The sequence below is a fragment of the Talpa europaea genome (genome assembly GCF_964194135.1).
Source record: "Talpa europaea genome assembly, chromosome: 6".
In the NCBI taxonomy this organism is placed as follows: Eukaryota; Metazoa; Chordata; class Mammalia; order Eulipotyphla; family Talpidae; genus Talpa; species Talpa europaea.
Window position 1 is genome coordinate 2,236,003 of NC_140072.1, and position 120,294 is coordinate 2,356,296.

A 120,294-nucleotide genomic window follows, 5' to 3' on the forward strand; every position below is an offset into this window, starting at 1 on the left:
CCCTCTTTCAGCACCCCTCAAACGCTTTTAGGGCAGGACTGAATTGTCACACCGGACTGGAAATGCATCCCTGGCAGTACTTCCTCCAGTCGTCCTTGCAAAGGCAGCTCTCTGCCGGCCGACGCGCAGGAGCTGACCGCTCGGGGGACCAAAAGCCGGCGGTGGAGGCCTCTGGAGGTTATCATGTCTCTGGGGCCTCCTCCTGGTACCTGGGGCCAAGACCCACAGGTGCGGACCATCGGAAATGGCTCCCTCCCCCCCTCCCTTCAGCACCTGGGCTCAGGCCCTGGGCCTGGCTCACAGGGAAACTGCAGCAGCTCCTCCCTGGGCTCCTGCCCCCACCTCCAGGCAGCCTCCACCAGCCCCCAGCAGGCTTCTGCCAGCCATGGGGTCCCCCCCAGAGTCTGATGTCACCAGTAAGGGGGGAGGGGGCTGGGCAACCCAGGACTAGAGCCAGGCTGCAGCCTCCACCCCACTGCCGTCTGCCCTCAGAGACGCCCCTGCCACAGCCCTTCCTAAGCAGGGCCCGGCTGCCTCTCCGGGTTCATCTCCCACCCCCGCTCCTCCGGAGTCCTCAGAACGGCCCCTGACCTTTCCCGGATCCCTCACATCTGTGGATCCTGCCCCACCCACACTTGGCTGGGCTCCTCTCCCCAGGGCGACAAGTTGGTTATGGGTTAAAGTGTTTCCCCAGACATTCCGATCTTGGAGGCTTCACCCCGTTCCGCACGCGGGAACTTCTGGGGACAGAGATTTTACAGAGAGAGTCGGGTTGAGGTGAGGTCCCAAGGGTGGTCTTGGCCCTGTGCAACTGTACACACCTGTGTCCTTCTAACAAGGAGACGTGGACACAGACTCACACGGCGGGGTGGGGGGAGCGGTGATGACGACATGAAGACGCCATCGGCAGCCAGGGAGAGACCTGGGGCAGCCTGTGGGGTAAATAATAGTCAGGCTTTCCCACCCTCCCGCCATCAGCATGGATGAGGGATCCCTGTGGCCCTGCACGCCGGACGGCGGCACCTGGAGCGGTGTGTGGGCACGCACAGGTGGGCGCCCCCAGGCTGAGCCGGGGCTTCTAAGGGCGGCGTCACAGAATCAGAAGACCAGAAGGAGAGCAAGCGAGAGACGGGAAGAGAACCAGCAGAGACCACGAGAGAAGGCCGGAAAGCCCAGAAGGAAGATTCACGGGGGGCTTGGAGCCTGCCAGCCTCCGGGCCCCCAGCACCCCTGCCTGCCGTGTACCTGGTAAACTCAGTAAAAGCCTGAAAAAGCCACCGAGGGCTCCAGGACGCCTGCTTCCCCGTCCGCTCCAGTCATAGAGATCCTGCTCTGGGCCCTCCCTGCTGCTACACAGACCCTCCCTCAAGCCTAGACTGGGAGAAAGTGTCTGCTTCGGAAGCCCTGTCTGTGGTGCTGGACGGTGGCGCAGGCCCCGCAGGCCCAGGGGGATCTCCAGCTCTGCACCACGCCCTGGGGACGTGGGTCCCAGAAATCCCCGCCCAAAGGGCCGCCTCTTCCAGGGCCTAAGCCGGGCTCTCCCCTGGGTGTGTCCTCCCAGAGGAAACTTCACTGCTGAGAATGAGGTGAAGTATTCCCAAGACCCAAGGACCCCCTTTTGTGGGGTGCGAGGAAGGATCTGGGTTCAAGGACTGGGGAGTCTGCAGATCACTCACAAGGTCCTTCACGAGGCGAACAGGCCCAGAGGCAGGAAGGGACGCTGCAGGGCCCCTGCCCCAGCCCTGGAGTATCGACAGTGAAGACTCGGCCTCGGCCTCGGCAAACAACCTTTCACAGTTCCCGGTGCCGCTCGGGCCTGTGGAGGGGGCAGCCATCAGTGGGTGGGGGACGAGCGGCCCCCTCAGCTTGTGGCCCGGACAAGCATGAGCACGGCAGGCCCCCACTGTCCTCAACACAGCAGCCCCTCCCACCCCACCCGGGGCCTGCCAGCTCCAGCCTCCAGCCTCCAGCACACCGGGGCCTGCGCGGACAGAGGGGGCGGGAGCCGCCTTCTCAGCTGGCTCTACCTCGGCCCCCACTGCCTGGCCAGGCAGCCCCAGCCACAGCAGCCACACCTGCTGGCAAGTCCTTCCCTGAGGTCACCAGGGACTTGGGTTTCAGCCTCCAAGACTTGCTTGACCCAGAACTTCTCACTTCAGGCCGCTGCCTCCCCTCACCCGGCAGGCCTCTTCCCTGCAGCCCCCACCCCTACCTGCCTCTGCCCCAGCAGATGCCACAAAAACAGTACGATCAGGGGTGTTTCCAAACCTGAGGGGCTCCAGGCCTCTCAGGCGCGGCCGGAGAGTTGGGCCAGCTGGCAGGCAGTGCCAAGGCCAAGGCCGAGGCCAGGGTGGGGGTAGCGGGGGTCCTCAGCCCCAGTCGGCCTGGCCCCCCCTCCAGGCCCACGATCCCTGCCCGGAACCTTGCTGGAAGCCTGAGGGCCTCCCCTTGCCTGTCCAGCTGGCTCTTCCTTGGGTGCGAACTCACCAGTGTTCGTGTTTTTGTTTTCTGCTTTCCCCATTTTACGACCTTCCCGAGTCATTGCTCGCTGCTCCTCCGCAAGTCCAGAATAGCCAAGCAGTCGGCGCACTGTCCTCTCCTTGCAAAACCTATTTGTCTTCCTTAAATATCCCAGAGCAGTAAAACTAAAAATACGATGGGCTTGTTTTGGCTGGAGCCCCCAGCACCTTCCTCGGCATGGAACTCAGAGTTGACAGAAGCCACAGGCGTGGGCACGTCCCCCCGCGGCGTCGCTTCACTCCTGGCTGTTGCTCTCGGCTGCTCTGTGCCCAGAAAATCCCCCTCGTCGCTTGGGCCCAACAGGGCTCCCCTTCCCTGCGCCCCCTCCTCTCCACTCGGGCCTGGCCGGCCGGCTCGGCTCACCCACCTCTTGCCAATCAAGCCCCACAGCTGGCCAGCAACGATTTGCTGAATGAGCTCTGGGTGCTGGGTGCCCCCTCAGCCCCTGCCCCTCCCACCCAGCCACCAGCCATCCTGTTGTCCCTCCTCACTCTTCCAAATAGCTGCACCGCGATCCCCAGGGGCGCCGCCTTCCCACCGGCCCCCAGCAGGGCTATGCAGACAGGCCTGGCCAGGTGAAGGGCGCCCAGGCCGCGCCAGGGACTCCCCCTCACGCAGGGGCCCACGCACAGCCGGGGACCTTTCTCAGCCCCACAGCCCGCTCATAGCCTGGCCACTCTAGCTCCAGCAACTGCTCTGGGCCATTCCGCGGACGCCACCTGCCACGCGAGGATCAGTAAAGCCCTGCGCCTGCCCCAGGAAGGCCCCGTCTGGTGAGGAAGGCAGATCCAGCAGTGGGGGAAGGGCGGGACACAGGCGAGTGCAGGTGCACGGGTGGGGGAGCCCAGCAGAGGGCCTTCCCCAGGGTGGGCAGGACCAAGCTCCTGAGAGTGAGGGCGACTCTGAGCAGGCCCTGGAGAAGGAGATTTTGCCTTCGAGAGAAGGGAGGTGGGGGGCCAGGGGAGGGGCTGGGGGAGCCCTGAGTGGGGTGTTTCTTTCCTCCCCTGGTGAATCTGTGCTAAGGCCAGACCCAGAGCACAAGGCGCAGGGGGTCAGCCAAGGGAGGATTTGAGAGCAGAATTAAATGGGGTCGGGGGGAGGCCAAACAACTCCGTGATGAGATAATCACATCTCAGTGCAATATTTAAGAAATCAAAATTAACGCAGGGGCCTCCCTGGTGCCACAAGCACAGCACTGTGACGCTGTCCGCGGTCTCTGCAGCACGAGTTCCATCCCCGGCCGGCCAGGGAGCTACCCACAGGGCGCGGCAGACCTCTCCTGTCTCCCCGCTGCTCCCCTCAGCAGTGGGTTTCAGTAGATCCACCTGTTCTGCTCCCCACTCTGTCTCTGGTGAGTCCTCTCACCCCCGCCCCGTGCCTCTGGCCTGCGCCCCAGCTCTTGTATGCATAAATAAATAAATCTTTAAAAACAAATTAATACAAAATTCCATGATAAAATACTGAATTTTAAAATACAGACAGATCCATATTACCAATTTCTCCTTTTGACTCTGCCTCCTTTACTCGGTTAAAAATGCAGATTTTTACGAGTTCACAGCCAGGGTGTTGTGCACTTACTCTTACCAATAATTTCCTTCATATCTGGGAAAAGAAACAATAAAGATAGTTTGAGCCAAAACTCACTCCAATCTTGGTCTCTAGCAAACTCTTCCGTCTACAAATTCCCTCCACCTTCTAGAAAATAAAAGCATGTCACTGTCCACTCCTCCAGGACCGGCGAGCTGCGCTCCAGGGCTGTGGGGGGAGCGTGCACCCTGCAGAAGCCAGGGCTGCCGGAAGCGGCGGGGGGTGGGGGGGGGCGTTGGGGGGTGGGAGCTTCTGCAGAAGCTGGCAGTGCTGGCTGCAGAAGCCCCACGGAGGGAAGCCGGGTGTCAAGGGGCAAGTCTGGTCATCTGCTGGGTTGGTGGGTTTCAAAGGAAAGGGAGGAGGCCAGGCCAGCGCGGGTGAGGCCTGGGATGCCCCTGAAGGCACAGATAGAAGCGGGGTTGCCAACACCGCCTTGACCCCCATGGCCCCTTCCTCCTCGCAGACCCCCCGAAGCCCGCAGAGCTGACCTCTGGAGCCAAGCCCAGAGAAACGCCTGCCCCAGGCTCCGCTCGGGACGGCAACATCTTCTGGAGCTGAAGGGGCTGCGTCGTGGGCAGAAAGGCCAGGGGTCCAGGATGGCCCCAGACGCGGAGATCCCTCCCGGGCCGGGCACGGTGGGCAGAGGGGAGCGCCCGGGCGAGTCGGAACAGCCCTTCCCTGGCCTCCCCGCATCCGATCCCTAATTGTGGAGCCTCCCAGGGTCCGAGACGGGGTGTCTTTTCAAAACAGTCCAAAACGCCTCCACGAGAGGAAAGAAGCAAAGGGCTCACTAGGAGCCGTAGCTTGGAGCGAACTGTTCCCCCCAAATAAACAGAGCTGGTAGAGCCGGGCGATGAGGACCCCGGCCCACCCCGGAGCTGCTGCCTTCCGGGGCTGTCGCTGTCTGGCCAGGAGGGGCCGCCTCCCCGCAGGGGTCCTTGGCTTCCTCCCCGGCCACCCTGGGCCAGCTCCCCGGGCTGGCTCCGTCCCCTCCGCCCGTCACCCCTGCTCGTCACCCCTGCTCGGCATCGCAGAGCGGGGCCCTGCCGTGTGGGCGCGAGGACATCTTGGCCTTTTCTTCCTTGCGCGTTTACTTGGCAGTGGTTGTGCTAAGCAGAGTGACTGCTCACCGCATGCTGGTGGTGCGGGGAATAGCCCGGCTCCCCCAAAAGGCAGGTTGCTGAGTCAGGCTGAGTCACCCTGGCAGAGAAATCCTGCAGGAGGTCACCGAACAGCTGAGGCAGAACCATGTCGTGCGGGCCTTCCCAGAGCGACAGGACAGGGGGCGGGCGAGTCAAGGAGAAGGGACGGAGGGATGAGGGACGGAGGGACGGAGGGATGAGGGACGGGGGATGAGGGACGGAGGGGTGAGGGTCGAGGGATGAGGGGCGGAGCACAGAAGCCCACTGGACGCGTGAGGCCGAGCCTCCGCCCCCGGCTGGTACACCTTGGCGCTGACAAAACGGCAAATTCGTGTGGATAAACATAGAATTAAATAAAAACAAAACACGGAGCTTCCTCCCTTTCCAGGCACAAAGATTGCTTCATTTTTTTTATGTTGTCCTTTGTTCTGATAATACATGATTTGCATTCAAGTGTGAACAAACAAGTTTATTTCGATTATACATCGCGGCCTTCCTGAGGGGACGGGGCGGGCTGGATGCCGGATCCCCGCCTTTCCCGCCACGTCCCTGCTGAGGGGCCCCGCATCGTGCCATCAGCTGCCTCTGCTCGCCGAGCGGCCTGCCCGGGGGTGGACGCCAGGTGCGAGGAGAAGCCAACGCTCCTCTGGCAGAGGAAGGGGCTCTCAAGTTGTGTCGGGCCTGGGGCTCGTCCCTAAAATACGTGCTCCCCACTTCCTCCTCTGTGAAGAAGCAGAATGTCTGGGAATACTGTTCAAAGATAGCAAAGCCCTATCCGTGCCCAGAGGACCCTCGATTCCTGAGCAGACATGGAAATACTGGCTTGTGAGCTTGGTCACTGCTCCACTTGAGAAAAGCTTTTTCCTCTTTTGCCCCTGTGTGGTTTTAAAGGGGGGGGGGGCATCCCTCTGTGACCTCGGAGGTGTTACTTAAGCTCTCCAAGTTGTCGTACTGAAATGGAGCCCCTGATGCCGTAGCTGCTTCCTCTGGGTGCCTGTTAGTGTCCAGGGCACAGCCTCCTGCATGTCCAGCCCTCGCCAGACCTGCTCCTCCCTTGGCGACCTCAAGTTCCAAGAGACTTGCTTTCTTCCAGCCCTGCTCAGATGTCACCTTCTAGATGCTGCCACCCAGAACCCCCGTCCAAACTGCTCCCCCATCCTCGCTCCCAGCACGACTCATTCAGTCTGCTCCCCCATCCTTGCTCCCAGGATGGCTCACCGCCACTCCCTACCTTATTGCCACAGCCTCGATCCTCCAACAGCTTGTGCAATTTACTCACCAATTTTCGCTTCCTTGTCTCTTCCCACTAGAATAGGACACCCTGGTGCTCAGGGAGTCTTGTCACTGGTGACCCTAAGGCCCTAGAAGAGGCCCTGTCACGCGGTGAGTACTCGGTAAATACTCACGGGGGGGGGGGGGGATACAGGGGGACTTTGGGCTCGATTCATCTGTGGGGTCACCCACACTGGCTGACACTTCTGAGCTGGAAAAGCCGGGGTAAGGTCCAAAGGTTCTCCAGCCTGTGACTTCCCTCTTTGAACCCACTTTGTTGTTTGACTACTGACATGTCTTCATCAGACGATTGTCTGCTCATTGACTCATGTAAACGTTAATAAAACAACATGAAAACAGCTTCCTGCATGTTTCCTCTCGCTTTCCTTCGGGTGTAATTACCTGAAATCACAAGATACCATAGACGCCGATGAGTAAGCCCCTAACTGAGCTTCCAAATGACAATTCTTCCCTGGGAAGACACCCCAATGCCAGTTTTGCTTTTCCCTTCTCCCCCTAGCCTGCTCCGCCTTCTGCACAATTCCAGCGTCCTCGGAGAAGTCAGTCCCTCCCCCTGCCAGGGAGGCTGACAGCCCCATCTCCACCGGGCGGCTGGGAACTCACCCTTATCTTTATTACGGCCTTGTAACTCACAAGGGATATTCTAACATGGCCACTTCCTCCTTTGCTGCCTCCTCCTCACACCTACTCCCTGGCCACAAAGTCAACGCTGCCCAACACGATAGCGGGTTCTGGGTTTTCTTCACCCCAGCAAGCCCACCACCCACCCCTCGGACACCTGCTGTCTCCCGCACCCCTGGGAAACTGCTCTGCACAGGCCTGCGCCCAGCAGAGGAGGCGTCAGCGTGCTAAAGGTCGTGCAGGAGGCCCAAGGCTCCAGCCTGGTGCTGTTTTCTCCCAGCCTCCTGGCAGTCAGGTGCGGCAGCGCGGCCGAGTTCCAGCCCCATGGCTGCCGCCAGGGCGACTTTCCCACAGGGACCGTGAGAGACACCTGTGGTTGTTCCAACTGGGTAGGGGGTCCGTTAGGATCTGTTCACAGTAGGCAGAGGCCAGGACAGGTCGCTCTGTGTAGGCGGTGGGCACAGATGTGGAAATCAGACAGGTGTGGGCCAGGGCCAGCTCCCCCTCTCCTGGCCAGACTGACAGGAGCAGGTTCTGTGGCGGTGTCCTGGCGCAGGCAGGCCCTCATAAGAGGGGCTGAGGGAGATCAGGCCAGACAAGAGCCTCGGGCAGGCCGAGTGTGTGGGGCCCTCCAGCAATGACCCTGCCGCGGGCTGAGGCCTGAGTGGGAGTTCCCATGCAGGAGTCCCGGGCTCTGCGGTCTCAGCCAAGCCAGCCAGTGCCCAGCCCAGCACTCACATCTGTGAGGTGCACAACAGCCCCCCGCTGCTGCGTCAGTGTCGGCACAAGGGCTCTCGGGGGTGGGGACTGGGGGAATTGTAGTATTATAGTTTCAATGCCGGATTCGCTTCTGGACGGAGAAAGACTATAGATTTTAAATGCCAAGGGTAGCTTTATCGATTTTAATGAAATTGCCCCAAATATGAGCCCAGCAGAGTGTGAGCAATCACATCTGCATTGCTCATGCCCATACACGGGGGTCCCCAGTGTCACCTGGGAAATTAACTCCATTTCCGGTCAGCTACACCACCCCGTCTGCTCTAGTGACGCTTGCCTTCCTAGCAGAGCCCTCCCCTTTAACCTCTCGTCACGGGGCACAGAGGTGCAGAGACCAGTCCGGGTCGCCTGTGGAGGGCCAGTGCCAGCAGGACCAACAGTGGCCACACTCCAGGCTGCTTTGCTGGAGCATGAGTCAGCCTTGGTCAACAGAGTCTTGACCAGCGCTTCCAGCCACGGGGAGGACCGAGCTCCCCCAGGCCAGGGAGTCCACCTCTCCCCCGCGGTCAGGACCAGGCGAGGTGTGAGCGGGACACACACCTTCTAAAGTGCATTAGTTGATGAAATAAGGCACATACATGTGAGAGTGCTGTGTAAGTTCAAACAATACAAAAATATGAATAGTTTTCTTCAAACAGATTTCGCTGCTGGGTATTGTCTATTTTAAAATAAATAGATAAAATCAAGTGAAAGTAAGGGAACTTCGAGCTCCGGACAAGACAGGGTAAATATGTTTTCCTCTCTTCCTGCGCTGAACAGAACTAAATCCCGCTCCCTGGAAGGAGCGAGGAAACACACAGGCTGTGACTGTAGGGGAGGAACTACACGGTGGCCTTTTCTCTGAGGGTTTTCGGTTTTTTGTGGGTTGTTTTTTTTTTTTTTTTGGTGCGTCCACTGAACCAGGTGCTGGAGAAGCTGCCACCCGAAATGCCATTGGTCATGGACAAAAAGAAAATAAGAAACATGCGCTTTCTCTAAGCGCAGGACGGAGAAAGAGGCAGCCTGGCGAGACAGGAGCCAACACCCATCTCACTGGAACCGCGCACCGCGGAGTTCCCTGCGGCCCCCACCTCCCCAGCCGCCAGCAGGAGCCGTGCGGCAGGCCCGGGCTTCCATGCTCCTGCTCCTGACAGGAGAGGCCCCGGCTGTCTCAGCCGCTCTCCCCAGCAGGCTGGCGGCGGAGGCGGCGGAGTTGGGGGGCACTCTCTCCCTGCTTGTCCGCAGGGACCCTGACTTCAGCCCCAGCTCGGCTATAACCTGGCACCACCCTCTCTCCCCACTGGGTGGTCTCAGGGAAAACTGAGTGAACCTCGAGGACATCCGCACCTTGCAGAGGTTAGAGGTGTCCACCCCCCGAGTGTCCCACTGGGACCAGCAAGGAGCTGCTTCTCCCTTGAGCCAGGTGCTGTGAGCGGAGGCCTGCTAGAAGGGAAGCAATCAACAAAATGACATTCAGGTTTTATAAAATAACACCCCAAAAGTCCAGGTTTTGATAAAAAAAAAAATCACTGATCATCCCAAGAACCAGGAAAAGCTCAACTTAAATGAGCAAACCTAATTAATAGCTGTGAATTCCTAGTTGACGTGACGTTGGAATTGACTGGAAAGGCTCCATCAACCCAAAAAAAGTCTTCCAATGAGCAATTATGAACATGTGAACATGCTAAAAAAAAAAAAAAAGTCAGCCAAAAAATAGAAGATATAAAAAGAACCAAAGAGAAAGTTCAGAAATGAAAAATTCAGTAGCCAATTGAGGGGAGGGGGCAGGGGGGAATCTCACGGGATGGTCCAAAGCAGAGAAGAAGAATCAGTGGACTTGAAGACAGAACAATAGAAACTACCCGAACTGAACAACAGAGAGAAAGCAGACAATGGGCATAGCCCCCTGGACCTGCGGGTCTCCAGCGTAAGGTCTAATGTCCATGTCATCATGTTCCTGGAGGGAGGCGAGCAAGAGAGAGGCCAAAGAGGCGTGTGAAGAGTTGACGGCTGGATTTTATTCCACATTTGGCAAAAGACTTAGGCCTATAGACTCAAGAAGCTGAGTAAACCCCAAACAGCAAGAACACAAATAAATCCACACCAAGATACACCAGCGGCAGATTTGTGAAAACTATAAGGAGAGCCAGGAGAGGAGAACAGGGCCGTCTCTGTCATAGAGAAATGCAACCCAGAGGACAGCAGGTCTCGTCAGAAAGCATGGCAGGCACAGGAAGTGGCGCCACGTGTCAACCCGAGACCGGGGATCCAGCAGACATCCTTCAAGAATTACAGGGACAAGAAGACCTCAGATGCAGGAAAACGAAGGACTTAGCCCCGAGAGGCCCACTCTTCAAGAATGCCTGGAGGATATTCTTGAAAAGGAGAGAGTACCGGCGCCCCGGGAATGACGGACATGGCAAACACAACAGACTGTCCTTGTCCTCTGAGTTCTCTAAAAACAAACGTGTGGGTCCCCGCAGGGCCCAAGAAGGCTCAGTCTCACCCCGTAGGAAAGCGGCACCCAGGCAGACGGAAGCTTTAACAGTGTGGCCCCTGCACACCTGCTTCAGCAGCCCCTCGGGACACTTGTCCAAAAGTGGCTTCCTGGAAGCCCCAAGCCCGCGGAATCAGTTTCTGGAGGCGGGCCCTGAACTCTGCGCGCAAAGGTGATTCTTACGCAGGGAGGGTTTGAAGGGTTCTCAGGTTGGAGCCAACCTTTTGCTAAAGGGCTCAGGTTGGAGCCAACCTTTTGCCTCACTCCCTCAGAGGCAACATGGAAGGCAGGTGAGAAGTGTTTTGCAGACTCCTGGCTGAGCAACCCACCTCGCAGAACTGAACAAACTTCCAGGTAAAAAAAGTAATCACAAGCCCACCTGAGGGCACAGTCACCCCCTCTGCATCTCCCCAGGTGTGTCCTAGTGAGCCTGGCCCAGAGAGGGGGCTGCTGCTCATCGGTGCCTCAGTTTCTCTTTCTGTAAAATGGGGGCAGCACGTGCTTTCTCTGATTCATGGGGTCAAGGTGAAGAGCAACCCGGGTGGCAGTGAAGGGCTTGTAAGGGGCTGTTCTTCCCCCAAGCCAGCGTTGAACTTCCCTTAAAGAGGCCACGTGTTCCCAACGCAGTGCCTGGGTGCTCTCCCCGGGCTCTGGAAAGGCAGGTGAGCCTAAAACAAAGCACACCACCTAGTCACAGGCCGCTCCTCTAGGGTCCCATTGAGGTGGCCTGGCATGGAACCACGAGCCCCTGGGCATCAGAGGGGCATCAGCCCCGGAAGAAGGCGGCCCGCAGGCGTGTCAGACCTCGGTGGCCAGGGGTCGCTTCAGGAGACCTTGCACGTCTCAGAAGTTCCCGGGGTCCCCAACACTAACTCCCTGAGGATCTGCCCCGGGTCCTGCGCCCTCCCCAGGGCACGTGACAGGTGGTGCCCGGGCTGGGGCTTTCAGAGCCCTCAGGGAGGCCCCTCAGCTGGCCAGGAGATCTGTGAATTGTCCCTTTTCCGCAAGGACGTGAAAATGGGGTGGGGGAGTAAGTCTGTCCTCCATCCAGGGGGCGGTGGTCCGAGCTGCCCGCGGGGCGCGGGGGGGGGGGGCTGTCCTGCGGGCGGGCGGGCGGGGTCCCCCCACCGGGGTCGCGGGCCTGGGGCACAGCGGGGCGCAGCGCGCACACGTGGCTCCGGACCCCAGGCGCGCACAAGGTCTTTCTCGTGGGGGCCTCGCGGGCCGCGGCCTCGGGGTTCGCTTTGGGTGCCGCCTTGCGAGACGGGCGAGCCGGGGGACCCCGACCAGCCCGCCGGGGGCGCGGGGTGCGGCGGCGGCCGGGGGTCCCGCGTCACCCGGTCTCCCCGCGGGGGCCGGACCCCGGCACGCGAGCCTCGGGCGGCGCCCGGGTAGTCTCCAGGCCTCCTCGCGCCCAGTCCGCTGTGTTAGCCGCGCGCGGCGAGGGGGGAGACCCGGCGGGGCTTCCAAGACACCCCGAGGAGGACACACCCCCCCCCCCCCGTTCGCGTCCCGCGGCTCTGCGCGCTTCCCTCCCCCGCGGCCCCTCGTCGGAGGCGCCCCAGACCCGAGCCGGGTTATCCGGTTTCAGCGTCGGGCTCCCTCCTGCCAAGGTATTAAATAAACAAGTAAAGCGAAAACTCGAGTCCTTATGTAATCCAGATGCCGTTTCCTCGAAAACCACACGCGCTCCGGGGAGCCCGGCGGCCGACAGGCGCCGCGCCCCGCGCCCGGCCGGGCCACCCCCGCGGGCGGCCAGCCCGGAGCTGCAGCCGCGCGCCCCGAGGGCCGGGCCGGGGTCGGAGGCGCCGGGAGCGCCGGCCCCGGGTTCCTAAGGGAGCTTTCCCCGGAGGGAGCGGGCGGCGTCGGCGCGCGCGGCTGCCTTGGAAGTTTGGGGCCCTCGACCTCCTCCGCCGAGCACGCGGCTCCAGGGGGCGCGGGGCGCGGGGCGCGGGGCGCGGGGCGCGGGGCGCGGGGCGCGGGGCGCGGGGCGCGGGGCGCGGGGCGCGGGGCGCGGGGCGCGGGGCGCGGGGCGCGGGGCGCGCCTCCCCGGGGCGGGGCGGGGCGCGGATTCTGGAACAGTCTGCCGGCTCCGAGCGCCTCCTCCCAGGCTTCCCAGGCGGAGGCCGGCCTCGGCGGGGCGGGCCGGGCCGGGGTCCTCCCGGGTCCGCGCGGGTCGGGTCAGCGGGGCCAGAGGCACCAGCCCGGCCTCCGTTGAGACGGCGCCGCCGCGCCCGGGCGCCGGGGTTGCAACCACGGGGAAGAGCCAAACCTTTTGCTTGGCAACCCCGGGGCCCCACTAGCCTCCCGCGGCGCTTCCCCTCCCGCGCCGCCGTCTCGGCCCCGGCCCCGGTCCCGCCCGAGCCGCCCCGCCCGAGCCGCCCGAAGCCCAGCGCGCGCGGCGGGCAGGGGCGCGGGACGCGAGGCCGGGCCGGCCGGGCGCGCGCTGGGTGCCGGCGCGGTTGCCATGGCAGCCGCCTGAGCGGCGCCGCGAGGACTGGCCCGCCGGCGGCTGGATGGGCGGCGCCTCGCGCTGGCGCCAGAGAGTCTGCTCGGGGCTGCGGCTCCGGCCCGCCGCGGCCCGGCCCGGCCCGCCGCCGCCCATTCATCACCTGTCAGGGCGCGCGCGGGGGTCGCGGCGGCTCGGACGCAGCTGTGGGAACAAAACCCGGCAAGAAAGGCGAGCGCGCCGGGGCAGGGCGGGCCTGGAGGCCCCCACCCCGCCGCCGCGCGCCCCGGCGCCCCCCGGAGCGGCCGCTGGGCACAGCCGGGCCGGACCGCCCGGGCCGCCGGCCGAGCCTGGGCTGGGCCCTGCGCGCGGAGGAGCGAGCCCCGGAGCCGGGTCCGGGAGCCGCCAGGGCGGGCGCAGAGCTGTAGCCGAGCTGGGGGCGCGAGGACGGGGGCGTCCCGGGGGGCAGGTCCCGAGGCCCCCGTGGCCACCCTCCCACGCCGGCGCCCTTCACACCCTCCCGCCGCCCGCGGGTCTGCAAACCCTGGGCCCTCCGGGCAGCTGGGCCCATCGGAACTTTGGAGGCCGCTCATGCAAACCCCCCTGAGACTCCAGTGGACCGATTTTTTTAAAGGCGCGGAACCAGCCCTGGAAAGGCTCCGATCGCTCTTTCCCCACGAAAATGGAGTTTTCAGGGCGATTTCGCACTGGGCTTGCAGAGACGCACACACTCAGGCCCCTTCTTAATGATTAACTTATACAGCCTCGTAATCCCCTTAAAATGATCTTTAAATGAATGTGGAGCTGGTAGCGTGCCAAGTGCATCGAATTCATCACCACCAGGCGCACTGGACTCTGACATGGCCGCTAAAGAAAGAAACGCCAGCAAACTTTCACCATATTTAGCCATTTTACTCCATCAGGGTCCAAAAACGATCCTGGGAGAAGGCGCTGCCTTCATCAACTTGCAAGTGTGTAAAGTCGCACCGCGCCAGGCTCATTACGCGCCAGCCCAGCGCCCGGCTGTGGGGATAACGAGGCTGGCACGGATGTTAACATACGGTGTCCTTGGAAAAAGCGAGGAATGCGTCAGTATCGCAGAGCTGCAATGTCCAAGAATCACAAGTAATAATTTGAAAATCCCAAAGATGTTTGTTTACATTGGCTATTATTGTAAAATAGTCAAAGTATAACATCATGAACCAAAATAGTGTCAAAACAAAATCTGTTCCACTGTGGCACGTATGTGACAGAAACACATGCACACAAAGTACATCAAAAGGCTCGAACTGGGGGGGACTCGGGTATTAAATCATTTCCAGACTTAATATCAGAGGCGAGGCTGTGCAGAAACCCAGTGGCAGCGGCGTGGCCGGGCCCGAAGGTCCCCAGCAGGTTTCCCCGCTGGACAGGAAACCTCCACGTCCACCCTCCAGCCGGCGGTGGCGGCGTTTCCTGACAGTGACAGCCGCCGCCTCCCCTCCAGCTCGGCCTCCCAAAGCGAGGCCCGGGGCGGGCACCTGGCTGGAGGCCTGTCCCGGACGGGCCGGCCCACCCGCTGAGAAATTAATCATTAATTGCAGGAGAAAAGTGTTTGCCCATTATTGAACTTTGCTGCCTCCCCAGCTCTGCCCCCTCGCTCTCTCTTAAACGCAGAGGGGGTGGGGGCGAGGACAGAAAGGACGACAAGGCACTGAGAAACCTCTTGCTTTCTGGGATGTTCTGGTTTACGGAGCTCTGGATAACTATGATTTTCAAAACATGCAGCTCATTCGCCGCGGTCCTCAGCTAAGCGGGAGCGGCGTGTGAGCGCGCGGGGAAGTCTGTGAGTGAACAGCTTTTCAAAACTAAGACCCCAGGACTGAGATCTCGACGATTTAGAGCAAAAAAAAAAAAAAAAAAAAAAGAGGGGCGGGAGGGGACAAAGGCCGAAGAAGCTGCATCAACACTATCAACACTTGTGCAAAAACATTTCAAACCTTGTCGCTGACATTTTTTAAAGAAGGATGAAGACGCGGTCGCCGGCCTGGACCACCGGCCGGTCACCAAGCTTTGAACGCGCAGGAACCAGGGTCTGCGCACAATTAATCTCACGGCCGTGCCGCCGGCACCCAAGGGCGCAGGCCCGGGCTCCTCAAGGGCAGCGCCAGCAAACGCGGCCTCGATATGCAAATCCCCTAATGATTCCCGATTAATAGGTCGTCAGACCGCCTCCCCGCTGGGGCAGGACCTTGGGGCAGGCCTGTCCCGAGCTCCGCGGCGACCGGCCCCGGGCGGCAGGGGCCCGGCCAGCGCCCCCGCGCGGAGTGGGCCGCGCCGCCCCCCGCGCCCCCCGCGCCCCGACACCCCCGCCCGGGCCGCGGCTCCCCCGCGCGGGGCCCGCCGGTCCTCGGACGGCCCTTTCCCGTGGCAACTCGTGCGCGTTTCACTGTCTTCTGAACCGCGTTCCTCGTCCTCCCCACAGCCGCGGGGCGCGCGGGGCGCGGGGGGCGCGCGGGGCGCGGGGGGCGCGGGCCGGCCGGGGGTCCCGTGGCGCCAGGGGAGCGGGAACTCGGCGGCGCCTTCGGACGCCCGGGTCCCCGCCCCGGGCCGCCGCCGCCGCCGCCGGGGACCCTGCGCCCCCGGCCCCCCGCTGCCCCCGGGCCCGCGCCCCCGCGCCCCCGGCCCGCGCCCCCGGCCCGCGCGCTGTTCTCTATTTACCGCCCCAGCTGGGCCGCTTCGCCCCGCCCCCCCGCGGGGATTGGCTGCGAACGCGGAAGGACCGAGCGCTCGCCCCGCGCCCGCGCCCGCCAATGGGGGCGCCCGCCCGGCCTGACGGACGGCCGCGCTCCGCCAATGGGGGCGCGGGGCCGCCGGGCCGCGGGGCCCCGGCGAGGGCGCATAAAAGCCGCCCCTCCGCGCCGCGCGCCGCACTCCGCGTCCAGCCCGCGCCCGCGCAGCGAGCCCCGCAGGCGCGGCCGAGCCCGGGCAGCGCGCCCGGCCCCCAGCATGAAGGCCGGCAGCCCCGCGCGGCCCGCGCGCAAGGGCGGCCTCGCGGACCGCGGCCGGTGCGCGTCCCGGGCCAAGGCGCCGGCCGACGACGCGCTGCGCCTGCTGTACAACATGAACGACTGCTACTCCAAGCTCAAGGAGCTGGTGCCCAGCATCCCGCAGGACAGGAAGGTGAGCAGGATGGAGATCCTGCAGCACGTCATCGACTACATCCTGGACCTGCAGCTCGCGCTGGACGCGCACCCCGCCATCGCCGGCCTGCACCCCCAGCGGCCCGCGCAGAGCCCCGCGGCGCGGCCGCCGCTGACCACGCTCAACACGGACATCAGCGTCCTGTCCCTGCAGGTGCCCGCGCCCCGGCGGGCGGTCCCGGGCGGGTCCCGGGGCGGGCGGCTCCTCGGGCGGGTCCCGGGGCGGCTCCTCGGGCGGGTCCCGGGGCGGGCAGGTCCCGGGGCGGCTCCGCGGGCGGCTCCGCGGGCGGGCGGCTGCGCGCGGACTCGCCGCTCGGCCGTGAACTTTGTTTTCGCCCGCGCCGCGGGGGACGGAGCCGCGCGAGAGGCCGCGGGCGAGTCCCGAGCCGCTGCGCCCGGACGGCGGGGTCCGGCCGCGGTCAGCGCGCCCCGCGCGCGGAGGGACGAGCCGCGGCCGGGCCGCGGGGTCTCACGCGCGTCTCCCCTGCAGGCGGCCGAGTTCCCCTCCGAGCTGCTGCCCGGCGACAGCAAGGCGCTCTGCGGCTGAGCGCGCGGTGAGTTCGGGCGCCCCGGGCTGGGTCTCCCCCGGGCGCGGCGCGCGGGGCTCTCCAAACCCCGGGGGCCAGCGGCGCCCCCCAGGCGGCCTCCGGGCGCTGGGCCTCCCCGGCGCCCCGCTCCGCTCCCTGCCGAGCGCGCCGAGCTCCCCCCAGTTCATCTCATCGCCGCCAATTCCGCGGGGTCCCCCCTCCCCGAGCCCCGGCCCCTGCGCCGTGGCCCGCGCGCCCCGCCTGCCCCCGGGGGCTGCTCGCGATCCGGCCGGCGCTGGGCACGGGCTGGCCCCGGGAGCGCCCGCCGGAGGCCTGGCCGGGGCGAAGTCGCCCGCGTCTCCGCTGCCTTCGTGCCCCGTCTGCGCCGAGGGGGCCGCGGGGCTGTGCCCTGGTCGGGGCTGGGCCGATCGCGGAGTGCGGGGCTAAGGGCTCAGCCCCGCGGCTCCCCCGGGCCGCCCGCCCGCGCCCGCCTGGGGCTGCTGCTCCTAACCCGGCTCTCCCCGCTCTGTGGCAGGTGTCCTGGCTGTTTTTCCTCCTTTGCACAACAGCAAACCCGCGGGCGCTTTCTCAGGCGCTGAACTTATTTTTGACCATTTCACCAGGAGGACAGCGAGTTGGACGGACCTTTTTAAAACCATGGACGGGACATTGAGGGTGGCCACCCCCTGCCCCCCGCTGTCCTCTGCCCCGGACTGTGATCTCAGTTATTTATGAAAAAAGACTTTTAAATGCCCTTTCCGCAGCTGGAAGGTTTTCTTTATATACTCTTCCCACCACGGGGAGCGAACACGTCAACATCACAAGGAATTACCCCACGTAAGCAGACTTTGCCTTTTCTCAAAGGTGGAGCGTGACTTCCGGAAGGATCCAGTGTTCAGTCACTTACATGAAGTCTTTTGGTCAGAAATTACCTTTCTGACGCAAGCCTACTGAATGCTGTGTGTATATTTATATAAATCTATGTCTATGGAGCGAGACCTTGTGAACTCTTTCATTGGAGTCCTGTGCAGTGGCAGGGATGTCTGTTTCTGCCTGCAGAGTGTCATGATGTCCTTACTCACGCTGAACTTTTTATAAAAGTTTGGTTGTAAACTTGACCCTTTTATACAAAATAAATCAAGTGTGTTTATTGAATGGTGATTGCCTGCTTTATTTCAGAGGACCAGTGCTTTGATTTTTATCATGCTATGTTATACCTGAACCCAAACAAATACAAGTTGAAGATTTATGTACACTGTATACGATGATAATAAAACATGTCTGAGTCAATCTCTGAATCCGGAATGGTTTTTAAGCGTGCTCCGGCTCGTGCTCCCTCTGGTTCCTACCGAACCCCTACTCCCTCTTCCTTCCCGTGGGGCTCCCCATCAGATGCGAGCTCCTAACACCCCTGATTGTGGGGGGCAAAGGGCTGCTGCTTTGGAGGAGTTGCTGGGGATGGGGGAGGTGCTCCCACAGAAGTTTGAGTCTGCTGGGGCGCTCGGGTACCGGGACCGTTTCCATCCCAGAGCTGCAGGGCTGCGCCCCGGGAGCTAGACAGGACGATGCCCATGCAGTCTGGAAGGACTACCTGTCTGAGCAGCAGGCGGCTTCTCTGGAGGAAATGAAACAGCTTCTGGAGGGATATTTGGGGAGAAAAGACCCCTCTTTTCTGCCCCCAGAGCGGGCATGCAGCCACACCTGACTGCTCCCCAGCCCCCTGCCCTGTCTTCCTCCACCTGTAGCTCCCTGCAGGGAGAGGGCCTGGCCAGGCCGCTTTCCAAGACAGGCCCTGCTACCTCCTCCGCCCGACAGCCGCGCTGGACTGCTAGGGAGGGAAACGCCTCTCACCTCACAGAAGTAGCCCTGGCAGCCCCCGGTGACGTCTGAACCCAGTGCAAAGCAGTTAATGCAGGCACGTGTTTAAAATTCCTGTGTGTCATGTTTACAGCACGTCCTCCAGCTGGAGGACACTTCCTCCCGGGGGGCGGGCGCCAGTGGCCGGACGGCTGGTCTGCGGCTGAGGGCCCGGAGAAGGGGCAGGGAGGGGCGGGTAGGTGTCTCACCTGGGGCCGCTCCAGCAGGTGCTGGGGGGCGCGGGAGTCGGCCCCTGCGGCGGCCTGTCCCGGGTCCCCAAGACATCGCCTCCGGCGTGGGAGGGCGTGAGGCCGCCAGGCTGGTCCGGCCCCGTCACTGCTGGGGGGGGTGGTGAGGCGCTAAGGGGGGGGCCTGCCCCCCACCCCAGCATCCCCGCCAGTCATGCCCTCCCTGGGCGCCACCTGCACCCCACCACGGGGCCCGCAGGCGGCCCGCGCCCCGCTCTGGGCGCAGCCCCAGGGGTGGTGGTTGGCACTGACCATGCCCCCCGCCCCCTGCCCCCTGGCTGGGGCACCCGGGCTGGGTGGGCCCCGGGCTCAGGCCGCCCTCCGGGCCTGTCCCCTGCCGGCCCCGGCCCCGGCCCCCGCTGCCCTGCACGACGGGCACCTGCGCGGCCGCCCGGCCATCGGGGCGTGGAGCGCCAGGGCAGGTCCGGCGGGGCAGCGGCAACACCGACGGAGGGTCCGCGGCAGGGGCCCCTGCGCTTTCCGGGGGCAGCGCGCAGGGGGCCGGCCCGAGGCGCACCTGCGCGGCCTCCGGGCCCCCCAGCAGGCGCCGCGCGCAGGCCCAGCGCCCCAGGCTCCTCGCCGCGAGCCGGGCGCGCGGTGGAGGCCGAGCGCCACCTGCCGGCCGCGCCGGGCAGGCGCGGGGGCCGCGGGGCCGGGCGGGCGCCGGCCGGTCCAGGCGGCCTCTGCAGGCGCGCGGGCTCCCGCGCGCGCATCTCGCCCTGTGCGCACCCCGGCTTGAGCGGCACCCCTGTGCCCCTGGCAGCTCCGCGCGCTGCGCTGGAAGCGCAGGATGAGCCCTGCGGCCACTCTCCTCCAGTTCCTCCAGTTGTTCCACTGGACTGTATTTTTTCCAAACTCCGCGTCACGTTCACCCAGGCCCCTGGGTGGGACTTGAAAGAAACGGGGCGAGCCTGGCCGTCCTTGCTGAGGTCACCCCACTCCTGCCGCGGGCGCCCGGCCTCTCCCGGGCCGGGTCTGGGGTGTCCGAGTCCTCGCCAGCGTCCAGGAGCCTGCGGGGGCTGCGTTCCGAGACTTCGAAGTCCTGATTTGGGAGCGACCTGGCCGCTGCCTCTGCTGTTCTTGCCGGTGCTTCCTCGAGCCGAGCGGGGCGCGCGGCTCCCTGAGCGGGGCGGCCTCGGTGTGCGCGGCAGCTCCCCCACAACGCAGCCCGCTCGGCGTCCCCTGGGCCGGGCCCAGGCCGCTGGAGTTTCGAGCACGAGCTGGAGCTGCCGGCTCTGGCCTGCGCTGTCTCCATCTGGCTCTGGAATCAAGGTCACGCTAACCTCAAACCATCGCTAAGCGGGTGAGTTTATATTTAATTTTAGTTCCCAAAGTCACAGCTAAACCCTCAGCGGCAGGCGGGGACCAGCCGGGAGTGAGCACAGGTGCACAGCAGCCGGCTCGGCCCAGGGTTCTGGGGGGCGCCGGGGGTGCTCCCAGGGCTGGTGCAGGATCTAAAAACGGCAGCTTGTCAAAAGAAACTATTTTGTGGAGCTTTTTTTCTTTCAGCCCACGGGCAGGTCTTCAGGAGGCTCTCCACAAGGCGCACCACCAATTGGTGGGGCCCCTCACCTGACCCTGCAGGTTCCTGGTGCTCCCCGCGGCTGGAGGGGGGCCGGGCGGCCGCTGGTGTCTTTCCGGACGAAGGTTCTGTGGAGACTGAAAAGGTTTCGGAGTTTAAGGAAGAGCTGTGAGTAAGAAGAGGGTGTTCAGGGCCCACCCGAGGCTGCTGACCTGGGGGAACCCCCGTGGGATCTCCGGGCTCCCTAAGTTTGGTTTCAGTTCCTGTGACTTCTGTGTAGCTGGAGCCACCCGAGGGCACAGAGGACATTCCTGCCACGCGGGCGAAGGACAGAGACGCGCGGGCTCAGGACGGCCTCGTCTCCCCGCACCCCCAGGGCGCGCGCCAAAGGCCAGGCCGGCCGAGGCACCTGTACCCCAAAGACGGGCCCTGGACGCCAGGGCCGCGCGCCCCCCTCGGTCCCCCGACGGGGCGGGCCCCCCGCGCCCCCGGCGTGCTCGCTGCGGACAGAATGTCCCTCTCGCGGGCGGCTTCTCCGCGCGGGGACGCGGCTGCCCCGGGGCCCGCGGGCGCGGCCGGACGGTGAGGACGCCTCGCCCGGGCGGGGGCGGCAGCTCCCCCCCACCCGCGCGGAGAGGCCCCCGTCCACCGAGGGGTCCGAGGGGTCCCCCAGGCTGCTTTTCCCTTTTCCCGTCTACGGATTTCTCTCCCCCGGGACGCGGCCCGACGCCCTCTGAGCGGGTCCCCGGAGCCGCGGCCAGCGGGGCGGGAGTGGCCAGGCCAGGCCCGCGGCTGCCCCGACCCCCCGCGGGGTGCGGCCCGAGGAGCGGGGCCAGCAGGGGGCGCGCGCACAGGCCGAGGGCCGGGCCTCCTTCGGGGCGCCCGCGGTGTCCTCTGGACGGCCCCGGGACGCGCGACCCGCCGGCTCCTGAGGGGCCGGGCCGCGAGGGCTCGTGGGGTGCCTGTGGCTGGGGTTCTCTCGGCCGAAGGCCCCGCGCCGTTGCTCCCCAACCGCCGGGCCAAGGTCCGACGGCCCTTGACAACATGGCGACTGGCTCCCCAGAGGGAGGCAGAGAGAGAACCCCAAGACCAGAGCTGCCGTCCTGTGCAACCCAGGCTGGGGCGTGACCACCCCCCACTTTCAGTCACCGGCCAGGCCTGGTGCAACGAGAGGGCGTCGGGGCGGCGGCCCCGGGAGGCGGCCTCGCGCGCCCATCTTGGAGCCGGCTCCGCCCGGCCGGCCGGGGCCAGCGCGGGGGTCCTGCTCCCTCCGCAGCTGTTGAACATATTAAAGGAGCCGATCATGATGAGCAGCAGCCACACCCCATCCATCCCACCAGCAAGCAAGAAACGCCTCTTTAAAAATGACTGACTTCCCACTGCAGGCCCCATTTTAGAAGGTCTTGGGAAACATTTGGTGGAAATGGCAGGGATAATTTTGGCCACGTAACTCCAAAGCCAGGCATTTCTTGCTTTGTCACTAAAGCTCTCCACTTAGGAATGACGCTGGCACTTTCTCCAGGGGCTGGGCGTCTAGATGTCATGGATTTATGTGGGTCTTTTTTAGTCAAAGCCCATATATTTCAAACTAACTAGACCACAAGTAACTTGGGTTTTTACCCAAGAAAAAAATATCATATTATGGAGCCGCCCTCACAGAAGATCCTCACCCGTGAAATCATTTACTTTTCCCAACTATTACTCCTGTGGATTGAGATACCTGTTGACAGAACCTCAAACTGAGGTCAGAGTATTTCCACTTGTGTGATGACAGGGATAATGTTGGCATAAGGAAAGAAAGGTAGGTAGGTAGGTAGGTAGGTAGGTAGGTAGGTAGGTAGGTGGCCAGATGATGAAGGGAGGGAGAGAGAGAGAGAAACACACTGTTAAATATTTTGGAGTTGTAAAGATTCTTCTAGAAGTAGATGGAGTGGTGAGGGGAAATGAGCTCCAGGTATAATAGCCAAAGATAACAGTTAGGGATTCTTCCTGCTCCGGCCCTGCCTCTTGCCCTGTCCTCACTCTAATGGATGCACAGCTGGCCTCAGGGGAGATACTGATTACCGGAAGCCCATCTTATATAATCGATAGTGTTCCTCAGTCTCACTGTCGAAGGTGCCACCCAAACCCAGTGATCGGTTGAGGTAGATAAAAGGGCACAAATTCTGGAACTGTTCGACTTGGCCCTTGGCAGTTTCCTCACATTCTTACACAAGAAGATGGTCGCTTTTGTGTCACATCCAGAGATAAAGACGAGGGACTTGAATCCTAAATCTTATGTTGATATGCAATCTGAAAATAGTATATATCGAAGATTTTTATACACTTCAACATTTTCTGTGTAAGGCCTTTATATTCTTAGTTATAGGCAAGAGCCCAAGTTTTCTGAGATCCCATAGCCAAATCATCCGTGAAATGGAAGAGGGGAAAAAAACCTCTTCTTGGAAGCCATATGCAAGAGAGATGGTGACAGGGGCGGCAAAGAAAGCCACTTCTATTTTTTACATCTTTTTCACTATAGTACGGGTGTAAATTTTAACTGACATTTTCCAACTAAGTGAAAATCATCCTGGGAGAAAAGGAGGCAGTTACATACCAGAAGGCTATTGAAGGTTTCCACGCGGGAGGATAATATCTACGTGACTTCAAATATTGTCAGGAGAGACCGATTCCTGCCCCCCAAGAAGCCCCGACACTTGTATGATGTCGTATGACGTCGGGAAGGCCATGGCGCTGCCCTCTGGGCCCCAGCAGCGAGGAGGTGGTCGGCTCCGCCAGGCTCTCCATGATTCTCTCTGCCCGGGAGGCCAGCAGTGGGGAAGTGAACGCATCCGTGGGTAGGAGGCGGGGGGAGCAGGAGGAGCACAGGGGTTCTAGAATAGTGTGACACACAACCAGTACATGTCATTATGCATTTACACTTTACATGAACATTTTGTTTCGCATCTTTATATTCTTTCTCCAACTAATGATCGATTCATTTTTTAAGCCAATCCCGACTAAAATTACTTTTTTAGGCTGTTAGGACAAGATTAATTTAGACAATTTTGAGGTTCTGCACGTCAGAACAAGCCTCAGTATGCTGGAAAACAAGAGTGCAATATTATAGTTACAAATTAGGGGTGCCAGACTGGGGTCCTTTGAGCTCTCCTTGGAGACACTGGTGCTCTCTGTATTGCAAAGTTCAGGACTCTCCTGTAAGTTAGGCGAGAACATTCTTCATCACTTATCATTCAATTTATCCACAATCTTTGAAGTCCAGTGTTTGTTTTAACCTATTGCAGCTCTTCCGGTAATAAGTTCTGCTCACTTGCCACATCCTGAGTTCAAGTGTAACTCTTGAACTTCAGAGGTCAAGCCAGCCCTCCCCCGGCCCCCACCCTGCCCTGGTGTGGCAGTGGCCTCTGCACAAGGCACAAAAGGACTCTCCTTGCTTGTGGTCAGTCTCAGCTCTTCCCCTGGGCTATCTCTGAGGTGCTCTCTCGCCTCTCTTGGGGTCTCAGCTCTAATAATATAATTCACATGGCTATAGATTTTTTTTAAAGAACTTTCTTAAACTGATAGCCCTTTGAGTGACCCTGTCCTATTTGAAAACAAGCAGATGATCATGATGATACAACAAATACCTCTAAAATGAAAATATCTGGGAAAAATCTAACCATTGACTTGTCCCTAACCAGCTAAAGACCAATAAAGGACCCTAACCAGGAGAGTGGGCCTGGGGCGGCCACCGCCTCTGAATCCTGGCTCTACCGCTCAGTGGCTGTGTGACCTTGGGAAGATCCTTAACCTCTCTGTTTCTTATTTGTAAATTGAGGGTAACAGTAACTACTCCATGAAGTTGTTTTGAAGATTAAATTAGCTAACACGTGTGGAGGTCTTAGAACATTGTCAGGAACATAAGCTTCAATAAATAGAAGCTTTTCTTTTTTAATTCTACTTTTTGCTCTCTTTTTTTCTTTAAAGATTTATTTATTTATACAAGAGCTGGAGTATAGGCCAGATGCACGGGAGGGTGAGAGGATTCACCAGAGACAGAGCGGGGAGCAGAACAGGCAGACTGACGAAACACACTGCTGAGGGGAGCAGCGGGTGAGACAGGAGAGGTCTGCTCGCCATGTGGGAATCTCCCTGGCCGGGGATGGAACCCATGCAACAGAGGCTGTGGACAGCTTCACAGTGCAGCGCTCAACCCACTTCATCACTGGGGAGGCCCAATAAATAGAAGCTTTTTAAAAATAATAGCTGCATAGTGATACCGACCGCCGCATGTCCACACCTCCTGTCCCTTCCAGCCCAGCACGAGGATGGGAACATGTGGCTTCTGCAGGGGCCACTGAGGGAGAAGTGCTGCCTTTGATGCCATCAGCTGTAAGAAGTCCTTTCAAGACACCAAGACACGCTCCCCTGGTGGGTGCACTTCATTCACTCAGTGAGCACTGCCAGGCCCCAGGGAGTGTCAGCGACCTGAAATTAGGCCTGAAAGCTGTCGAGAGGTTCTGTCTCACTCAGTCATGCTAAAGAATGCTTTGTGGTCCAGTAGGATGAGCACATACAACTTAAAAAAGATCTTAAGACATAAAAAAGAATGGCAAGAATTCAGGTAAGGGAGGAACACAAAGAAAATAATTTCTTTAAAAAGGAAAACATTTAATTTAGATTTAAATATAACAGCATGCATTCTATAAATTTGTAGAAATACAGCTAAAACACTGCACCTGTCAAGAAAACTGATAATTTTGAAAGTTACAGATTAACTTTTTCTTATAGACATCTGATCACAGAGATGGTAGATAGAAAGCCAGGTTAGATAGTCCAACATGCTTTCTTACTAAACATCTTGGTCTAAAATTTTATAAAAAGGTACATTTTGTTAAAACTAATTCATATCTACAATTACTAATAAGAACCAAAGGAAACCATTGTGGTGAACAGATCTCTTCTCCAGCCAAGTGGCCGGCAGGATGGCTGAAGGGCCAGCCGAATCTTCTTCACCTCTGTGGGCGAGGAAGTCCATCAGCGGTGGGAGGAGTGGGCTGTGGGCGGGAACTGTGACCTAGTGCCCCTGCTGCCTTGAGAGGAAATGAGGTGGAGAGGGCAGAGGGATAAAATTAGGAGATGATCGTGGAGCTTACAGTTCTATGGTTTTTTTTAAAGATTTGCTTATTCATACAAGAACTGGGGTACAGGCCAGAAGTGTGGGGGGGGTGAGAGGATTCACCAGAGGCAGAAGGGGGAACAGAACAGGTGGATCCACTGAAATGCACTGCTGAGGGGAGCAGCGGGGAGACAGGAGAGGTCTGCTGCACCATGCGGGTAGCTCCCTGGCCAGGGATTGAACTCCTGCTCCAGTGGCTATGGATTGCATCATAGTGCTGCGTCTTAACCCCTTGAGCCACCAGGGAGGCCCTAAAACTTCTTCTTGAGACCAAATCCCTGTTGTATAAATTAGCTTGAAAACTTCAGTTATATGCAGCTGCTCAACTCCACCCCTAGTTCCCAGTAGCCGCAGTTCTATATTTTTAAGTATAATTTCATTTATTCAAGTCCTAATAATCCTTTTTTTTTTTTTCATGGTTCATTAAATTCCAGCACAACTTAGAAAGGGCCCCTAACACGAATCAGCAGTGTGGGTGCCCGCCAAAACGCACACTAGCCTCAGGAAATGAAGGCTTACGAGGTGTAAACGGGATGGCTGATCACAGCCACAGGCCGGCAGCGCCGCCTGCTTTAAAGTCACACTGTCTGTACGGACAATATTAGGTAATCTGTGTTTTCACCAATCGTGTTGGTCTTCACCGCAGGTAAGCCAAATCCCTGACATTTTATTGACTTTGAAAGCCACATCCTACTAAGAGCTTGGCAATAATTGTTTCTGTGTTGACTGGCCCTTCATTCCTCTGCCTCCTTCTGGTTCTGAGCGCCTCGCCGTGCCTGGGCACCCGGAGCCAGCCCCTCCCGCAGCCGCCCGGGCCCACTCGGTGTTTCTGCTCCGCCTTCCAGGGAGCCGCGTTCTGAGACCTTGCTCTGCGGAGACCCGGCCAGGGAGGACCAGGTCCACCAGGGCCGTGCTTCGCCAGACATTGGCCCAGAAAAGCTTTGCTGATGTAGGCCGTGGCAACTAACTTCAAGTGAAGGTTGTAGCGGGTTCTCGGCGCACTCTACTCCTTAAAGCGGTGGGATGTGAATTCTCTAATTGGGGATCTGCTTTCAACAGTTGGCGTCAAACTGCTGACTCCTTTTTTACATACCTTAAACTGGGTCCTCTGCAGGTTTGTCTGTCTCAAGGGCAGCATTTTCTCCCTAGGCATGAAAGGGTTTAAAATTATGTAAGATTTTAAGTTCTCTTTCGAGCTAATCAGTGTCAACCAAGGATTCTTAACCTTTCTCGGGATGAGCCACTGAGCAGCCATCCAGGGCTGGCTCACTGTCACACATTGTTCTAGCTTTTGTTTGCAGCCCATGATTAAAATTCTAGGGTAGGGAAGGAAGGGAGACCACAACCTGGAAATCAAAAATGCAATCATTTCCGATAGCCCACCACGCCCAGCAGCCTCCACCCCTACTCCAGGCAAATGCCTCTCCCCGGCTTCTTCCCTTGCATGAAGCCTCTGCACACTCTAGAAAGGCAGGCTGGGGAGAAAGGAGCCCCAATATTCTGTCCCAAGAGCTTGCCAAATTAGTTTTGGCGCATGCTCCCTTTTACCTGCCCATCCCCTCATGTGAGTTAAGGGGACCTAGTTACTTGGCTAGGCAATTAAAATTATTCAGATGACTATGTAAGATTTAAATAAGTAAAATATAACACGAAAACAAATTTCTTGCTAACATTGAGAAAATATTGGTTTGGTTACGAATGCTGGAGATCCCCGGGATCCGAGAGGTGCCCCTAAACAAGCAGCTCAGGGAAGCTGCCCTGCCCTTCATGCTGCTCTGCAGAAAGGCTGAGGCTCGGCGCGCCCCACACGTCCCAGGAGTCAACCTGGCTCAACGTTCTGCTGCGTGAACAGAACTCTCTGCGGCGTAAAGTGAAGGAAGGTGAAGTGGTTATAAAATATGTAAAGACTGAATTATGAAGAGACTAGAAAATTTAGAGCTCCAACTTTCTTTTCTATCATTTTTCACCCAGCTTAAAGCCGAGTTTTGCATATGTGAGATCAGACCGAGTTATATATTTAGATAAAACACACACACAGATTCAAAAGGACGACGTGTGACTCAATAACCCATCTGGTTTGTCAATTTCTGTAACAGTATGAAAAAACAAACTTTTCCTGACTCTTCATATAATAACTTAATCGAGATCCTCCCAGGAGCTGGAAAGCCTGCTTCCTGTCGCCACAGTGCCCGGGACAGAGGGTGCAGCTGTGCCCCCACCAGGTCCTGGGCCGCAAGAGCCAAGCTTTCTTGACAAGGCCAGTGGTGGCAGCGCAGACTGCTCTGGCGCTACGCGAGCCTGGAGGTCTTCAACAAACTCTCCGAGATGACAAAGCAAACACATAAATTGGTGTTTAATATTTAATTAATATGTGAACCATTACCACCGTAGTGAATAAAAATTCATGAGTCAAAATAGCATGCAATTTTTTTATTGTTTTCGATATCTTACTACTTTAATGGAGTACGAATACACTTTATACTCGAGGATCAACTTCACAAACAGTGTAAAGAATGTACTACAACAGTAAGTTGCATCTACTCACCTGAAAAGGAACAAAACATTGTCTCTGAATTGCTAATTACATAATATTGCAAACTGCTGAACACTATAAAGAGTAAAATGTTAACACTTCAATATATGATGGTGGTAACATCCTGCCTTTTTTCCTAATTGGTTAAAACATTTGTTCAAGTCATGCAAGACGGACACTCTACACGGCTACATTACACGCTACCACTGAGGCCATAAAACTGAGAGCCAACTGTTAAGTGCAAGACTGGTCAAGTAAAGAATTTATTAAGCAAATTAATAAAAATTCATTGTGGTACTCATCACATGGCAAACACTAAATTCAGGTAATTACACATCTGCAGGTTTACCATCTGCAGCCTTGACTGACGGAGAGCGTACTCTGTAGCTAACCCTACACACACGAGACAGCAGGGTGGGTCCTGGTCACACGCACTACAGGTGACCGTCAACTCTGCTGACCGTGAATGGGAAGTCGCATCGGTTTTATCTTCCTTTACCCTTTTCTGTTACATGTTTCTAAACTCTTAGAAGTACCTCCTTATGAGGACCATGGGGAGACTCAGCATCCAATTCAGGAACAAAGCAAGCAAGCTCTGCCCTGCTATGGAAGGCAATGATTTATTAGAGTCACCTAATTAAAGATTCCTTTGTCATCTATCAGCTGTCACTGACCTTTTTGATGTAATTATTTCCTCATTCACTTATTTATTAGTGTCTTTTATTACCCACATCACCTTGATTTTCCAGAAGATAAGTTTGGGTTTTTCCTCTCATTGCTAGGCTCAACATGACAGCCGCTGGGAGGCCCAGTGGGGGGGGGGGGGGGGGGGCGTCCTTCGGCCGCAGGTGGTGCCCGAAGCCAGGACTGGGGCTGGGGAGAAGAGCATGCGGGCGCAGAGCAGCCACACTCCACAATCCGTGTGGCCAGCGATCGGGGCTCTACTCGAGTACTGTTCACTCACTTTATCAAGGGTTAAGCCCTCTTTGTTATCTATTTTCGATGTAAAATGTAAAGTCTGTACTCAGTCTGCCTATTAGACAGACACTGGTTTTCAATTTATACAGTTTTTACCTTTAGTCTCCGGGCAACCCCAGAAGCTGTAAATCTTTTCTTTTTACCCCATAAAATCAAAATATGCTTCCAGTTCATCTAATGCTGCATCGTTCCTCAAATATCTGATGAATGAGTGGCCTACAAAAGGGATCTCTAGCCTTTCATTTTCTTTGGCAAACTAAGCCTTTTACATATAATGAAATACGTCAGACCTATCTTTACACTCAAGTCTTATCTCAAATAGTTTCATGGGGCCATCTCCTGACGAAAGGGGTAGCAGCAGTCGTGAGGTGCAGTCTCCTGATCACAGAGAAGGAGGTGTGACAGCCGCTCGCCCTCTCTCACCCTCTCCTCACTGGACACTGCGTGTCTCCTCACCCGAGGCCTCCCGAGCATCCACAGCGTGAGGTGAGATGCACAGAGACGATATGCGGACAGATTTGCTATAAAACCCAGGTCGACTGCGTTCACGATGGCACAGTAACACCATTCTGCTTTTGCTCGACGTCCTAAAGAATGCTCTCTCTCTCTTCTCCAAAACCTGTGCTATCAGAAGAGGCGACTGCGTGGAGCTCGGCAGAATCCTTCGAGAGCCGCGTGTAGCTGGAACGCTGGCTTCGCTTGTGCGTCATGCTCTTCAGGTTTTCATTCTGAATCGCAGTGGGGTTGGAACTGGAACCAGGCCTCAAGATGACTTGGGAAGTCTCCCTAATTCCCTCCATTTCGTCGAAATTCTGATTGGCTCTGTTGGCTGGGGCGCTGTTGTTGTTCAGAGTCACGGTGCTGGGCGTCCGGTTCAGATTGTAGGCTTTCTGGCACGCTGGCCAGTTTTCTTCAGGGCTGCTCGCGATCAAGCTGCACTCGGAAGGGCTCTTCTTGTCTTCGGAGCAGATGGACATGCGGGCTATAATTGGATCTTGCAGGCCGCTCAAGCTATGTGGTATCCCCCGTTTCCCGCCGTGGCTGTCATCTTCAAGTTCGATGAGATTTGCCTTCTCAAGCTGGGACCCGTCAGCCGCTTCATTGTGAAGAGAGTGATTGGGAGAACTTTCGTTGGACCTCACTCCTGAGTCAGACGAGTCCTTCTTGTCCAGGAGGGCATCGGATAAGTACTCTTTGGCTTTGATGAAGGTTCTGATGGGCTCAGCACTGTGTTCCGGAGACTTCAACACTCTTTCAACCTTCCCTTCAGCTTTTCTATCTTTGTCATCTTTGAGCAGTGGAGTATTATCTGATTCTTCGGTCCCAGATTCGTCTTCATCACTCGGAAGTTTCTGGTAGCGCAGTCCACCTCCCTTGAGCTTCAAATCTGTCTGGAAGAGACTTGACCTTTCTGAGGATTTCTTGCCTGGCAGCAGCTTACTACCTGACTGGTCAGACTTTTCATCTTCTTCAGTGATGGGATCCAGGGGTGAGGCCTCACTAGTGGAAACCCCTGATGATGAATAATCTACGACATCTCCCCTCTTCATTAAAAATGACTTCCTTCCCTCGTCTGGCTTTGGGTCACTATCTTTCCCCTTTTCTGGTTCTAGGTTAGAATGAATGGAGCCCCCTGATGCACTCTGGCCCATGTAGTATGTGCCATGTGGAGACGATCTGCCACTAAGGGTCACGGGGCCCGTGCCCCCTTCTAACTGAGACATCTGAGCAATGTACTCTCGATAGGCGTCCCTGTACTCAGCCTGCACCTTGTCGGTAAGCTTTGAGATTTCAATACTGGAATCCTGGGAATTGAGACTCGAAAGACTTGGGGTTCGGCGAGTTTGTGACTGTGGAGAGAGGAAAAAAAATTGAAAAATTCAAGTAAGCAAAACAAAAAAAGGCGTAATAAACAACAGTTTAGGAGATATAAATATATACTACAAATGTTTAAAGTCAACAAAAAACTAAATTATTTTCAAAGACTTCTGCCTAACACAGTTAACAAAAACTGTGAACTTATGAGTAATTTTAACTGTTATTAGAAAGCTTTATACAAATTATTATAAAATGAGTTTACTGTTAATAGCTAAAAGTATAATTAAATGTTGCATGAACATGTAATCTTAGCTTGTTTTTATAACTTAAAACTTTTAACTTTAGGGTGAAAGTCACTGTATTGATGAAATAGCAATTTCTCTTAGAAAAGAGAAAGAAGATGGGGGTTAAGAGATATCTCAAACAAAAACACTCACGTCTTCAACAAGTGTTAAAAATAACCTTTCTCAATTTGTACGATAGGACGTTTCTGTCCAATTTCAAATCACAGTAAGAAAATATACTCAAAGTACAAACAAAAAAAAAAAAAATTTAAGCGGCAAGAACAAAGTGAAAGGTAAGCACAGGGTCCGAATGACAGAAACGGAAGCCTTGAGACCAAGAGTCAGGTGCTGGTAAATACAGGAAACATTTATAAAAGTTGCATGACTAATGTGAAGTTTCAGGATTAGAATTCTTCTAGATGCCCCATAGCTAATAAATGGCAAGCAACAGTACAGATAAGGAAAGAGAAAAAAAAAGAGACAAAAGCAAAAGCTAAAACGAAGCGGCAGAAATGCGGCTGACTCTGCCCTCCACAGGGAGGACAGGCCCGCCGGGCGAAGGCCCCGCACCTGGACCGACCCTTGCGGGCACACCCCCCTGGTGGGCCCAGCGGGCCCCAGCCACTCTCAGAGGAGCAGGTGATGTCAACTGCCTTGGCGCTGCCACTCTCACCACAGTGTCCACTGTGAGAGCACAGCAGACTTAAGACAGAGGCAGAGACGGGAATCTAACTCTCTTCACTAGAGGGATGTGCAAAACAATACTTAATTTTGCTGTGTTCTGGAAAATACTGTCATTTTTCACCAACATGCTATTTATATTAATGTAATTTATTTTAATAAACTGATAAATATTTTTAAAAGCTCTATTTTTATTTATAATAAGGATTGACATAAAATTTGCATAAGCAAAAGCTCCCTTGAGCCTTCAATAGTTTTTAAGAGTATAAAGGGGTTCTGAGATTTAAAACAACGCAGAGAACCACGGCTTTCATGGAAAGGCTGCTTTCAGGCCACTGCAGAATACCAAATGGAAAAGCTGAGGATGAAGGTTTCTCAAGAAATGTTAAAAGGAATAGCAGGGGAAAGAAATGAAGCGCTGTTCTTAAAACAGTACAAAATGGTTTCCCAACTTAAGAAAACAAGGTAGGGACTATGCAGAAAAAGATAACGACAAAAGAAACATTTTTACTACCCACAGCCCGCCAGGCGTGGCCCCCACAGCCACTCCCGAAGTGGAGTTTCTGTGCAGCCACTTCCTGTGTCCCCTCCCTCACTGGTGTTTTCTCTCTCTATATCCCGCACTGGTTTTCCTCGTTTATTTGCTTCTTCTTCTCCCATCACTCTTTCTCATGCGTGTCTCTAACTTGCTTTTATTCTTCATCCTCACTGGCCCTCCCTCCAAAGAAGCAACTGTCCATATCCAACATCAGGTGATAAAAAGGAAACGAATGTTCATGAACAGTATGCTTAGATGCTGAGAAGCCAAGTTATGGTGCTCAAAGGGATACTCTATGGCAAGTTTTCCCATAAAGATGTAGTTTAGCCAACAATTAATGGAGTTAAATAAGAAAGCAGCAAGAAGAGGCTAAGCTTTGCCAGCACACTACTACCTAAGGTGGCCCCGGTCTGAGTTCCCCATCACCTGCTTTATTATTTTCAGTTCTTATTAATTTTGGAAATAATCTTATTTTTTTGTTTTTACAGAATGTCCTCTCCAAAGGAGTACGCCCCTAGAGAGCCATGCATGCTCGACATTGTTCCTTTTGGCGCCCGTGAAATATTTTCTGAATGACTATAGAAAGGCCTCATCAACGATGACTTAAGAACAGACCTATGCTCATGTACTATGAAAAAATGACATTTAATAAGCACCTGCCAACTGAGATTGCTGTGACGTGGGGCGCCTTCATCCAGGCCCAGTGTGTTCAGTTCTTCAAAGCTGAAGTTCAGTGTGTAGGGAGTCTGACTGGAGAGCTCGGTGTGCGGCAACTCATGTGAAGAATGGCGAGCAGATTCGCCATGAGGGGCTGGGCCGCTGTTGTTCTCACTGAGCAAACGTGGGTCCTCAGGGGCCACTTGGTTTTCTGCATTTCTCATTTCGAGCACCTTAACAGAAGACGAAAACAGCACTGCTAGCCACACCGACAAATTACGTTTCGGAAACTAGAAAGTATTTCACAGGTTATTAGGTTATTATAATGGCAATGAGAACGCAGACTTCTTGGAAATGAACTTGTACTTTATCTGCTTATCTTTCATTTTAACTATTAAGAGAACGACAATAATCATATATGTAGTTACATACACATAACTCTCCTTGGACCACAATGTAACTACTTAAGTTTAGGATTTAACTTTAGACCAGAGCAAAACGCCACAGGAGGGAAACCCGCGCAGGACCGTGGCGGAAGCATGAAGGCAGGTTTCCAGCAGGAACTGCAGCAGCAGGAGAAGAGAGGACAAGAAGTGCCCAAGCCCAGGGCAGCGTGGGCAGACGGGCATCGACAGTCCCCGAGCAGGCGGGGTAGTTGTTGGAAAATCGCTAAGAAACAGGTAAGGGGATCCGGCTGGGCCGGGCCAGGCCGTCAGACGACGCGGGGACGGTGGGGAATGAGGAAGCCGATCGGGTTATCAGACGCCAGGACTGATGTAACATGACTCGCTACCACCAGCCATGCAGGCCTGACGAGGACAGACACCGACGTCAAGGCCGCAGCACCCGACTGCGGTCAGGGGACCAGCAAGTCCTTGTCACGGAGGCACGGGAACTGGTGGGTCGCCTCCTCCCAAAGCGCTAAGCTGAATGCCCAAAAGGCAAAGGCTGCCAAGCGCGCCTGTGGCTATTCATGCACCAGCACACACGGCTCGCACACGAGTGCAAACTGCAGTTCAACGTGTTTTTTAAAATACAGAAAAACATTGGTTTAGACGAGTACTCACTGGAACTTGCCTTACGTCAGGTTGTAAATCAAGCTATAAATACAAAATCTCTTACTGTGCTTCTGAAAAGGTGCCAGTCTCCAAAATTCATGTTCATCTCTTTCTTCAGTTCATCAATGTTGCACTGAGCTAACACACGACCGTTTATGTTTGCCTGAACGGAAGGAAAAACAAGGAGGAAGACAAACAGAAGGTGAGATATTCTGAATTATTGGTGATTAAAAAGTACCTTTACATTTAGTTTTTAAAAAGTTATCAGAGACTAGAAAATATTAAGGTAATACAGGTCATCATGCCACGTAATAATATAATAAACAAACTGAATTTGAACATAAGCCGCTGCCGAAAGCCAAGACAGTTTCTAAAGTATCTTAAACCTTCAAAGTGAGCAAATCACTCTTCGGGAAGCAACCCAAGAGCTGGTACACTCCCAGCTACCTCCAAACCCACCTACTCTGTCATGAGCAATAACAAAACTGTGAGTTTGCGCCTGCACCCTTGTGACAGACACGCATGAGTGTGAGGGGCTGGCAGTGTGTGCCCTCGCGCCAGGACGTGCAAACGAGCAGGCCCTGGAGTGTGTCACTTACATTGGACGACTTCCCGAGAGGATGTCTGCCTGCTAATCTCCTAGTCTATTAACTCACAAAAAATACCGTATCACTATCAAGTCTCTGTATTTCTAGTTTCCCCCACATAGAAGCACTGGAATTTTCTTTGCAATAACAGGCGGTTGACTGATTTTACAAAATACAAAATCTGATTTTATTAACTGTGGGAAAACTGTTGAATACCAGTGTTTAAAAGCAGCAGAATGTTCAGCTTCCAAGTGAATTCTGAAGGAGAGTGAGCGGAGCAGCCGTGACAGAGGTCCTGCCGGGGAGTGCGGGCAGGTTGGCCCAGCAGGGAGCGGCTGTTACAGGGGCTCAGAAAGTCGGGCTGGGAACAAAGGGCTGAGTGGGCAGCAGAGGCTGTGCTGACGGAGACACTGCCACGGAGGGGTCCTGCCGGGAGCCTCACTCTTTGCTGACAGCAGCCAGGCTGCCAGGAGGAGCTGGGTTTGTGCGTGGGAGAGACAGCGCTTGCCCCTTTGCAAACAGGATGACCACTAACCAGATCTGTAGAGAAAAGGGCGTTATCTGAAACCCTTCTGACTAAGTGTAGGTTAAGATTAGTCAAATGGCACCTCTATCTACTCATAATTCTTTGAAAGCTCCAGACACCGCTCTTTATGTAACATGAGAGGCCTGTTACTCTCCTTGACTGTAGTAGGAAAAGTGTAACTGAGTGGAAATATCTACTGTAGCCGTTAGACTCGGACAGGGAAAGGTTCCTCACAGCCCCAGGCATCTCTGTCCAACTTCTTGGAAGTTACTAGCATGGCAAGAATAAGATCTAGAGAGAAATAAAGCACCTCAGACATGTTGGCAAGGAAGTTTCAGCAAAAGGAACACAATCATAACTCCTAAGATATATTATATATAAGACAAGAAAGTGAAAATTTGGGGGAAAAGAAGGCTGCTTTACTTAGGTAATTGCTAAGTCACAAATAATTTTACAATTAAAGAAAATGTGACATAAGAGGCCTTTGGGTTCGATGCTGTAACCTGGAAATGGGAGTTTTACCGTTTCTCTAAGGTGAAGCCCCTGGTTTGTATTTCTCATCACAGCACCTTTCACTTACATTAAGGCATTTTTTCAAATCACACAGTCACACAGCCACTTTTTCTTTTACCCACTTATATGCTATGGGTGAATGGGGCGATTTGGGGTGCATGTGTCCATGGAAGGCTTCCTGTCGCACAGAGTGCCCCTCTGGCAGCAGCCGAGCACGCACACACACTGGGCGCCAAGCCCCGCCCTCGCCCGGCCTCGGGCAGTGGGCATGGCCTCACCTTCTTGATGGTGGCACAGTACTGGGGCAGCATGCTCTGGTCTAGTCCTTCGATCTGCTTCAGCTTCTCACATATCGCATCCACGTTCATTGAATTCAGTGATATCACTGGTCCCGAGGCTGAGCCTGACCCCTAAATAAGTCACAGAAAAGCACATGTATGAATCACCTTCGAGGCCAGAGAGGCAGTCACATGCCAGCGGCACTCATGAAGGCGCGTCATGAAGCCCTCTGGTTAACACACTTCCAAACCAAGTGAAAACAGTGGATGTGTGTAATAAGGGGAATGCCCCGGGCACAGGTGCAGCGACTGCCATACTTAAGGAGCAGCTTTCATTAAGCAGATGCAGTCTGATCAAAAGCACTTTCCTAAGACAGACTCTCCCAAGAACCAAGCCTAGGCTACCTTCTCAAATGTTTACAGCTCAGCCTAGGAGGGAAGGGTGCAGTCAATTAAGAGGAAGGTAAGGTGGGGGTGGTGTGGGGCTTCAAACGAAAAGAAACAAATGGGGGCATCACTGATGCTTATATTGCAAAAGCTGAATCTACGACACAACTTTGAAAGTGCCTACACCAAACAACTAACTGTCTTCGCAAGCAACCTTAATAGTCTGCAGCAGCTAACGCCTTCAGCACTTGATTAGACTTTATATCCAAGGGATCTAGAACCTCCCTTAGTAATCTATACAGTGACCAGGTAAATATAAATATAAAACAACAGTATTACTTCCTAACACACGTGAAAGTAAGTACAACCCATTAAAATGTGGTCTTGCTTAAAAGAGAAGTCAAAATAATAAACTATTCTAATATTTATTTAGAAGGAAAACATTTTGAGTGTGGTGACAAGCAAAGAAGTATTTGCATGTGGCCTACTACAAATCTCCTCAGTTACAGATGCAGGCACTGAGGTCAAGAGAGAGAAAGTTATGACTTCAAAGCCACAGGGTAAGTAGCTAGTTGGTGGTGGATTTGGACCAGCACCCCAACATGAAAAAGCTTATGACGTCCTCATTTCCTTGTTCCAACTATTTTAAAAACGTTTGCAGAAACTATCACCACAGAGAAAGGCAGGCCGACTAGATAGAGGACAATGCTCCAAATGATCTCCCCGTCACGGTCCAATGTCATCTTAAAACAAAAAGTAGAAATTCCCTGCTCAAGGCTGTGGGCGTTTACACTCGCCGCTCCTGCCTCTGCCATTCTCAGGGCAAAGCAGACTACAGCACCGCCAGCGCGGCCTGTCAGCTAGTGTCGAGCCTCGTCTGTGACACGGAAGGATCACACACCACTGAGCACATGCACACACATCTTTATACATACATTTATTCGTAAGTAGAGAGATTGCTAGTGAATGAGAGACGGATTAAATACAGCTGGGTACCAATTTTATGAGAGTCAGGGAGCCTTAGCAAATTTATAAGTATAAGACAAGCTCATAAAAATTTGGAAATTAATGACTTGGAATATACTGCACCAAACACTTTTAATTTAGCTTGCTTTTAATTAAATATAAATTTAAAATATGCCACCTATTATATGGTCTGAGGTTCAAGTGCTTCAAAAATACTAAGAGCAAAACACTGGGACTTTCACAGTTCAGTCTTCCGTCTCTATACACAGATGCTAGGTCCCGCCTAGAGGACAGCCGACATCCACAATGCTAATTATCCACTACCTACTTTGGAAATTTAAAATGCTTTTTGAGAATTTTTAATAATGACTTTTTTTTTTAACCTTTTCCTTCTTTTAAGACAGCTTTATTGAAATATTAACATGCTATACAACTCTTCAATTTAAAGCGCACAGTTCAGTGACTTTTAGTCTATTTACCTAGTTGTGAAACCATCACCACCACCAATCAGGACATTTTCATCTCTCTAGAAAGTCCCTGTAACCACCGGCAGTTACATTCCATCCCTCCAACACCCACTCCAGCCTCTGGCAACCATGAATCTCTTTTCTGTCTTAAATCTGCCTGTTCTGACGGCGTGCACCGGGAACCACGTGGCTGGCGACCTTGTGTGGCTGGCTTCTCTAGTTAGTACAAAGTTTGCGAGGCTTGGCCGTGGTTTAGCACCTATCAGTAGCTCATATATTTTAGTGTTGAGAAATATTTATCTTTTAAATGATCTTTAATCCTGTATTTCAAACATTGGTATTCCTCTACCTGTTTCTTTTCCTTGGATCCATTTATACTGGTTCACGTTTTCGTGGTTCAAAAATCACAAATGAACATCTGATCACCAAAATAATGATCATATGAACTTAAGCCCAAACTGATGTAAGTAATTGAATAAGTAAGCAAGTGAGGAAGAAGAGACAGCTTTCCCTTACAGGATTCCATTCAACAAGGCAGAAGAGGGAGGTAGAAAGGGGCCATGGGGCAAACACCGCAGTGACAGTGTTGTCCACAAGATGCCAGAGACACTAAAATTAATGGGCAAAAACAGGATATTGCAGAGTTCCGAAGTATCTCCCCCAAGATCATTATTCATCACAAAGGGAAAACTAAAGCTTTGCAGGGATGAAACCTGGCAGGAGCCCCGTTAGCCACGTGGGCGAGGCGAGGGTCACCAAGGGTGAGGCCAGGCCATGGCGGACCTCTGACAGGACGCCCTCGCAGGGCACAGCGTCGCTCCTGGGGTCCTCCAGTCAGAGCAAACCTCCTTCTAGTCAAGAGGAAACAGCAGACAACCCAGAGGCGCAGCCTGCAAAATACCTAACCAGTGTTCTCCAAGAGCCAGGGCCCGGGCGACAGGGAGATGGAGGAGTAAGTGGCTCAGGGAGCGCCCGGGGGAGGTTAAGGAGAATTTCCTTGAGATATGGCAGTGAGACACGACTGGATTTGAGGACCAGGGCAAGGGCATTTGTAGGAACACTGGTGATAGTCAGTGAAGTCTGGGGTTTAGTTAATAGTATTGTGCCAATCTGGATTCCTGCTCCTAAGAAATACACTGCAGTTACACACGGTGTTAACGCTGAGAGAATGCTATTTTTGTGCCTTTTCTTAAATCTAAAATTATTTTAAAGTAAAAAGTTGTCTTTTTTTTTAATCACAAAAGAACTCTATTTCTGATTGTGCTAAAAAGGGAAAGTATAACAGAATGGAAGCAATTACCCCTGTCAGCACTGGGGGCGCAGGGGGATGTACATTAGAGCACCTTATCGTCACAGAGGCTGAGGGCCCAGCATCAGAGACATGTTTATAAAGATACCACTCTCTTCCTTTCAAAACAAAACTCCACATAATTTATTTTCATGATCCTTTAAAACTGCTATATTTTATTAATTATTTTAAAATATATTTTCTGCCTCATGGGGATAATGCAGAAAGTATATATTATCTCTCAATGATTTTTGCAGCTTCATAAGACACATACACACACAGACGTAAGATCCCTGAATTCCAAAGCTATAGTCTGAGTTTTGATCATTTATAAACTGAGTTTTATCAAAATAAGGGGTACTTTTCAATAAATTAAAATGTCTCAATATGCTTCTTTGAATAAAGGAGAAATAGCAATTACCTGTCAGGTATTTTCTAAAATAATCACATATATCAAAGTTATTTTGAAACCAAATGAATTTTTAGAAATAAATCTCATAAAACAATGATTTTTGGATATAAACTCATAAAAGGAAGGAGAAAGTAAACAAATGTGGGAAGGAAAAAGCAGATTCAACAATTAAATTCTTAATGGAAAGCTAATATATTGTTTTGACGATACACAGAAGGATGCTACTTTAAAATCTACCACTATGCACTCTTACTTGAAATTTACCTGTTATAAGTCAAGAACAAATAATTTCAGCATACATCACAGTTTATAAAAAAAAAAAAAGTTCGCTCAAATATGGAAAACTAATACAGAAGATGTTAGTTTGTTTAAGCTGTTAAATATAAACTTTCAAACTGCACACAAATCAGAATTTTTCCAGGTAAAAGCTAACAAAACAGATTGATTACCAGATGAAACTATCATTTTCTACTGTAAGTAGACTACAACTACACTCTGACATTATCGTCTTCGGTAAATTAATTGAAGAAGCAGAAACGAGTGCCATGCAGAGGCTGGAAGCAGCTAGTAAAACAAAATGCAAACGAGCAGAGATTTATAAACAGCCCAGCATGAAGTTGCCAATGAGCGCATCTAAGAGTCTACTGAGAAAAGATCTCACTGAAAGGCTCTGTACCTGTCTCTGTCTGTTAAACCCAGTGTCACACGGCTTTAAGGAAGGAATAAAAGAGAATGAAGAACTTGACTTTGAAGTAAAACATCAAATACACATTCATCATAAACACAGGCCGCACTCCTTCCCAACACTTTGGACAAACCACCTCTCACAGACACAGCACAAGCACTTGCACAAATGTGCACACGCGCAGCGGTTACTTTCATTACAAGTGCTCTCAAAATGTATGTTTCTCCTATTAAAAGAATAATGCATGGGTCATACATTCAACAAGAAAGCCAGGTATCCAATTTGCTATGAAAAGTCGATATTCCTACTATACACGAGTTTCATTTCCAAAGAGTCTAATTAAAAAGTTATAACTAGAATTAACCAGTTTAATAATAAGATTTAAATACTTGCAATTTACACTTTGTAAGATAGTTTATGCTCAGTTATATCCTTTTCAAAGTTGGGGTTTGTTCCCTTGGGCATGTGGCCCATAGACGCCCTACATTGCCACTCAAAAAGAAAGGTCTTAAGAGTCTCACAGGTCAAGAAATCATAACAGTAACTAAAAAATGCCTGCATGCTTTGATTAAAGAACCTGTTTCAGTGATGTTGACTTTTTTTAAACTCTAATTCAAAGCAGACACCACCGTATATATTATTTTTGAATACCTATGTTGCTGGCAAATAGTTTTAAAAAGTTGAAATAATCTAAAGATGACTGACAATGACTCAAAGTTAATTTAGCACAATAATGGGGAGGGCTTTCCTGGCCTTGCTCAGCTGCGTTTCTTTAGCAGACGCAGTAGCTGGATGACTTGTGGGGACCTGGTTTTTTTTCTAGTTTACACCAGCCTTATTATAAATAGGGTTCTGTCAGAGTCTCTGCGTGCACACGCGTGTGTGTGTGTGTGTGTGTGTGTGTGGCGATTTAAAAAATATCAAATAAGGAGTGCTAATGAAAGTAGTTTACTACACCATACCCAAAACACAGAAGAAAGCTATTGTTCACCCAGTTAGAAAACAGAACTTACTCTACAAACTACATGAGAAGTAACAATTCGGTCAAAGTTGACAGGTGAGGCTCAACACTACATTTTAAGGGCACTCTTTGAAAAAAACACAAGGATGAAACAACTGCAGTGAATATGATTGTGTTCGTTTTTAGCTGTGCTCCAGGACTTCTCGGATATCGCTACTCCAATATCCTGTATCTGTGAAAACATCTCCGTTTAGTTGCAATTTATTAGTTGTTTAGGGAAAATATTCCCGAGTTGAAGTTTAACACAAATACTTTCAAGTTGGAAGTGAATACGATTTTTCAATGTATTCTTAAAAAACAGAAGCTAACACTTTCCTAAATTGAAGCAGAATTTTAAAAATGCACTTCCCAAATACTTCAGAAAGTGTGACTGACCCTTCTCAGACATGGCTGAGAGCAGACAGGGAGGACTGTCCTGAGCTGCCATCTGAGGACCCCGAAGCCCCCCACTCCTTACCCACAGCATCTTTAGCTTTCGCATCCACGCCTGCTCCTGAGCAATGAGAGAGGGTTTGATTGGGACACATATTTGTTTGAAAACAGCTTGTAAGTTCTAAACCAGTGGTGGAAATAAAAATGATCAATTGAACCCCATCTTTTTTTTTTTTTACCTTTTACTTAGTCATTCCACTGACTGGATCCAGGTTAATGAAAACCAAGGCCTTCACTTTTAATACCTTTATGAACTTAGCATTTCATCAGTCTCCCAGAGTAAAAGTAACAGCACCCTGGGAAACAGGACACTGTGCTGTCACTGCCTTTGCGATTCTGAAGTTCTTTACAACTCAACTTTGTGCTAATGAATCACCTTCCTGTCTTCACATGGAAGTATAAAAGCGATCTAAACAAAGCTGTTTGGAGGTTTCAAGTAACCCTGTGGCAAAGAAAGAATGGCTCAGTTGCACTGCAGATCCCCTTGGTAGGCCTCACAACTGTGGCTCGATGAGGGTGGGACCCCCAAGAGTTTTGCTCACTATCCCACTAGAACAGTGCCTGGTTGATACACAGCACAGCTTCTGGCCGACGAATAACCAATCATACAGGTACTCTGTGCCACATAATTCAAGGAAGGATAAAAGGGTAAAAAAAAATGTTACAACGCCCTGGCCTTTGAAGACATGCTCTTCAATGAAACACAGGTTAACACCATGAGCAGCACACCTTAAATAAAAACAGACCACGCTCCTCATAAGAGCAACTCTGGAAATACGGCAACAAAACACTCCCGAGGAGCCGGGGCTCAACACAGGCCTCCACGTGGTCCGTCCGGCAGCTCTGACTGCCTTACTGCTCACTGGGAACTGGACTGAGACAAAGTCAAGGCACCAGGTAAAATTTCCCTGGACAGTCCAAAATTTTAAAGTATTTGGAGCATTCAAGTAGCCTAGAAATCCTTCTAAATCCTAAGAAAACAAAACAGACTGACACCTTTTAGGCCACAGAAGAGCCAACAGTATACACGGATTCAGAATAGAATGTTCCACCCCTGGAACCTGTATAATGTTAAAAAACGTTACTTCAATAAAAAAGCTTTTTTTAAGGCTGAATTCATCTAAACTGACTGGATGCTACTCCCGCTACTGAGACAATGATTATTTAACATGAAAATGTTTTGGTTTCCGAGTCTTTAAAGCTCTATGGAATTTAGCCTTTGGGGTAGTAATAATTAGCATTAAGTACTTTTAGAATATTAACACTGAACAAACCTTAGGTCAGGCCCACAAAGTAGCTGAATATCAGAGAGGCTAAGGAACGTGTCCTAGAGGCAAAGAGCTAGTCGCCAGCCTCTATTTACTGGAAGTCAAACACCTGACTAAGCCATGCTCGGCTTCAGTGGGGTGAGGGGACCGTGCTGCATGGAGGGCTGGGCCCATGCCAAGTTCCTCCCTATGCTCCCTCCCCCAGCCTCAGGTTAGACTCACAGGCCGGGTCCCTCCGCTGCACTAAAGCATGGAGCTGGACTAGATTCCAATTACCCGTGTTCTCTAGGGACCCCCAAAGCCAGCAGGTCAGTCCAGCACCGGCACCAGAATCTGCTCTCACTGGGTTTTCTTAAATTGGAGTCTGATTAAGATTTCAATTCTAAAAACACGTGTCTCTGCTTTAACACATTAACACTAGTCCCCTTGCTGGTTCTAATGTTCTTGGGTCCAATGTTGATATCTTTCCCCTGTTTTACAAGGTTTGACATATATTTTCTCAAAATCCTAGATAAAAATGTTAGTACCCAGACTTGGATTTCGCATCTTTACGTGGTGAAACACTGGGACGGAGCTAACATTTATCTGGTAAGCCTTCAGTGACTTTCACGAGCTATAACCCTTATATGAGAAGGCCCAATTATTTTCATAAGGATCTGTTACATAAAAGATTTATCAGAAATTCCTTGTGGTGGGGGCCTCCCTGGTGGCGCAGCCATTGAGCGCAGGGTGCAAAGCTGTCCGCAGCCTCTGCAGCGCCGGTTCGATCCCTGGCCGCCAGCAAGGGTCCCACATGGCGCGCAGACCTCTCCTGCCGCCCGCTGCTCCCCTCAGCAGTGTATTTCGTCAGTCTGCCTGTTCTGCTCTCTGCTCTGGTTCTGGTGAATTCTCTCACCCTACCACCCTTCTGCGTACCCAGTGCTTGTATAAATAAATAAATAAATAAATCTTTAAAAAAGGAAAAAAAAAAAAAAGAAAGAAAGAAATTCCTTGTGGTAAAAAAAAGACAGGAGCACCATATTGGGAAGACTGCAGCAGGTGTGGCTAGCTGCTTATGACCTGACTTTTTGGTGGCTGCTTGTCGCTGCTCCTTTTTCTGTCTGTAATGGTAAGACAAAAGTGTTTATGTATCTCCTGAATTAGCTACCAGCAGCTCTAGTCATCAGGTGTTGCACAGAGGACAGCTGGACGAGTGGCAATGGACTCAATCTGCAGTCCTGTTACCCCAGGAATGTCGAGGGTTTTCTAGCACAGGATTGGAAAGTCATGAAGGGCTAAATACCTTTTATATTAACCCCCACGTTGATTCAGCTATAAAGGCCCCAGACAACGTGCCCATGTATTGATACTTCTTTGTATTTCCACCACTGCTTTTATGTCATTTTGAACTGTCTACTTTTTGCTAGTCTTCTACAAAATAATTTTTACATGCTATTGTCATTGTTAAATTCTTAAAAGCAAAGAAAGCTTGGTAAGCTTGGTAAGCTAGTATTCACTAAGATTGCCAAACTACCTTTTGATATTAAAAAAGCAGCAAATAGCCAGTTATTTTATTACACAAAGGTGGAGGCACTAGCAGGTGGAGAGTACCTTTTCTCTTGGTTATTCTCTACACATCTCAAGAATTGCATTATTTCCCCTTCCCCAAAAACTGGTCCCTGAAAGAAACTAGATATTTTCATGCCAAGCGTCTGTTCACATTGTAAACATGGGAACAGCTATTCTCAGCATGTCTGTGGAAGACCATTAACTGCTTCACTGTATCTGACTTTCATCAAGTTTGTTGATGAATCTTAACTCAGAGAATTGCACTACATGTGTGAATCTCTATTACAAGCTCTCTGACTAAACTAAGAGGTCTCCTTCCACACAGTGGCGATGGTCCATGAACGAAAGCATCCCCTAATATCAAAGACACTGGTTTCCAGTGCATTCCTGGATAACTGAAGTCACTTAAACACTTCAGCTGAAAAGTTAATGAGTTAAAAAGAATCATGGTTCCCTTCTTTTCTCTATTACTAACACTTACTCAAAGAAAGTTAAAGTTAAAATACTACTGCCTACCCATATACATGTTTTAACTTAAAAACTATCGATCAATTTAGGATGCAGATAATTTTAACCACACATTAATTTTAACTGCTATGCCACATTTCAGCATAGCATTAGATTAAATTGATGATGTTTATGTAACATTCTGTAAATAAATCAGCAGAAGTTAAATACAAATTAGAGCCTTAAATTTCCCATTGACTTAGTAAATGAAGATTTTAAAGTTCATCACAATAAATGTACTCTCCTGACTAAGTAGAAAGTTCTAACTAATATACAAAGTGATTTCTATATAAGTTCATTCTTTCAAAAAAAAAAAAAAAAAACACCCTACATTAAAGTGTTGTCAAAAGAAAAGTTCAAAATAATTCCCTTTATGTGCTGGACAGCTCTGCATTTATCTGGAAATTTTACTTTAATATTTATACAGATAAAGAAAAGTAGTATGGCACTTATACTAAGGCTTTATGAGCTGTAGACACCTAAGCTAAAAATGAATCACTAAAGATCCATTTTAGGTCTATGCCATCTAGCTCATAATGTCTTTTTGTAGTATCAAGGGTAATTCTGGATACTTTCAAAAATACACGAGTAGAACCAACCTCAGGCTTAAAAAAATAGTCAAATGTGAAAATAGAGCTCAATACTAAGAAATGAACACCATCAACTGAATATGCTCCTGATGGCTATTGGAAAAACTCCTCCTTATTGAACAATTTAAAAAAAAAAAATCCATTCCATGTCATTGAAAAAGGGGAAAAGCAGGAGGAAATAAAGAGTAAAGTTAAACATTAGCTTTTTGAGTAACCCATGAACTTAATCATTAGTACTCAGCTACTCAGACTAGTGGCCATCACACCACAGTGCAGTTAGTGGACGGCCGTCAGCACGTTAGACAGTGGTTACTGCCACATAGGGACGAGTGGCTGGCGTTCCACACCACAGGACTACTCCGTTACCCTCGAGGAGTCTGTGGGTGAAGGAAGCCCCTCAGCAGCATCCTCCTTGATAACCTCCTAACAACACAAAACAAGAGTGTAGGTGAAAGGTGAGGGGATGAACCAAGCTAGGATGATGAATGAACACGATGTAAAAATAACAAAACATGACACTGAAACCTGTATGTGATTAGGTTTTTCCTTCGGCGACTGATTTAAAATTTAGATGCCAGTTTAAGAGCTATAGATTTTACCTCCTGGCTTATAAAAATATATCAACAGGAATTTTTTTTTAATTGTTAAGTTTATCATCAGGAACACCTAAGATTTTAGGCACAAATGCATTTTTTTTGGTTTTGGATAAGACTCCATAGTATATTTGAATAACTTTCCTTATCCTATTTAATTTCTGCCATTAGATTAAAGTGTTCTGTCAATACATCCTTTAATTTTTCACAATAGGGCTAACATCTACACAGACGCCATATACTTATGTCCTTTAAAAAGAGTCAAAATTAGCAGATGTAAAGGTTTAGTTTTTAAAGCTTTGATAACAAACACTACATTACAAGCCAGCAACTCAGGTTGTAAACAACTGAGCACTTACTGAGATTGCTAGTCATTTTTCTTCCAAAGATATTTACCAGAAATGAAAACAACATACATCTTACGTTAGTAATAGCTTATATTTCTTAATATTATTTAAAAAATAAATTATGCTCTTTTACTAAGAAAGGAAATAACCAAACCACTAATGCTATCTATGATTTTATTGGATTAATACTTTAGTTACCCTTTTTTATACTTACTAGGCCATTGCTCTGATCTCTGGGCAAATTCGATTTTACTGATGGACGTGAGATGAGATGTTGGGAACTGCCAGGGTAATACCTTGGCGTGTAAAGGTATGGGGCAAAGAATGGCTATGGAAAAAACACGTAACAAAAGAAGGGGATAAACAATTACAGAAATCAAAGTGTAATGAGACTTATCAAATGAAACTAACCAATAAAATAACTCCAAAATTTTAATACAAGTGGGAAAAAAAAAAGAAAAGAAGGCTCACACATATTCCATATGACCTCAAAACCCAAACTTAACACATACTATTTAAATTTTCAGATTGTTATATTAATTAATTAATTTTGTTTGTTTGTTTTAAAGCAACAAAGTTGTTCATCTTAGTCTTACTTAAGGCTAATCTCAATAAGTAAACAACTATACAAGCCTGATGATGACTTGAAATGAACCTCTGGAAATGGGCTAGTGCTATTATTGACATCTGAGTCTTACGAGCAGTATATTCTATCATTATCTCACATTTAAAAGCTAGAACACATACAAAATACAGGTTCACTAAACTACTGTCAAAATTTAAGTGTATCCTTTTAAATGTCAATATAAATTCTGAGACAGGATGTAACAAATGGAACACTTGTTTATAAACAAGTACAGGAACAGATACAAAAACAGCTTGTATTTTAAACAAATACAAGCACAGACCCTGAAGTTCACTTTCTTATCAAGACAATAAAAACGAAAAGTATCTCTAATATTCTGATTCAAATGAGATCTAGAACTCACTAAAATAGAACATTCTTTTGATTAAAAAATCATATATTTAAAATTCAGTCATAACATTTGAAGTCCAAAGGACAGTTTCAAAACAATTAACAGAACCCATAAGAAATTTCAGATCCACCCCTTGAACAAACTGTTAAAATGAAGGATTCCAAGCACGTCCTTACCCTGTTATAGAACGGGTGCTGAGGTCCCGTCATGCCACTGTAGTAGCTGCTGTGGGGCTGTGGAGACACAACCCCCCCTGCAAAGGGCCCATTGAAGGAGGTAGAAGAGGAACACACAGAAGGAGGCTGGCTGTAGCCAGAAGGCGGCCTGGGAGGGGCATCGTGTAAAGGAAGTGGGGGATATGCGAGTCCTCCGATATTAATCTGGTCTCTCGCAGCACGAACATCTGAAAGATTAAATTATACCCCAGAAGACAAAAAATACACAGAGCATTAGCAATTAGTCCACTCACCCCCCCACCCCTCCTCCTTTAGTTCCCAGATAAGCATGATTTTACGCACTTGCCAGGGATTCCAAACGCAAGAAGTAGACAGGGAATTTCAGTATTTTGTATACATACTAGTGAGAAAAGACCAACTGCTCGGCTTTTTTTCACCAGTTGAAAAGTATTTGACATCAGGATTCTTCTCTCCAGAACTATAAAATTTTCTCTGACTTTTTAAGTTGTTTGTGCTATTCTAACGATTCCTGTGATTCATAGAGCATTACTGACTACTCATAACTCCCATTTGTCTCGTATTAATAAATACATTAGACTGCAGGTTTGCACACGATATGATCCATCCCCTGTGACCAGCAACAAACAATTCCCACAAAATACACCTTCAGCATCAACCTCATGAAGATTCTTAATGACAACAACAGACCACAGGAGTAGCGCAGGGCTCGCAATTCCTGGGAAACCGAGAGGCCAGTGCACAGGCCAGGCCCCCACCAAGGCCGGCGTGTCACCAGTGTGCACATGTGTTCAACTGATGCCTCAAGAACTTGAATTATCCCAAAGCCCAAGTGTTCTTCACAAATTGAAGTTAAAATTTTCGAAGCACTATAAAGCTTTTCTTACCCCGCTAGCTAGACATGCCTATTACAAACAAGACTGGTGGCTGAAAAATTACAACGGACTAACTGACATCTTAAAGTGGTGACTAGCTGCTAAAAGAAATCTAAAGTAAGGCTCAGGGTGTTTGGGTTTGGAAACATAATAAAGTTTCACAAGTAACATTTTCTTAACATTTCTAAGGGAATGTCAAGGCCCCTAAGCCTCCATTTCATTAATTCTCCTGTGTTGTGCTTGGTTCAGGATTTCTTGGTGTTTTTTAGTTTGTTTTTGTTTTTATCGTGCAGGAGACATTTATACAGCTAAGTTAGAAACAGGAAAATTTGGGGAGACTTCAGAAGAAAAATTAAATTCACCACTGAGACCTACCTGCAATAATTTCCCGCAGCTTGGGGTCGAGGTTTACAGTACATGGCAAAAAGGTCTTCACATCTCGAGTCACAAGAACAGGGGTTCTTGAAGACAGAAACACCTCAAAATTCCGTATATCTCCATCTATTTCAAGCAGCGGCTCAACATCTTTAGTTGTAGGAATGTTCTTTGATATTCTTCAAATAAGAAATAAATGAAAAAGGTCATTAATATCATTAGTAGAAAAACATTCTACCTGTAACATAAAATTTGTTATTTATAAAATAATACATTACACACCTTCCTCTCATTAAAAATTTTTAAAGAAAAAGCAGCAAAAAATCAGTATAGTTATAAAATTACCAAGGTAACAAGTAAAAGGTCAGAATTAGATTGCCTGAGGTCACAGGCAGGACTTGAGTCCTGATGCGTCACCCGATGATAACTTCTCATCAAAGGTCAGGTATTCTACACATGAGGATAGAGGGCCTCAGACAAGGCAAAAGCTTGCCTAATGTCACATGACTAGAAAAGAGAATCTGATTGCTCTAAAATCAATGTTTATAACACAACACACCATTCTTCTTGCCTTTGCAAAGGGAAAAAAAAGGAATAAATTTTTTAAAAGATTTATTTATTTGTTTGTTTGTTTATTTATGCAAGCACTGGGTACAGTCAGAAGCACGGGAGGGTGAGAGGATTCACCAGAGCCAGAGCAGGGAACAGAACAGGCAGACCGACGAAGTACACTGCTGATGGGAGCAGCGGGCACAGCAGCAGAGGTCTGCGCACCAGAAAAGGAATACTTTTTAAATAAATTACATAAACTAGAAAAAAAGCACCATTTTTCTTTTGTAAAAAAGGTCTTATTTTCCGTTATAAATTTCAATTCAATATTCTATTGTAAACACCTAGACATACCAAAAAATAAGAGGGGGAAAAACACATGATTTTATAGTCAGACACAATAATCGCTAATAGAATATGTCATTGAATTTTTTTTTTTTAATTTTTAGGTAGTTGAGTTTACAGATGCAAACAAAGCTTGAATATAAAAAGGAGTAATACTCATTCACTGAAAAACACTTAGGGCCTCCCCTGGTGGCGCAGTGGTTGAGCGCTGGGCTGCGAGGCTGCCCACACACACACACACACACACAAAAAAAAAACACTTAGTAAACACTTCTATGTTGAACTATATACTCCAAAAATGGCCAAATATTGACAATTCCAAACTACTCAAGTGCCAGGCAAAGTGCTGATCTGTGGTAGTAAGTAAAATGCATCAGAGAGAGGGAAGGAGGGAAAATCTGGAGAACTTAAAAGACAAGAGGTAAATGATAAACAAAAAATAAGCGAAATGTAAACTCGCAGATGAACGGATAACTCGTAATATGTCCGCATCAGGGAATACTACCTTTCAAAAAAAGGGCATCATTTATTTAAATATGCAATATGGATGAGACTCATAATACATTATGTTGTGTTAAAGAATAAAGCCAATAAGGAATACATAGTTGTATGTTTCCATTTATATAAAAATAGAAAATGTAAACCAATCTCCAGTGACAGAAAACTGAGAGGGGTTCCTATGAAGTTAGGTTGTGCGAGAAAAAGGAGACTGGTAAGGCTTCCCAAGGAATAGGAAGAAAATGCTGGAAGTGATAACTATGTCCGCTCTCCCGCCTGTGGTGATGATTTTGTGGGTATATATAAATATCAAAACTTGTAAAACTGTACAATTTAATACAGAAGTTTACTATAGGCCCCTTATACTTCATCAAGCTGTTTTTAAATTACTGTACATTTGGAGATATCTTTAAAACAGTGACTTCCCAATTAGTCAAGAATATTAGCTATAAAAATATACTGAGCACAGTTTCAGGAAAGCAGTAAAATTTTCATGCCCTTTAAAAAGTGGAAGGGTCTTACTCTAACTTTAGTCAGCTATGGCATTTCCTTGGGACTAGCACTTTACCGTTCAATGCTTGGCAAGTAGCCCAATATTAAAAGCCATCTAAGGGAAAACCCACAGAACAAAATTAGCAAACAAGAAAAGAATAGGGTGCTGGTGAGAAAATAAAGATAGTAATTTTGTCTTAATGAATTTCAGGAAGTCCCTTCCACAGCCTCATGCACACATGCGTGAAATGGAGGAAGGCCGCTGGAAGGAGATTACTTCTTAATAAATTAAAATGATATTTAAGCTGATTTTAAATATATTTCAAATGAAATAGAAAGCGGTTGCCCAGGGTCATCGGTATAAGTGGCTGAAATATCAGCGCTTAAACAGTTAAAAAGGTAGCTCGGCTAGCCTGGGAGTCAACATCAAACACTGAGAAGAGAAGCGAGAAATATTCAGATAAAACACACAGCTGACAAGTCACACGAAACAAATGAACTGAATTTTAATGCCGCTCTGCTTCACTCTGAGTGTGAACAGTGCTCCCAATCCAGTGAACAATACTGCTGTTCACAAGCCAACAGTCTACCGCTGGTTTCCAGATTGAAGTCTCTCTTCTAACCTTTTGAGCTCAATACATGAAACTCTTCTGCTGAAAGAGATATTTATGTAAATGATAATCTTTTGGCAGTGGGCCACCAAAATCATATGTGCCTTTATTTTTCGGATATTTTTCCAAATGTTAGTATTTAGAGAATTTAAGTAACTTCACTTTTCAATTAAGAGTGAGTTGAAATTTTCAGCATTATAAATCATGTGAATAAAAGTTGCCAGCAGTTAAATGGCCCACAGAAAGCATTATAAAACCTCAGGCATCAATGAGCTCCTAGTAAGTTTAAATGTAATTTCTTTCTGCGCCACCAATCCAGCAATACTTGTTAACGCCAGCATCAATGTAAGTTAAAAGCATTTTGATTACAAACGACAGTGGTTTATAGAAAGTCCGTATTAATTCCTTGGCAGAAATTACATAAGGCATTCATATCCCTTCCCTTCAAAATGAGGTTTTAAATTACATGGAAAAAAGTTCTATTTTAAATCAAAATATAAATAGGTTCTAGGGGTATAATTTATGATCGAGGCATTATTTGTCACACTTTATTTAAAAGCAGCTGCCTAATAATGTCATTATTTATTTAATCATGAGAGGTTAAAAATGAAGATAAATTTCATTTACAAACTTGAACAGCGGAAGCGCCTAGCTGCCTCAGAGTCTTATAGGCCCTGAAGTGACTTTAACTTGTGGCGGACTCTCACATATCCTGCCGGTCAGTGGCCGTTTACCATTGACTCACCCCACATGCGCGCACGGGGCAGCTGGGGCCGGCAGAGCACCCGGGAGAGGCCAGGGCACAGCAGGCCAAGGACTAGAACCAACAGACACAACGAATCCACTTTTAGGCCCATCCCATCTATGGAATGACAACCAAGAACCCCAAAATCTTAGTGAACGACAGCCCCCCCTTCAGCCTTACCCCTGTTAGTTCCACTCGCTCAGCCTCGGTATCTCAGCTCAGTTCCCATCAGGAAAGTCTGAGTTCAGACCAGACCCGACTCCTCTGTCACAAGCCCTCACAGCACACGCACCTGATGGCACCCCACAGTCACACTCAGAATTGGATGTGCCTCCGTGGAATGCCTGTCTCCTCTCTAGACAGTGAGCTCCGCGAGCGTCGAGCCCGGCACAGGACACGGGTGTGCCACGCTGTCTGGTAATATTTACAGGGTGAAAAACCTACACACAAAAAGTACCATTCCCAAAGCAGTCTCTTTTACGACAGTTTTCACTTTAATTTTCCTTTACACTACTGAAAAAGCCCCACTTCTTCCTCTTGCTTGTAGAAAACCAGCTGTCCCAGCACCATCTGTTGAAAAGACTATTCTTGTCCCAAGTGAATGGACCCATGAACACGGGGTATGTCTCCACTGGTCTGGGATTTGGCAGTGCTGTGGCATTTTCAGTGCACAAGTCTCTGACCCCACTGGTTACATGTATTCCTGGATTATTTCACTCGTTTGGAATCTGTAGTAAACAGAACGGCTGTCTTCATTTACTCTCAGATGGGTCACCACAGCTGGACAAGCACAACTGGTTTTTGTGTGTGGATCTGACCCCTGAATTTTACTGACTGCTTTGGCTCCCATACCTTTCCTGCGGGTTCCTTGGGATTTTCTGTGTAAGGAATCGCATCATTCGAGATGAGAGATAGCTTTACTTCTTCTTTTCCAATTTGGACCCCTAATTACACTGACTAGAACTTCTAGTATAATGTGGGATGGCAGTGGTAAAAGTGGGTGTCTTGGTCAGCTCAGGCCACCACAATACAACAAACGGGGCGGCCTACACAACATTTGCTTCTCACAGCTCTTGAGGCCTGAAAGGCTGAGATCAGGGCACCATGGTCCCGTTCTGATGAGAACGCTCTTCCTGTTTGCAGTTAGCGCTTAGGTCCTTCTTATGAGAACATTAATCCCATCAGAGAATTCTACCGTCATGACCTCACCTAAAACCACTTACAAATACCATCACAATGGGGCTATGGTTTGGGGAGGCCACGTGCATTCCGTACACATCCTCATCGAGTACACATCCTCATCGAGTTCCTGTCTTCGGGGAAGCCATGAACTTTCACCATGGAGAAAGATGCTAGCTTCCACGGTGAAGCACTGGTACATATTTAAATCGCTTCATGTTTTAAAAATCCAGAGCAGCGCTCACCTGTGCACAAACTGTGCAAGCGAGCACACTACTCTACCCCAGGTGCCTGGACCAAGAGAGTCACACCCAGGCAGAAAATCACAGCTCTGACTCACGACACGGCCTGGTCAGGACCCGGAAGGTGCACGCCCACATTTCCACTTAGATTACATGGATGATTCACCTGTGAAGCAAAATTCCCAATTAATCTTTCTAGGTTCTGGGTCAGGTTAGCTGAAAACATACTACCGCTGCAGAGCAAGTTTAAAAGATCGGTAACATTTGCATCCATAAGGATTTAGAATTTCTTGATATGATATTGTCAAAACTAAGCCTAGAGGCAGGAAGATGCCTGAGCAGCTGTGACAAGCACCCGCGTGTTCCGGCTCTAATATGACTCCAAGCAACTCATGTTTCTCACTAACTGAGTTTACCAGGGAATGTTATTTGAATCAACAAATTCCTTCTGCTCTGTTTATTCGCCTTCTGTATAAGATCTAATTTGCAAAAAGGTTTCCACAAGGAGGGGAAGGAAGAGTCTGAGAAACCGGGGACTACACTATGTCAGCTCCCTAGCCACTACAGTACCAGTGATCAGGTAACAGCAATTTAGGTGACAAAATTTCAACCAAGGGTAATGAGAGAAGATTCTAGAAAAGAGGTTAAGAGGGGCAAAAGGAGACTCAAGATGAGACTACCTCTATGATCCAAAATATTCTGGTGAAAATGAATGAGACTAGCCCTGGCTGTTTAAGGAATACCAGCTAACACAGCAAGCTGCTGCCAAGCACTAGGAGGTGTTGCCATCACTGCGGCCCTTAAGAAATCTTAACAAGTGTTACGTTAATCATGTATTGGAAGCGAATGTTCTGCAAAAGAACTCTGAGTAACAGCCACAGAGGATGGAGACTCTGAATGCAAAGGCCCCGGAACCTACTGCAGATTCTGAAGCCTTCACTGAATGCCTCCCAGTCAATGTTTACCAAGCTCAGAACCCAAGTTCCACAGTGGCTGGGCTGTTTAGTACCTTTAAGTCTTAGTACTAATTGGCAATTGAATAAATTTTTTTAAAGCCTCTTTTTTCACATCTACCCTTTTCCCAAGAGTTTATTTAAAAGAATTCTGGAGGTGGGGGGATGGAGTGAAGTCCTACGAACTTAATAAAAACTATACCATTTGATCACATAAAAGGAGTAATACTCATTCACTGAAAAACAGTTAGGGCCTCCCCGGTGGCACAGCGGTTGAGTGCTGGGTTGCGAAGCTGCCCGCAGCCTCTGCAGCGCCGGTTCGATCCCCGGCCACCGGAGGCGGGTCCCACATGGCGCGCAGACCTCTCCTGCCGCCCGCTGCTCCCCTCAGCAGTGTCCTTCGGTCCTTCTGCCTGCTCTGCTCCCCGCTCTGGCTCTGGTGAATTCTCTCACCCTCCCGCGCTTCTGACTGTGCCCAGTGCTTGTATAAATAAATATAAATAAATAAATGAAGTCTGGAGGCGGGGGGGGGGGGGGAGTGAAGTCCTACGAACTTAATAAAAACTATACCATTTGATCACATAACCATTCATTTGTCTATGATCACGCTTCTCCGTGCCTACAAATGTTCTGAGAAACCATTAAAAAATAGGAATGGAAAGTTGAAATTCAGAGTTTAAAATACTCATTAAATGCAGTTTCCCATGTTGTTCTGCCATAGAAAGGGGAAAGCAGGACAGGAGGCCTTTGATGTCACCACTTGGCGGCAAGCCTGGTAGTGATTCCAGTGAAACACCCCCCCCTGCTGGGCCCGCTGGGTACTGCTCACAGAGGCCACCTGCAGTGGCTTCACAGCAGCTCCTCACCTCGCAGCTCAGCCTTTCAGTAGACAGCCTTTTGGTTGTACAGTAACTACTGTTTATTCTCAAGTTTTGAAGACTCTTAACAGCAGTTTGGTTTTAATTTCTAAGATCACAAACTTCTGTTGAAAAAATAACTTCAGGAAAAAAATTGATCTCTATCTGAACTTAAAGGCATATTCACTTTGGAAGGCGAATTTGAACCCTTCAATAATCAGATTTTTAAAAAAAATATAAAGATACATAATATCCTTACTGTATTATAAACTGCAGACGTGCATAGGTCATGCAACCTTTGTTTTACACATTAAAACATATATTTAGAGAAATTTATTTTGCTATTTCTATTTTCAAATAGCTAAGTTACTATGTTTGAGTACTTTGTGTTGATGGAAACTTGTAACTTTGGAACGTTTAAAATTCTTTGTTCTACATTGGCATAAAATATTGAAAGCGGCATCAGAGGTTTAGAAGGGAAAATATTTTAAAAGTCAATTTTATTAAAAGCAAAAAAAAAAAAGCTACCTAGAAAAAAATTACCAAAAAACCCCAGCCATCTAGTACACATGAAGTGGTATAAAAACTTAAGCAACCTAAGTATGCCCAATGTCATGACATTTCTTAAGCTTTTGAAGCAAAACCACTGCAGTTACTAGAAACAATTACAACTGAATAAAGTTCTGAATAAAGAACTGAATGAACACAATTCAGTTGTGCGCATGGGTGGGGGCACGAAGCCGCCTCCAAGCCACAGCATCCCTGAAAGACATGTAAGAAACCTCAGAAATGCAAATGGACTCAAAGTCACGGGGAAATGCCTCTGAAAATGTTGCTTTGATTTTTAGTATCACCTGACCAAAGGCAGAAACTGCTGGAATATGTAATCGTCAGCCAATCTCTGTGTACTGAGAACTTACTATGGCCTGACCGGGACAGAATGGTAGGGCAACATTTTACCCACATTTGGAACCAATGAACAAGCATCTGTTGGCCAGTGTCCTTTTCAAGATAAATTCAGCTTCTCGCCACCTTCCCTTCAGCCATGCCTCCCTCAGCCCAGATGACATCACCACATTTCTGTATTCCTTCAGAAACGCCCACTAAGGCATTCTCTATGCCAAGAAGGTCCACAAGCAAGTAGTTCAGCAAGGCCTAAGGAAGTCACAGTTCATGGAGTTCAGGCTAGTTCAGGAAACAAATATTAAAGACACAGCACAGCAAATGTTTAAAAAACAGCGACCACGGTAAGTGCTATGAGGCACATACCAGTATGCAATGAATGCATCCAAAAAGACTTCAGAAAATAGGGTGATGCTTGGTTACAAAAGCCTTCCTGAGGTAATGGCACTGCGATCAGACCAAAAGAATGTGGTAGGAGGGCGTGGGATGAGCAGAGAGAAGTGCAGGCAGAAAGGTGAAAGGGAGAAGGGACAGCGTGAGGAGGAGCTGGAGGGCCAGGCCAAGATGGAAACTCCAGCGTAAACCTGATTTCTACTTATGGAATTTTGCCCAATTATTTCTCTTTATCGTTAGAGTCAATCCGATGCACAACCACCGTCATTTCCATTTCACACATCCCAGAAATCAAACTCACTGCCGGTCCACACACAGCTGGCCAATCTGTCCACCCCTATCCAGCCAGCGCCGGGCAGACCCCTTCCACTCGCTGCCAGCCGGGGATGTACCTGCTGGTTGGGGGCAGGAAAGTCATGCAGTTGGCCAAGCCCAAGGAATGAAAGCTAATCATTTTCAATTTTAAATGATCCAAAAAGTGGACTTATAAATTCATCCTTTTCGCAGAAGACAGAGAATGATCTTCAGAAACAAAACCCACAACAGGAGAGACACGTGGGGACATGAGTTTTTGTAATTTCTCGCACACTTAGAGTCCCATCGGGCTTTGAAAGTGCACAGCGAAGACAGGGCAAGTCATTTCTTCTCCCTGCACTTCTCATTTACCTGACTTTCCCCACTCAGGTTCATCCCTATGCCCTTCCCAGCTCTGGAGGCTCAAAACATGCTCTGGCCAGTCGACAGGGCCCCCAAACTCTGGCTGAGACACTGGGGAGTACTTGAGCGCAGGGCCTATGGGGAGCCCCTGGGCCTCCACGAGCCGTCCGGGACCTGGTCTCCGAACCTTTGTGCAAACTGTTTCCTCAGCCAGAAAAGCCTCCATATTTGCTCCATGAACTCTCGTCCCCTGCCACCTTTGCTCAACACCTCCCGCCCCAGACTCCGCTGCCCGCCAACATGCTGCGTGGACTCGAGGCGGGGTGTCCCGGCCCCACGCGCAGGGGGCGCCTGGGGAGGGGCCATGCGTCTCCGGTTCGTGTACAAACAGCTTGTCAAGGAGAGGTGCGCGGTGGTTATTTTCAGAGTTTTCTCCCATTAACCCCTCTCACAGCCCCGGGTGGAGCTACAGGCTCTGTTACAAAGAAGTAGCAAATACATAAACTCAAAAGCAAGGGGTCTGCTTCATTTGTTTCTCCAAATGAAAAAGTAGGCCCAAGACAGGCACATCAAAATAAACAGCACAACCTGCCCTTCACCTACATGGACGTCCAGGAAGCCCAAGGACACACGACATACTACAAAGGACACGAGACAATGCCACAAAGTCAAGCCAACTAGTGTCCGATTCTTCATGCTATTCAAATTAGTAAGTTAGGTCCACAAGCAGAACAAAAAGTCTGTGCACACTCTGCATCTGGGGATGGGGGGGCACTAACAGCCCCCTGGATCATGAAGGAGAGAGGAAGGTGGTTAGTGAGAGCTAAGAGACAGGAGATGACTAGAAAGACATGATGCTTACGAAAACTCTGAATACCAGGAAGGATTAGCATCAAATATGAACTTTTATTATGAAAAATGTCTGAAGTACAGAAATACCATTACTTGAATAACTTAAAGATACTGAGATGAGGAAAACGTTATAAACCAGGTATCTGTAGTATCTATTCGTCAATATTATTTCAATGAAACGTGAAATGGCTACCATTCTGCGGTTCTCTCAAAATTATTCAATTATTTAAAAAAAATAAATAAAGCAAAAGAACCAAAATAAAAGTATGGCATGAGCTTTAGCTCAAAACTATTCTGACCATATCATCCTGAGCAAAAGACTGCAGTGTCAAAACAGAAACTTCAAACATTATCTTCATGAAAACTATTGGAACTGATCTTTAAAAATCTCTATGATTGCTTAAAATGCTTACTGAAAAAACCAGAAATAAAGTTTCATACTAAAATATTTCAATGGTTGTCTAAAGTGCTGTAATAAAAAGTAGACAGAAAATCTTTATCTACAGTTTTTATTTTACTCCCTTTCTTCTTACTAAATGTATGTTAACAAAAAAAACCCTCAAATGATCTAGACAAAAGCTTTTAGCGCAACACATAATTGCATGAAAATTACAATAATTGTACCAATTAAAATAATCTTGAATGAACAGTATGTCATCTTAATGTTCCAATGGCTTATAGAGGGATCTACTTAATTAGCTGAAATTGCTTTCCAGTGTTAGTATCAAATGTCATTTGTTAAAAGTTGAACAATTTAGAAAATAATTTAACAAAGCAATTTCACCAAACACCAAGAACCAACATTTTCTTTTTCAGCTGAATAAAGCAAGCAGATGTGTCATCAAATCTCTATAAAAATAAATGAGGCTTTTTATGGATTAAAAAAATAAATTTTACTACCAGCGTTAAAAATACTATTTTCTGTTTTTACCAAATCAGATTTCTTTAATAAAATAAATGAATATCAATTATACACTGCTGCTTTTTGTCTGCTGTAAATAAAACTTTTTATTATTCAAATGACAAGCAATAGCATCAAAGAACTCAACTATGGTTAACTTGAGACAGTCATTTAACTCTTCCAACCTATCCCAATATATGATTTTTCAATATGGTAACCAAATTGGTTTTCCTATAGTTTAAATTTCAAATCATCTTACTAAATTTTATTACTTTAAGTCAACTCCTTAATGAATACTCAAAGATACTTACTAAATTGCCTTTTTATCTTCCTTAGACTAGCTATAAAATATTCTTATATTTCTATGCATATAAAATATAGTTGCACCTCAGGAAAAAAAATAGGCATCTTGAAATCACCCAGAATCCAGCCCATTGTAGACCAAGGCTGAAGTCTCAGACACCGGGCTAGGGTAATAGCAAAGCAAAGCTCTCATCACCTCAGTACACCTCCAACATACAATATCCTGTATCTACTGCTGTTCATGTTACACTGAAAGAGGGAGAGAGCAAGTGCAGGCGGCAACACAAACAAAGCTAGGCCTTGACACCGAAGACGGTGAACACACGGATGGCTACTCCTTGCACTGCACTTACTCTGGAACTTTTTTCTAAGTTTGAAAGAATGTTCAAGTAGAACAAACAATTTAATTAAAAGATATATGAGTTCCCCAAGGGTATAAGGTACTTTTTATGTTTGTCCCTGTATGCACCTGCAACTTCCCCAACCCCCCATTTTCTGCACTACACGAAAGCATACAAGGCAACCATATAAGCCACGGCCCTGGTAAAAGAATGTCACCCTAAATATACATTAAGTGAAGGGCCTCCCCTGGTGGAGCAGCAGTTGGGCGCTGGGCTGAGAAGCTGCCTGCAGCCTCTGCAGCGCCGGTTCAATCCCTGGCCAATGGCAAGGATCCCACATGGCACGCAGACCTCTCCTGCCACGCCCGCTGCTTCCCTCAGCAGTGTACCTCACTCCTTCTGCCTGTTCTGCTCCCTGCTCTGTCTCTGGTGAATTCTCTCACCCTCCCGCGCTTCTGACTGTACCCAGTGCTTGTATAAATAAATAAATAAATAAATCTTTTTTAAAAATTAAAAAAAAATTTAAAAATAGCATTGCACAAATAAAGTATCTTGTTATAAAAAAATACATACATTAAGTGAAGAAAATTAACTAGAATCAATACATAAAAATCAAGGAAAGCCACTAGGTCTTTGCACTTCTACATTTTGGTTTAAGAAAAGTCAGTGTTTCAGAGAGACATGTCCTATCTTCCAATGATAATATCTAAAAGGAAATCAAATTACTCTTCATCCTTTTTATATCTTTTGTTTTCCTGCCACCTCTCAGCAGAAGACTAACTAGAAAACTAAACTATTACTTTCCAAAACGCAGCCTGCTGGTAAGCAGAAAGCCCATCTTCATACCAACATGCTACAGAGACACAGACACACACACTTTTCAGTGTCAGGTGGCGCGTGTGTAAAGGTTACTAGAATCGCATGAGTGCACCAAGGAGTACAGCTCTTAAATTCATTCATTTAAACTATGTCCTTAAGTTAAAAGGTTAAAAAGCAAAGAATATTTATTAAACGATCCGTGTGAAGAACAACAGGGAAGGGAGGAGGGGAGAACTGTAAGAAGCACCGTGCCAGGGGCCTTCATTTTTGGGACCCTCATCTCTTTTTATTTGTTCAAATCACAGCATGTATCAACCTATACTTTATTTTTTTTTTAAGATTTATTTATTTATTTATACAAGCACTGGGCACAGTCAGAAGCGCGGGAGGGCGAGAGAATCCACCAGAGCCAGAGTGGGGAGCAGAGCAGGCAGAAGGACCGAAGGACACTGCTGAGGGGAGCAGCGGGCGGCAGGGGAGGTCTGCGCGCCCTGTGGGACCCTCGCCCAGTGGCCGGGGATCGAACCGGCGCTGCAGAGGCTACATGGCAGCTTCGCAACCCAGCGCTCACCCGCTGCGCCCCGGGGGAGGCCCCAACCTGTACTTTAATGACTTAACTGTAGTGCTTCCATTGCTTTACATTTTTTTTAAATTTTCAACCCATTGATAAGTTGAAAGAACAGAACACAACACACTCCCCTAGACCCACACTGTGCAAATACATCTTGATACACCTGATCTCACATCTTCCCTGTGTAAATATGTATGAGTGTGTGTGTGTGTGTGTGTGTGTGCACGCTTACGTGTGTCTGCACACAAACCATCTGAAAGTGCCTCTAATGCCCCTGAAATGTCCTCAGTGCTCCCCTTTCCTTCTGACGAGATTCCAGTCAGAGCTCATGTCCTGCACTTGGCGCCTCCGACTCTCAATCCTCCCTAGCAGCCAGTGAGTCGTCCTGGAGAATGTCCCACAGTTTGCAGTCATCTGGCTGTTTCCTCATGAAGAGACTTGTAGTAAAATACAATATCACACAGGTGCTACCCTCTACTGCACCGCCCAGAGACACTCCATGCGCGACGCTCTCCATCCCGTGAGGTGAGTGATGACTTCAGGCCTGACCATCTGATTAAGAATGTGTGGAAGCCCAGCGCTAAGCGCAAGTATAAGTGTAACATCTTGTTCCCTAGCCTCCCCCGCACCCCCCCACAGTGGTTTTTATTTTTTTATGCATAGAACAAATAGGGTGCAGGCCAGAGGTGCTGGTGGGGGCAGGGGTAGTGAGAAGACTCACCAGAGACAGAGTGGGGAGCAGAACAGGTAGATCCACTGAATTCCACTGCTGAGGGAAGGAGCAGGGAGATAGGAGAGGTCTGCTGCACCCTGTGGGTCAGCTCCCTGGCCACCAGGGCAACAGTGCTGGGACTTAACCCCTGCGCCACCAGGGAGGTCCCCTGCCAGTGCAAGCATTGCTGAGCCCTGCGTGAATCTTGTTATACTCGGGGTTTTAAAAAGGTGATTCTGGGCCTCCCCTAGTGGCGCAGTGTTTGAGCACTGGGCTGTGAGGCTGCCCGCGGCCTCTGCAGCGCCAGTTCGATCCCTGGCCACAGGCGAGGGTCCCACATGGCGCACAGACCTCTCCTGTCTCGCCCACTGCTCCCTTCAGCAGTGTTTTTCGTCGGTCTGCCTGTTCTGTTCCCTGCTCTGGCTCTGGTGAATTCTCTCACCCTCCCACGCTTCTGACTGTACCCAACGCTTGTATAAATAAATCTTTAAAAAGGTGATTTTTCTAGTTCAATACCTTCTTTCCACAAATTTTAATTGACCTTTGCCTATGATTTAAAAACAAACAACTGTTTTGCTCCTATGATCAATACTATTTAAATAAAAAAATTTTAAAAATAAAGCCAGTTTATCTAGCAAACATTCATCATCACGTAAGCCTGTGTTGTGATGCACACTTACTCATGAAGTAAATGACACTGCACAGCCCAGAGAAACGCAAGCATGTGCTGCCCTGAGGCAGCAGCGGCTGCAGCGTCGCTGCTGGGGAGGCAGATGCCTCTCTGTGCCTCAGCGCTACTGCGGGGCTGCTCCGCCACCATCTATGGGCCCTCCTTGATACAGCACAGTGTGAACAACTGGTTCATTTAGTATCTGTTAGAGCAAAACCCCAGGAGAGCACAAATCCACAGACGAGTGCTCCAGCCATCTCTTTAGTTCTAAAACGAGTCCCTCACCTGGACATATTAACTAATAGACAAACGTGAAGAATGGCAATTAGAAAACAGGGGAAATTACCTGCTGACAATACTCTAAGAAATACTATTTGAAATCTTACAAGTTTTAAGATAGGAATTACACACTGAAAGCTCTGTTAGATTTACTATTTCATTTATAGATTTAAAACAACAGTTTTATAACATTGCAAAGTTCCTTATATTATTTTCCTCTAAGAAGAGAGCTTATTTAGAGTAGCAAGTGATGAAAACATTGAAGGTATTAAGTGTTCTGATAAACAAAAATAACTATAATTTTATTTGAGAATTTGACAACAAATTGGTAACTTATCACTATATATTTGACATTTCACTAAGTCTTAACTGCATGTCTTTCAAGAGAAAAATATCAACTTTATCAGAAGCAAAAATTTTTAAAGTACTTTCCATGGCTGACTATAAAAGGAAAATAAATCCCTTATCATTTAATGTAAGCAGTCTTTTCCTCCAGTACTCAGCTTCTCAGTTCACCAGCTACAAGTTGTGAGACTATCTGCACCAGTGATTTGTGGAAACACCCCCTCTTAACAGTCTATGAAGGCAGAGAATAAAAAATAAAATGGCAACAAGTAAGTATGTTTTAATGTTTACATTTCATATTTATAAATACATACAGTCAATCTGACTGTTAAGTCAACATTTTTATCATATAGGTTATTCTGGAAAAAGGAAGAATATATCCAAATAAAGCTGAACATTTTTACCCTCTGCTAACACAACTCTAAGTTATAATAGAGTCGATGAGAATGAGCAACCAAATGCACTTTATACAGACTAATTTATATTCACTTTGCTTTAAATGCTTTAACTTCTCTCTGAAAAGTCAATCTAAGGTAAAGTTATATAAAAGAGCTGAGACAGAGTACCTTTCATAGATGGTTTTTAGCGTCATCTGATCTGGGATGCCTTCCGTCTCTTCCAAATATAATATAAGCCAGGACGTCCTGTAAGGCCACTGCTCGGTCAGGTTGATCCAGCTAGCAAGTCTGTCCCAGTTAAAACTGATCTGATTGGCTCTCAATAATCTCCCTTTAAGGAACACAAAAACATTTAAAAATTACTATATAATAATGTTAAGCAAGGAATTAAAATGTACTTACAACATTGACAATCTATTTCTTAAACTTTTAAGCATAAAAAGCATAAAAAAAACTTAGAAATTAATTGGAGACAAATTATAATTATGTTGTAATGTAATTAGATTATGTGTCAAGGTTTGCATTTCCTATCTATAAATATGATGATTAAGTCAACATTTTTATTATATAGGTTATACTGGAAAAAGGAGGAATATATCCAAATAAAGCTGAACATTGTTACGAGATGGGACTGTATCTGTGCTAACTTAACTCTAAGTTCTAATAGATTCGAGGAGAATGAGTAACGTATTTAATAATGTGAATACACTACATTATGTATGTAATTATGTTGATATGTACTAATTTTAATCCCATGACTGGGTTAGTCCCAGAGATCAGTGGTGGCAAGCCGTGATGACATCTAATCTAACTTTGTGCTGTGCTTAAAACCCACTCATTCAGCTTATTAGCTACTGATGGCAGAGACAGAAGCCCTAGCGCCCGGCCTGGAAGAACTCGAGTAGCCTGGAGTGGTGGGTAAGTCCGAAGCCCACTGTCACAGGTGAGGTGTGGCTGTGCTGTCAGGAACTGGCACATGGACACCACATCTAGAAGCAGCAGTTAGGGGAGTGTTTCCTTAAGGCTATAAACACCAGCATCCGGTAAGCTCCGCAGGGTGAACGCCGGCCAGGGCAGTGAGGGGGCTGAGGCCAGGAGGGAGGAGAGGCAGGACCTTCCCACAAGAGAGCAGCAAATGCAAAGTCGTGAACTCAAGAAACAAACTGAAAAAGAGAATTGGGAAACCATCTCGAAAGTGTAAGTGAATGGGAATGAGGAAAGTATTCTAAGCACTCTAGCATAGACTAGTTAAGAAATAAAGTACCAAGAGAAATATTTCCCCAAAGAATGCATCTAATATTATTTTTTAGTTTTAATCTCCAAAAACACCCCAAAGAAAAACAACCTGTAAAGAAACACAACTGATAAAATAAAGCACAGTTTTAAAGTAAGAAACCTCTTAACTACCCACCAACATTTCATCTACTAAAATGCAAAATTATTTTCTGATATTAGTTCTATCTATTGTATGATTTTCCTAAAAAGAGCAACAGACTACACACATTTTGACATACAAAATAATAGGGACTACTCATTAATTAACATGTCCAAGCCTCAAATCCAAGTCTTTCACCTTCAAATTCTTTCCAAATAAATTACTCATCTATTTATAAAAATAAAATAAAATGTAGTTTCCTACATACATCTAAGTAATGTTACCCAATTAAATGAAAATTTACTGTAAAAACGAGCAAAAATCCATTTAAATACAAAGGCTTAAATCTGTAAGTAATTTTTCAGCATAAGCCTTTAATTTTAAGTAAACCTAGGACACTGAGGTGCTTTTATAAAATGGTTACTTAGAAATCTTTCATTTTCAGGCAAAGCTGTATTTGACAAAACTTAAAAATATTTCTGATATAACAATCTAGAAAGACTGCTATATAGTTAAAAACTAATATTAGGGAAATTCTTACATTTAAAATGAGCTTTTAGGAAAATACTTTGGTTCTACTCTATAATACCTAATCATTTTTAAAACATCATTTTTAATATATCTCAATAACAACTATTAAATGACATTAATTTGGTCATTGTTAGGATGCCTTAAAATGTCCAAATATAATGCAACATCCTTATTATGCATGTGGGGCCTTTAAGACCCCAATAAACGGGCCCTATCTGCCCCCTGTGCTCCCCAGACTCCAGCCAGCCTGGCCTCCACTGTCCCTGGCACAGCACTGCCTCTTGCTGTTCCTTCTGCTTCTCCTAAGAAACTGTAAAATTCACTCCCACTTCATTCAAGTCTGACTCACTGGACAACAGTGTCCTGGTCCCTGTTCTGGGCACTGAGGAAAGAGAAAGTGAACACAGCAGAGAGCCTGGCATGGTGGGCCTTACACTCTACTGAGACACAAAAACCAAAAAAAAGTAACCGAGTGAGTGCCACAGAGGCGATCTGTTCCGTGGAGTAAATTAAAGCAGCAATGTGGTGAAAATCAAAGAGGGAGCTCTGATTTTTTATAAGATAATGCAGGAAAGGCTCAGAGAGAAGCTGCCATTAAGGAAAGCCTTCGAGGAGGCGCTTTCGGAAGCTCAGGATGCAAAGGGTCATTCCAGGCAGAAGGGGCAACTACAGTCCCTGGGTGGGAAGACACTGGGCTTTCAGGACACAGCAGAGGTAGGTTAAGGGTGGAGGACAGTAACAGCTGATGAGGCTAAAGGTAGGGACACTGATCAAAAAAGGCCTTATCAGGGCCTCCCCGGTGGCGCAGCGGTTGAGTGCTGGGTTGCAAAGCTGCCCGTAGCCTCTGCAGCGCCGGTTTGATCCCCGGCCGCCGGGCGAGGGTCCTACATGGCGCGCAGACCTCTCCTGCCACCTGCTGCTGCCTTCAGCAGTGTACTCTGTCACTCTGCCTATTCTACTCTCCGCTCTGACTCTGGTGAATTCTCTCACCCTCCCGTGCCTTTGACTGTACCCAGTGCTTGTATAAATAAATAAATAAATCTTAAAAAAAAAAAAAAAAAAAAAGGCCTTGTCAGCTGTGCGCAGCCTCTGCAGTGCTGGCTCGATCCCAGCCAGCCAGGGAGATACCCACAAGCCAGGAGATACCTCTCCTGTCTCACCCGCTGCTCCCCTCAGCAGTGTTAGGTTGTCTGCCTGTTCTGCTCCCCTGCTCTGTCTCTGGTGAATCCTCTCACCCTCCCACACCTCTCCTGTACCCCAGCTCTTGTATAAATACATAAATCTTTAAAAAAAAAAAAAAAAAAGGGCCTTGTCAGAGACTGCCCGGGTTAAGTTTCCTTTTCAGTGAAATGGGAACACACAGTAGAGTTCTGAGCAAAGAAACAACATGATTGACGTCTATTTTAACAAGATCGCTGCAGCTGCCACGGAGAACAGGCTGCAGAGGAAACAAAGGGTGGAACACTTAGGAGGCCCTGCGGTCATTACTACAGAGGGGACATGATGATGCTCCGGGTAAGGAAAACATACCAGCAATGATCAGAAGTGGTCAGATTCTGGATACAGTCTGAAGACACAGTTAAAGAAAATATTTGCAAATCATATATATCGGATAAGAGATTAATATTCAGGATATACTGAGAACTAAAGCTCAACTTGAAAAAAAAAATTTAATTGGCAAAAACCTACATGACACACCTCCAAAGAAGATAGAGATGGCCAACAGGCATGTGAAAAGATGCTCAACATCTCGAATAATGGGGGAAATGAAAATTAAAGCTACGAGATACCACTTCATACCCATTTGGAACTACTACAAAAACCAAAAACAAAACCAGAAATCAAGTGCTGGGTAAACTAGATATCATGCAAAAGAAGGACAGCGGAGCCTTCCCTAGCACTATACATGCAGAATGCAACATGTTCGAGAAGCTAAGTGTAAGACTTAAAACAATAAAACTCTTAAGAGACCACACAGGCCAAAAACCTCACAACCACAGACTGGGAACGAGTCCTTGCACGCGCCGCCCGCTGGGGAGGGGCGGGCATTAAAAGAAAAAACAGACAAATTGAGCTTCATGAGGTTTTAAAATTTTATACCTCAAAAGACACTATCCACAGGATAGAAGGCAACCCACAGAATGGATAAGCAAATGCTCTAAGTACATACAATGGACTATTACTGAGGTGTAAAGAGGAAGGAAATTCTGCACGCTACAACACGAAGACATTATGCTTCATGACATAAGTCAGTTACAAAAAGGCAAATGCCATGATTGCACTGATCTGAAGCGCTGTAGCAGCCAAAATCACGCCAGCAGAAACTACAGTGGCGGCTGCCCGTAGCCGGGAGGACAGGGGAAGGGGAGTCTTGCTGAGCTGCTATAGAGTTTCAGTTTTATAAAAAGAAAAGCGCTCTGGGGATGGAGGTGTGATGGCAGCACAAGAATGTGCACGTATTTATGTCACTGAACTGTATCCTTAAAATGGCAGAGATGGTAAATTTTATCTTACATGCATTTTATTTAACACAATAAAAAAGAAAAATACATCATTTGAAACCAAAACAGAATAGCAGTGTATAAGAGCTGAATTTCAACACTTTAATTATAATCAGCTATGTGGATTAGTATAAAATTATTTTTGTACAAAGAAAAAAATAAAACTGAGAAGACATAAGAGATTTTTTAAATCACCAAGTTGTGAAAGAGCAGTGTATATCTGATGGCAGATTTCCACCGTCAAGACTAATAATGGTTCCACCAGAGAGACTCAGCGCAAATAACGTGGCGTTCAGCAGAGCAAAAGGCGCACACCCAGCATGGCCTGTTCCAGAAAGTGGGCGGCCATATTAAGGTCAAAGCTCTTAGCCACTGTGACCAGTAAGAAACAAGTCACCTGTCACGGACACGATATTCAGTAATCTCCTCATGGTCTGGGGGCTTATGTCGCTGAACCAGTCCTCCGTCACCAGCAGCTTGGTGAGGTCAAAGGACATCTGCCGGGTGATGGTCCGCTGCATCTGCCTCCGGCGGTACGTGTCCTGGAAGAGGGGGCGCGGTGAGCATGGGCCATACTCCAGTTGCAGAACTTAGAGCTTTTTGAGAAGTTAATGGACATTTGCTTCTAGTCAGAGAGGAATACTACATAGTAATGAAAAGTACGATTACCATTCCCTGAGGCAGAATCTTTACAGAACAAATATAAAGTAACACTAGAAGCAACTACATCCACTGCCATGGTGTAGCTGCAGACACCTTTGGATTTATAGTTGGCTCACTGCCTTGAAGATTATCAGTAAGCAGAACTGTGGGAAGAAAATCCTATTCAAGTTCTTACGGGAACTCAGTATTTACAGGAATCCTGCAATAATAAAGCGAATAACCATTGTCTAATTTTAAGGATTCAGTATTTTGACTTTTAGGTTATTTTACGTGTAGCACAATTCCTCTAATTGTTCTCAACCTGCCTAGGAACCCCCACTCTTAAATTTAGTGCTAGCAGCTGCCAGCCATCATTTAACTTTGCATCCCTGCTTGTATGGAGACATCAAAATGTCACTGAAGACATGTTTTTTAAAATGTAAACTGTCCAAATTTAATGGTGGCAAATGTGAGGAACAAAACAACTCACCTGCAAGGGCCATCTTCCTGACCATAAACACGTCTGTTCAATACAAACTCCCCGTTCCCCGGGATGGGCAGGACAGAGACAACTACAGCATTTGAGAACACCCAGGTGTGGGGACGCACGGAGCCTCTATGTGGGCACAAGTACAGACACACCTCGCAAGCGTTATGGAAGGAGGGAGGCTGTCTCAAAGAGAAAGCCACCTGGGCTAGGGAAGAGGGAGGAGCTGCTATAAGAGTTCACAGTTATGATAGCCCAAGTTTCAGACAGCCTCTGAAACTGAAAGGAAATGCAATGATAGTTACTTTTATGACCTTCGTGCAATCTGTACAAAAGCTTATTCAAGTGGTACCACCTTGGTTTTACCCAGATAATAGCAACACAAACACGCCTCAGAACAAAGGCCACCGTACCCGTCTGTTGAGGGCTGTCTTGCTCCCGAGTTTTGTCATCTCTCCAAGGCTGTTCTGTGACACTCTTCTGTCAGCATCTTCCTGTATCCCTTAAAGAATGTTCAAGAGAGCACCATTGGTACTAAAATTCTGTTGGATAATTATTTCAAGAAACGTGAAATAACAACATTTAAAGAAGCGTCACCATAAAAACTCTAAGACTACTTCAAACCCAAAGGACTGGAGACACATGATCTGTACCTGCAGTATCCGAGCAGGGGATGTCCCCATTTGTGGTTGCAGTGACGAGAAACTTCCTCGCGTTGCTCAGCCCGCGGCTATTGAGGAAAACGGGCAAGTGGACGATGTTGCGCATGTAGTCGTGCCCGTTGATGTTTGAGTCGCGCAGCACGCTGTTGAGGTTCTGGTTTATGGCCTTTATGATGATGTGCGGGTCACTTGCAAAAATGGCGATGAACGGGCCTTTAGAAAAGAGAATCCGGACCTGCGGTAGAGGAGACGCACATGTCTAAGTTTCATTAGCCAAAGTATTAAACTATGTCTTCAAGATCTACGCTACCCTTTGGCAACTGTATTTTTAAGATAAGATTTTTTTTTATCAAAATATTCTGTGTGAAAACAAATTTTATCAACATCTCAGTCTGTTTTGTCACCACCTGACAGTCTTTTCCACCTGACAGTGATATACCTACAAAGAAAACAAACGAGACACCTATTTGGCGACACCTGTGACCTAGGTGCAAGGTAAGACCAGCACACCTGAGGGCCGTCTGTCCACAAGCATGAGGGACAGGTGCTCTCTCTACCTGCTACCTCTGAGATGCCACACAGTGAGCGATGCAGACTTGGCCCTGCTGGTCCCCCACGTTCACCTCTGACTCCAACCGCAAAATACCTTCAGATTTCAGAGACACTCCATCTGGGTTTTTTTCCTTACTCTACAATAAGCTATAAGTGCTTACAAATGTTTGTGATAAAGCATTTGCTGTGTTTCTGCATAAAGTTGGTTGTTTCCCAGCAGAACCTTCACAATAGAACCACCAGAGAAACAAGCACCAGTCCAACTCCATTTGAGTCATTCTGGAAGTCACTCCTCTCAACTGCCCCTCTGCGGCCATTAGTTTCGGGACAGAGAGGACGCACCGTGTCCAGCATCTGGAGAACGCGGTCCTGCTCACAGGCATCCAGTCCATCAATGATGACCACCAGCCTTGTCTGATTCTGAGTGAAGCTGTCAATGGTTTTTGCCATCCTGGCCATCAATTCCACTTCACACTTAAGAACCTGTGCAAAGAAAGCGCAGAAAGCAAGGAAGACATGAAAGTTAGAACAGCCTCCTAGAGCGCCTATAGGAGGTCATCTACTAGAAGAAAAGAAACCCAAAGCCAGCGTCACCGGTTGTGGTGCCAGCCTGCCCTGAGAGCATCACAGTTTACACAAAGACTTCACACGAGCTGGAGCGTTTCACCCTCACACCGACACTATGATGTAGATACCGTCACCTCCGTTTTAAAGAATAAATTGGGCTGAATGACTTACCTGCCAAGACAACATGGTCTGAATGTCAAAGGACTCAGATTTGAACACAAATCTAACTGACGCCAACTCCACACTACAACTGGCCCCAGGGGCTGCAGAAACTGTAACAGGCCCCTTTGGCTCAAAGAGCAGGACGCTATTTCATATGTTTTGGCAGTCCAATGCGCTTATTCTACCAGGTTCTAGAGGATCCACTGCCATTAGGTAGTTTAGTAATCACCACCTGTGCAGTAACCAGCTAGCCCCTGAGTGCATTTATGAAAGTCTACTTTATAAAAGTGTGCTACTAATAGGCCTTCCTGGTGGCACAGGCGGTGGAGCGCAGTGCTGTGAAGCTGTCTGCAGCCTCTGCAGTGCCAGTCCGATCCCCGCCGGCCACGGAGCAATCCACGTGGCCCGACAAACCTCTCCTGTCTCGCCTGCTGCTCCCCTCAGCAGTGTATTTCAGACCGTCTGCCTGTTCTATTCCCCGCACTGTGAATCCTCGTACCCTTCCACACATCTGGCCTGTACCCCGGTTCTTGCATCAATAAATAAATCTTTTTAAAAAAAGTGTGCTATTGTTTTAGTTTTCTTCACTTTAAATGTACATTTCCGAGGTGGATTTGGAGCAAAACTGAAAGGCAGCGGCTGCGGCACCGCTACAGAGCCCTCCCTGAGCCACAGCCTCGGGCCTGTGGCGTTTTCACCTCACGCCACTTTCCAGAGCCAGTGCTTACTTTCATGAATCCTTCACTTTTCAGCTTGTGCAGTTTGGAGGCAGCATTATGGAGGCGTTTCCTTTGCGAATTCAGGAGCGAGTCCAGAACCTGCCACCACGTACGACAGTTGAGCAGGAAGGCCAGCCCCACCACAGAGGCGATGGCTATGAGGACGGCATTGACGGTCAGGTGTCTCGGGTCAACTCTGAATATAGCCAGGAGGGTGACCCCAGCAATGATGCAGCCGAAGATAAACAGGAAGATGACAAAGGATGGGAGGCAACAGGTCTTCTTCCATTTCTTCTTACCTGTAATCCGAGAGCTGGTTTTACCAATTATTTCATAGCGAGTATTTAGAAAATACTAACCATTACATCACAGCCTATGATTCTCCACCTGAGTTTGCATGCATCCTCAGTCCCACCCACGTACACAAACGCAGGAGGAAGGAAGCCCTACCCTGCGTGTCTTCAGTCTTGAACACTCGAAAGAGCCTGGTTGCCAGGAAGCCAAACTCCCGTTCACAGGCATCCGAGAGGGTGGCGATCATTTCCGCCATCGACGTCTCTCCGCCTACACTGGACAGCCTGTTGTAGTCTGTAAACAGAAACCTTGGGGGTGGGGGGAGAAGCTGTAACCTCGACGTGGGCCGTCTCTGTGTCACTCACTGCTCCATGTTTGCCTTACGTCTCTTTCGAGTGACTGTTTTTAAAACTGTGCAGGAATAGAACTTGGAACTAGGTATCCTCCATGGACAGCTTCTTCAGAAAAGACAGTAACTAAAGCTAAATGGGCAGAGTTACATGGGAAGCCCTGATTAAAGGCAGAAGGGTTAGAAAGCCAAGCAGAGCTCAGGCAAGGGGCCCAGGTCAGGATGGAGCAAAAAGAGCCACACAGAGAAAGTTTTCTAAGCACCAGAAGAGATTAGTACCCTGGGAAAGTATTCGTCATGCCACTAAGAAATGAATGCCATTAACAGCTTCCTCATCTCCTCGAAACCAAGAGGTTGTAAAATATTCTTTTCACAGTTGTTCTTTAAAATTAACTGAATTATTTGCATTTTGAGTCTCTGGATGCTTAAGTCTGCATTTGTTCCTTTCTCCTGTCCATCTGTAACTGAAACCTCTCGGGGCAGCCGCGAAGAATCACTGCTGTCCCCACACAGCCGGGGCTGCACTCAGCTGCTCTGCGGTCCTGTAGGGCTGTTGCGATGCTCCTGGCTTCCATGGCGTCTCATTAACTTAGTGTTCTTCTTGTTTGCTATGAAATATTTCCCCCGGTTACTTTATTCTACTGTTTTCATTTCAACTTTTCATTTTTAAATCCTCTTCTTAATAGATAATCCTAACATAAGCTTTTATCTTTCTTTTTCCCTCTTATATTCAAAGTTTTGATGTTTTCTCTGGCTTGGTTTATTTGTTTTCATCTTAAATTACATATTTTTTAATCTATAATTTTTTAATTCTTAATTTTTAGTATACATTTAATTATTCTGCTAATTCTTATGAATTCCTTGCACTAATTTTCTTAACTTGGCTGTTTTTTTCTTTCATTTTACTTCCCCTAGAGCCCTCTACCTTTTCTGCATTCTTTGCTGACATGCACTCCACATTTTCTAAATGGTTCTGGCATACGTTTCCTATCGGAGATTAATAATAATCTTAGGCAGTCAAGATGAGAAAAAGAGCAGTTCGGAGGGCAAGTCGAGTTTCCCAAGTCATGCGCCAACAAGCGGCAGTGCTGGGACTCCATCCTGGAGTGTCCATACCGAACACTCTTCAAAGCGTATCCAGAGGACGCCAGTAGGTAACACGGGTTGCGGGGGGGAGGGGGAGCAAGGGTTACACTCAATAAAATTTGGTATACAGAAGGTAAGCCGATGGCTTTATGGAGAGAGGTCTCTGCCCCTTTAGAGTACATGAGGAGATCTAACATGGAAGTATCTCCCAAACGGATCTGACCAGGACATGTTTACTTTACTTTCATATAAAGAGTACCGAGAAACAATGTTTTGGCATGTACGCTGAGAAATGATGCATTAGAAACTTTTTACTCTTGCTTCATCTTGTTAAAGGTCACTTCTGTCAGAGGGACCAACTCACCTCACAGGTAACGCTTTCGTGGTCTGCTCTGGCAATTCGGGTGGATTCACAAACATCAGTCTGAGAAGGAGTTCCAGGTAGCCGATGTGTCTTGCCAACCTAGTGCTGAGGACCCATGCCCAATTCCAACTCTCTCCTTCCCTCCGGCCACCGAAGTAAATGACAACTGGAATTCACAGTGTGAAAGAGTACCCGAGACAGTCATTAGTCAAGCACTGTCTTTTCTCCAAAGAGTCAAATATCAAATAATGACGAAGGCGTACACGTTTTATGGTTCCTGATTTTTTCCCAACTTCCTCAATTAATTGACTTCCCCCAAGGTACAGAAGGTATATGAAAAATGGAAAGAAAACTGTTGAATGTATGACATAAGAAACAATGAGAAAGAGAATGACTTAGATAGAAATACTCCATCACTCAGATTTAAATGTAAATGACTTTGGGCCTATCACGATTTCCAACTGTTGAAATTACCAGTTCCTCCATCAGTAGATCGCTATTTCCTTTCTGACAGGAGTCTAAGACTAGAGTGTGTTTGATTTTTTTACTTTGCCAGAGACAGCTATGAGGGATGATTTTCAAAATGAATGAAATCACTAATTAATATATAGTAAGAATTCTACCTCAATTTTTTTTTTTTTTTTTGGTGGGACCCTCACCGGTGGCCATGGAATGAGCCAGCGCTGCAGAGGCTACGGGCAGCCTCGCAGCCCAGCGTTCAACCGCTGCGCCACCAGGGGAGGCCCTCTAACTCAATCTTAACAAGTAGCACACTAGTTTTGAAAGCTACGTTGGCCAAGTATGGACCGAGTTCTTCAGGTCAACTGTTAAAAGAGCAAAATTTATATGTTCTCAACTAATTATACGAAAATCACTGACAGATTTTAGGGCAGGTATAGCTACTATTCTAAGTAAAACACTGAGTCCTGACATTTTCTCCTGTTTAAGATAAGGTAAAAGCAAAGACTTACTAAAAAAGATGTAGAGCAGAGCCAGGAAGCTCAGGGACACTGCTATCCCAAGATTTGGGTCCACAGTGAAAGCGAACAACAGCCCAAGCCCCCCACAAAGCAGCAGGGTCAGGAACACAATGAGCCACGAGAACTGGAAAAGGGGCTCGATCTGCTGTCCTGCAAAAGTCTTCATTTCATCTGAAAGAGAAATGTTCACAGGTGAATAAAACCTTATTTTTGCTTTAAGAAATACAACTTTAAGGCCATGTGGAATTTTCACATTTTCAACCTACACACTTAGTGGCACTCACTCTCTAAATAGAAGGTTGCTGCTTGGCCATTTTCACTGGTGTTCTCTTTTGATAAACATGAAAACCTCATTCCCTAGGGGCACACCCACCCTGTCCTACCCACTCTCCTGCTTCACGCTGAAGAAACACAAAAATTCTTTTTTATGTATTTCAAGGTCAAGATTCCGTGGATATTTCTCTTCTGTGGTTTATATTAGACAAAGTATTGCTCCCACACACAAAACTAGAAATCATTACTTTGCTGTGTATCTTCAAACTCCCCGTCACCACCTTCCTCTCTCGTTACCACCTTCCTCACCTTTTCTTCCTCCAATCACATTGAGAATCGCTTATTAAAGGTGCGTGTGTTGAGTCCAAATAAGTCTCAAATGCAACATTCTTTCTAGACACTCAGCAAAAAATTTCCCAGCCAACACTGAAGAATGTCCTTGAAGAATGAGCAGGATTTTCCCAAGCAAAGGGTGTGCATGTCGGGCAGGAGGTGGTGGGGGCTAACCAGGAAAGGCGCCCGTGCAGTATACACACGCACACACACCAGACACAGACACAACACGCACAGCTCTGTCTTCCATGGCTGCAGGGAAACCGTGTACACATGCAGACTTTGTACAGATGCACCTTTTACCTTCTAGTTTCTTGAGCAGGAAGGATTTCCCACTGCCCCACTGTGCGTACAGGCCCACACAGATGGGCGGCTGCATGGTCGGTTCACTGAGGATGTCAGCCAGGGCGCTGCTGTACAGGTCATAACCCAGCATGTCGCCATCTGTCTCGGTGGGAGACAAGTGTCCTGCAAGTAAAAACACACATATCCTTACATTAAAAAGTGATATTACCAGCAGAAAGGAATGTTAATCCTCATTTACCAACTGTTTCTTTAAATAGAGAAAAAACTGATTTTAAATGGCCAGGCTCATGGAAAAACAGGCTCAGAGATTCTTAGATACTTTTTCAAAGGAGTTAAGATTATCAGATGTGCTATTCTTAAGTACAACCAAGCAAGAAAAATGCTGTCAAATTGTGACACAACCCCTTCTTACCCGTCAATTACAAGATGCGTTTCAATTTCAGAGATTAAAATGTGGAATAACGTGCATATTAGAATCAATAAAATGACCATTAAAACATAAACTAGTATATAGAAATAAATTTATTCTATGTCTCGCGTGATCTCAGGTCGAAGGCACCCAGGGCCACGGGACATATCTCACAGAGCCTGCAGCCGAGGTCTCAGGCATATCATATCCTTTATAATTCTATCACAGGGTGGTTTTTCATTGTTAATTTTCTGGCATAAAGTGGCATTTAAATATTTTTCTAATTCTCACATTCATTCTATTTCAAGGTGAATGCAGCTTTACAGCTTTGTGAAGGCAGCAGGAGAGGTCGCTCTCATCAGCGTCACCTGTTGGTAACTGGAACTAATATCTCTTCACATTTTAGTAGAAAATTGTCCCATATTTCGAAACACCACATGTTAATGATTACCATCTCCCATGCGTTCTTTCAATCAAAATGTATTTCAGTTCAATATTCAAGACATTATGCTAGATATTACAGAGAATGCAAAGGTAAGAAGAAGAAAAAAAAATCTCTGCCCTGAAGAACTTTCTGGAAGGGAGAAAAATCCTAAAAAAAAAAAAAAAATAGAATAAGAGATCATAAGAATTAAGATTAAAAGGGAAATATAAACACAAGTGCTGAAGTATCAGAATGAGGCAAAAGTTGCATGTGGCTAAGTAGATCAGGGAAGCTCATCGAGAAGAGGCCAAATGACAAAGGTCTAGGAGACAGTCATCTCGATAAAGAAAGGACATTCTTAGGGATGGAGAGGTCGCAGCTGTGATAGTGACAGTACAAGCAAAAGTACAGAACTCTAAGCACTGGAGTCACATTCAGGAAAGGCTTGATAAAAGCACAGAGAATACCTGTAAGAATAATGGGGAGGAAAGATTTTTAGAAAAGCAGGCTGGATTAGAATTCTTAAAAGCCAGTTGATGACTGAAAATATTTAATTTAGAATATTACAATACACTGCAAAGGAGATTAGGATAGGGAGTAGTTCTCCAACGAAGATAATAATTTTCTCAACATTTATATTTTTCATTTAATAATAAATACAAAACTGCTGTTGGCCTCTTAATTTTTGCATTTTTGCATTCATATATGAAAAGCTTGATCAGGAACAAAACCCAATACTTACTGGCTCCAAATATTTGAGTTAAGATACTTTTCTGATGGCTACAGTCAATGTTGTAGGGGGTCTCCCCTGCTTTGTTGGGCCTATAGAGCAACCGTCCATCTTTGGGATTTCTTAAAAGAAGTTCTGCCAGTTTCCGACTCCTCCCACGAATAGCAATATGCAGGGGAGTGTCTCCTTTCTGTAAAACAGAGGCAGGAAGCTTGAACTTTCACGTATTTCATATATAGTATACAGAGAGTAACAACTACAGAAAATCTGAAATTTTCCCATTTTTTATGTGGAGTATATACAGAGCATGAATTTCTATCTCTATCTGTTCCACAATTTCTTTGTCTCATCTCTTTCCTAGCTGTTCTTGGATATAATTTATTCCACACCCTCTGGAGTGAAGGTTTTTCTTCTCCCCTCCCCACAACTCCAAGAAGCAATAGACTTTCTCCCTGCAGCAACTCCCAGGTCACAGACCCACTTCCATCACAGGTTAATAAACATCCATCATCCAAATATTTATCGGCCTGGGATGTCAACTACCTTCCTCAGTTTACATCCTACTTCACAGCTTTCTCCTCCATTTGTCTCCATAGCTCCTGACCTGTGCGGACAGCCCATCTGACAAGTATGAGCTCGTCTGCTCCTGTGCCCCGTCCACCCGACACTGCTCTACTGAACCTAAACTCCCGTCTCCACTCTCCCCCTCGTGACACCTGGCCTCTGGCCTCGACCGCCTCCCACTCTCCTCACCCTTCACTTGTCCCTCACATCAACCCGCCTTCTCCCTTTATTAGCATCTCCAATCACATGGGTGTTATTCCCAACACTAATTTAAACAATATGTTTTTTTAAAAAAAAACCCACTTCCGTTTAAAGATTGCCCTGTCGCTTTTATTCCACAAGCACCTAGAGGGAAGACAACTGACCAGAAGCTAACACTTGAATCGCTCCCTCCCCGTCTCCACCGCTCCCTCTAACACAAAGTGAAATGGCCTGGAATATTGGTCCATGGCGGCTAGGCCTTATGTTGATTTTGAGTTTCCTCTTCTTCCTCAGGTCCACTTCTTCCTTTTCTGTGTTCTCTTCCTACCCCCGAAACAGGGTGCAACTACGGACTGAGTTCAGTCCACATAAGGCACTGTGCTGGGTACTTTGGAGGACACACCAATAGAGGACGTGACTCAGAAGCTTCCGGTGTAACGGGAAGAGAGGGAATATGCACAATTATGAAACAACTCGAAGGTGACACAGGCCAGGGAGAAGTAAAGTTCTGACCCCAGCGTTCATCTTTGCTCCCACTCATGACCCTAATCACGGTTGTCCAATGCTCACCACTCAGTGGCCGATGGCCCGGGCCCATGGCGACGCTCACTCTCTGCCTGACTCTGGCCCTACACTGCCCAATGCCTGCTGGCCTCAGCCTCCTGGACGTCTTATTAGCCCTGGAACTAAACGCACCCACACTGGATTTCGTCCTCTCATTTCCCCCGCTCAACCCCATTTCTCATCTCCCAACGTGTGAGAGGGCAAAAACGGCACTTTTGCCACATAACAAAATTTCTGGAAAGACATTAACTCACCCCACCACTATACTGAAGATAGAGAGATCAGTGGTGGGCGAGGCAGAAGTAATACTAATCCTCACTCTTAAACATATTTGTATAAAACCCTCCGATGCAGAGCCAGGTTCAAGATTTCTACAAATCTGTATATCTAAATGCGGCAGGACAGGCCTTATCTGACCCTGGGGCATGTGGTGAGTGAATGAAAACCTGTTCCAGGTCTCATGTGTATGAACTTGCCCCAGGAAAAGCCACATACAAAGGACACCAAGCCCTCCGGAGCCTCCCCAAGTGTGAAACACGGCATATCACAGAATTTACAAGGCTACATGAAGGTAAAGGCACTTAGCACAGTGATTTCTCAGTGCAGGTGAGGGAGCCGCCCTACAAACGAGACAGCGGCAGAAGAGAAAAACCAACCATACAGGAAGTCTTCTATAAAGCCAAACAATACCCAATTTCAAAACCTCTACTTTATGTCTATCCTCATCTCCACTTACAAGTTTCCCTTTTTAAAGAGAAAACTATATTAACATGATAATAATAGATGCAATCTCCTTTGAAATAGTATTGTTACCTGATTTTAAAAGAAGCAGAAAAATACATACGGAGCTTGTTTTTCAATCGCCTCATAAATGATAGAAAGGTAAGCCTCAGTCTACTAGGGAGTAGGAAAAGCCAAATCCTATCAGGTATTCACAGGGAAAGATGCGTGATACTTCTTACTTCTCACATAATCAATTCACTTCTTTTCTGGGGGGAATTCACTTTGAAGCAGAGAAAGAAGCCTATTCAAAATGAAAACAAACTAAAACCAAGAATCAATTCTATGTGAAATATTAAGCAATTTAAATTTATTTCAGAAAAGACAAAAATTCCGCTGAAAGGATCGTGAAGAAGACACATGGCAGAACGTTTTCTCTTCCGCCAGTGAGGCATAAATGCCAGTCTGCTCTGAGTGTCCCCAGCCCCTGGGACCCTCTCCTCTGGCCTCTGTGACGAGCTCTGCACCTGGTGATGCCCTCCCCAGACGGTGGCCAGCACCAGAATGAGCACCAGAAGGGAAAAGTCTCTTCAGAAGGGTGCTCGGTCTGCCCAGTCCCCAGCACTGTGTAGAATAGTCAAGAAAATATCACAGTCCCAAATCCCACACATAAAATCTCAGCAAATAATCTCTCCTGCTAAGAAACCCACCAGATACGCAGGTCAGGCTACCAGTGATGGCCTTTTCCAAAAACCCACACCCGGCACAGGGTTTACCTTATCTATGGCTGAGACCTTGGCTCCCTTATCCAGCAGCAGCTCCACCACTTCAATGTTTCTCATCTTGGTAGCCTTTATAAGCGGGGTCTCACCATCCTGCGGGCACAGATAAGAAAGTACCAGCTCATAACTTTACTCCTACAGGTTTAAAGTCATAAAAATGCACATGTCAAGAATTTAGACAACTAATTCTGGAATCAGTCTATAGTGAAAATATTCATAAGAAAACAGAGTTTTAAAAACTAATAAGAAAAGTGCTCCTTTTTTAAAGACAACCAATCATTTACACCAAAGTCATTCTCTATCACTCAGTCCCGTATGGGGGTACCCAGCCACTTATGAGCCATTTCTGGCACAGGTGCCTGCCCCCTACTGACCTCTGGGGCACCACCAGGCCGCAGCCCAGCCAATGTCCAGTAAAGATGCAGTCTAGACTTTCAGGAATGGATACCAGCTACACGTCAGTTCTCTGTGCACCCAAGGACCCGTGTGGAACAGGGAATCAACTTGATACAAGCTGCCTGTCTTTGGGAACCCTCAAGCATTTGTGTCTGCTTTCCAATCAGATTAAGGGAAACAGGAAGAGCCCACAGTTCAACACCGAATTAGAAGGAGAGAAAGCTGGCCAGAAGCCACAGTGGTGACAGTGGCAGACAGGTGCAAAAGAAAAAGAAAAAGATTACCGGGGAGCCACCTGCAGATGAGAAGGTACCCCCGGAAACCTGCCTCCCTACAGTCGTGGGCCTTCATGACAGGCAGAGAGATGCAGGTCCAGACCTCTAGCAGATGAAACGGGAATGTCTCATGGGTAACTCTATAGTTTGCTTTATTCATTACGAATTCTGACGCTTCCATCCAGACTTAAAATATATTCTCTGTGGAAAATTATTACACTTAAGGCCAAATACAATCACTTAAGTCTGAAACAGTTTTAAATTTTTCAAAAATACTTTAGTAAAACAGACTGAGGTGGTTGACTGGGAGAACCGATAACCCCTCATAACAGTCTTTTAAATGGAAATGGGGCATTTTGAACAAAAGGACCATAAAAAGATTCCAGGGAAACAATCTGTCCATAATTTAGAAGTAATACTGGATTCTCCAAAAGTACAAAACTGAACTAACAAATTACATACATTTTGTTGCAAATACACAACTTCAGAAAGCATATAAAATCCCTAAATTTAGTATAGAACATTACCAGTAAAAAAAAAAAAAAAAACAACAACAACAAAAAACAGTATAATTCCAATATCAAGCAAGTATGACTGAGAAGCCCCACCAGTACTGGCTAGTCAGCTGCAGGCGCTGCCAAGACGGGAGACATCATCCCTACCTTTGTGCATATCTCGGTGTCGGGATTGCACTGCAAGATGTCTCTCACCATTGCTGCATTTCCTTTCTCAACTGCCCAGTACAAAGCAGTTTTGTTGTCCTGTATAAAAAAAAAAAATCAACAGTCACTTCATATAAAATACAATATTAAAATCTGCTACTTATATCCATGAAACATGGTTATTAACATTTGTCAGAAATTATTAACTGATCTCACCAACAGGCAGCGTGGTGGAGAGAGTGAGGAATCCTTTTCCTATCTTAGATTTACTTTGAGCAATTCCTGTAAAAGCAGCCCAGGGACCACCTGACACAGCGGCCCGGAGCCCACCAACGGGCCAAGGAGCCCCAACCCTGTCACAGCCGCAAGGGGCCTCTGACCTCTGCATTTCCTCTCCCAATCTTTTCAAAAGACAAACAGAATATACCACACAAACATAAGGTGAATAGTTTTTATCATCTTTATCTTTCTTACCCTCCACCCACCCCAAACTCACAAACAGGTGGTGATCAGATCCTTTAAAATCCTATCTAGTTCGAAAACCAAAACTTAACCCTGAAAGCAGAGCTGGAAAGCAACAACAGAGCAGATTAAAATGTAGGAAATAGGACTGGAAGACAAAGGAGTTAAGTAAAAGTCTAGATAGGTAATCCCATAATCATCTTCTAGCTAGGTATTTTAATCCAAAAAATAGTGAAGGTCGGCTGTGCCACATTCACTTCCTATGCCGAATTTTCCCCAATAGAGAACCCCCAAAAACGCACACTAGCTCCCACCTGTCTTACGAGGCCACTCAATCATCGCTGGCCCTCCCTCCCTTTCCGTTTCCACATCAGTCTCCCCGCTACCTGGCTCTCTCACCAGCTAAGGGGTACTGCGTGTCCCATTCCCATTTCCTTGAGTTTTCTCACCCTATTCATCTACCGGCCCTGCCTGAAATACTCCATCTTCTTTTTCTCTACCTATCTAAACCCAACCTTTCTTTCAGACTTAGCTCGAGTTCTACCTTCTCTCAAAAGCCTTCTTCATGCCCACCTTCCCCACCTCTAGACAAGTGCGTTTTACCCTTCTGCTGGGTAGGTAGCCAACTGCAGAAGCTCTGACACCACAAGTGGCATCACTTTTCTGATAAACAAAACAAACTAAAACCTACCACCAAAATCCATGTTTCTTACAGTAAATTAAGTACCTTATCACACTTGACATAATAGTCATTAGTTTGATTTTCAAATGCATTTGGATACAGGCTAAATACAAGGAAAAACTGAGTAGACATTTAGACTGTTCAAAAGTAAAATGGGGTATCAGTCAGCACAGAACTTTTTCAATCTAAAGTTCCTGAAATATTGGACATATCCATATCTTTAGGCAGTCTGTGAATTATGACTGCCTTAAGCATAGCCACAGGTACAACTAAGTAGTCATGGAACAGGCAAGCAAGATGGGAAAATGGAGAAAGATAAAACAAGCAGAACAATATATGGCTGAAGAAGGAAAAACTGAAGAAAAATATTAAACAAAATAAATAAGTCCCATACACTCAAAGTGCCACTAACTATCTAAGTCTCCTAAGCTACTTACTTCAGTACTGAGTACATGTACACATTAGTAAGGGGGGCATATCTGAAAAACATGAGCTGTTTTTAATTTGCTTCTATAAATCTGACTTGACATTAATAAAGAAATTTCATAACAAAATTTCATAACTTAATAATGTAGGCATCCATTAAATATATTAGGGTTTACTAGTTTATCTCCATATAAAGTTGGAGAATGACATTATGAGCAGCCTACATATATATATATATATATATATATATAAAACAACCAATTATGCTCAAAGATAACAGTACCTGTCCTCTAATGTCTATATCAGCATATTTTTGAAGAAGTGCTCGAACAATTTCCACATGACCGCCTCTGACAGCACCAATCAGCACAGTGTCCCCACTCTAAAGAGAAAAAACGCAGGGGAATTGATGAGAACATACAGTACTGTTTTAAAAGTTCAGACTAATCATTTATTAATAGATTTTCTCTGTAAATTTCTTAAAGAATTTCCTAATAAAAGATTAGTTAATATTAAAACCTGGTATTACTAGGCCGGAAGTAAGAGACAAAGGACTTTCACTTCTCAAAAAAGCGACTTTGGGGCCTCCCTTGGTGGCGCAGTGGTTCAGCACTGGGCTGCGAAGCTGCCTGCAGCCTCTGCAGCGCCGGTTCGATCCCTGGCCACCGGCGAGGGTCCCACATGGCATGCAGACCTCTCTTGCCGTGCCCGCTGCTCCCCTCAGCAGTGTATTTCTGTCGTCTGCCTGTTCTGTTCCCCGCTCTGGCTCTGTTCCCCACCCTCCTGCGCTTCTGACTGTATCCAGTGCTTGTATAAATAAATAAATATATTTTTTTTAAAAAAAAAAAAGAAAGCAAAAAAAAAAAAAAAAAGAAAGCAACTTTGGAATTCTACAACAAAACAAGAGGTGATAGTCTTTGAAAGTAACCTCCTAATACATAAGTAAATTAAATAAAAATGATAGTGTTTGTCAAAGAATTGGGTGAACATTCGGGAACTGTATCATACAAATCCCTTAGAATAATGCTGAGGAAAGCAACAGTCACTAAAAAAGGGAATTGAAGAGTCAGAGCCATAAGTTGGTCATTAACCCCAACTGACGAGAGAGGGTGAGAAGGGTGGTCCCCAGACCAGCACCCACATTCTAGACAGTAAAGGCCCATAGTACAGAAGATGGTTCATTCCCAGTATGCTATTTAAATGAAGTTCATTCAGAGGGACATCTCTTTGCCCTGTAATTATCCTCACCCAACAACTCCCATTATTAACTGTATCTTCCCACTACTACAAATGCTGTAAATGGCCATTTTGGCAATGGGTATAAATATTTTATTATTTATGCCAAAGTACAAATCAATTGTAAGGACTCAGCTGGGTAAATCTATGAGCATGGCCCATGTCAATTCCAAATGGACCCCAATAGGCTAGAAATCAAGATGCAGGTCCTTCAGGATTATTAAGTTTAGTGCCACTGTGTAGTCTCTCAGCTAATACTTTCAAAGTAGAAACAAACCCAAGGCAGATAAATTTCAACTGAGAAGGTTAATCATAAAATGGGTTCAGACAAGTAAATTAACAGGGCAATTTACTGCTTGCTACATGCCATGCACTGTCCTAGCGCTGGGACACAAGACAGACCTAGCCTCAGCCCTGGGAGAATTCACAGTCAGAGGAGAAAAATCAAACAATGGCTACGTGAGTAAATTGAAACAGTGACGTGACGGAAAGCAGCCAGCTACTTTAGACTGGACTCAGAAGACCCTCTGGGGCGGCCATATTAAGCTGAGATGGGAAAAAGGAACAGCCGGCAGCCACGACAACTGAGAACATCAGTGTTCCAGACAGCACACGGCTGTTACAGAGGCCCGGGGCAGCAACCAGCACAGTGTGTTCAAGAAAGAAAGGAGAAAAAATAATATGGCCGCAATCTACTCAGAAGACCAGGCAGAAGTGGAACAAATGAGGACCAAGAATGAGTCCAGAACAATGTCGTCATGCAGTGTCAACAAACTAGAAAGGTGGCATTTGTCCTGTGTGTGAGAGGACAAAGGAGTACATGTGAGATTCATCACTTTGAAGATCACTCTGAGAACCATGTGGAAAACAGGAGACAGCAGGAGAACCGTAAGTCGGGATGCGGCTGCCACACGACTATTTCTAGTCACACGTGCAGCAGCAGAACCAGAGCAATGAAGTCAGTCCTGGGCTAGAACCACCTCCACCACCTGCAGTGCGTGACACCGGCTGGTCGCTTTAACTTTGTTGAGCTTTGTGGGGTTGTCGTGAGAATTCAGTGCAGCAGACCTTAACTATTTTAGCTCATTAAATCCTCACGACAACCTTGTAATACTCAATAACATCCCGTAGTAACTTGATAGGTATTTTAGAGTTGAAATGATTTAAACTAGTTGTCTCCCATAATACCTGGCACATAAAAACCACTTATAAGTTAGTTTCCGGCCTTCCTGGTGGCCCAGAGGTTAAGTCTCAGCACTGCCACCACTACAGCCTGAGTTCGATCCCCAGCCAGGGAATTACCCACATGGCACACAGACCTCTCCTGCCGCCCACTGCTCCCCTCAGCAGTATATTTCAGTACATCCGCCTGTGCTGCTCCCCACTTTGTCTCTGGTGAGTCTTCTCACCCCCTTCACCTCTGGCCTGCACCTCAGTTCTTCTATGCAAAAATTAATAAAATTTTAAAATAAAAGTTAGTTTCCTTCCCCTACTGTGTGCAAGCACACAAGGTCCCTTGAATTAGGAAAGTAAATGTATATGTAGTTGTTTACTAACTTATACTTGTCTCACTTTTAAAAAACTCTGTTCATCCTGGGCTTTTTTTTTTTTTTTAAATATTCTGTTGCTATAACAATGGGAGATGGCAGTTTGGACTAGAGAGTTGGTGGTGGAAAATAAAAAAAGTTGACAGAAAAAGGAGACGTTTTGGAGGTAACATCAATGGAACCAGCTAAGGAATTAGATGTGGTAGGTGAGAGAGAGCGAAATCAGGGCTAAGGTGTAGAGCTGGGCTTTAACAACAGGTGGCAGTGCCATTTACCACACGGCGGAGACCGACGGAGAGCAGACTGGGTGTGCAGCACACAAAAGAGCTGGTTGGCCTTAAGTTTAAAAAACCCATTAGACATTCAAGCAGAGAGTGCAAATGGAGTTCTGAGGAGAGGTTAAAGAAAGAGATACAACTAGGAAATTCTAAGTCTCAAGTTGGTGCTGAAAGTGAACATTAGGTGAATATGAGTCAGGAACGAAACCCGCAGCAACATACACCAGTGACTGCACAGACTATCAGCACATTTTCAATAATTATTATTATGTGATAAAAATTTTCAAAAGTCCCTTCACAAAAATTAAATAGCTTTTGACTTAACAGTTAATGAATAGTGCTTAAGAGTTCTAAAGGTAGAAATAAAACTTATTTTAAAACAAACATATGCCACACACAAATAATGCCGAAAGGCAGTGAGAAGGCAATAATCCCCTCAGTGTCACCCCGAGAACACAGCTTTCAGTAGGTGGCGCACCCTGTCAGGTATGTTCACATATGTGCCCGCGTCCAGCAGATCCTGGACAATCTCTGTATGTCCCTCCTTTGAGGCAATCATCAAGGCTGTATTGCCGTCTTTATCTGTTAAATTCACGTTTGGATTCCTCTTCAAAATTTCTTTCACTGACTGCGTGTAGCCGCCTTTCACTGCCACGATGAGGGCGGTCATTGAATTCTAAAAAACAAAACCCAGAAATTCACAATCCTTGAAAAACATAAGATGTAAGTCATTTTCAAAAAAGATGTTTCCAAATAGGTAGCCTATTATTAACAGTTATTTTTAATAATAAAACACTGATCTGAATAACCAAACAGATAGCAAAATGGCCAGGAGGCATGTTTTCCATTTTTGAAGGTACATGAATGCTTTTAGGTCATTAGGACTGTTATGACATTAAATTCTTTAAATGATAATCTTAAATTGAACTCATGGGCAATGAACAAGCCCTCTCACTGAAGTATAAAATATAAAATAGTTAACAAGATGACTCAAAATTAAACATAACTGATTAAATAATCCAAAGTAAGGTGACTCAATCTTCAAAGAATTTTTATAACAAAATAAAATCTAAAGAAAAAACTGAAGTAAAGCAATGAATTAACAGGTACAGGATATTTGAATAAAAGTATAATATATTCTTCTATCCTTCATAGTGATCTAGAAACCACATTTTTAAAAACTGTCTTATTTTTTGTGGCTCTTTTTAAAACTGCACATCTCTATTACAAAAAAATCAACTAATAGAAGAAACTGACTTGTTATCAAAAGCACTACAATTGCTTGAGGTTTTGATCTATTTTGAGGTGTCATACGGTTTCTTTACAGAACTATTTCAGCCCCCAAAACTAAGCTTATAATTTTCACATGTTAAAATAACAAAGCCTTTTTAAATTCGTTAGCAGTGAATAAACAGGAACATGTCACTTTTCAGAAAGGAGGCACATGACCTCCATGGCTGAGAATCACAGTCATCTCTGCAGAGCTCTAAGACATGACACACTCCTTCAAGTTCAGCAGTTAGTAGCTTCTGCCCATGTGGAAAACAGGAGAGCATGGCTGATGTGCCCATAAGCAAGTATGATCTGGAGCTCACGCTCATTCCATTGTAGCTGGAGATTTGGTAATTCCTCCTCCCAGCACCCCTCCTGGTCCATCTCAAGATAAAATAATTATGTGAAAAGCAGTCTGTACTGTTTCTTGTACACAAATGCATTTCCTTTAGCCACATTCTTATATGCTGAAGGGAAAAGTAGTTTTTAGTCTCCCAAAATTTATATGCATTAGCAATAGATCCTTAAAAGCATATATTTATAGTATCTATTACCTATAACCTATAAAATTGTATATATTATCTCTATATTTCTCAGGATAATAGAAAGAAAATGTTTGCTTATCCACGTATCACTTAGGAACTGTAGGGAAGCTTTCCTAGGCATAGACTAAGGCAAACTATTACCTCTTAAAACTCAAAAGCATGTCCGTATCAGCAGGGGTGAAAACAGGAAAGATACTCACAGCCCCCTCCTGATCAACATCCGCTCCCATGGCCAATAAGTGCTTTACACATTCCAGATGGCCCTTCCGTGCAGCCCAAACCAAAGGGGTCGTTCCATACTATTAAAACAAACAACAAATTATTTTCAGAGATCACCTAAAAGAAACAAGCTCTCAACCTGAATTTTGATAAAAATCATACTTTGAGTATTCTAAGGTTACTATTTACACCAATCATAATTCTAATCCTAGATAAATCGCATTCTCTCCATTTCATTTCTTCTGAATAGACGACTAACCACTGCATGAAATATCTTTCAACCAATTTAAAATTTGGTAATTAGTGATAAGTTAATTTTCAACAACTATTATTGTTTCTCATACCTTGTGAAATACAATTTAAAGTCCAACAGTGTGATTATAGGCAAAAATAGAAACAACTGAGTGCCGAACATAGTTCTCACTACTTTAGATGGGTTAACTCACATAATCCTTAATGCTAGGGTAAACACCCAGTACCACACTTTCACAAGTGAGCAAACCAACTCTATAAATCAATAATTTCCCCCACATCATCAGACTTTTCTTGATTCTCTCAGTACAAACTCATCTTGGTTTCTCCTATTCTAAAAAAAGAAAAACTCTTCCAACAAGTTATCCTCTTAAAATACTTTCAGACTTGCAAAATAACTTATAATGACTACTTTCAATTTCTTACCAACGCCTCCTTGAACACTAGTATTTTCTATGAACATTATAAGAACCACTGTTGGTACCAACGGTCACCTAAACACCGAATCCAGACATCTTTCTCGCGTACTTACTTTCTTCCTAAAAGCTCTGCATTTCTGAAGACTAGTGACTGCCTTTTACACCTTGAACTTTAAATTTATTAGTCATCTTTGACACTACACCAAATTCTTCTACCTTGGGAGACCCAGGAATAATCAGCTTGTTACCCATCTCAGTCATCCGGGCTAGCAAACCCGCCCTCACGTCGCTCCAGAAAGCAGCCCATGCAGACAGCCCTCTCCAGTCAGAATCTCTATGTTGACTCATGGCAGGATTCCTGCCACCATAGGTGCTACCATCACTTCACCGTCAACACATCCAAAACTGGCTGCCTGTCCCTTTGCTAGAAAATCAGTTCCCATGGAAACCTTCTATTTCTGTTAGCAATAACAGCAATAACTCCTCCCACATTGCACTATTAAATAATGATTTTTTTTTCCCCTAAAATATCACTTAGTGTCAATCTACTACTCAGCCGCCCCAATGATGTCCAGCGACTCTAGGACAACATCCAGTCTCCCCAGGCAGGACTCCCAAGGCCTCCCTCTAGGTGACTCCCCCTCAGGCCTGTGTCCTCACAGCTGTTCTCCGATCTCTTGGCTCTACCCATGAGTCTACTCAACACGCCAGTGCCACGTCCCCTCATTTTTCCTGGGCCGGGTGCCATCTCTGTACCCCTCTCACTGGTGGGCACTACCTTCTCTGTCAGGACATAGTAAGTCTGAGATCCATCCCACTGGAACCAACTGCTCAGTCACCAGTAAATTCTGTCTCCAAAATCACTTGCTCCTTAGCCTTTACATATCACCCCGCTTTTCGAAGGAACATTCGCGTCTGTTTTGCTCTCTTCCGTGTGTAGTACAGATGAAGGCCTGCACATGGTACGCATTCAACACAACATTTTCTCAGGAAAGACAGGCTGGGTCGAGCAGGACCTGATTCTGGAAACTCTTGAATGACAAGTTTCATATAAACGTTTTTCAGTGACCCACAAGAAGAAATTAAAGGTCTCCCCATTATGGTAAGTATAGAAATCAGAGCCCTTACCAGGGAGCCGCATATCCACTTGAGACACTGAAACCTCTCTCTCTAATCTGAATCGGAAGGTGACTGATCAGTGAAGAGTCCTGAATGCACTATTTCTAAATGCCATGCAATATTTCCAATAGTCTCTTCACAGTTCTCATTGAGTGATACTTTTTAAAAATGGGGCATAACATGCATGAGGGATGAACACCACATAAAACTTAAGAGCACCACTTGACTTTTTACATGTGTGTAACTGTACAGCCATCAGGCGTGTTGAGGAAAGGATGTGTTCTGAGGTTCCCATAAGAATAAGCCACACTATTTTACTGAAATTTATGCTCAGAATGTATTCCAACTATTAAAAAGCCTATTAATAGCAGTTTTCTTATACTTTGCTAAATGGTTAATTTGAAGAACGTGACTGAAAGAATATGAAGAACATGAAAAAACATGACAACCGCAATGTATCAAGTTCACGACAGTAGAAATAATGGAGGTACCAAATGCCAAACGAAGCATTCCTTACTTTCGTTAAACTTATACTTTTAAAAGGTAACATCTCAACTGAACCTTGAAAAAATAAATAGGAATTTATCAGGCAGAGGCGGTAATACCATTCCTAGCAGAGGGAACAGAATAAACAAAGACACAGCCTTCACAGAAATTCATGGACGCTCACAGGATGTTAGACAGTCTTTTGGGCACAAAAGTACAGGATATCTGGAGAGAAGTGGCGAGAAGGGACATTAGGAAGACAGACTGGAGTCACACTAAAGAGTGAGCTTTGTCCTGGGACAGCGGAACCATCAAACTCTCCAAAGCAAGAAAGAATTACATAATTAAGAAAGAACTTTTAGATGTTTGGGAAGAACAGCAGTGTGTTTTAAACAATGAACAGAACAAAATCCTGGGACGCCAACGGCAAATGGACAAGCATGAAGAATAACTAGAGGCCAAAGCAGATGCCAAGGAGAGAGCCCCACGTGGGGGCGAGCACGTGTGAAGCCTGGGAGGGTTACAAGCAAATGAACTCAGAACCTACGTCTTTTGATAGTCTAGCATGCCAGGTGATCTTGGGGTACAGATAGCAGGAGAAAGGGTAGAAAGGCATGTAAGAACTATTTTCATGCATCATACCAGGAATTAAAGCTTTTAGGATTTTAAGCATACGAGAGAGAAACTAAACTTGGATTTTAGAAGGATCATTCCAGCAACCACACACAGAAAGCAGACAGGAGGAAGAGTTCCAATGCCAAACTGCAAATAATGACAGAGAATCCTCCCTATGTTGCTGAAAATGATGACAAAAAAAATAGTATAAAATACGTATAAGGGACCCACCTATGAGACATATATCTATATAAAACACATTAATATGCACAAACAGAAGACAGCCCAAAGCAGCCTCCGGAGATCGTATGAAAACACTTGTGATTCAGACACAGTGAGCAAGTTTAACATGGACTGAAGCAGGCACTCTGCTGACCTACCTTATCAGAGCAGTTGACTTTTGCACCATTTTGCAGCAAAAGGTGCACTATATCCGCGTGGCCTCTGCCTGCCGCCCAGATGATCGGGTAAACACTGTACTGCTGGCAGGGAGGGAGGGCGGAGGTGGGAAAGAAGACAAAGGGGAAGGAAGACAGGGAGGAAGATAATGAGGGAGGGCAGGAAGGAGGGAAAAAAGAAAAAACTCTTTTAGGTGGATATTTACCTCAGACCTTGGCTCAGATAAGCACATAATGAAGTTATGCAAAGTTTTAAAAACATATATAAATATTTTTACAAGTTTCGCACCATTCTCCACCCTAAAAACACATATAATACTGACAAAAGATGATAACATGGTAACTAAGGTACACTCAACCTTAAATAAATATACACTATGAACCCATTTATTTTTACAGATTCAGCACATTTCCTGTGATTAGCCAACAGGTAAGACTATTAAGAGGAAAGTAAAGCCTTCCATTGATCTGAACTTTTTTTTTTGTTTAATTGAGGTATAACTGACAAATAAGACTGCAAGATATTTAATTGTACAATGTAAATATTTGATATAAATAAATATTGTGAAAGGAGCACCCCGCCCCCGCCCCCACACCACTAAACCACAGCCACTTAATCTACAGACGGAGACTGCGCAGTAAGGTCTGTATCACCAGCTACAAGAGTGGGCAGGAAAGGGCACGGATCACAGGTGAGCCTCTTCTTAAAGAGGTTTAGATTAAGAACTTATGTCCACAAAACACAAAGATGACTCACGGATTTCAAAATGAACGCTGGACGTGCTGTACGTCTACAATTAACACTGAAGGGCTACGCGCTACCTTTTTATTAATAAAAATTAAGAAATACATGAGCTTGAGAAGAAAATCCTCATTGTTTTGAAATCACATTCTGCATTAGTATTTTTAATAGATCGTTTCTAGCCACCGTGAAGTCTAAAGTCTATTCTGCTCACGGGCTGGTGCAGAGAGCTGACCACTTACGCTCCACACAGGTGGCTGCGCTTACCAGACCAGTGACGCTTGGATTGGCACCATGAGAAAGCAGCAATTCCACGACGTCAGTTCGGCCTTTGTAACATGCCCACATTAGAGCTGTCCATCCTCCCTGGAAGAAAAAAAGGGGAGGGAGATAAAAGTCTGGATCATATCCAACACAAAAAAGGCCACTAAGTGAAGCCCCTTTTATGGATATTCTTTATGAAACCACTGCTTGATGGAGGTACCACTCTGTAGTGTTAAATTCCCGCATTTCCCAGAGAAATACAGACCAGTATCCAAAACAAGTTACAGCTGAGAAGCCCACAAATGATTACTTCAAAGCTTGTGCTCTGTCCTGGGAGCTGAACAGAAACACTTGGCCTCTTCCAAACTTCCAGGACCTACTCTGGCTGTTCAAATATTTTTGTTCAGAAAACTTTCTATTCCCTGGATAGGCTCCTCCTTGTAAAAGTCTAGACTTTTTTCCAGAAAGAGAATCCAGCCATCATAATCAGTTCCTGCACTTAAACACATCATATACATTTCAGACCATTAAGGCACCTCACGCTTAATGAGAACTGCTAAGGCCACGCTCCGCGGGTCACAGTTCCCAGGGACGAACTAACAGCGCCATCGCTTGCTATTTTCTAAGCTTCCGAAGTAATTGTCTCTTGAGCTATAATGCAATTCAGTGAAAGAGACCATGTAATCCAAATACTAAAGAATGACTGTATTCTTTGTCTTATAAAATCGTTATTTGGGGGGAATCCAATTTTTTTTAAAGATTTATTTATTTATTTTATTTGTTTCTTTGTTTATTTATTTATTTATACAAGCACTGGGTACAGTCAGAAGCGCAGGAGGGTGAGAGAATCCACCAGAGCCAGAGCGGGGAGCAGAGCAGGCAGAAGGACCGAAGTACACTGCTGAGGGGAGCAGAGGGCGGCAAGAGAGGTCTGCGCGCCATGTGGGACCCTCCTCCGGTGGCCAGGGAGCAGCCGGGGATCGAACCGGCGCTGCAGAGGCTGCGGGCTGCTTCACAACCCAGCGCTCAACCACTGCGCCACCGGGGAGGCCCGGGAATCCGCATTTGTGTCTCAGAATCTGCATGATTCTGTTTCCTCATCACTAAAAAAAGAGATTAAAAAAATACTCTGCACTAATCTGAAAAAGGCAAAACTTTAGGGAGAAGACCGGGGGGCCAGGACGAGGGTGGAAGCGCGCGGGGGGGTGCAGAGCAGACGCACGGTGTGGCACGGCGGGGGCCCCACCCCTGCACGTCCAAACCCACAGAGCCTGACTCACAGCGCGGATCTTACTGGATGTGGAGTTTTTAAAAATCAAGCAGAGTAAGGAAAGACAGAATACAAACTGGGATAAGCAAATCTGACTGGATTATAAGTGAACCACAGTCATCTAATTACCTAGAAGCAGTATTTTGACTTAAGACTGGAAGACTGAAGACAAAAAGAACTGTACACGAACACTGTGCTTAGTAAATCTGTTTCTCTCGGGATATGTAGGCTAGAAAGTCTTATACTACCTTATGCACATACTAGAGTTAAACCTATAACTAATTCAGAGTAGATAATAAGAGTCAGATTTCTCCGTCAGAGAAGAGTTACAAATGGAGGAAAGGGTAAGACCTGCTGGGTGGTATCAACAGGGCCTCCCTAGAGCAAGAACAGCAGCAGACACACACAGACACAGGGCAGATGGACGTGTGCAAGCGTCGCAGACGTGCACCTCCTACCTCTCGCTCCGAGCAGCACTGTAAGCAGCGCGCCCGGGAGCAAGAAGCAAATCCCACCAGCGTCTAATGCCATTTCCCGATAAAAGGAAGGAGCCAGGGTCCCTCGGAAAAGTAACCAGTCCCAGGGCTCGTCAAGGAAATACGCCAGGGAAAATATGGGCTGAGCCTATGCCTGAAGCACCTGGTGTACCAAAAAAGTTAGAAAGTGCTTTAAAAAAAAGGACAGGGCCTCTTGAAACATCTTGAAAGGGCACAGAAGCCAGCCTGAAAAAGCTCCCAATAGACAAAATTGGAACATCTTGACCAAAAAAATAGGTAGAGAACTGGATTATAATGCAAAGAACAAAATAAATATTCATGAGCTCATATATAGAGATTAGGATGTAAAAGAGAGAGAAAAGCAGACCCGGAGACAAAAAACTCTTGCTTACAGAAAAAAAATGTATGGATGCTCAAATAAACAAAAGTTTTACCAAGACAGTACCTTTGTAAAGGCTCAAAGTACAATATCATCTCCAAAACAGTAGTCACAAAGGCAGAAATAGCCATTTCACAGTGGAGAAATCAGACAATGTCCAACCAAAAGACCACGGTTGACATCGTGTGACACGTTCTGACGTTGTGTACCCAGGAGTGCTGCCTTCCCAATAAGGCCCAACCTCAGCAGAACATGAAAAACAACAGACAGATTCACACTGAGAGACTGCCAAGGGGTAGCCTTCCAAGGCGTCAAGGCAAGAAAAGGCAGATGTGACCTCAGGTCAAATGACAAGCTGGGCATTTGATCCAGCCAGGGCCTCCACACAGCAATGCTCCCGGCTTCAGATGCCCACAGTTGCCTTCATATCAAGCTCTTGCTTGGACATGTATCGTGTCATCCTCTGCAACAATGATGAGATACAAATGTGATCCTAGGTCCCAACTTGCCAAATGAAAAGATTGTCACTGGCTGCAGCTCGTGCCCCTTAAAGGCCCTCTCAAGGACCCCTCATTGGACTTCTGACTGCTCACTCTACCCTGGAGTTTTTCTGAAGCCCCATGACCCCTGATGGAGACCTCTCCTTACTAGGCCTCGGGGACTCTTCCCTCACAGCTCAGCTATGACCGCCACCCACCCCACCCTTTGAGGTAAGGGCCCCTCAATACTAACTACTAAGGAAGACTTAGTCCTCAGAGTCCCCAATTTTTTATGTATTTCTTATTAATTTTTGGTGTCGTAAAGTCAAACACAAAGATCCTTTATATGCTAAAAGGTGTTGTGATTACTTTGGGGAAATACGGAGAACAAAAACGTGTAAGAAACAATTTTTGACACATCTTACTAAATTTTTACACATTCATAATGCATATTTTATAGTTTCTCACTCATGTATATGAGTGATAGAGGAAAAAGCCCTTTGGAGTAAGGCAGATCTGGGTTCAGGCTGACTGATGGGCGGCTGAGAGGCTTTGGGCAAAGGGGACTCCTTCAAGTCTCAATTTCCTGAGCTACACGCATTGGGAAAAACTAACATAGAGTGGAGAAGCCAACCAATGAGAGAAAGTCTGTAAGGCAGATGACAAGGTCAAGCACAGTGCAGGAACCTAGTATTATTAATTCACCAGATAAACCTCTATGGGTGTCCTTAATAAAACAATGGGAACTAGGTTCTTCTAAGCAGCACCCTTCGACCTCATGCAGCAATACAATCTGGACCCCACACTTCACCCCTGCTGCAGGCCCCCCCTTTGCTGAGGCCACTGGCATCCCTGTCTGCTCAGCCTCAGCTTTCATGGCAATAGACTTCAATTTCTTTTCGAAAATAGGTAAGATGTAAATGGCTCTGTATCTTCCTATAAAAGCAAGTATACAACACTCTTCACTTAAGTTTTGAGGATAAATATAAAATTATGGAGGCAAAATGCTGTGTAAATTACAGCTCACAACATGATATTAAGCACAAGATGGTGGAAAGCTACAGCTTCTTACAAACTCAGACCACCTGCACTTAACCAGGCCTCTGCAGCAAAGAGACACATTTTATATATCGAAGCAGATCAATTCCTTCCTTTCTTCCACTGTTGAAATTAGCTTTTGAAAAGGATAAATAATATACCAGATATATAATACACCCGTATAATAAACCAGAACTACTCCTTATTTTCTTCTTTATGCTTTAAGCAGCTGCCAAGATGAAATAAGCGCGAAGATAATTAGGATCATACCTGTTAACCTTGCACGAGTGAAGCTGGCCTGAACAAAATTACATTTTAAAAATAAATTTATAAACACTATTTTAAAAATTGTAGCTTTAAACAACTGAAAGTATTTTTAAAACTATGTCCCTCTTAAACTTTCTCTTAAAGGAAACAAGTCTCACACAAGTTCTAAAACATGGACACATTAAAGGATAATGAGTTGTTTTTAAAACTATGTCAGAATTTTAAACCCTGAAATAAACTGACAATGATGAGCATGAAAGAGGTACACTATATTACGTGAGTTTTAAAACATTCTTGAGGGTCATGTTAATGCCCAACCCCAAGTCCTAAAATCATCATTACAGTATCACCTCACACATGAAAACACAAGCGTCCCCACATCTCTGTTGCCGTAACAAGGCCCCACAGTAGCGCACATACCATGTCGCGGTGCTCCAAGTCGGCCCCGCACCTCAGCAGCTCTTCCACGACATGCACGTGGCCTTCTTTTGAAGCAGATATAAGCGCTGTCCAGTTATCCTGGAACACAGAGACACAAATTTTACCCTTTCAAAACCTACAATACAATTCATTCTAAAGTGAGAAAGAATAGAGTCAAATTTACATACCAAAGGATCGTACCAGACAGACATGGTCCAACCCGCCCCGCCCCCTGCGCATCTGAAGCCATCGGGAGGCAGCGATCAGCTAATAACGTCTCAGAGTGTCACTGTGCGGCACAGGGGCAGCTCAGCCAGTGCTAATTCAGAGTTTTCACCACACTTCTAATCACATGTTAGGATTTTTTAAAAGGAGAGAAGATGACTATCAAACCCTCAAAGCTAATCCTCCTGGCTGGCAACCGTTACTGTAAACTGAAATTAAAGGCCTGTAATCAGATTTCAAAGCACACTCACTGGCTATTACACCAAAGTGATCCCATATGATGCGTTTAGAAACTATATGACAAAGGACAAACTAGTCTCCTTTATGAGACTACAAGTATCCTACCCTAACTTTTATTCATGAGTATAATTAGATTCAAAAGGCCAATTAAAATCATCAGTTTGAATCAGTCATTAACAGAAAAACAGATGTAGCTGTACGACCCTAAAAAGTAATTTCTGGGCAACAGAAAATACAAGCCTCTTAGAATAGTGACATCCATCAGGACTGCTATCAGCAGGGACCACGTCTCTCTGGCTATCACCTTAGGTAGTGACGATTATAAGACGACACCATCTGGGGGTGACCCAACAATCTGACTCCTCCATGCATGTTCCCTAGGCAGCCATTTAATTGTTTGCGTCTGTGCTTCCTATTCAGCAGTGCCGCCTACATATTAAAAACATGAAGAGCTGAGCCCCTTCATTGAAAGTAAAAATATCTGTCCTGTATAAACCCTCTAAGAAATACCTGAATTAGCACATCCTTATGCAAATTTAATATATGAATATATCTGAAAGTACAATTGGTTTTTGAATTGAGTATTAAAAACCAGCAAAAAACAAAGTTGAAGGACAGAAAAAGACAAATGAGTAAATTATTTCAATACATACCAAATCTTCAAGATTGCAGTTGGCTCCATTCTTAATCAATTCCTTCACTATCTCCAGGTTGCCCTGCTCGGCCGCTATCATCAGCGGAGTCTGGCCACACTAGGGAACAGCAGAGACACAGGAGCCTGTCACCATGCTGTACTTCCACCACGATGCCACAGTTAAATACCCCACATTCACCTTTCCAGGTGAGTACGGTAAGCACTAGTTACAGTGTTTCTTTCACTTAGAACCCCCTCCGAAATTCTAAGTTTTCAGAGTTAAAGAGAAAGTGAAATGTGTTAACCACAGCACTAGTTATTTTTTTTGAAGCTGACATTTCTTTGAAAATAAGTAAACATGAATAATACTAGGTTCTGAAAAAGTAATTACCACGCACCACGCTGTATAAAAAATCTCAGGATACCCTTAGTAACCAAATTCTCTAACAGTGCAGTAGAATATGACATAGAATGCGGTTTCAGTTGTGTACATTATCAGGACAATAGAAGATAAACAAAAACGATACGAGTGCTGTATATATCTGTGTGGTTTTTTAAAGCTTTCCCTGGTAACCTTCTTTACTGAACAAAAGCCTCTTCTAGGGACACCCAAGTTGCTGGGGCCGTGTGCCCAGAATGAGTCCCAGAGGTAGCAGGGCTCGCTCAGCCCTGAGGCAGCAGGCAGGGCCCAGGCAGCCTGCCCAGGACAGGCCCCCTTGGGCAGCAAGCTTTATCCAGTGCAAGTGCAGTTCACACATTGTCCTCCCCCGTGTCACTGTGACATGAAACAGCCTAAAGAACTTGCTTAAACAAACATTAACAGTGTTAAAGTCAACAAATGTACTGAAGTATGGGAGAAAAAAATTTGTATATAAAATTAATTTCAATTAGACAAATATGTAAACACCTACTCGCTATGTGTCTATCCATGTGGGGGGAAACAGCCAGGGTTTTTTCAATGCTAATTTGACACCATTCCTCTGCTTAAAACTCTCAATGGTTTCCCAGATAAGACCCAACATCCTCAGGGGCCAACACAAGCCAGGAATGACTGCTCGACCCCAGCAAGGCTCCCTTGAAACCTGCCTGTGCCACTCCCTCCCCACCAACCCAGCTCAAGCCCTGCCCCACCGCTGAAGCTTCAGACCCGGGGTTCCCGGTGCCCCCCAGTTAACTACCTCCCACCCATGGGCTCTTGCGTCAAACATCAACTCCCTTGGGAAGACCTTATTAACCCCCCTAATTTTCCTTTAGGGTACCAACCCAGTTTGTAATTACACTCTCACTTCTGTGATTAGCAACTGATTATTGTCTGTTTCCCGTAAAGACTCTTGGCCCCACGAGTGTGGGGTGCATGTCTGGTTTGTTTAATTGCACCCCAGTGTGACAGATGCTGACTGCCAGGCAGGTACTCAGATACCTGTTGAGTAAATGAGCAGTCTGAGAAATGTACTAATGACAAATTACAAGCAAGCAAATAATTATAACTGGCAAACTACAACTGATGCTATTATAAGAACAATACAAATAGAGTTAAACACAAATACTGGTTTAAACGAAGAACAAAAGAACATCACCTTAAACACAGACATTCTTGCATAATGACCGGCACTAAGCTATGGTGGGAGCTGCACCTCCTCACCCAGGGTCATTAGGGAGAGAGGTAGACCAAGCAGATTCTCCAGGTGAAAAGGCTTAGCCTGTAAGCATTAAATTTGATGATAATGCTCATGATAATAATTATTCTAAAAGGCAATGCACACATTGCTACTTGTTAAACAGATTACCTTAAACATTATGCTTGTGATTCTGAGTCATAACTACCAGTATCAATTACTACACCAGGCTCACCCTTGTCAGCTCTAACTTCTTGGCTACATAGCATTCTTCTCCCTACTAATCAACTGGGACAAAACAGTGAAATATCAAAGGCCCTGGTATTATACATAAGTTAAAGAGAATTAACTCTGAATCCATGGCCCTAAGGAAACATGAACTTAAATCAGAGTTTCAAAACATTAATTTCAAAGATTCAGAAGTTTCCTGTTTATTTTCTGGGCCACAGTTATAGTTCAGATAATTCACAAAAATAGGTGCTTCTAGAATATGAGAGAAAAAATAATACAGATGTACATAAATAACTATCACACAAAACTAAACTTCACTAACCGGAAACAAACCTAATGAAAGACCTGAACAGTCATAATTTCTCTTAGGGAAACTATTCCTTATCAACCCAAAATCCTGAGCAACAGGGTTTTGTTGGGGGTGGCACTGGGTCAGCTAAAGAGAGAAAAAACATTTTGTGCACCTCACCTGCAGCTGGAAATAACCCGGCAGGAGGCTCAGCCAGGTGCCCCAGGAAGCTCAATGATTAGACTGAGCAGGGGACCAGCGCCCCTGGCCCCCTCTCGCCAATGCACAGGCCTGCCAGCTGTCTGAAGGAGGCTGGTGTGCAATGGGGGGCAGGGGCGGGGGAAAGGGGAAGAGGCAGGACTGGGAGGACATCCTGCAGCCATCGCATCACCCTTGGAATAACCCCTGCAGCTTGTTAGGTGATAAAAATAAAACCTTCATTTGCAAAGCCACTGTGTGGAGAGCTGTGACACGCATGCCAAAGTGATTCTTAATCGATACGCCTTTTGGAATCTACACTTTTTGGAGTCCAAAAAGACAGTGGACTTTCAGGAAAGGTTGCCATGAAGTTCTACCATCGCCTCAAAGACAGAGGATAGTTACCTCATAAATTAAGCCGCATAACAAAACTTATTTATTCTACTAGTCCTTGCTGAACCAACCTAGTAACTACAATGGTGCAAACAGTAATTTAAAAATGGTCAGGACTTTATGCTTTCACTTCAAAATGAATCACTAAGGACGCCCTCCTAAGCCTACTTCCCCTCAAATTCCAAGCCCAAGAAACGCAGGATCACTTAAGTTGCATAAACCTCAACTCAAGCCAAACACAACAAATGAGACACTGTGCCAGCTGTTGTGCCCGCGGGTACCAGGTTTCCCTGCCACAAGGCAAAACCAGGCACTATCCAGCATCTCTTTGCTCCTCCCACTTCCCGGTACCCCACTTCTGTTTATTTAACCTAAGTCACCATTGCCCCTTCAAACAGTCACCTTTGGAAGATACGCAAGTCTTCCAATAATTGTAGTGAAACTAAACATTTTGAAATGACCACCAGAGCCTCTTTCTAAGCACATCACAAATCCCTCTGTTGACGTTAGAGTCCCGTTTTGTTTTCTTAAACACTCTCCCCTCGACTAACTCTATCCCCTTGTAACAAGGAGAGCTGAGTGACTTTTTGTTATTTTCTAAATTAAAGTAAAAGCCCTTCACTAACTCTCTAATAGGTAAACATTTGCTATCATTGAGACTAGTCACAGGTCAACCTCTAGTTCATAAATAAAGCAGGAAAAGAAGAAGGAAATTAGCATTTATTGATCACAGCTGATCATATGCTAAACACAGCATTATTTTATTGTTGTAATATCTACGAGACCTTTTCAAAACTGGTGATCAAAACACTTTAACACAACGTAATTCAATACTATACTTTTAGGTAAGGGCAAAAAAGTGAAGAAAATCCAAACAACTTTTTCAAATTCTATAAAGACAAAATTATATCAGAAGTTGTACAGGTAAAAAGCCAAACAAGGCCTGAGGAAGCTACTTTATCCCCAACCTTCACATTAAGTCATAAGGGAACAATCTCTGGTTATTTTGAATTACTATATTAAAATTCCAATTTAAATTACTACACTAAGAAACTAAGTATAAACAACATTAATATCAACTAAATGCTACCTTGTGAACAAAGTCAAGCTCTCTACCAAATATGTTTCTTTATGGGAATAAGATTGACTTTTTTTTTAAAGATTTATTTATTTATACAAGAACCGAGGTACAGTCCAGATGTGTGAGAGGGTGAGAGGATTCACCAGAGACAGAGTGGGGAGCAGAACAGGTGGATCAACTGAAACCCACTGCTGAGGGGAGCAGCGGGGAGACAGGAGAGGTCTGCGCGCCGTGTGGGTAGCTCCCTGGCCGGCCAGGATCGAACCGGCGCTGCAGAGGCTGCGGACAGCTTCACAGCACTGCACTCAAACTGCTGCGCCACCTGGGAGACCCAAGATTGACATAATTTTATACTTATCAATGTGATAAGCTATTTTCCTAATTATTCCCAAAGAACTCTTCATGAAGTAAAATTTACCCTTCTAAACTATCATTTTATTATTCTAAATATGCTAATATATGCTAATTTAGAGGAGCCCGTGAAACTAGCAAAGGATTGAAAATGAGCCAATTTGACTGGAGCTCCCTCAGGTGCCAATCAGGTAAAATGGACCAATCAGGTCTATAAGGCAAGCATCAAAGGTCAGCTTCTTCCCACCTCTCTCCTGGAAAGACCTTTGTGGCGCTGCAGCACTGGTCCAGTTCTCTGGCAAGCTTCTTCGCAGACCTGACCTCCTGCCCTGCCTCTGACATCGCCTGCTGGGCCACACGGTAAGTCCTGTGCTGGGCGTCTCTAAAAAGAGCTGTTTGCTTATGCCCGGCACCCCAAAGAGCTGAAACATTGGTCCTAGCCTCTCACATGTCTGGCACTAACCCCCCACACACCTCCACTGCTGATGAGGTCAGTCAGCATCCATAGTATTCTTTATCAAGTTGCTATGCTAAGATATGCAAAAAATATTTACACAGATATGCAATAAAAAACATTAGATATGTTATTGCACTAATAAAATTGTAGTATCAAGATTTCCTTTATGACAGGAACATTTACAGAAATTAGGTACCATGTCAAAATAACAAAAATAAAGTAACAATTGTTGACTCAGCAACTTTTAAAACTTTTTATTTGTAAACACAGTGTTCACAGCAACACTATTCACAAAAGCCACAAGAGGAAACATCCCAAATGTCATTGATGGATAAATGGATAAGCAAAATGTGGAGGATACACAGGCATAGACAGGTGTATAAAGGAATAGCACTAAGCTTTAAAAAAGGAAGGCAGCCTTGTCACAGGCTACAAAACAGACGAACCTTGACGCTACTGTACCAAGTGAGATAAGGCAGTCACAGACAAACACTAGCAACGCCATTCACTGGAGGACCCAGGGCAGTCAAGGTCTTAGAGACAAAAGGGCGGCTGCAGGGGCTGGGGGCCGAGAGAGGGGAGTGGTAATGAGTATGGACCGTCAGACTTAAGTTTTGGAGATGTTGCACAGTGATGGGAATTACTTAATACCACTGAACTGTACACTTTAAAGTGGCTAATATCATAAATTTTATGTTAGGTACTTCTCCACAATAAAAAAATTATAAATAACACTCTTCACATCTGTACACACAGATACATGTATTTGTACACATATATACATATGCAGAAAACTAAAATCACTCCCCATTCATCTTATCCACTAATAATTTACACTATATTGAAAAAACAGGAAACAAGATTATTTTTCTTAGGTTTTATCAAACAGATACATACTTTGTCACTTAAATTTTCAAATAAAAAGATTACTATTGGGGCCTCCCCGGTGGCGCAGCGGTTGAGCGCTGGGTTGCGAAGCTGCCCGCAGCCTCTGCGGCACCGGTTCGATCCCCAGCTGCTCCCCGGCCACTGGAGGAGGATCCCGCATGGCGCGCAGACCTCTCCTGCCGCCCACTGCTCCCCTCAGCAGTGTACTTCAGTCCTTCTGCCTGCTCTGCTCCCCGCTCTGGCTCTGGTGAATTCTCTCACCCTCCCGCGCTTCTGACTGTACCCAGTGCATGTATAAACAAAAAACAAACAAACAAACAAATAAAATAAATAAAAAACATGCCTCTGTAAAAAAAAAAATAAATTAATTAATTAATTAATTAAAAAAAAAAAAAAAAGATTACTATTACCTAAAATGTTGCGGTTTGGCTATTCATGCTAAAATAGCACCAAAATTTCATTTATTTGTATTGTTGAATAGAAATATCTATGTAAGCTAATGAAAATTGTAAATCTGTATTTATCTTTCCTATCTTTCCTATCGTATTAAACAGAACATATGACCTACTTAACTGTTTCATTAAAACGCAGTCTTTAAAATCCTAGCGTGTATACAATGAACAACTCAGAAAGAGATCAGGGGCTCCATGAAGGGAAGTATTTCAGAAAGTCCTGCTTTTGTCCCATCTATTCTAGGGAGACTGGATCTAGCAGCTTTCCAAAGCTTCCTAGAAATACTTCAGATTTTAACAATCAAACTTCCTCAATACTAATTATTCCATCTGGGAAAAAAATCATAAATCTAAATTCAGTAGTCAATCTTTTATATAAGTTCAAATGTATTCCCCAATATATATGAAATGTCAAGTACTTTTAACTCTACGAATCACGACAGTTCCTCGTGAACAGTGTTACCGCGGGTGAGAACTACACACTCCTTACCCTTACAAGAGCCTTGTACACAGCCGGCTGGGAGGCTCACAGTCGGTTGTAGGTGCAATATGTGTAAAGAGAACTCAATTTTAGAAACCTGCTCTTACCTCATTTCTCTCATCCACGTCTTTGCACTTTTCAAGAAGAGCTTTCAGAGCCGGGATGTTCTCTTCTTCCACATAGTTTATCACGCTCTGTGATATCAGAACCGACATCTTCACAGAAAGCTGTAATTCTCCAACACCTGTTAAAGATAATTTAGATAAACTACACATAATTTGTGATCAGGAAAGAAAAACTAAATTCCTGCTGACTGCATGACGGGCACTGCCCACGTCGGCACAGTTGGCCAAACCGGGGTTCCTTCAGCTGTAGCAGGCACCACCTCAACCTGGTATTTCACTGCAGGGTGCGCACAAGGTCGTATCGCTCAGTTTCCACAATGCCCACCTCTCTTTTCCCAACATTCAAACTCAACTCTTCTGAACCCCAAACTCCACATTCTGCTCTGGTCTACCTCCTTATCACACCCCCAAATGAAAGAAGGTGCTCGGCTGCTGCCCCCACTGTGCTCTCCGCCTCCATTCTTCCAAGGTCAACACCTTGGAATTATCCAGGATTGATCTCACTGTCTTCCAGTCACTAGCAAATTCTTTTGGCTCCACTTATAAAATACACACCCATCTGCCTGTTGCCCACCACCGGGCCCAAGCCTCCAAGACCCCTCCTCTAGACCCTAGCGCTCCCCTACTTCCTTTGGCTTTCCCCAGTCTCACCACCCACAGGCCACCACAGCCATCCTGCGAGCGCAGTGAGTTAAGTCAGAGCTGGCAAACTGTAATGGGCAACAGACCCACCCAGAGGTAGCGGAGCAGATGCCCGACCCCACCGCCCTCAGAGGTTCCGAAAGCTGGGGGGAATCTGGTCTCTCCCGCCCGACTGAGGGCAGAGCAGCCTCACTTCTTCCAGGCACCTTGACAGGAAAACCTAGCCTGGCCCCGTGAGGACCCCTCCCAGCCCCTGCCCTGCCTTGGGTTCTTCACGCCACTCATTACCCTCAGAGAGACACACATTGTCTCCATGCCCCTACCACCACTGGAACATAAGCTCCGAGAGAGCAGGACCTTTGTTTTAGCAATTAGACATACAAATGCAAATAAATAAGCCTTAACTCATACCTGGCACTAAATACTGATACTAAACCAAAACCAACCTAAATGTAATAAGTGAAAGCCCAAAACTTCTAAAAGAAAATAGACTATTTTGCATTAGGCAACAGTTTCTTTGCTCTGACACGAAACACATGGTCCTTAAAAAAAGAAATTGATAAATCAAGAGTTCATCAAAATGTAAAATTCTGCTCTGCTAAAAGAAAACTGCTTGTGACTAGTGGCTTCTTTTTCTTCCATCCGCACCTCCCACCCCCACCAGGACAGCAGGTAATTGCACCCTGTGTCTGTCCCCACGTCTATTTATAGCACATGACTTGTTTGTTGAGTCTCACAGGTTCATGGAAGGCCGGGACTGAGCCACTTGCAGGATGGGCTCTACCCAGCTTCCCTACACCCGCCTCGAGAGGTGAGACTCGGGCCTTTTAAGCTGACAAGAATCAAACAAGATTTTGGAGTCTTAGTTGATGCTATAACGAGTTGAGGCTTTGGGGGACTTAGTGACAGAGACTATGCTTTGTATGTGCAGTGGAAGTCTATCTTTGGGGGCCAGAAGACAGAACGATTGCATGATATAACTCCATTTACATGACATTCTGGAAAAGGAAGATTTTATAAACAAAAAATAGAACAGAAGTCTAGGCGGGGGGCCAGGACTACAACAGGAGCAAGAAAATATGGGAAGTTCCTGGACTGCTCTAGCCTGACCGTGGTACTGTTAGGGGGAAAGGATGTTCTGTGCTAATCCCATGCAGGCTTTGTGGACCCCACCCCCACTCCAGACCAAAGCCATCAGGACACTGGGAAAGACACATCCCGTCACCACCAAAGGGAAGGTGGCTGGGACCTGAGGGTGGGGTTAAGCAGCCAGGTTGGGTATAAAAACCAAACACGTGGGCCTTGGGGGCCTCTGGCTCTCTCACTAGCCTCCTGGCTTCACGGCTCCTGGCTCCCGGCCAGCTCTCAGGGCGCCATTTGGGATTCCAGGTCAGAGGATCGGGTAGGATGCATTTAAAACTTTGTCTCCCACTTTTCTCCCTGAGCTGTACATTTCCTCACTTGCCCTTCCCTTGTCAATAAACCTTTTATTAGCCTTTCGCATGCGCCTGCAGTGGAGCATTGGTAAGTCCTTTTGAACGCGCGGGTTAGGACCCACAGTCAGGCACCCCGTTTTGTATCGGGCTGCCCTGTAACAGTGCTAGACACCCGACTACATGCAGACAGAGCCAGCGGGCAAGGTCGGGGGAGCAAACCTGTGGTGCAGGAAGCTCAGCTGTAGAACCTGCCAACAGAGTCAATAGGCCAAAGCTTCGGTGTAGTCACAACGCCTGCCCCGAAAGGCCAGAGGTGGCCGCACTCAGAGGCCTTCCTTTTGCTCAGCCTGCTTTCCCTCTTGGATGAACCCTTCAACAGGCTCCAGTCTCGGCTGTCCTAGAACAAACACCCTCAGCCCCAACCCCATCCTGCTCTCTCCTTCCTAAAAAGCCCTGGTCAGCTTCAGGCCATTCTCCAGGTCACCTTCCCAAAGACCAGGATCCCCCCCCACACACACACTGTTACCAGAACAAACTCCAAATCGTAATGTAAATGTCAGTCCCGAGGAGGCTTCCCTGCGACCCGCAGGGCCTCCCCCCCGAGGCTCCCGGGCACCACCGCAGCGGGCGCGTTCCCAGGGGAGGCCCCTCCGCGCGGCCGCGGCGGTCCCGGGCCCGACACTCGCGGGGGACAGAGGGCGCGCAGGGCCGGGGCGCGGGAGGCGGCGAGGGGCGAGAGGCCCGTGTGCCCCCGCGCAGGACACGCCCGGGTTTGCGCCGTGGCCCAGCCTCACCAGCCAGGAGCTCCCGCGCGCCGAGCCCGGAGGGGCTGGGGCTGGGCCGGGATCGCGGCTCCTGCGCTGCCGCCCAGGGAGAAGAACCTTCCCTGCGTTCTCATCACCCTCCCCCACCCGGCTGGGCGAGAGTCTGGGCGAATGTGGGGCGCTGCGCGCGGAGAGTGAGGTGCCGCGAAGAGCAGGTTCGGGGAACCCGGGCGGCGTGTGGGGCACGCGGCGTGGAAACCGCGCACACAAAGAGCGGGCGCGGGGCCTCCCACGCATCGGGGTTCCGTGGGGAGCCTGCCCCACACGCGACCGCCCCGGGGCCGCGCGTGCACCTGCGGGGCCCGACGCCACGCCGGCCTCCTCGCCGCGCCCCGGGGGCTCCTGCCCGCGCCGGCCGCGCCGGAGAACAAAGGACGCCGCCCGCCGCGGGGCCCCGGCCGCCCGGCCTCGCGAGGCTCTAAATCAATGGGCGCCCAGTGCCCCGCGCGGCCAGCTGCGGCCGCTGCAAAACGCGAGAAGCCCCCAGCCGCGCCCCAGGCCGGGCGGGGCCCAGCTGCGGCGGCCCGAGCCAGCGCCCCCGGCGGCGAGCCCAGGCGGCGCCGCGCGCGGCCCCAGACCCGCCCGGGTCCGCCCGCCGGGCCCGGACACAGCAGCTTGAGGGCGACCCCGCGCCCCCGGAGGCGCCGCGACCGCGCGTGCGGACACGCACCGGGCCAACTCCCAGCAGGCCAGCGAGCCCGGCGCCCCAGCAGGAAGCGGGGCGCCCTCCCGCTGGCCGCCGGGCTCGGGAGCCCCGGGGCGCGCTGCCGTGCCGCGTCCGCGGCTCTGGGGGGCCGCTGGGCCGGGGCGCTCGGCCAGAGACCGGGGTTCACCCGCCTTCCGCGGCCCCAGCCCGCGCCGCTCCGCCGCCGAGGTCCAGCCGCGGGGTCGGGGGTCCCGGACACGCTGCGCGCGCCCCCCAGAAGGCAAACTGGCCCCGCGGGTCTCCCGGGCCCTCCCGACCGCGGACCCGCACCCGGGGTCGGCCCCTCTGGCACCTGATCGCGGGCCCCGTCCCGATCCCGTCCCCTCCCGCCTGACCGCCGCCCCCACCCGGCCGCGCCCCCCAACCTGACCGCCGCCCCCCCCGCCCCGGGCCTCACCCCCTCCCGCCTGACCGCCGCCCCCACCCCGGCCGCGCCCCCCAACCTGACCGCCGGGCCTCACCCCTCCCGCCTGACCGCCGCCCCCCCCCCGGCCGCGTCCCCCAACCTCACCGCCGCCCCCCCGCCCCGGGCCTCACCCCCTCCCGCCTGACCGCCGCCCCCCCCGGCCGCGCCCCCCAACCTGACCGCCGCCCCCCCGCCCCGGGCCTCACCCCCTCCCGCCTGACCGCCGCCCCCCCCCGGCCGCGCCCCCCAACCTGACCGCCGCCCCCCTACCTGGACCTCACTCCTCCCGCCTGACCGCCGACCCCCCCAACCTGACCGCCGGGCCTCACCCCTCCCGTCTGACCGCCGCCCCGCACCCCGGGCCTCACCCCTCCCGCCTGACCGCCGCCCCCCCCGGGCCGCGCCCTCCCACCCGCAGACACCCCACCCGGTCTCGCCCCCCCACCTGCGGGGCTCCACTCGGGTCCGCCCCCACCTGATCGCGGCCCCCACCTCCCAACTCAGCCCCCACCTGATCGCGGCCCCCGCCCCGGGCCTCGCCCCCCCGCCAGAGGCCGCACTGCTTCGCGCCCCCCCATCACTGCTTCGCGCCCCCCTGACCTGACAGCGGGCCTCGCCCCCGCCCCTCACCCGGGCCTCGCCCCTGCCCGCCGCCCCGCGGAGCCCCGCAGGCCGACCTGCTCACCGCGCGTTCCCCACGTCCAGGGACCGCACCCGCCGCTCCGCCGACAGAGCCCGCTGCGCCGCCGGCGCGGTCAGAAGGACGTCAGAGAGGCCGCGGCTCTCGGCGCGTCGCCCTCGCCACACCCGGCGGCCATTTTCCTCCGTCTCCACGAACTGACAGGTCACGTGTCCGCGAGCCTGAGGGCGGGGCCTCGTGTGGCACGCCCCCGAGTGGGCGGGGAGGCCCGCGGAGGCGGGGCTAAGGGAGGGCCGGCGCGGGCGGGGCGGGGCCTCGAGTGGGCGGGGAGGGCCGGGGGCGTGGCTGGAGGAACCGCGGCGGGCCGGGCTGGGCCGGGCCGGCCGGGTGGGCGCGGTGGGGAAGCCCTCTGCACCCTTCCGCTAGCCTCCAAGTAGCGCCCCCAGACAATATTCTCTCCATTGGCAATGCCACTCTTCTCATTATAGTCAATTTATAATCCCTACTCACTGTTATAATCTAAACTTCTGCAGAGGAATAAGCCACAATTGGAACTTCAGAAGACACTGCAAGTACCTTGCAAACGTACCAGCTCTGCATCCTTCCTCCGGAGGCCAGGGGCCAGGTTCCTGCCCTCCCTGAATACTGGAGGATTTATCATCTTGGTCACCTTCACTCCCCCTGCACGGCCTGGGCCTGCACCTCTGACTTGCCCGGGCCGGCGACAGCCATCATCCCTGCTCACGACTCCCTGCTGGAAACGTTCCCCTCCCTGCATGCCTGTGACTCTGTTTCTCCTAGATTTCCTCCCATATCCCCGACTGGTCCTCTCAGATTCCACCTTACGTAAACTGGCCGATGTTTCCAAAGTCAAAGCCAGACTGGCCAGCCTCCCCACCCAACGTGTCCACCTCCTCGTGGCTTCTGTCAGGGCACCAGGTTCCTACCAGGAGCTGGGACGTCAGCCTCCTCCTCCCCAGGGCCACCCAGGCCTCCCACCACCTACCTGACTTTAACCAGGTTCATCAAGCTGATGGGTTTGAAGGCTTCTGAAGTTCCAGACCAGGAGTACCCCAAGTCCCCAACTACTCTCCCTGCCCCTGCGGCCCCGTCTCTCAAGGAGATTGCTAATGCCTGCTTCTTTAAAGTCCTCGGCATCCCTCCATTGACATGGGGTCATTCCCCCAGACGCACCTCAGTGTGCACAGCAGGCAGGGGTCCTCGTTGGCGGCTGCTCACCTTCTTGCCATTGCTCTCATCGCTCTATCCACGACTCCCCCACCCACTCTGCCCTGCCCACTCGCGGACACATGACCTCTCCGTTCATGGAGACGGAGGAAAACGGCCGCCGGGTGTGCTGAGATACTGTCCACACTGCCTCCGTGTCCTCCCTTCTGCCCCCCCCCCGCCCCTCCCCCAGTGAAAACCCCTGAAGATGTTCCATGTACAAGCCGTGCTGCTCTTTAAAGCTGTGCAGATAACAGCCTGGAAAGAAGGTACTAGAAATAGGCCTTACTTTAGCCCACATTTAATGGAGGATGGGAGGAGGGTCAGAGTGCCGGAGACAGGGCGGGAGAAGAGGAGGAAAGCTTGGAAGGCGGGTGGTGGTGTCAGAGAGCAGCCCCCTCCCCTGCGCTCCCCCAGCAAGTCTGCGCCAGAGAAAGAGGGACCTTCAGTTCGGGTCTTTGTTGTTAGACTAGACCAGGCATTGAAGGACTGAGATGAGAACTTGTCGTGACCGAAAGGGACTAGCTAAGATTTAGGATCTGAATATGGGGAAATTATGACCCCTAGTCAGAACGCCAGCCAGGGCTGGACAGAAGTGGAAGTAAGGCATGTACAGGGCAGACCCCAGAGCAAAGAATGGATTCATTCTCCTCTGTCAAATGATAGTTAGCTAGAAAATTACGTCTATTCTGATAACAAATGTTTCCTAACTCATACCAAAGGCTGTTTATTCTTTTCCTACTATGGACTCCAGCCACCATATGGTGCAGCGATAGAACTGTTGCAAAATACAACTGAAATGCTTTCTCCTCAGTTTTGTTTCATCTTTCACTCTCTGCACATTCTTGATCTTTTCCTGGCTGGCACAATTTGCCTAAATCTCTCTAGCAAATGGTTCCCACGGGCCTCTTGCTTCAGCAGAATCACTCAAATCACTTCAAGAACCTGGCTTTTCTGCTGTCGTGGGCCATCGTGTAGAAGGAAAAAGATGGGCTGGCTCCACTCCTCAGCGCACCCCCCTCAGAATTCTATGTGATGGCCCTCCCGTCTCCTCAGCAGTCCCTGCAGGCAGGAATGGTGATGTCAAGAGTCCAGTCTTGGCATTTGCCTCCAGTTACTCCATGTATGAAATTCTCCAAAGACACCTTAGGATGTTTTACATACTATCTTGCTTTGAAATTTGTTTTCCTCCGTTTCTATGTTCATGATCAAGAATTTGGAAAATACAGAAATATTCCAAGAATAGATCCGGCCCCTAATCTCACCACTCAGGATTCCCCGTCTTCTGAAACAGTGAGTTGAGCCCAAACTTTACTGACCAAAGTCATCCTTTTAAACATTCATTATTGACAGCATTGCTCCTAGATGTCATTTTTTGGCCTTAATTAGTGACGACTGTCCGTATCATTTCTCCTGATAACTTTACCTCTCTCTCCCTGACCCATTTCATCTGTGTTAACCCCTTTAACACAGATGGCTGTGTCCTTAACTGGGATAGAGCCAGAAAGAATGAAGACAGTAGAGCACACAGACACGGACAGACGGGCGAGGGTAAGTGCAAAGCTCTGCTGAGGCGGGGCAGAGAGGGAGGGGGAGCCAGGAAGACAGCCCATACCCAGTGTTTGGGAGAGAGTTTTAACTGAGTTCACATCAAGTCATAAGAAAGAGATTCAGGTTTCAGCTGATTGCAAGGTCAACATACAGCCAACGGGGCTGCCCACGGGGTGACACTGTCGCTAACCCACCACCACCGCTGTTGTTAGACTCTAAGGCTTTTTTCTTCTTCAAATTCTTACTCACCTGCAGAGAATCTGAGCATCTGGAGCCCCCTCTGTGAGAGCACAATCTAACTAGGGAGGTGGGCAGTGTACTAACAGGAAATATAACCAGCTCAAGATAGCAGAGACTCAGAACCAAGGATGTAGCTCAGAGCAGGCCGTGGTCTCTGGGGACGGCTGGGCGCCGAGCAATGCCCTGGACAAGAGGAGGAGGGTTAGCAGGGCTCGGGGAAATGCGGTCAGAGAAGAAGTGGGAACCAGCATTGCACGAACACGAGAGGCCACTCAAAGTTGCCATCCCACAGCACTGGTTTAGGGGGATCCATGGAAGGAGCAGGGCAACATGAAGTTAGTTGGCAATTCCATTTTTCTTCCCCTTCTTAAGAATTTGCAAGTCTCTCCAATTCTACAGTCTTGGCATCTTGGCATCTGATGTTGGCACCCTGAGCCTCTCTGTTAGCCTCCCCAGCTAAGTTCACTCATCAGCGCAGATTCCCATCAGAGGGAAGAGCAGGAATTGAGAGAGAGAGTTCATATTGCACTGCATCCACTATGGGTCCCTTTTTACACTTTCAATTCTATGAGACTATGAATTAATGTTTCATTTTATTGTGCCATAAATATATGCAACTTGGATCTGTTAGTATGTTTTGAAATTTCACCTGTCTCCTACCTTAATCATATTTAGTTTCATTTTATCTTATTTTAAATTATCAAGCAGTTTTCGCTTGCTAACGATACATAAAGGCTAGCACATAATTTAACTTTAGATTCAACTGATTTTATTAACGATTCCACTTTATTGCTATATTTCCTTCTCTAAAACCAAAGGCTAATCTAAAGATAGCTGCTTTTCCATTAGTTCTTACGAAGTGTTAAATCTTCTCTTACCCACTTCTGAGTTGCCTACCAAGTGGTTCTTTACTGAAGTGAATTGACTTCAACTTGATTTATTTAAACATTGGGTATTTATGTGCCAATACAACACTATTTAAATTGCTGTTCCTTTATAATTAGTTGTAATATTTTCTAGGGTGCAGGGGAGGTCAGAAAGCCTGGGGGGTGGGGGGGGGGCTAGGTTCCACTAGAGCAAAGGGTGAAGAAGGAAGAAGTAGGGGAGAGGGGCTTTTTACCAACCATGTGGATGTGCCAGGCCTGGAGGGTTTGGGGAGCCGGGGAGGGCGTGGGAGATGGACTGGGCTGAGCGGCATGAGGACAGTGAGGTTTCCATTTGAATACAGCTAAAATGTGTCAAACAAATACATTTGAATGCTATGACCACATACACTTCCATGCAATCTCTGTAGCTGCATGAAGTCTGATCGTTCCAGCAAAGCTTGTTCTGGAAGTTTCACCAAAGACACTACCATCATAGACTAAAAATACTTACTCACAGTGTGGTTTATGAGTCCAGATTCCTAACGGAATAACATGTCAGGAGCACATGACTGGTGCAGTGAAATCCCTCTGCTCATTATTAGTCAGGGTCTCCCTAAGCAAACTGATTCAGAAAGTCAGGTGACAGTCATCTGCACTGTTTCCTTAAGCTGACTGTATCTTGAATTATTCCATTGTCTACTTTTCTCTCATTCTTGATAAGTTAATAAACATTTTGATCAGTTTTATCTGTTTATGGCTTAACTGTGCTCCTGAAAGAAAATTATTGTCAGGAAAATACTGTATACAAAAGAAGTACACATGGCTTATTCTCTTACCCCTTCTGAGTCCAAATGTAACTCGACAATATATTTTCTGTTTTTATGGGTTGGAGTGAGGTTCAGTGACCATGACTTATTTAATCTGTATATTAACCACATCCCTAATGACTATATTTACTTTTGCTCTTGCTCTTTTAGCCTTTGCTAGGTGAATAGGTAAAGAGAGGAATAAAATAAAATGAAGACGCCAAAATTATCTTGTAAAATATATATCTGTATCTCACAAGAGAAAAAAGATTAGAATGGCACCAACATAATGAAATTGGTTACCAGTGATAGGGTCATGGGTGTTTGGTTTGCTTATTTTGCTTAATCGAATGCATTTTATTAGCTATGCCATGCCTAATACAAAGACGCAATCCGTATGGGTGTGGAAGAGACGATGACATAATTCCTAAGCTGAAGGTCTGGATAGAACATACTTCATCTTATCTACTATACACCTTTTAAGGTTTCTTTTCATAATGCTGCAGATTTTCTAAAAATCATCAAATTCCCAAAACTTTGTTGCTGTGGGTGAATAAGGCCCCTTTGTATCAAAAAGTATGGGTTCTTTCAGATTAGTTTAGTAAACAAGAATCCGCAATCCATCTTCTGAATGATTCTGTTTATACCTGATTCCGAAAGGCAGGTGATGGAAGTGATCCACCTGCGTAAACATGTCTTCGGGACTTAAAACTTTTCTCAGTCTGGCTTTCTACAGTGAAGAGTGGAGACTTTGGGAATCATATCCCAACATCCACTGGGCATGCGGCCTTTGGAAATAAAGCTCCCCATGCTAATGAATTAGTTGGTTTGTCTGAAGTAAATTCACCTCATGAATTCATACACTGTGCTGTATTCACTACACCACATCCTTTTCTCATTGTGATGTATTTTTATATATAACATCAATATATTATATATAACATCAATATTCAATAATAGCATGTACAGTATATATTCCATTAGTACATATTCTACATTTACAATTATACCGCCTGCAGATGATGACATGAAAGATGAGTAGAAAACCCAAGCCCGCGTCTGGAAGGTTCAGGAAATGCTGCCTGGAGTGAAGCTCCTTCTGTCTGAGGGCTGAGCAGCCATGTCCTGCCTGGGGCACCGTGCCAGCTCCCGGGCACTGGAGATCAGGAGGCTACAGCCTGTGAATAAGGCAGGAGGTGGGAGGATGCGGCAAGGAGGGGAAGTTTGGGTGAGGGTAGAAAGGCCAGGAGGCAAGACGGCCATGGGCAGACGGGCACTTCTTCACCGTGGCTGGAGCTTTGGGGCGCGTCTGCGTGGGTGAGGGCTGCTAGGGCTGAACCACAAACGGGCTGCTGAGCACAGTCATCCTTGCAGTTCTCAGCTCAGGGAGCCAGCAGGCCGGGCTTGCAGGCGGCTGCTCTGCTCTCACGTGGCGTCTCCCCCTCCCCACAGGTCAAGGTCTGCTGTGCTGCGTTGCCGGCAGCTTGCTGTTCTCAGGGGAGCTCTCGGGGCTCCCTTCTAAGGGCTCTAAGCTCACTTGTGAGGGCACCACCACCTCAAGGTTAGGATTTCAGCATGACTCTCGGGCACATTCTATGGCTGTGTGAGCTGGGAGCAGGTCGGGAGAGGAGCGCTGAAAGGAAGGACAGCTGGTCCTGAGCACGTGCTTAGGCCATACTTACCTGGCATCCAGATTTTAGGGCACATTCATTTTTGAAGCGGGAAAATCAAAGTTCAGTTGGTGACTTGGAAACATCTCTCGAGGCTGTGCTGCAGAGAAGGGGCTGGCGGGAGACACAGGTGGGGCCCGAGAGCCGCAGCCCGGAGTAGGGCACCAGGCCAGACGTGAGAGGGGTAAGAAGGGATGCCCGCGGTGCCCAGGCTCCACCCTGGGTGCCAGGGAAACTCGGTGTTTATGAGGCGGAGGACAGGAGGAAGCACCAGTCTGGAAGGGATGGAACAGGTGGAAGGGGTTTGAGGGGCTTTTAAGGTGAACTTCAGGTGGAGCCATTTAGCACGAGTTACAGGTGGGGTGCTGGCTATGAGGGGGGAGGAGAAGTTGGGGGCCCGCCCTGGAGGCAGGACCCACACAGAAAGAGGGCGGGAGTACACGACCTGGGAGCGGGGGGCCGTCTCAGCCCACTGAGTGGTTACCCAGGGGGGCCAGGGAGTGTCACAGACACCCAGAAAAGACCCTCCTGAGAAGAGTGGTCACCTGGCGGATGCTGCACATGCAGGACACAAAGGTGGGAAACCAGCACTGCCCTGGGCAGCTGAGCCCCGGGGGTCCCGAGGCAGAGCCCAAGCCCCACCCGCCCTCCGGGCCGCTGAGGCCTGCCCTGGCCGCAGCCGTCCAGGGGGGCCGTCCAGGGGGGCCGTCCAGGGGGGCCGTCCAGGGGGCCGTCGCGTCGCCAGGCTCGGGGTGTCCGCGCCCGGCCTGCATCTCCCCGCAACAGGCGCGTGAAGCGAGCCGGTGGGGTCCCCGGCGCTGGCGAGGGCAGACGCCCACCTGCGCGGGCCCGGCCGGGTCCCCCCAGCTCCCCTCCCACGCGCGAGGGCCGCGCCCGAGACCCACGGGGCCCCCCGGCCGCAGGCGCGGAGGAGAAGGAGCGGCCGCACACCGGGTTTTGAAACTGCTGTTTAATCAGTTCTGCAGACACAAAGGAGGGGGAGTCACGTATACGTCAGTTCAAAAGCCTTTTAAGCCCAGCCAGGGCCGCCAGCGCGCTCTGACGACACGGCCCGGAACCCCCGGCCACGCGCGACCGCGTCACAGCGACCGACACGGCGGGGCTTCCGCTTGCGAAACAAGGACGCGCTGATGGGTCTGCTGAAAAATAACGCTTCTTTAAAAAAATATTTTGGAGTAAAAAACAAAAATCACAGAACACGCACGTTCTAGTCTCACCGGGGCGGCGAATGCGTAGGCCCAGCCCTGGGCGGGGCCGCCACACCTGCGCACACCTGCGCACACCTGGGCACTCACGACTTGTGACGCTGGAGGTGGCGGGGGCGAAAGGCTGCGCGCGCGGGCTGCGGGGGCTCCTCTGTCCACCCCACAGCCGTGCGCGGGCGCGAGGCCGGGCCCAGGCTGTTTGCTGCGTTTCTCGGGAGGGTCTGCAGCAGGTGGACTCGTCACAAACAGAACCGAAAATGCTTAAAAGTTGGGAAAGAGGCCTATTTTAAAAATATTAACCTCACTACGTAATTTTGTCCTTTACAAAGAAAGGACAGAAAGGCGCATTAAAGCAATTTCTCAACAAAAATAAAAACCCCAAATAGACCTAAGGGGATAGTCACAACTTGGGTAAGCCAGTGTCCAGCGCAAACGTTTTTAAGAAAATGGTTAGTCATTTACTGATGCTGCTTGTCCTTTCTGCTTTTTCATCCTATTTCTATTTCTTTTTCTAGTAGCAGAGTCTTGCAAAGCAGGACTGGGGTGGTGAAGGCTAGCATGGTTGAGTAAGCTTTAAACAATGGCTCTGCAGCACTGTCCTGCTATTGTTTATAGAGCAGTGACTGGGGGCTGGTTTTTGCTTGTCTGCTGTTATAAAGGATGTGCTAAGACAGTGATCATCATTTGAAGACGAGACACATTGGGGTGGAGGTGTCCTCGGCTGTTTCAGGAGGTCCTCCCAACCCAGAACCTACAGAGCTTGTCAGTTCTTTACTGGGGTTTCGATCATGTTAAAAACCTATTAAAATAAGTATTATTTTAAAACATATAAAAACATTAGGCAGCCCACCAATAAAAATGTAATTGGCTGCATCCTTTGTACAAGAGCCTCAAAAAAGCAGCTTAGTCACTGGTTATAAGAGCATTGTTACAAAACACCAACGTGGAAAATTTCATTTAAAATTTTTCTGGATCTACCTGGAATTACTATAAATAGATTTGAAGCTGTGGTGCTGCAGAAAACACTGTGGAGACCCTCTACCTGCTAACCTGGAGTCCAAATTTAAGCGTGGAATTTCTCTTTATAAGCACACCTTTTTCCTTCCACATCAGGAGCATGCAGGGTACAGACTCACTCTCAGCATCTAAGGTTAAGTGTAGAAATGATCAGCCATTCACTACAGGTGCCCCGGGCTAAGTGTTAAGTTCCATAAGGTACTTGAGATTATATTTCACAGTGTTACTGAGAATTCTGCACCTACGTTAAATCTCATATATTCAATTTCAGCTAGGACAGGCTATGGGTGGCTAAATAAAATGCCACAAAATGCTGGTTTAGATATAAAACTCTGGACAAATGCTTTGCCGACACACGAGACACCATTCTGAAACAATTGTTCTCTCAAGTAATTTTTTTCCCTTCAACTCTGTGGAACTCTTAAAACCAGCTAATAATTTTGAAGTTTGTTATAAGGAAACAAAAAAGCATAACTGTCCAGAGTGACTCATGAATATACAGATTAAATATTTACAAGGCATGAATTTAAGTACGATTTTTGTCCTAAGTGTATCCACTCCTCAAATGAAAGTTTACATTTCATAATTTTAATGGCAAAATTTTAATTCTTTCTGTAATTTAAAATAAGGTATGACTAAATTAAATATGCCTTAAGAATCTTCGGAAGAAATAATATTTGCAAAGTCACATGGTGGTAAACCCTGTCCAGTGTAGTGGTCACTGCAGTCCATACGTTCTTCAGTTTCACACAGCACATACAGAAACCAAAGAGCAGAGAAAGCAAAAGATGATGCTTTCTTGGTAGAACTACTGCATTCTGATAGATTCTTTTTCAAGGACATATTCAGCAGAAATGGCTAGCTGCCTGCTTCTGATTTAATGGACCCAAAGGTCTGCTCTGTTGCCAGGATAACCTTTGGACAAGGGCTCTGAGCCCCGTAATGCAAGTCGAGGACCAGGACTAGCAGATCTCCGGTGAACATGCCCGTGTCCCTGACCTTCACAGCGCCTGGACCGGCTCCCTTCATTACAGACACAAGTGGTCATCACCTTCTGGAAGTGCCCTCTAGGCTTACACAGGTCCTTCAGCCCAGAGGACATGGGTTGGTCCCAGCTGACAGGCTCAGGACCAGGTGAGCTGGCGGGTGGCCCAGGGCTCCTCCCAAGGTCAGCACTGATTTGATGTCAGCGACCTTCAGTTTATAGAACCACTCTTTTTACTGCGGTTTTTCTGGCTATCGTTGGAAATCCTGTTTGTGAGTGTCACACATGGCGGGGATCACTTTCTAACCAGAGGCACGTTGGCGACGTAAGTGCAGGCTGAACCCTTCTGGTTTAGATATAAAACTCTGGACAAATGCTTTGCCAACACAGGAGACCTTCTCTATTTTAGAAGCTAAGTAAATTCCCCTGAGTTCCAATAAAAATGCTCTTTTAAAAACTGAAAATAAGCCGCCTGTCAAATGGTGACAACTGAGACAGATCAGATTAACTATGACTCTTTCAAGAACATGAAGTGGGGGGAAGAATAACGAATTTTGCTCATTTTTTCCCTGAGTAGCATATAATGAACCTAAAGTATAAACACGAGGCTGACTGATTGTCTCTGGAGTGGTTTCGTGACAACTGAAATGTGGAGAAACAGTATCAATATGCACTGAATCCTGCTCTGTCGATTAAAACAGCAGCAAACATGAAGTGAAACCCTCACACTCAGCAGCAGTGGAGACGTGCCAGCCGGCCATTCTAGGAGGAGAATAGAGCGCAAAGATTCTTCTCAAGGAGAGACGCCCAGTTAGGAGTGAGAATGTCCTGTCTGGCCCACTGCTCCCCTCGGCAGTGTATTTCAACTTGCCTGCCTGTTCTGTTCCCTGCTCTATCTCTGGTGAATCCTCTCACCCCTCACACCTCTGGCCTGTACCCCAGCTCTTGTATGCATAAATAATAATTTTTTTAAGATTTATTTATTTATACAAGCACTGGGTACAGTCAGAAGCGCAGGGAATGGTGAGAGAATCCACCAGAGCCAGAGTGGGGAACAGAACAGGCAGACAGACTGAAATCCACTGCTGAGGGGAGCAGCGGGCAAGGCAGGAGAGGTCTGCCGCGCCATGTGGGACCCTCGCCGGTGGCCGGGGATCGAACCGGCGCTGCAGAGGCTGCGGGCAGCTTCGCAGCCCAGCGCTCAACCACTGCACCACCAGGGGAGGCCCATAAATAATAAATCTTAAAAAAAAGAATATTTTTCCTCTAGCTCAGTTGTGTACCTGTGATGACAATTTCTCCAAAACTTGAGGAAAGCTATGCCAAAGCCATTTCAATAAAAACTAGTTGACCCAGAGGGATGCAAATCAGATTTTGGAATGTGTCACCTCCAGAGTAGCTAGTAAGCTCTTATCTTGCTTTCGGGAAGACAGGACCCCAGTGCTTAGGGCTACAGACCTAGGAGTAAAATAGTTGATAACAGAAATAAAGGGTGACTGGCCTCGGGGGGCCAGGTACACGGAACAAAAGGAAGTTTCTAGGGAGCATTCTCGTTCTCACTTCTGACATGCCTAGGCTTGTCTTTTAATTTCTACATTTCTTTACTTCTCTTAATCCTGACCAGAGTCTCTGCAGCATCAACTAGATGCTGCGGAGACGTGGAGTGGCAGATGCTTTCCACAATATTCTTAATTTCAATGCCTTGAAAAAGAGAGAAATTGGGCCTCCCCAGTGGTGCAGTGGTTGAGCACTGGGTTGCGAAGCTGCCCGCAGCCTCTGCAGCGCCGGTTCAATCCCCGGCCACCGGCGAGG

At 47.8% G+C, this 120,294-nt stretch overlaps 2 protein-coding genes across 10 annotated transcripts; one reads left to right on the forward strand and one right to left on the reverse strand.

The window, feature by feature from the left end:
* Positions 1 to 15,700: 15,700 nt before the first annotated feature.
* ID2 (inhibitor of DNA binding 2) lies at positions 15,701 to 16,594 on the forward strand (the record flags this gene model as incomplete). Its single annotated transcript, XM_084235995.1, has 2 exons — positions 15,701 to 16,201; positions 16,538 to 16,594. 2 exons carry the CDS (start codon positions 15,701 to 15,703, stop codon positions 16,592 to 16,594), a joined length of 558 nt encoding a protein of 185 aa, XP_084092121.1.
* A 12,863-nt stretch (positions 16,595 to 29,457) lies between these two features.
* Positions 29,458 to 104,330, reverse strand: KIDINS220 (kinase D interacting substrate 220; the record flags this gene model as incomplete). Of its 9 annotated transcripts, XM_084234501.1 has the most annotated exons (31): positions 29,458 to 30,720; positions 32,848 to 33,081; positions 33,971 to 34,069; positions 35,811 to 35,942; positions 40,007 to 40,039; positions 41,494 to 41,529; positions 45,748 to 45,804; positions 46,536 to 46,649; positions 47,475 to 47,701; positions 48,743 to 48,921; positions 63,526 to 63,688; positions 68,162 to 68,306; positions 69,307 to 69,395; positions 69,547 to 69,790; positions 70,450 to 70,590; positions 71,565 to 71,854; positions 72,006 to 72,157; positions 73,649 to 73,814; positions 74,620 to 74,799; positions 75,538 to 75,702; positions 77,116 to 77,293; positions 79,929 to 80,027; positions 81,268 to 81,366; positions 83,121 to 83,219; positions 86,377 to 86,574; positions 87,916 to 88,014; positions 91,206 to 91,307; positions 92,233 to 92,331; positions 96,580 to 96,678; positions 97,698 to 97,796; positions 104,223 to 104,330. In XM_084234501.1, the coding sequence occupies 31 exons, from the start codon at positions 104,328 to 104,330 to the stop codon at positions 29,458 to 29,460; spliced, it is 5,388 nt and encodes a 1,795-aa protein (XP_084090627.1). The 9 variants fall into 9 exon arrangements, with proteins under 9 accessions (XP_084090627.1, XP_084090628.1, XP_084090630.1 ...); XM_084234502.1 differs by lacking the exon at positions 41,494 to 41,529; XM_084234504.1 differs by lacking the exons at positions 40,007 to 40,039; positions 41,494 to 41,529 and having other exon boundaries at positions 91,206 to 91,304.
* Between the last annotated feature and the right edge of the window lie 15,964 nt (positions 104,331 to 120,294).